The sequence below is a fragment of the Eucalyptus grandis genome, chromosome 2, assembly GCF_016545825.1.
Source record: "Eucalyptus grandis isolate ANBG69807.140 chromosome 2, ASM1654582v1, whole genome shotgun sequence".
Classification (NCBI taxonomy): domain Eukaryota; kingdom Viridiplantae; phylum Streptophyta; class Magnoliopsida; order Myrtales; family Myrtaceae; genus Eucalyptus; species Eucalyptus grandis.
The window spans coordinates 52,467,784-52,594,098 of record NC_052613.1 but is presented as its reverse complement, the minus strand read 5'-3'; the positions used below and the strand labels follow the sequence as shown (position 1 = coordinate 52,594,098).

The 126,315-nt window shown below is 40.4% G+C and overlaps 14 protein-coding genes and 3 pseudogenes across 16 annotated transcripts; 10 read left to right on the top strand and 7 right to left on the bottom strand.

Annotated features, from left to right (window-relative positions):
• Nucleotides 1-6,444: 6,444 nt before the first annotated feature.
• Nucleotides 6,445-10,196, bottom strand: LOC104431990 (annotated as a pseudogene).
• Nucleotides 10,197-20,491: 10,295 nt separating this feature from the next.
• LOC120290351 lies at nucleotides 20,492-23,279 on the bottom strand (annotated as a pseudogene).
• A 9,439-nt stretch (nucleotides 23,280-32,718) lies between these two features.
• Nucleotides 32,719-35,269, top strand: LOC120290201 (annotated as a pseudogene).
• Nucleotides 35,270-38,005: 2,736 nt separating this feature from the next.
• On the top strand, nucleotides 38,006-41,361 carry LOC120290788 (protein WVD2-like 7). Its single transcript, XM_039307207.1, has 7 exons — nucleotides 38,006-38,261; nucleotides 38,742-39,305; nucleotides 39,386-39,760; nucleotides 39,881-39,936; nucleotides 40,325-40,423; nucleotides 40,827-40,934; nucleotides 41,238-41,361. The coding sequence occupies exons 1-7, from the start codon at nucleotides 38,193-38,195 to the stop codon at nucleotides 41,359-41,361; spliced, it is 1,395 nt and encodes a 464-aa protein (XP_039163141.1). The 5' UTR covers nucleotides 38,006-38,192.
• A 964-nt stretch (nucleotides 41,362-42,325) lies between these two features.
• Nucleotides 42,326-45,061, bottom strand: LOC104433458 (E3 ubiquitin-protein ligase AIRP2). The gene is given in 7 exon segments (XM_010046208.3): nucleotides 42,326-43,116; nucleotides 43,118-43,139; nucleotides 43,412-43,649; nucleotides 43,741-43,758; nucleotides 43,761-43,806; nucleotides 43,913-44,075; nucleotides 44,728-45,061. Coding segments are annotated over 7 exon segments (759 nt in total). The 5' UTR covers nucleotides 44,811-45,061; the 3' UTR covers nucleotides 42,326-42,927.
• Nucleotides 45,062-47,544: 2,483 nt separating this feature from the next.
• Nucleotides 47,545-54,965, top strand: LOC104433459 (probable LRR receptor-like serine/threonine-protein kinase At1g67720). The gene is given in 16 exon segments (XM_039307440.1): nucleotides 47,545-47,873; nucleotides 47,992-48,474; nucleotides 48,477-48,528; nucleotides 48,706-49,217; nucleotides 49,332-49,461; nucleotides 50,085-50,156; nucleotides 50,241-50,309; nucleotides 50,439-50,510; nucleotides 50,663-50,731; nucleotides 51,365-51,537; nucleotides 51,626-51,876; nucleotides 52,695-52,821; nucleotides 52,912-52,980; nucleotides 53,081-53,267; nucleotides 53,357-53,492; nucleotides 54,253-54,965. Coding segments are annotated over 16 exon segments (2,796 nt in total). The 5' UTR covers nucleotides 47,545-47,803; the 3' UTR covers nucleotides 54,577-54,965.
• Nucleotides 54,966-55,445: 480 nt separating this feature from the next.
• Nucleotides 55,446-59,064, top strand: LOC104433460. 2 transcript variants are annotated; one of them, XM_018869082.2, is made up of 8 exons: nucleotides 55,446-55,690; nucleotides 56,340-56,398; nucleotides 56,495-56,785; nucleotides 57,072-57,132; nucleotides 57,842-57,966; nucleotides 58,220-58,282; nucleotides 58,387-58,511; nucleotides 58,582-59,064. In XM_018869082.2, exons 1-8 carry the CDS (start codon nucleotides 55,648-55,650, stop codon nucleotides 58,718-58,720), a joined length of 906 nt encoding a protein of 301 aa, XP_018724627.2. In that variant the 5' UTR covers nucleotides 55,446-55,647; the 3' UTR covers nucleotides 58,721-59,064. The 2 variants fall into 2 exon arrangements, with proteins under 2 accessions (XP_018724627.2, XP_010044513.2); XM_010046211.3 differs by having other exon boundaries at nucleotides 55,449-55,732.
• Nucleotides 59,065-60,478: 1,414 nt separating this feature from the next.
• Nucleotides 60,479-61,782, top strand: LOC120290335 (protein NOI4-like). The gene is made up of 3 exons (XM_039306315.1): nucleotides 60,479-60,613; nucleotides 61,212-61,406; nucleotides 61,502-61,782. The coding sequence occupies exons 1-3, from the start codon at nucleotides 60,605-60,607 to the stop codon at nucleotides 61,523-61,525; spliced, it is 228 nt and encodes a 75-aa protein (XP_039162249.1). The 5' UTR covers nucleotides 60,479-60,604; the 3' UTR covers nucleotides 61,526-61,782.
• A 1,605-nt stretch (nucleotides 61,783-63,387) lies between these two features.
• LOC104433462 (very-long-chain 3-oxoacyl-CoA reductase 1) lies at nucleotides 63,388-66,755 on the top strand. The gene is given in 4 exon segments (XM_010046214.3): nucleotides 63,388-64,356; nucleotides 64,359-64,593; nucleotides 64,748-64,817; nucleotides 66,202-66,755. Coding segments are annotated over 4 exon segments (960 nt in total). The 5' UTR covers nucleotides 63,388-63,956; the 3' UTR covers nucleotides 66,457-66,755.
• A 5,383-nt stretch (nucleotides 66,756-72,138) lies between these two features.
• LOC104433463 lies at nucleotides 72,139-75,263 on the top strand. Its single transcript, XM_010046215.3, has 6 exons — nucleotides 72,139-72,270; nucleotides 72,362-72,760; nucleotides 72,851-73,249; nucleotides 73,327-74,205; nucleotides 74,368-74,416; nucleotides 74,723-75,263. Exons 1-6 carry the CDS (start codon nucleotides 72,171-72,173, stop codon nucleotides 74,871-74,873), a joined length of 1,977 nt encoding a protein of 658 aa, XP_010044517.2. The 5' UTR covers nucleotides 72,139-72,170; the 3' UTR covers nucleotides 74,874-75,263.
• A 771-nt stretch (nucleotides 75,264-76,034) lies between these two features.
• LOC104433464 (photosystem II core complex proteins psbY, chloroplastic) lies at nucleotides 76,035-77,001 on the bottom strand. Its single transcript, XM_010046217.3, has one exon. It carries the CDS (start codon nucleotides 76,853-76,855, stop codon nucleotides 76,259-76,261), a length of 597 nt encoding a protein of 198 aa, XP_010044519.2. The 5' UTR covers nucleotides 76,856-77,001; the 3' UTR covers nucleotides 76,035-76,258.
• Nucleotides 77,002-79,472: 2,471 nt separating this feature from the next.
• Nucleotides 79,473-85,077, top strand: LOC104433465 (ALBINO3-like protein 1, chloroplastic). Its single transcript, XM_010046218.3, has 11 exons — nucleotides 79,473-79,948; nucleotides 80,548-80,658; nucleotides 80,920-80,994; nucleotides 81,107-81,167; nucleotides 81,446-81,519; nucleotides 81,607-81,711; nucleotides 81,968-82,075; nucleotides 83,550-83,653; nucleotides 83,790-83,993; nucleotides 84,092-84,446; nucleotides 84,562-85,077. The coding sequence occupies exons 1-10, from the start codon at nucleotides 79,562-79,564 to the stop codon at nucleotides 84,420-84,422; spliced, it is 1,560 nt and encodes a 519-aa protein (XP_010044520.2). The 5' UTR covers nucleotides 79,473-79,561; the 3' UTR covers nucleotides 84,423-84,446; nucleotides 84,562-85,077.
• Nucleotides 85,078-90,417: 5,340 nt separating this feature from the next.
• LOC104433466 (ultraviolet-B receptor UVR8) lies at nucleotides 90,418-94,563 on the top strand. Of its 2 annotated transcripts, none has more exons than XM_010046219.3 (7): nucleotides 90,418-90,888; nucleotides 91,772-91,807; nucleotides 91,913-92,184; nucleotides 92,281-92,630; nucleotides 92,720-93,121; nucleotides 93,524-93,908; nucleotides 94,089-94,563. In XM_010046219.3, the coding sequence occupies exons 3-7, from the start codon at nucleotides 91,969-91,971 to the stop codon at nucleotides 94,329-94,331; spliced, it is 1,596 nt and encodes a 531-aa protein (XP_010044521.1). In that variant the 5' UTR covers nucleotides 90,418-90,888; nucleotides 91,772-91,807; nucleotides 91,913-91,968; the 3' UTR covers nucleotides 94,332-94,563. The 2 variants fall into 2 exon arrangements, with proteins under 2 accessions (XP_010044521.1, XP_010044522.1); XM_010046220.3 differs by having other exon boundaries at nucleotides 90,418-90,902.
• A 1,338-nt stretch (nucleotides 94,564-95,901) lies between these two features.
• On the bottom strand, nucleotides 95,902-100,308 carry LOC104433468 (T-complex protein 1 subunit epsilon). Its single transcript, XM_010046221.3, has 9 exons — nucleotides 99,886-100,308; nucleotides 98,607-98,925; nucleotides 98,156-98,504; nucleotides 97,765-97,897; nucleotides 97,600-97,652; nucleotides 97,084-97,186; nucleotides 96,713-96,879; nucleotides 96,512-96,625; nucleotides 95,902-96,398 (listed from the first exon to the last, which is right to left on the bottom strand). Exons 1-9 carry the CDS (start codon nucleotides 100,082-100,084, stop codon nucleotides 96,228-96,230), a joined length of 1,608 nt encoding a protein of 535 aa, XP_010044523.1. The 5' UTR covers nucleotides 100,085-100,308; the 3' UTR covers nucleotides 95,902-96,227.
• Nucleotides 100,309-106,387: 6,079 nt separating this feature from the next.
• Nucleotides 106,388-114,000, top strand: LOC104433469 (oxysterol-binding protein-related protein 1D). The gene is given in 10 exon segments (XM_010046222.3): nucleotides 106,388-107,104; nucleotides 108,147-108,503; nucleotides 109,615-109,702; nucleotides 110,007-110,143; nucleotides 110,145-110,213; nucleotides 110,216-110,476; nucleotides 111,516-111,671; nucleotides 111,914-112,222; nucleotides 112,673-113,011; nucleotides 113,473-114,000. Coding segments are annotated over 10 exon segments (2,409 nt in total). The 5' UTR covers nucleotides 106,388-106,585; the 3' UTR covers nucleotides 113,647-114,000.
• A 1,921-nt stretch (nucleotides 114,001-115,921) lies between these two features.
• LOC120290246 lies at nucleotides 115,922-117,063 on the bottom strand. Its single transcript, XM_039306062.1, has 2 exons — nucleotides 116,865-117,063; nucleotides 115,922-116,351 (listed from the first exon to the last, which is right to left on the bottom strand). The coding sequence occupies exons 1-2, from the start codon at nucleotides 116,967-116,969 to the stop codon at nucleotides 116,262-116,264; spliced, it is 195 nt and encodes a 64-aa protein (XP_039161996.1). The 5' UTR covers nucleotides 116,970-117,063; the 3' UTR covers nucleotides 115,922-116,261.
• Nucleotides 117,064-121,235: 4,172 nt separating this feature from the next.
• On the bottom strand, nucleotides 121,236-124,543 carry LOC104433471 (protein SIEVE ELEMENT OCCLUSION B). The gene is made up of 7 exons (XM_010046225.3): nucleotides 124,286-124,543; nucleotides 124,109-124,201; nucleotides 123,515-123,963; nucleotides 123,250-123,359; nucleotides 123,004-123,146; nucleotides 122,427-122,918; nucleotides 121,236-122,107 (listed from the first exon to the last, which is right to left on the bottom strand). Exons 1-7 carry the CDS (start codon nucleotides 124,481-124,483, stop codon nucleotides 121,493-121,495), a joined length of 2,100 nt encoding a protein of 699 aa, XP_010044527.2. The 5' UTR covers nucleotides 124,484-124,543; the 3' UTR covers nucleotides 121,236-121,492.
• Between the last annotated feature and the right edge of the window lie 1,772 nt (nucleotides 124,544-126,315).

Genomic DNA, 126,315 nt, shown 5'->3' with positions numbered 1-126,315 from the left:
TTTTTGTATTGCGTAAAACGAGCTAGAAAAGCTCCATCGTTCGGGTGCACCGAGCTTCCTTCCTCTTCCTTTCTATCTTGTTAGTGGCTTCAACACGTTTTTATAATTTTCACGTTTTATACCTTTCGTGTTGTTGTGCGGCAAAATCCAAGGGACGAGGGAATTGTCGATTTTGACTCCACGGATATGGAATTTGGCTGTTCGCCACCGAATGTATACGGCCATACAAGGATGTCCAAATTCAGCAATGGGTGCTCGTATTTTCACATCTTTACTCCGTGCTAAAATTAAGTCGCCGGATGATAAGATGGCGCTGAAAAAGTAGAAAGAAGTTAGTGCAAGAAGGAGCATGACACTCGCTTACGTCGTACCTGTTGGAGGATCGTTCGATGGACTCATCGCAACGAAAGCTAGGAGCGAGTTATGTTGGGTTTCCGACCTTCGGTACGTGCCTCAAATTGTACTTCGAATTTAATCCATCGATGGACCCGCAACATGAATGCTGAAATTTTCAGTTGAAGAGGTAACCGAAAAGATATTCAAGTTCAAGCCCATTAATATTGGAGGATTTGTGCCTTCTCTTAAAAGATTGAACTGATTTATTGTGAGTCAACATGATACACTGATTGCTCTACATACTTTTATATTCTCATCTGGAATTTATTAGCCCAACATCGTCATACATACATCTATACCTTATAGATCCTTGTAAACAATGAAAAATCAAAGGATCAGGCGATGGCGAAATTTATGTGGTTGAGTGTGTTATATAAGCCAAATTGCATTAGATGGTCATATTTACTAAACTTCATTAGATATAGCCGTCAAAATACAATATATGTATAACATACTGCGCATGGGACATTTGATCTATAACCTTAAGCTATTCGTAGACCTTCACATATGCCATGTTCTCCATTAAATTCATCATTATAATCATACTTATTAAGCAATGATAATCTACGTTAGCTGGTTTCGTACAGAAAAATGAGTTTAGTTCTAAAGAAAACATTCAAATCTAGGTGAATATGGTTATATTTGGTTGAGTGTTTAGGGAAATGTAAAGGACTTTGGGTTAAAGAGTTTTTTTTTTTTTTTTTGAAAATGTAAATAGTGTTTAGTAAACTATAATTCAAAAGTGCATTGGAAAGTAACTTTGATTAAAACACTATTTAGAATGTAAAGGATTTTTGCTAATTCAACCAAAAAAAAAAACTCAAATCATTTAGGGCAAGGCTCGACGGCGGTCCACTTAGTCGTCGACAACGTCGTGCGAAGCAAGGCATGAATGGAATTTCGAAATTTTTTCAAGGGCATAATTGGAAGAAAAAAAGATGTATCAACGTTCCGAAATACTCAAAGTCCAAAGCTCTTATGGACTTGCCTTAGGCTGAGGGATTTTAGAGAGTTTCCGAACCGCAATTACATATTCGAAAAGCTCTCCAAAAAATCTGTCAAAAGGCCTTTAGAGCCCTAAAGGGTTTTGACAAAAAGTCTCTCTGAACGCCGCCCACATCTCCGCACAACAGTTGCGCTCATAAATACACAGACAATGAGTGTTTCGAGGAGTCAATGGGGCTTGCGTTAAATATCTTTAACACCACGAAATGATCGAACCGACGATGATGACCACCACCAGAACAAGTCCCACTCGATTAATTAATGTGAAACCGACCTTATATATTTTCCTTCAATTTTGAAAATTTGCCCGAGAGTTTGCGTTCTTTTTTCTTTCTATTGTATTATATAAAACGAGGTAGAAAGCTCCATCGTTCAAATGCCCTAGCTTCCTTCTTCTTTTCGTTCTAATCCCGTTAATGGCTTCAACGCGTTTTTGCTAATTCATGTATTTTTCCATGTTGAATGGCAAAATCCAAGGGACCGCAAATCGTTGACTTCGACTACGTGGAGATAGGATTTGGCTGCTTCACCAACTTGTACATTCATTTCAAAAGACATATGTCCAGCCGTACAGGAGGTCCAAATTTAGCAACATGTGCTCCTACCTTCACATCTAATTCCGCGAATAATTGTCTAAATTTTTTTAATATATTATACTTTTTATTAATTCAGTCTTAAATTTTTAATTATACAAATTAATTGCTAATTGAATATGCCAGCCGTGTGATGTAGATAACTTTTAAAATTATTTTCTAATCTAGTTGTCATATATTTCATTTCTAGAATGTGTAGAAATAAAATCACTGTTGATTTGGTGAGGCTATCACTTCAAAGATTATTCTTGTGTCCGTCGAACTTGAATTATCACTTCAAAGTTGTTCAATTAAATTTGAATATCATATTTTGGCTTCATTTGGCATTGTCCATTTCAAATTAAAACATTCAACGCGACACCCTATCGCATTAAATTAAAAAAAAAAAAAAAGAGGAGAAAGTTGAAATAAAGAAGGATGAAAAATAAAAAGGAGCAACAGTACTAGGGAGCAAAATAAAATTTAGATAAGAAAATCAAACGTCAAATCGTAGATAGACAAATCTTCTTCAACGAAGTCGAGGAATTCAACTTGGCAGCTGGCCAATGATCGGGAAAGATTACCAGATTTCTATCTATAGATTATTAAAGTCAACGGATCGCGTTAATGCAATAAATTCTCCTCTAAAAAAAAAAAAAAAAAAAATTGGAAAACTTGAATTCGTCAGTGTTTTTATCATTCGTCCATAGTTCATACTCATGGGCACTTGGAAACAGGAGAATGTTTTTCGAGTTGAAGTACGCGTCCTATCGTATAAGCATTTTCTTAAAAGTGATTGTTAAACATTTAGATTTTTTTTTTTGGTCGAATTGTTAAACATTTAGATTAAAAAAGTAAAAAGGTTTGTCATTTTCAACAATAAGCATCGATGTAGTTCAACTCGGGAAGTGAACCGAAATGAAAATTCAAGGCCGATTCCGGAAAGAACCAGTTCGGCTCCCTGATTCTGTGAAATTTTTTTGATTAACTAACCGAATTAGTGAGAGGGTCTAGAAAATTGAACTTTCATGAGATTTGTTTGAATGATTAACCAAATACAAGGAAATAATTTGCAATACAGCCATCACTCTCACGAATAAAAACTCTTTTAAGCTATATCTAAGCTTGTCGATGGGTGGAGTGATTGGGTTTGGGTCGATCGAAAATATTCTAAAACCCAAATTGCCATTCAATTCATATGGCCTATGTTTATACAATATAATTTTTAGCAACTTGAACTTAATTCAAGTTCCCATTTTTTAGTAAATTTCTCTCATAAATTATTATCTCTAAAGGATAGGTGATTTCATAGATCGGCTGGCCGAATTGGTGAGGGGAGCTTAGGTGTTGGCTTTCCGTGGCACATGCGCAACATAGAGACGTTGACGAGCGTCCCACTAATGGACAAGAACACCTTGGTGGACATGTTTGGCGAGGGGTTATGGAATGCGGTGGAAAGCTGGTGGTCAGGTGAAGAGTGGCAGATCTTGCCTAGTTTATGAGCAATACCCTCACTCCAGTGATCCAATTCGCTTCCACCTAGGTGTTAATGGATCTAGTTGGATCTAGTTCTCGAGTTTAATCAGGCCCAATGCTCACTCGTAGTCATCACATTGCCCCGTCACCGTCATCTTAGTGTCGGTGATAATTTAGTATATATAAATATATATATAGATAAGATTAAGGGAAAAATTGCAATATATATCTTAGATGCTTAACAATTAGAAAAATACCAGAGTTAAACAATTGTGTGTGCAGAGACTCCTCCGGCCTCTTGATCAACGGCTTCGCGCAACTGTTTGCGCCTCCTCAACCCTACAACCGAGGCGATCACCCTCAATCTCACCCTACATTTTTTACTTCGATGGGACGAGAGATGAATAAGATTGTTGTGGAATCTTAGTATCTTACTACTTGACCATTGTGGATGCCGTCAATAATCCTGCGCTCGACGGCCGTGAGAACTCATATTGATTTTCGAAGAAACCCTAGAGTTGCTGCTTCGATGCCCTAATCTCTAACTTGTACACTGCCATAGAGAAGCTAATGCTGTTGCGGACCGGGCTGCGAAGGCCCATCGGGCCTCCTTTCTCCCTCTGAATTGGGTTCTTCATCCTCTTCCTTTTCTGCAAAATATTGTGTATTCTGAACTTAATGTAACTTCTATGCTGAGAACTTAATATATGTGCTGTTTCAGACCCAAAAAAAAAAAAAAAAAAAAAAACAACGATGTTGCCGGTGGTGAACTGCAGTAACTATTACCTTCGCTGCACCGGATCATTTGTTGCTTGTCTTCTTTTCCATTACCAATTTATCTTTCTCTTCCACCTTAACACCAAAAATTGGAGATTGAAAAAAGAAAACCAATAGAAGGGCAGTCGCAAGATGCCCCTAACACAAAAAGAGACAACCAGAAGTAGTAGCGGTGCATAAGCAGAGCCAATTGACCCAGATATTGAAGAACAACGATCTTATCTAATTGAAGTGAAAGTTGGAGATCAAGACCATTATTACTTTAGCTTTATATACACGAAATTTCTTTTATAACATTAACAACTCCTTTAATCTCTCGTCTTTCTTTATTCCTATAATTGAGTGTTCTTGTATATTTATTCTTTATATCCAATATGTATCGACATTTCGGTCATACGTGTTAGTGAAGTAACTAATATAGAGTGCGGGACACCTGGAGTGCCATAACTTCGCAGACGCCGACACTTAAGTGCCATAACTTTAAAATGGTACACTTAAGTGCCATCATCGGAGTAAAATGGGACACTTAAGTGCCACTCCGGCGAAAATCCGGCCAAATGGCTGACGTGGCGACTTTCCGGCGAGCTCGGTCCAAAACGGCGTCGTTTTGCACGCTGACGTGGCGGAGAAAATGCAAAAACGACGCCGTTTCACGTCCACGTGTAAATAATAGTATATAAATTAATTAAATTAGATTTAAAATATTCAAAAAATTTTAAAAATTAAGAAAAATTTTAAAATTAAGAAAATTTTAAAAATTTTAAAAATTAAGAAAAATTTTAAAATTTTAAAATTTTAAAAATAAGAAAATTAAAAAAATAAAAAAAAATTAAGAAAATTTTAAAAATTTTAAAAAATTTTAAAAATTAAGAAAATTTTCAAAATTTTAAAAAATTAAGAAAATTTAATTTTTTTTTAAATTAAGAAAATTTTAAAATTTTTTAAAAATTAAGAAAATTTTAAAATTTTTAAAAATTAAGAAAAAATTAAAAAAATTGTAAAAAAGGGGGAGGGGGGTGGGAGGCCGAACGGGACGGCTCCCTTGCCGCCGCCGCCGCTCCCTCACCGCCGCCACCTCCGCCACTGTCGCCTCCCCCACCCCTTTTTTTAATTTTTTAAAATTTTCTTTTTTTTTAATTTTTAAAATTTTTTAAAATTAAAATTTTAAAATTTTCTTATTTTAAAATTTTTAAAATTTTTTAAAATTTTTTAAATTTTTTAAAATTTTTAAATTTTTTAAATTTTTTAAAATTTTTAAATTTTTTAAATTTTTTAAATTAAAATTTTTAAAATTTTCTTATTTTTTTAATTTTTTTAATTTTTTTAAATTAAAATTTTTAATTTTCTTTTTTTTTAATTTTTAAAATTTACTTTTTTAAAATTTTTTAAATTTTTTTTTAAATTTTTATGCTGATTTGGAGTTCCTAAGCGAGCCACGTGGCAAAAATAATAATAAAATATCACACGTAGATTCCGGCAGGGTCGCCGGAGGTGGCACTTAAGTGTCCCACTCGAAAAAAAAAAAGTGACACTTAAGCTGCAAGCTTTGCTTACGCACTTAAGTCAGTCTCCTACGCCAAAGCTTATCTCTCGTCTTTCTTTATTCCTATAATTGAGTGTTCTTGTATATTTATTCTTTATATCCAATATGTATCGACATTTCGGTCATACGTGTTAGTGAAGTAACTAATATAGATGGCTTTCTTTTTTATTATATTACAGAGTGTGAGGGTAAGATGATCTTAGCATTATTCTTCGGTGAAACGGGTTTAAAGTGGTTCCTTTTCAAACCCGCTAGAACCCATCATTAATTCGTCTTTCGTTACCGATATTTGAAATCTTAGGCAGGCGTATATCATGAGTTGAAACATGACTCCGTGAGCCATCGTCACCTCTAGTTACGTTTATCGAATGTTTCATTTACATCAGGCTATATCACTTTCAAATACCACAATGACTCGGAGCTCCAGCCACCGACATATGTGGATATGAAGAGGTTACAAGGTTATTCTGTATATTTTATTTTTTAGTTCCGTTTCAGAAAATCTATAGTTGCATTTCAAGCTTTATTACTGTATTCACAGACACAAAAATTCACATCAAAAGCCAAATAATAAATGACAAATACCACCAAAAAAAACTCCCAAATTGTATTTACTGTCACACGGATACCTCAATATTTTTTGTCACAAAAACCCTAAATTTGCTTATTATGATACATAAACCTCCATTTTCTTTGTGTCGCAAAAAACGAAATTTATATATAAGTATATGACAAATATATCATCTATTTCAATTCCATCTCAGAATAATATATTTGTCACATTGGTATAAGTTCATTTTATACATTTAGCTTTTGACGCTCACGGAAGGCGAAACGAGCGCAAGCAACTCCTTATCCTGCTCAAACTTGGCCATGTCGTCCTCCTTGAGGTGGACCCAGGCCTCAATGCCGTCGCCGGACTTGGTGTCCACGAAGACGATCAGGTTCTTGAAAGTGAGGCTCGCCGAGCCGACCCAGGCGGGCTTTCCCACCCGAAGTCTGCCTCATAGATCGGGAACCGGCACATGCTCGTGAAACTGAACGACACCACCTCGCCCTGCGAGATCCTCGCCGACCGCTCCTTCAGCCAGTTCAGGTACCCCTCCCCGTCCTGGAGCTTCTCTATGTACTGCCTATCCACCTGCTTGATTGCTTCCCTCACCTGTGCAATGGGAGACCGAGAATTTTTCGTTTAAGGGACGAAAAATATCTTCAATTGGCATATGATCGTTAAAATTTTTGGACCTAGTGATTAAGAGAATTTTCCTGAAATAATTTCATGAAGAGATGTGCCAGTTTACTAAAGATTGATCCAGGAAAATATTAGATTATAAGCTTTGCGTCAGGCTGCAAGTCGACTTTTAGATTGGCGGACTATATCAAGCACTGAATAGTTCGAAACATCAATTTATAAAACAATTTCATAAACCGGTCTTAAGGCTGATGGTGCTCATCACCTGGTGGACTATCTCGTAGCCTCCGTCGGTGCCCGCGTCCTTGGTCGGCACTGCAACCGCCACCCTACTGATGTTGCCGAAGTGGTGCCCCGATATCGGCGGCTCCATCCTCGTCCGGAGATTCACGGCGTGGAGGACGGTGTAGAGCTTGTCCCCTCTGGCATCGACGGGCTGTGTGCTCGCCATGTAGCGGCTCCAGAGGAAAGACGATAAAGCCTCAACTCGGGTTGGGCGGCAGCACTGGGGGTCAGCAGCGGCAGCACTGTTGAGGTTGGCGAACTGCTCACGGAGCGAGAAGATAGCAGTGGCATCAAAAACAAAGCGCCTGCCGGAGATGTTGTCCTTGACAATGCCGGTCTTCGTCTGGAAGCCGGAGAGGTTGATGGGGGGGAAGAGCTCAGACGAGTCGAAGCAGGGATCGATGATATCAGCGTCGCCACGGGCAGTGGCGGCCCAGGCATTGAGGAAGGTGAAGATGGAGAGGGCGTCGGCGACCTTGTGGGAGATCAAGAGGGCGAGGGCTAAGCCGCCACACTCGAAGAAATTGACCTGCGTCAAGAACGCAAACATCGGAAGTGGGTGAAGACGTTGCATGTTCAGATAGTAAAGAATATAAAGTTGCTACATGGTGCAATTCTTATTAAAGTTTAATCTACAAGGTTCGAGAGAAGAAACTTTCTATATCTTGCCCTCCCTGAGCTAGATTCCTGCATAAATAACTGAGACATGACCGCACTTAAATTAGCTACTATGTATGTAAAGTATTATGAGGAGAGAATTAACAAAAAATCTTAAACCTATTATAATTATATTGATTAGGTTATAAACCTTTTGCATTCCGGCCAATTTTGTCCATCTTGCTGGTATTGATGTAGACGTTAGCCGGTGCAGATTGTTTTTGAATTTTTATATTATTTTTTTCCTTTTTCTTTTATATTGTTTCTCTCTTCTTCTTTTTCCCTCTTCCTTCTTCCTTCGGCCGGTTGCCAAGGCGAGCTCACCCAAGAAACAAAAGAAGTGTCGGTTGTGAGTCAATCATTCCACATCAACGCCTACGGGTCAAATTTGACTAAATTGACTAAATTAGCACAATTATAAAAAGTTTAAGACTGAATTTGTACAATAAATTTAGAAATTTTTGGTAATTCCCCCATTTTATTAGTGAGAAATCATTTGGGGAAAGTGTCAAAAAGTTCTAACATTTTGCATTTGTGTCAATTTAGTCCTAAACTTTTTATTAGTGCTAATTTGTCCTAAACATTTTCACTCAGTACCAATTCAGTTATTTCCAATTAATTTTAGCCGGATTTTGCTAATTGGGCACCGGTCGATTGACGTGGCACGATCAACGCCGACGTGGACAACTTTTAATAATATTTTAATATTTTTTGAATTTTTTATTCTTTTTCTTTTCTTTTTTATTCTCTTCCTCCTTCCTCTAGCCGTCAAATCTCGGCATTGGCCTTGACCTCGCTAGCTACTAGCAAGGCTCAACCCCTCACTAAAGGCCGCAAGGCCACCCTCGCAGCCCGGGGTAGCCTCAAGCTAGCCTCGCCAAATTCAGCGCCAAGGCTCGACCTACCGATCCGGCGAGGGCGAGCCTTGCCGCCTAGCACGACGCCGTTGTCGCGGCCTCTAGTGAGGGCTCAAGCTTCACTAGTGGCCGACGAGGCTCGCCGTAGGCCCATGAGGTCGACCTTAACCTCACCAAACCATCACGTTTGGCCCGTTGCCGAGGTCCAGCGATCGGCTAGAGGAAGGAGGAGGAGAAGGAAAAAGAAAAATTATTAAAATATTCTTTACCAAAAAAAAAAAATTAAAATATTCTTTACCAAAAAAATTATTAAAATATTCTTTACCAAAAAAAAATTATTAAAATATTCTTTACCAAAAAAAAATTATTAAAATATTATTAAAAATTGTCCATGTCGGCTAATCGTGTCACATCGCCGATTGGTGCCCTATCAACAAAATCTAGTCAAAAATAATGAAATGACTGAATTATTATCAAATCAAAAGGTTTAGAACTAAATTAACACAATTCCAAAAGGTTTATGATTTTTTTAACATTTTTTCCAATGATTGGGTGATAATTTTTAATCTATTATCAGAATAATAGTTTATTCTGAATAAAAAAACCAAAAAACAAATAATTAAAAAGTATTGTGGAATTCACTACTTCAAAAATTTATGGCTAACAATAAGTTATTATTCTCACAATACCCTCAAAACTATTATGCTAACAAAACCCCTTATTGGCAGAAGTTTGGTTCTAAAGTCAACCGTTGTATAATACAATCCGATGCATGATGATATTGTGCAATGTTTTCGATATAAATCGAAGGCAAAAGAAATAAAAAGGCTTTCCATGTAAGTATCAACCAAGAGAGAAATAAGTAATCCAGATACTCGTTTTAAGCTAAATGTTCTGAAAAATAATGTCTACCGTGAATTTCCGGATGTATATATACCTGAACAGCCACAGCCAAGTCCTGCACATCGTCTAGCTCTCGCGGCAAGAACCTGTTCAGCACCCGAGGGACCGGGTTCTCGAGGATATCTGAGAGCTTGCACCTGACCCGAGCCTCAACGTACAGAGCGCCCTCGTCATTGCAGTCGATGTAGAGGTTGTCCCTGACCCGACCCGCAAGAGGATAGAACCGGGTCAAGGCCTCAGCCAGAGACCGCCTGATGTTGCTACATTTCTCATCGAGCGACAGGTGATCGTCCCTCGGGAAGAAGAGGATCCAGGGCATGAACACGGGGACTTGTATCTGGTCGAGGAAGGAGAGCTTGTAATGGCGGAGATGGTCCGGAGTTGGTGACGAGGGCTTGACGATGTCGCTGGAGATGACTTCGACCTCGACGTCAGCCGTCGTCATGGTTTTCACCTTCGCGGTTTGGAACTCCTAGAGAGAGCGTGCAATGATTTGCTCAGCGAGAGTTCAAGCTTGAGGAAGAAAAAAGGTATGGGGCGATACTGTTTACAGCCGGCCCTTGCAGTATCAGGTGGATTTATATAGAAGGCGGGAAGACAAAGAAAAGTCAACGGGAAAAAATCATTTGTTTCTATTTAGAACGTACTTGTAACTCTTTAAATTTCTCTCTTTTGTTTATTTTTGTTTTAACGAGCATAAATATACCCATAACCCCATAAACTAATACACAAAAATCGTTGCGTACTGCACTTCTATCAATAATTATCCTTATAGTCTAAAAAAAGAGTTTAAACTCATGTAACTTAAACTATTATAATTTCACCAATTCAATCCTAAATCTTATTTTTTTTGTTAATTCGATTTTAAATCTTTTATATTTGTGTCAATTCAATCTATCTAACCGACACCGACATAGATAATTTTTAATAATATTTTATTTTTTGAATTTATTTATTTATTCATTCCTTTTTTTCTTTTTCTTTTTCGTCCCTCCTTCCTTCTTCCTTCTTCGGCCGGCTGGTAATGTGCAAAAATTAAATCATCTTTGATTAGTCAATCATGCGATTCATTGACTTTAATAACTTATATATTGAAACCTTGTAATCTATCCTAGTTACATACAATATGCCAACTTGAATATAAATTGCATATTACTTGTGAAGGAATTTTTTTTTTTTCCTGAGCTTCTACAAATGAGACATTCCGCTATAGATATGCTCATCAACTTATTTGGAAGTGGTATTCTTCTACAACACCTTTACTTAGATTGTAGGATTGCTCGATGATGATGAAAAGTTTGAATTCATTTGACAGATAATCACTGTTTTTCGCATGAAAATATTCATTCTTTTCCATGTCAGTCATCTTCTTTAAACATGGAATGATGAAGCTCCTACTGCAAAGCAGGACATAAACAAGAGTTCTTCAATATATCTCACCCCGCATCGGAGGATTATACACACGGACCTGATCTTCTTCAATGAAGTCGAGGAATTCGAGTTGCCGAATTGCCAATGATCAGGATAGGTTGACGAGATTTTTGCATATGAATTTAGTAAAGTCAACCAGAAGCACCATTGCCGAATATTCTCTTATAATAAGGGGGCGAAGCCATTTCCCAAAGTCGAATTCTGACGATGGTGATGGCAACTTTCTGGGATTTTCAAATGAATATTCAGCTTTCTTTTTTTAGGCTTTCCAGGGATTGAACCCCGGATTTGGGTGTCCCCTGGCCACTAGACCACATGCTTGCTTGGCGATCAATTTTCGAAATTGAGATCTCTTGCTCCGATATTTTGAAAGATTTTATTAGATCATTGATGATTATTCCAAAAAGCTTAAACTGCTAAATAATTCTATGATCTATTTTTTAAATGTTTTAACCAATCGAAATGCTTATTATCTCGTAAAACACCCTGATTAAAATAAAATTGTCATTTTTAATGTACCATCTTTCTCATGTAAGGGTACATTAAAAATGAGAACATTTGCTACGAAAGATAATTGAACCAGTATTCTTCAGACACCTATTAACAATATTCCTTGTATAATTAACTTTAACCAGTTATATTATCATTGATAAAGGATTCATCGATGAAGATGTCCTCGTCAAAGTGTATAGATGGTTCCTCCAATTCCGTAGAAGGTGCAATTGAAATTCGTGTCACCAATGAGCAGTGAGTAAAGGCAAAGGCGACGTATAACAAATTGGTGAACTGTTTCTTCTTCTTCTTCTTCTTCAATTTCTTTTTTGAGGAATAGTGATTGTACGACTGAAATAATTAAACGCATGCGGATAAGAAGTTGAACTGACATCGACTGGATAAATATAATGTGTAATCGTCATTCGGAGAGGGCGAATCTATTGACGGAATACCGACGAAAAATGAGCAGCGCTGGATTCATATTTTTTACTTTGAAGAAGTCAATAGACGACTTTGCCAGGCTATGAATGCTTTCGTAAAAGAGTTTTGAATGATGTGGTTGGAAAAAACCTGGTCGGCAGGAACCTCGACTGCACTAGCCGGTTGCCAATGCGAAAATCGGGATTTGACTAGTTGAGACGGTGCCGGCAGCGACGGCGGCAGCAATGACTTATTAATCCCTGAACTCTTGCTTTACTCCACATCCCACACAATAATAAAATACCTATTAACTTTCCATTTGTATTAGGTTCACGTTGATGACAGTGACTTCGACCAACTAACCAACTCTCGCATGCGCGGTTGCTTTGTCAACAAGTATGCATATTACATAGACAGACTGTCATAAATATTCGATCCGACCGGTATACATAATCACCGGAAAGGTATATTTTGTCGAGAATTTCTAGGTTGTTACTTCAGTAGGCGCAAAGCAATCCTACAATGATACATGCATTAGACCTTTAAATGATAAAAATGTCACTTGCCGTGACCTTTCAGCAACTCTCATTTATAGACCGCCACTTATCCAATTTTGGTGACCCATCGACGTAACATATAAATATTTTTTCAAGGTATGATTATTCTCTCTCCACTTCTCTCTAAGAACTCACCATCTTCATCTTTAAGCTCGAATTCTCTCTTGAAAACTTCCCTCATTTTCAATGTCAACTTAAATAGCGAAGGGCCAACCCAAGTAGAAAGGTCGAATGCCTTGACCAAATTATTGTGGTGCATATTAATCTCCCCAACGAATAGTGCGTTTGTTTCATTGAAAACTTTATAATAAAGGAAAATACTTTTCATAAAAATCATTTTCAACCCAAGTCAAACCGGTGCTTGCTATTACACCAGGGAAATTAATTAGTTTTCATTTATTTGATAGTTTAAATTAAGCGTTTTCCTTCTTAATAGAAAGAGAAGTTATTTTCTCTCAATCTAAGTCTATTGTTTTAGTTCGTAGGAAAAGGTTTTTCATAAATTGAATAGTTTTCTATCATTCAAACACTTAATAGTAGGAAAACAATTTATAGAATATAGTTTTCCTTAAAAAGGACAGGACCTGAAATTGTAGACCAAACTCACAATTCCCAATTCTAGCTTCATCGCCTTTAAATAATGTTTTAGATTGTCAAGCCTTGCTTTCATGGCACAAAAGTACTAATCAACTTTGTTAGAAAATATAGATATTAAATAATGTGTTATCTAATAGTTTAATTATTAACACAATTGGCGGTGGTCCTGCAAAATCTCATACTAAATTCAGGCTCAAATTCTTAGTAATTTTTCCTCATTAAATTGTTATTTCTAAAGAATAGGTGATTCCATAGATCGGCTCACCGAGTCGATGAGGGAGCTCAAGTGCTTGAGTCAAGTCGTGGGTTAGGATTTTGTGTGGCACATGAGCCTGAATTGGTTTTAAGTTGCTAAAAATTGTAGTGTATAAACATAGGTCATATGGATTAAATGGGTCAGTTTGGATTATATCATTTCTGACCGACCCAAACCCAACCACCTAATTGTTCTTTGTGCATCAACACGGCACTCACCAACGTCTCTATGTTGCTCATGTGACACATAACATCCTAACCCACGACCTAACTAGAGCACCTGTGCTCCCTCATCAACTCAATAAGCAGGTCAACGAAATCACCCATTCTTCGTAAATAACAATTCAATGAGGAAACTTTGCTAAGAATTGAGCTTGAATTGGATTCAATTTGCTAAAAATTGTATTGTATAAACATAGGTTATATGAGTTAAATGAGTCAATTTAGGTTGTACCATTTTCGACTGACCCAAATTTGACCACCCCACTTATTTGACAAGTCTAGACGTAGCCTAAAGAGTTTTCATTTGTGAAAGTGATGGTTGTATTGCTACATTTTTCCTTGTGTTTGGTTAATCAATTAAACAAATCTCATGAAAGTTCGATTTTCTAAACCCTGTCATTGATTTGGTTAATTAATAAAAATGATTAATACCATAAAAAATCCCAAATTAGTAGAAATTTGACAAATTTATCAAAAATTAACTTTTTAACTATGAAAAACCTCAAATTTGTACACCGTTAAAGTTAATCATTTCATTCTCTACATTAGCTTTGTGATGAAAAATTAGGGAAGGATCCAAAAGAGTATATCAATTACAAAAAAAAAGAAGTATAAAAATTAATGCATATGATGATCAAAATTAACGTCCCTTGACTACATATAGACTACATCAATACGAAATGCTCGTGAATGATGTTTGATCGAAAGTAATCCCCTGGGTTGCCATTGTCATAGTGCCTAGCAGTTAGGAAATGTGTTTTTACATAGATGAGGCGGACCGCATATGTTCAATTCTCTATATCATTATGTGTAAGAAATTCCATGTGCAATCCGATTTATTTTATTTTATTTTATCCGCATCAATCAATTGTAACCTTACGAGATTTTCAGCTTTGCACGGTACTAATTATTGGATGGAATTAGTCCAGTCGCAAATGCATTTGTAGATTTCTTTTTCTTTTTTAATAAGGCATTCGAATTATCAAAATAAAGCCGATTTTTTCCTCCAGCCCACGTAACCCAGAATTTGCAAAGTTCGGGCGGTCGGTCATTTTGATGCTTAAAGCTATACATAAATGAGAATAATCAATATCTATATCCCTATCACGCCCAAGAAAAAAAGTTAATGCAGAATTATGCTCCATATATTTTACGTCATAAACATGGCATTTCTTTTATTAGGTGAAAAAAATGTTCGGAAGTAATGTAATAATATTAATGAGTTTCTTTAGAGGTTGAACCGAAGTGATTCTGTCATAATATAATACGATGGACAGCACATAAATAATTACGTGGTAAAATCCAGTATCACCACGAATATCATCGTCATCTATTTTGCATGACCCTGTAATTGCCATCTTCATGTCGAGCTCTTATTATAACTAGGGGTCTGCCATGAGAACCGGACCAACCCAAGAACTGCCAATTATGGGTAGTTCTCATTCCAAATTTTAGGAATCGAGAATAATCAGTCCGGTTCCCAATCCCAAGCGTGAAATCAAACTAGTCGGACCGATTTATTACTTTTTTGATTTTCTTTTTTTCTTTTAAAGAATAAATAATAGGAAATTGCCAACACCCTAAATTGGACTGGTCGGCCTAATTCGGGAACCAATCGCCCTTAATTGCAACATCTATTAATAATATCATCAGTACAACATAAATAGAAAATTCAAAAACCAATCCATTAATGAAGGGGATTTGGGCCTAATCGGTCAGATCTTAGGTAAGGCCTATCATTATTAGGCCACGATACAACCCACCGTTCATGGGCCTCAGGCAATGCACGGCATCATTAGGCGATCTCGGAGAGAATCATGAGATCGGTTGCACAAAACATTTGATGCGAGTCCACTAAAGTATACGTTGAGCTCCATGGATTGATTTATTGACAATTTGTAATCGACCGTGATATTTTTTATACAATTATCACGATGGATCCTGAGCGTTAGAGCTTTAAGCCCATGAAATCTCGTAGATGAGTCATAACTTTTAACTTTTTGATCGGTGCTATTTGCCATTCAAAAGAGTTTAAATGGACACAGTATACACACTTTTCGTTGGATTTATACACGAAATTAATGGCTGGTTCAATTATCTCTTTGGACAGAGCTTTTTAAATTAGTCCGGAATAATTCGTTTTGAATCCGTTAGAATGTGCACCCCAAATAGAGTACTCGACGTGTTGATTTAGCGTGAATTTGGGAGGACAATTGAGTTACAATGATGTATAGATTGAGATTACTTGACGAAGGTCGTTTTCAATACGCGTGAGAAGTGATTGAATTGCGATAAGATGGCTTAATTTTTAAGTGATTATAGGAATCTCACGAGTTTCTATCCCCTTCCTCAGAAAATTCGACGCGGGATTCCTTTTTTTTTTTTTTTTCCCACTTATTATTTTCATCATCATCGTTGTTGTTATAATTTAATCTCCTCAGAGAATCTTCCGCTTGCCATTTGCAAAAGTAAATTATTTAGTATGGATTCTGGCTGCAACCTCCTAATTTGTTGCTTCGGACAAATTTAAGTTGTCAGATAAGCATGCATAATTTAAAAGTATAAACTCAAATAAACGTGTGGCTTAATATTTATATATTATAATACCTCCCACATGCGTACACGTGAAAATTTGTAACAGTGAAGACAAATTGGAGCTTGGAAAGAATTTAAAAATTTAAATTTAGGACCTCCTATGTAGTAATTTTTCCTCATTAAATTGTTATTTCTAAAGAATAGGTGATTCCATAGATCGGCTCACCGAGTCGATGAGGGAGCTCAAGTGCTTGAGTCAAGTCGTGGGTTAGGATTTTGTGTGGCACATGAGCAACATAGAGACGTCGGTGAGCGCCATGCTAGCAAGCAAGAACAACTGGGTGGACATGTTCGAGGAGGGGTAATGGAATGGGGTGGAAATGTGGCGATGAGGTGAAGAGTGGCAAATCTTGCCTCGCTTATGAGCAATACCTCACTCTTGTGATCCACCTCGCTTCCACCTACATGTCAACAGACTCGGTTTGATCTGGTTCTTGAGTTGAATCAGACTCAATGTTCACTCCTAATCATCACATCGCCTTGTCACCCCATCTTAATTGAGGACTGATATTGAGTGGTGTGAAGAGGTTTAAAAAATTGGTGAAGAGACTCTTTTACAAATGAATATGACTCATTTATTTAATGTTTCATTCATATCAAGTAATTTCACTTTCGAAAACTATAATGACTCGGAGCTCCAGCCACCTAGACATAAAGACGTTATAAGGTTATTCTATATATTTTCTTTTTTTGTTTCATTTCAAAAATCCACAATTGCATTTCAAGCTTTATTACTACATTCACACCCAAAAAAAAAATCACATGAAAAGCCAAAAAATAAAAGAAAATTATCACAAAAAACTTCAAATTATGTTCAAAGTGATACAAATAGTCCTTTTTTTTTTTTGGGTGTTACCAAAAACTCTAAATTTGTCCATTGTGACATATATATCCTCAACTTTATTTTGTCACAAAAAAACCCAAACTATATAAGTATGATATATATACCCTCTCTTTCAATTCTATTTCAAGGTATACTTGTCACACTGATATAAGTTCGAGATTTTTTATGATGCGAGAAAAAGATTGGGATATTTATGTTAAAATTGGTAATTTTAGGTTTTTAGGGATATAAAAAAAATTTAGAGTATTTGTGTAGTGGGCATAGTTTGGTATTTTTTTGTGATTAAAAATAAGAAACCTAATAGAAACGAAGTCCGTATTCATAACAACGCCACCCTTTTTGGCCAACTTCACCAACTTAAACGCACAGCTTTTAATGCTCATGGAAGGCGAAACGAGCGCGAGCATTTAATTCTATCAATCGTATCATATTGGGACGTACTTGTTTTGATTCTATCTCTGAGGACACTCATTAACATTATTACATGACATCCGAACATTTTGTTTTGACTAATAAAGAAATGCCATGTGTATGACGTATAATTTATGGAGCATAATTCTTATTTATCTTTTTATTGGGCATGATAGGGATATAGATATCGATAATTCTCATTTATGTATAGCTTTGAGCATTAAAATGGCCGACCGTCAGAATTTTGCAAATTTTGGGTTACGCGGGCTAGAAGAAAATATTGGCTTTATTTTGATAACTCGAATGCCTTATTAAAAAAGAAAAAGAACTCTACAAATGCACTTGCAACTGGACTAATTCCATCTAATGGTTAGTACTCAAAGGTGAAAATCTCGTAAGAAGGTTACAATTGTATGATTTGGGTAAAGTAAAATAAAATAAATCGGATTGCGGATGAAATTTCTTACACATACTGATATAGAAAATTGAACATATGTGATATGCCTCGTCCATGAAAAAACGCATTTCCTAACTGCTAGGCACTATGACAATGGCAACCAATGGGATCACTTTCGATCAATATTGTTCACGAGCATTTCGCGTTGATGTAGTCTATATATGGTCAAGGGACTTTAGTCTTGATCATCATATACATTAATTTTTATACTTTATTTTTTTGTAATTGATTTACTCTTTCAGTTCCTTCCCTAATTTTTCATCATAAAGCTAATGTGGGGAATGAAATGATTAATTTTATATTTGTCACAAGTATATCGCCTTTGAGATTTTTTGTGGTTAAAAATTAGGCTCCGTTTGTCTCGCGGAAAATAATTTCAGAGAAAATATTTTTCGACATTCATTTCACCGAAAATGAATTTCTTAGGGAAAATGTTTTCCATAAAAGGAAGAAAAGTATTCTAAATTAAGGAAAATGTTTTCCACTTTTGAAAAGCGGAAAACATTTTCCTCACTTGATATCTCTTATCTCACACCTCTACAAATCCTCACTTCCACCTCCCCATTCTTTTTCTTCTTTTCTTTTTTGTTCGAATTATTTTTTAATTTTCTTTTTTTCTTTTTAATTCGAATTATTTTTTATTTCCTTTTTATTTTCTTTTTCCTTTTTCTTTTCTTTTCTTTGTTTCCCATCTTCTTTTTTCTTGGCTAGTCGTCGACCGTTGCCGCGAAACATCGAGCTTGTCGATCTCAAGCTCGCACTCCGCACTCTTACTTATCATTTTCTTTATTTATTCTACCCTGCAGTTGTACATTGCTCAAGCAAAGGATTCTACATGTTTTGTTTTTTTTTTTCTTTTGTTTATTAGAACACAAAAGACGCAGGGGGACCACCGGCCGTGGTGACTCCGCTGGGTAGGCTTCAGTAATCCTTTGCGAGGGAGGGAGAGATCGGCCCTTGCAACGCAAGGGGCTGGTGGAGTTACTTAGTGACTTACCCGGTGGCATGGGGTGGTGGTTTCCCCATATTGCCCCCAGGTTCTACCCGCCGCCTGTCGGCTTTCGGGGTTTCCTGGGTCACCAAATAAAATAAAATAAAATAAAAAAGACGCAGGGAGAGAACAGGCCACTCAACTGGAATATTCTCATGAGGGCTGTACATGCTTTGCTTCTTTTCTCTTTTACTTATTTTTAAAATCCATACGAACATTTTTTAGAGTAGATGAACGTTTGGCAATAATGAGGGAACAAAGATATGAAGTAAGTCTATCTGGATTTAAAGGCAAGTTCATATTTGATGAATTTATAGGTTGGTAAGTGATACATGCCTAAGTGGTGAAATCTTAGAAAATATTTTCCTTGCCAAACACACAAGGAAAATATTTTCTAAAATATTTTTAGGTTTTAGCCGAATACCGGAAAATATTGTTATTTTCCTAGAAAATGACATCTAGGAAAATATTTTCCGAAAATGGCTTATTTTCCGCAAAACGAATGGACCCTTAGTTTAAGATAATTTTGTCACATGTACACTAATTTGATTTTTTCACGGTATTAACCATTTTTTATTAACTAACCAAATCAATGAGAGAGTTTAGAAAATTGAACTTCCATGAGATATGTTAGATTGATTCACCAAGCACAAGGAAATAAGTAGTAATACAAACATCACTTTGGAAAAATGAAAAATCTTTAGGCTACATCTAGGCTGGTTAACCGGGTGAGGTGGTCGGGTTTGGGTCGGTTGAAAATAGTGCAATCCAATTTGATCTATTTAATCATATGACCTATGTTTATACAATACAATTTTTAGCAACTCGAACCCAATTCAAGCTCCAATTCTTAGCAAATTTTCCTCATTAAATTGTTATCTCTAAAGAATGGGCGATTCCATAGACTAACTCACCGAGTCAATGAGGGAGCTTTTCGATGCTAGGGTCAAGTCATGGGTTAGGATTTCACGTGGCACATGAGCAACATAGAGACGTCGGTGAGCGCCATGCTAACGGACTAGAACGATTGGGTGGACATGTTTGGGGAGGGGTAATGGAATGAGCTGGTAAGGTGGTGGTGAGATGAAGATTGGCGGATCTTGCCTAGCTGACAAGAAATACCCTCGCTCTTATGAACCAATTCGCTTCCACCTAGTGTCAACATATCCGATTCGATCTGGTTCCCAAGTTAAATCAAACTCGATGCTCGCTTCTAATTATCATATCACCTCGTCACTCCTATTCTAATTGAATACTAATATTGAGTGGTGTGAAGAGGTTTTAAAAATTGGTCAGAGACTCTTTTTACGAATGGATATGACTCATTTATTTAATGTTTCATTCGCATCAAGTAATATCACTTTCAAAAACTATAATGACTCCGAGCTCCAACCACGGACATCTTCGGACATAAAGACATTACAAGGTTATTCTATATATATTATTTTTTTGTTCCATTTCAGAAAATCTACAGTTGCATTTCAAGCTTTATTACTGCATTCACACACACAAAAAATCCACATGGAAAAGTAAAAGACAAATATCACAAAAAAAAAAAACCTCAAATTATGTCTATAGCGATACAAATACTCCAAATATTTTTTTGTGTCACCGCCCTAAGCTTGCCCACTATGACACATATACCCCTAACTTTCTTTTTGGTCAAAAAAGCCCAAATTATATATATCCTTTATTTCAATTCCGTTGCGGGGTATATTTATCACACTAATATAAGTTCAGGAATTTTTATGACACGAGAAAGTTTGGATTATTTGTGTTACAATTAGTAATTATAGGGTTTTTAGTGACAAAAAAAAAGTTCAGAATATTTATACGACGGTGGGCATACTTTTGGGTTTTTTGTGATTAAAAATAAGAAACCTAATTGAAACAGAGTCCCTATTCATACCAAGGCCATCCTTTCTGGCCAACTTCACCAACTAAAATGCACAACTTTTGACGCTCACGGAAGGCGAAACGAGCGCAAGCAACTCTTTGTCTTGCTCGAACTTGGCCATGTCGTCCTCCTTGAGGTGGACCCAGGCCTCGATGCCGTCGCCGGACTTGGTGTCCATGAAGACAACCAGATTCTTGAAAGTGAGGCTCGCCGAGCCGGCCCAGGTGGGCTTTCCCCACCCAAAGTCCGCCTCATAGATCGGGAACCGGCACAAGCTCGTGAAGCTGAACGACACCACCTCGCCCTGCGAGATCCTCGCCGACCGCTCCTTTAGCCAGTTCAGGTAACCCTCCCGTCCCGGAGCTTCTTTATGTGCTCCCCGTCCACCTGCTTGATCGCTTCCCTCACCTGTGCAATGGCGCACCGAGAATTTTTCGTTTGAGAAACGAAACATATCTTCTGTTGGCATATGATCATTGAAATTTGCCAGTTTACTGAAGATTGATCCGGGAAAATAGTTTACTATAAGTTCTGCGTCAGGCTGCAAATTGACTTTTAAACAGGTGGACTATATCTAGCAGTAAATAGTTCGAAACTTCAATATAAATCAATTTCACAAACCGGTCTTAATGTGTCTAATATTTCTCTTTATAAATCAGTCTTAATATATTGACAGGAGCCATTGGCTCCCCAGTTTGATAGTGCTCATCACCTGGTGTACTATCTTGTGGCCTCCGTCCACAACGGCGTCCTTGGTGGGCACCGTAATCGCCAACCTACTGATGTTGCCAAAGTGGTGCCCCGACATCGGCGGCTCCATCCTTGTCCGGAGATTCACAGCGTGGAGCACAGTGTAGAGCTTGTCTCCTCTGGTGTCGATGGGCTGTGTGCTCGCCATGTAGCGGCTCCATAGGAAAGACGATAGGGCCTCGACTGGGTTGGGCGGGAGCGCTGGTGGTCGATGGTGGCAGCAGCGGCAGCATTGTTGAGGTCCGTCAACTGCTCACGGAGCGAGGCGATAGTGGCGGCATCAAAAACAAAGCGCCTAGTGGAGATGTTGTCCTTGACGATGCCAGTGGACGTCTGGAAGCCAGAGAGGTTGATGGGTGGGAAGAGCTCGGAGGAGCTGAAGCAGGGATCAATGATATCTGTGTCGCCTCGGGCGGTGGCAGCCCAGCTGTTTAGGAAGGTGAAGTAGGAGAGGGCGTCGGCGACCTTGTGGGAGATCAAGAGGCTGAGGGCTAAGCCACCGCACTCGAAGAAGTTGACCTGTGTAGAGAGCGCAAACATCGGAAGTGGGTGACGACGTTGCATGTTCAGATAGTAAAAAATATGAAGTCGCAGAAATCCATTCAAAATAATCATCTTTCGATCCCGGATATTCAAAAATTATCTCCATTTACCACGTCGGCTATATTTATGCATGTAAAAATACATCAGAGTCAACACAAGATCATAAGTAACGATGATTTCATGGAGGCTAGCGCGGCCATCTACCTCTTGATCAATTGCTACATGGTGCTACATGGTGCAATTTGTATTACAGTTTAATCTACAAGGTTCGAGAGAAAATTTCTAAAGCTTGCGCTCGCTTAAGCTAGGTGTTGCAGTTCTTTTTTATCTTGCCACCCTGAGCTAGATTCCTGGATAAATAACAGAGACATGAACGCATTTAAATAGGCTATGGTGTGTGATTTTTTTAGCTAACTACCTTGTGAGCCCTCGAGATTGCATATGTCAGAAGTTTGGTTCTGCAGTAAACTGTTGTATAATACAACCTGATGCATGATGTTGGGTAATGTTTTCGATCTAAATTGAAGGCAAAAGAATAAGAAGGTTTGCAGTGTAAGTATCAGCCAAGGGAGAAAAAAAGTAATCCAGATACTCGTTTCAAGTTAGCGTTCCGAAAAATAATTTCTTCTGTAATTTTCCGGATGTTTATACCTGAACAGCCACAGCCAAGTCCTGCACATCGTCGATCTGGCGCGGCAAGAACCTATTCAGAACCCGAGGGACCGGGTTCTCAAGGATATCCGAGAGCTCGCACCTGACCCTAGCCTCCACGTACAAAGCGCCCTCGTCGTTGCAGTCGACGTAGAGGTTGTCCCTGACCCGACCCGCGAGAGGGTAGAACTGGGTCAAGGCCTTGGCCAGAGCCTGCCTGATTCGGCCACGTTTTCTCGTCGAGCGACACATCATCGTCCCTCGGGAAGAAGAGGACCAAGGGCATGAACACGGGGACTTGTATCTGGTCGAGGAAGGAGAGCTTGTAATGGCGGAGATGGTCCGGAGTTGGCGACGAGGGCTTGATGGTGTCGCTGGAGACGACTTCCACTTCGACGTCGGCCATCGTCATGGCTTTTGTCTTCGCGGTTTCGAACTCCTAGAGAGAGTGTGAAATGATGTGCTGAGCGAGTGCTCAAGCTTGAGGAAGAAAGAAGGTATGGGGCGATACTTTTTACAACCAGCCCTCGCAATATCGGGTGGATTTATATAGAAGGCGGGAAGACGAAGAAAAGTCAACGGGAAAGTAGGGTTTTGTTTTACGTGTTCTATTAATAGGTGAATGATTCCGGGGGTAAAAACGTTCTGTTTCGTTTAGAAAATACGTGTGACTCTTTAAATCTCTCTTTTTTGTGTTTTATTTTTGTTTTAATGCGCAGAAATATACATAAAGCCCTACAAACTCATAGCCAAAGATCGTTATATATTTGATGGACTTTTGTCGATAATCGTCCGTATGATATCTATATCAAGAATGTAACAAAAGAATTTAAGTTAATTCATAAGCCATATTCGAAATGAATAAAAACGTCCAGGCCAAATACAACCTAACTGGGCTTTGTCATCATAAATTTAATGGCAACTTGCTGAATTATTTCGCACATGAATGGAAGCCAAGCCATAAACACGTTGTCGTTTTATAATTTTTTATGGGAATCAGAAATCATAATCTATTTATGTAAATAATTTTAGCTTTATTAGTTAGTGTGCACACGAATAAATTTGGGGGATGCCCATTTGTTAAACAGCTGGAAGGAAACCATTTTTTTGAAGGATTGGGAGACTCAAGTTGCAGCACGTGCAATGATTAAGGAATGAGTGGACGAAAATAGTCATCATCCCAAAACTACTTCCACCGTACTGTCACGTTCTTTTTATTTAGATATTTCGTGAAAATGTATAATTTAAAAAATATTTTTTAAATATCATTTATAAAAATAAATAAATGAAAAATATTTTCATCCTCTGTAAAAACATTTAAACATAAATTGTTGTCGATAATAAAAAAAATTTACATCGATTAATTATTTCAAGCAATACATATAAGTAAATATGTTTAAGAAAATATTTTTAAATCATTTATTTTTCACGATACAAACAAAATCAAAAAATACAATCCTCAATTGAAGTACCTAGTCAAAAGTTAAACTAATATTTTTTTTTTGTCGAAAGTTAAACTAAATTTGAGGGACATATATGGCTTCATTTTCAAATAAAGCCAATCGATGTATAATAATATTTTAATAATAAATCACGTCTTCACCTAACAAACTTAAATTATTTTTAATAACCGATAGAGGTGCTACAAAATTTTATGTAGTATCAAAGTAGGAGGTTTCCGAGTTCGAATCTTTTCAAAACTCTTGTTCACATCGCTTGTCATATCTTTTCACATTAAGTTTTAGGCCAAAGTCCAATTTACATATAAGAGAAATTGTTATAATATTAAATAATTATGTCACACTTGTATCTAGCGGCTCAAAAAATAATCGGAGAAGGAAATCAGGGAGTTGCGACACTATATGATGGTGATACCATCACCTTGGTCCGAATTCAACTTTGAAAATTTCGCTTTTCTTATTGGAGGATAATATTTTGCAACCATGCGATTCGTTGACTTTAATATTTGATATATCGAAATCTCGTGATGTCATCCCGATCAATCTGCCAACCTGGATTCCTCTATGAAGATTTGAGAAGATTGATCACCTGTATATGAAAACAAAGCATGGTTAAAATGGAGAATTCTTTTAAGTTCTAAAATAAGACATTCCGCGACAGCTGCTGGTCAGCTATTTTGGAAGCGGTGTCTTCTGCAACATCTTGCTTAGGTTGCAGGATTGCTCGATGAAGGACTGGAATTCATTCGACAGATGTGTCTCATTGAAATCGCATCATCGACCCAATATCTTATGTCGAAATTCGTTTTTTTCATTTTTATTAAAAGGAGATGAATTCTTTAGCGATTCCAGACGGGAATTGTATTAATGGAATACATTAATCAACGATGAAACCTCATGATATAAAAAGCTTTACGGAATTTAATTGACAACAAAATGTGATGAACAAAAAACATTGGAATTTAATCAAAGGCGAAAATTTGAAAATTACAACTGAGATACTGAATATAATTGACGGCGAGATATCTGAAATTACGACTAAAGTAGAGGAATTGAAAGATATTTGAATTGCGAAAAAGTAAATGTGAAGATAATTTTGCAAGAATGTTGAGTTGTTTGATTGATTTGAGAGTCTTGCTAAGAGTTGATATCATATTTGATATCATCAAGTTGCCAAATTGCCAATGATCGTAATAGCTTACGAAATTTCTGTATAGTGAATTATTATAGTCAACGAATCGCATGATTGCAAAATATTATCCTCTAATAAAGAAAACAAAAATTCCAAAGATGAATTCGGACGAACGTGATGGCAACTTTTTGGGATTTTTAGATGAATATCCAGCTTTTGTTAAGCTTCTGCTAGGGTTCAAATTTGATATCTTTGAAAGATTTTGTGCGACAATTGCCAATTATTTTAAAATTTTAAGCTGTTAAATAATTATATGGTTTAATATTTAAATATTGTAATAAGTTGAAGTACTTGTCTTCTCATAAAGAATTTCATTTTTAAGTAGTTGTTAAACACCTCGATTAAAATAAAATTATCTATGCACCGTCTTTCTCGTGTTATAAATACATTAAAAATGAGAACAGAGGAAAAAAGTCACACAAAAATCCCAAAATATGTCAATTATGACACATGTATCTAGAATTTTTTTTGTGATATCAAAAATCTCAAATTATGCCCACTGTGACGCATTTATTATAAAAATTTTCTTGTGATATAAAAAACCATAAACTGTATCTCGACACATTTACCAGCAATCAAAGTTCTGTTAAATGATTTTTTAACCAAAATAATATCAATTTTTATTTCACTTAAGGCATGTTTACGCCTTGTCAATAGTATTTGCTTTCTGGCATCCATATAGGTAGATTTCTAATGATCTCATTAACAGATTTTTAACGGATAGCAAATATGTCACATGAGTACAAATTTTAGATTTTTCGTATCACAAAAAAATGATGATAAAGATATCATAATAAGCATAGTTTTGGATTTTTGATAGCTTTTGCCCTACCAGTTTCCTTACGGCACCCATTAACAAGACTCGAACAGCAACCATGATTGATTCCTTTTTTTTTTCTTTTTATATTATACTGATAGAGGATTTATTAATGAAAATGTCCTTGTCAAAGTGTGGATGGTTCCTCCATTTACTTAAAAGCTGCTATGCATCGAAATTCATGTCACCTACTGATGAATAGTAAGTAAACGCTTGATGACATATAACGAGTTGGTGAATTGTTTCCTATTGTTCAATATTTTTCAGGAATATTGATTGTACGACTAAATTAATCAAATATTGGGGAAAATGACAAGATTCAATGCGTGTGGGTACGAAATTGCACTGAAATTGATGGGATAGATATTATGTGTAATTCAGACCTAGGCAGGTCTATAAAAGGCCTACAGGAAAACAGAGGGGAGAACCCTCTTGGGGAGAGTGACCCCTTATGCCCCTGTTCCTAAAGGATGAGACTTAGGTTGAAAGATACCTAAGTTAGCTGATAGGCACCGGCCCATAAGTTTGGGTGCCCTCTTGGCATTAAACTGACGAAGGGTATTGGCCGCTCCCCTGCCAAGAAAAACATAAGGGCTGGGTTAACACCCGTAAAAAAGATTTCAAACCTAGGCAGGTCTATAAAAGGCCTACAGGAAACAGAGGGGAGAACCCTCCTGGGGAGAGTGACCCCTTATGCCCCTGTTCCTAAAGGATGGGGCTTAGGTTGAAAGATACCTAAGTCAGCTGATAGGCGCCGACCCATAAGTTTGGGTTCCCTCCCGGCGTTAAACTGACGAAGGGTATTGGCCGCTCCCCTGCCAAGAAAAACATAAGGACTGGGTTAACACCCGTAAGACTAAGGACCTGAGCATGTCCTTAAAAGGCTCCCCCGCTCAAGCATGTCCCTCCTGGGTTAACGGAGAGTATCATGCGCAGGCTTACCCGCCACAACCCCCCTTCGGGGGGGTGGGGGGTGGGTAGGGAAGCCACCATGGATTCCAGCGGCCTTCCCCGATGAAACACCCGGGCGCGGAGCGCATAAAAGGAAGTGGGGTGCCCCGCAAGGGGCACTGTGGCGGCGACCGCCACCGCCAAAATGAGCAGGACCTTAAAAAGCTCCTTCCAAGTGCGGTCTAACGGCTCGGAAGGGAAGTAAACCAGGGAATCGAAGTCCCTGGGGTGAAACCCCTGAGGAAGATCCCCCTCGTGAAAAAATCTATCGTTGGACGGATACAAAACGTCCCGTGATTCGGCCCCTCACGGGGTTCTACACGTAAAAAAGACGGACCTGAACAGGTCCTTAAAAGGCTCCCCCGCTCAACCATGTCCCTCCTAGGTTAACGGAGGATATCATGCGTAGGCTTACCAGCCACAACCCCCTTCTGGGAGGGTAGGGAAGTCACCCCGGATTCCAGCAGCCTTCCCCGGTGAAACACCCCCGCTTTTTAAGGACCCGCTCAGTCCAATTCTTACGGGTGTTAACCCACCCTTATGTTTTTCTTGGCAGGGGAGTGGCCAATACCTTCCATCAGTTTAACGTCGGGAGGGCATCCAAACTTATGGGCCGGCGCCTATCAGCTGACTTAGGTATCTTTCAACCCAAGCCCCATCCTTTAGGAACAAAGGGCATAAGGGGTCACTCTCCCAGGGTTCTCCCTCTCGTTTCCCGTAGGCCTTTTAAAGACCCGCCTAGGTCTATCTAATTGTTCCAAGGTCTTATAAGTTGGTTAATGAAAAAGAAGTCTTACGGGTGTTAACCCAGCCCTTATGTTTTTCTTGGTAGGGGAGCGGCCAATACCCTCCATCAATTTAACGCTAGGAGGGCATCCAAACTTATGGGTCGACGCCTATTAGCTGACTTAGGTATCTTTCAACCTAAGCCCCATCCTTTAGGAACAGAGGCATAAGGGGTCACTCTCCCCAGGAGGGTTCTCCCCTTTGTTTCCCTGTAGGCCTTTTATAGACTTGCTTAGGTCTGGTCTTACGGGTTGTTAACCCAGCCCTTATGTTTTTCTTGACAGGGGAGCGGCCAATACCCTTCGTTAGTTTAACGCTGGAAGGGCACCCAAACATATGGGCCGGCACCTATCAGCTGACTTAGGTATCTTTCAACATAAGCCCAATCTTTTAGGAACAAGGGCATATTTACGAAATTGCACTGAAATTGATGGGATAGATATTATATGTGTAATCGGCATTCCTCATGAAGGGAGAGGGGCGAATTTGTCAAACGGAATACCGAAAGAAATGAGCAGCGCTGGATTCTTATTTTTGACTTTGCAAAAGGCAATGGACGACTTTGCCAGGCTATGATTGAATGCCGATGTTATCAGAAAAATCCGGGTTGGCAGGAACCGCCACTAACTATCTTCATCTTTATGCTTGAATTCTTTTAAAATTTCCCTCGTTTTCAGTGTTGACTTTAGTATCGGAGGCCAAGTATAAAATTTGGATGCCTTGACCAAATTGTTGCGGTGCATATTAATTTCCCCAGCGTTTATTTTACAGAAAACTTTATAATAAAAGAAAGCATTTTTCATAAAAATCGCTTTCAAGGAAAATGGGTAATTTTCTTTAATTTTATGATTTAGGAAAAATATTTTCTTCTTATTAGAAAGAGAAGTTATTTTCTCTCGATCTAAGTTTGTTGTTTCAGTTCATAGGAAAAGGTTTTCCATAAATCCATTAGTTTTCCGTCATTCAAAACACTTAAAAATAAGAAAACAATTTATAGAAAACAGTTTTCCTTCAAAAGGACTAGACCTGAAATTGCAGACCAAACTCATAATTCCCAATTCTAGCTTCATCGCCTTTAAATAATGCTCTAGATTGTCAATCCGTACTTATGGCACAAAAGTATAAATCAACTCTGTTAGAAAAATATAAATATTAAATCACACGCTATCTAATAGTTTAACTTTAAAATAGTTGACAATGATTTTACAAAATTTTATACTTATTGAATAGGAGGTCCTTTGTCTTCTCAATTAAAAAATTTCATGTTGATGCGTGTGGATAGTGTTAAAATATATAAATATTAAATCAAGTGTTCATGTAATATTTTATACTTTTAGATCACATGCATTTGTCTAACAACTTAAACTTATTTAAAATATATAATTGTAAGTTGGACGATTGTTACGAGCAAACAAATTACGAGGTTGCTGCCCGAATCCATGCTAAATAATTTAATTATGCAAATGGTAAGTCCGAGGAGATTACATAATAATAACAACGATGATGATAATGAAAATAATAAATGGGAGGAAAAAAAAAAGAATCCCATGTTGAATTTTCTGGAGAAAATAATAATTTAATTTCCTTTTGCCCTTCTTTTAGTCGTTTTCCGTTCAACGAGGATTACTTGACGCTCAAGGCGGTGACTTATCGCAAATTCAATTGATTCCTACGTGCATTCGAAAGCGACCTTCATCCAATCTCAATCTATACATCCTCTTAACTCAAATGTCCTCCCAAATTCACACTTAATCTAACACGTGTCGAGTACTCTATTTGGGGTGGACATTCTAATGGATCTACAATGAATTATTTTTGAAATAATTTAAAAAGCTGTATCCATATAGATAATTGAACCCATCATTAATTTCGTTTATAAATTTAACATGAAGTATATATGCTATGTCTATTTAAACTTTCTCGAATGGCAAGGGATTCCACAGATTTCTAGTTTTACCGCCTAGCATCCGTCGTGATAATCGTATAAACTCCTAAAATGGAAAAGTGCACGGTATATTTTCTCGAGTATATCTAGATGGATGTTACAAATTGTCAATAAATCAATCCGTGGAGCTCAACGGTGGGCCGTATGGAGGGCTGAAGCCGTGCGTTGCCTGAGGCCCATGAACGGTGGGCTGAGATGAAAGGAATCCGGCCACTGATGGGTTGTATGGTGGCCTGATATTGATAGGCCCTCCCCAATATCGGACCGATTAGGCCCAAATCCCCTCATTAGTAGGATTGGATGTTGAATTCTCTCCCGATTTAGATTTTGGAGCTTTATTCTCCCATTATAATTATCAATTTGAGAGTTTAAACTCTGATGATCTAGTTCTAGATTTGGGTTTTATCATCTCGATTTAGATATGGAAGTTTAATAAAAATGCTTTTGGAGTTTCACACGGGATTCAATAATTAGCCACCGATTTTATTTGATAGATTTGTTCTTATAGAATGAGTGTGTTCTTAACTCTACTGGTGTTCCATTCTTCTTCCTTGTTTTCTAAATTTGGCTTCATTTTTTTGTATTCTTGTTAAGTTTCAATTTGTTTTATCATGAAAACTATGTACTTCGTATCTTTTTAGAAATGAATACGATTTTCTTTTGACAAAAAAAAGGTAAACCGATGATACTATTATTAGTTGTTGCAATTAGGGGCGTTCGATTCCCAAGTTGAGGCGATTCCACTAGACTAGTTCGGCTTAGGGTTAAGCAATTTCCTATTCTTTATTATTTAAAAGAAAAATAATTTTTTAAAATAATATGTTTGTTTGGTCTGACTGTCTGATTTTGCATTTGAAATTGTGAATCGGATCAATTATTCTCAATTCCAAAAATTTGGAATGAGAATCACCCAAAACAAATAAGTTCCATTCCTAGGTCAGCCCGGCTTTTATGCATGCCCCTAGTTGTGATAAGAGCTTGACATGAAGATAGCAATTACAACACCATGCAAAAATGGATGGTGACAATAATTCGCGGTGATAATGGATTTTACCATGTGACTATGTATATTCTGTCTAATCACATTATATCTTTGAGGACACTCGTTAATATTATTACATGACATCTAAATATTTCTTCTTGACTAATAAAAGAAATGCCATGTTTATGATGTAAAAGTTACGGAGCATTTTCCTTGGGCATGATGGGGATATAGATATCGATAATTCTCATTTATGCATAACTTTTATCTATAATGAAAATATTTCTTATTGATTAATTATTTTAAGCAATAACAGATGATCAATTTCAAAAAAAAAATTGTAATAAAGGAAGCATTAATGGCACGAAGAAATTCTTAATTATAGAAACGCCCTCAATTAATGAGAATAAGAGTAAGGGAAAAAAATAAAGAGAATTGAAATGGTGGGGAAGATATGAGAGAGGAAGAAACGAAATTCTCCAGAAGTATTGTCGGGAAAGGTAGAAAATGAACGCGAGGAAAAGGTAGATACAATATCTTAATCGCTGGTAATTTACTTTATTACCCTCCGGTCTTTCGCTTTTGCCTCCGCCTTTTCGAGGGCGAGTATGGAAAATGACGGAATAGCCGCACCATCTTTCGCCGGTTGGTCGGTCTGTTCCCGTCTCTGTGTCACCCACCGAACCGCCGCCGACACGATTGCGATGATGACGTGGCGGGACCCATCGGGGCAGGCTCCACGGGCTCCACAACCGATTTCGCGCGCGCATCGCCGTCCGATGCTACGCTCCTCGTGCATCGGCAGCCGTGGATCGAAATGAGCCCGGGAGCCCCACCGGCCAACCAAAAGGCGAGCTCACGTGCACCCGGGAAGGACTCTATTCCTTTCTCTCCATCGCCAGCGAGGAGCCAAATCATCCCACCGCATATTCACGCTGTCGATCGTCGGTCGCGCGAACCAATCGATTCCCTCGCTAGCCACCACCCACTAAATTCTCTCGCATCCATCTTTCTTCTTTTTGTTTTTCTTCTTCAATTGCAAATATAGACTGAATAATTATTTGAGATAAATAAGTATCTACGCTTAAAAACGGCCCAAGAGAACGTTTAAATCTAGTTCAAAACGTCTATTTATTTTCTATAAAATATCATCGTTAATTCTCGCGTCATATCTTATCTCTTATTAATTTTCGTCATATCTTATCTCTTATTAATTTTCTGATTTGACAATTATTTATGCATATGCTAAAATACACTTATTATGCTATGATTGGTCCAACATTATTAGTCTAACGTGGAAGAAAGCAAAATTGCGAGAAAGTGAGAGAGGGATCGGGTTATCATGATTGCCATAGTCACAAGCTTAAGCTATATACTTGCGACTAACATGGCCATTCAAGCTCAAGTTTGCAGATGTTATGACAATGGTAGCTTGTTTTGAGCTTGCGGAGGCCATGGCCACCTGAGCCTCGAGCTCAAAGCAGCAGGCCCCAAGAATAAGAATTTGAGAGAGAGAGAGGGAGTCTATAAATAGAGAAAAATAATTTCCATCGGCAAAAAAAGAAATAAAATTCACATTAGAAAATAATTAACGGTATTAACGCTCGGGTGATGTTTTTTAATATTTTACAGGGTCCCGAAAAAGTTCTATAGGTGATGTTTTTTAATAATATTTTACAGGGTTCCGAAAAAGAGAAAACTTCCGGTTTTGGAATCGGGCAAAGTACGAACCGGGGTGGCGGTTCGGTTCGGTCCGGTTTTCGAAAACGCGACATTTCGCATCGCAGGTGGGAATCGAGGATGACGAACGACGAGAAGCTTCTACTCTGACCGCTGTTCTCCCTCGTCTTCCTCGTCTTCTCCAAATCGGCTCTCATTTTCTCGACACGCCGCTGTGAAATTTGAATTGAACAAGTCTCTTCCTCTGTAATCCTTCTCCTCTACCTTCTTCTTCTTCTTTCTCTCATCAGGTCCCAACTTCAATCTCTCTCTCTCTCTCTCTCTATCTTTCTCTGTGAAAATGCCGACCGCGGTGGTGAAGCTGTACAGCCTCTTCTTCAAGTACCACCTCAAGCACAAGCTCCAAGCCCTCGCTCAATCTGCCCCTCCCCCTCCGAGCCCCGCCGACCCCTTCGGCGTCGCCTCCCGCCTCGACGAGCCCGCCGCCCCCGCGAACCCTCCTTCGTCGACGGCGCCGCCTCCAAGGACATCCACATCGACCCCTCCTCCGCCCTCTCCCTCCGCCTCTTCCTCCCCGACACCGTCCTGGCGTCCCCGGCCGGCGGCGCGGGCCCCGGCGGCGGCTCCGCCAACTACGGCGGGTACTCCCCTCCCACCGGGGGGGACTGCGTCAGGCTCCCCGTGATGCTGCAGTTCCACGGGGGCGGCTTCGTGAACGGGGGGCACAACTCGGCGGAGAACGACGGGTTTTGCCGGAGGATCGCGAGGGCGTGCGACGTGATCGTGGTGGCGGTCGGGTACAGGCTAGCGCCCGAGAGCAAGTACCCGGCGGCGTTCGAGGACGGGGCCAAGGCGCTGAATTGGCTGGCGAAGCAGGCGAATTTGGCGGGCTGCAGCCGGTCGATCGGGAAACTGAGGAGGAATGTCGGGGTCGAGGGCCGTGTGTTCGACAGTTTCGGCGTGTCGATGGTCGAGCCGTGGCTCGCCGCCCACGGAGACCCTTCCAGGTGACTAGTTGCTCCCTTGACAAATAGCTCTGAATTCTGAATATGTTAACAGCGATTGATCACGTTTCTTGTTGATCCTTAAATTTGCAAATGGGTATGCATTTTTTTTGGGTAGACGATTCAATTCTTGATTGACATTGAGATAATTATATCGGAGGGACTGCGCAAATCGGCCTTTTTGTCTAGGTGCAGGGGCAATTGTACCAGAACCATTCATGGAACGAGACTAAATTTCTGCAGATAACGTTATATGATGGACGCTTTCTTTGATAGTCTGGATAGAATGATTGATAGGTGGATAGAATGTTGTTCAGAGGAGCTAAATGAGGCATTATGCATTTTGAACAGTTTGAGACTTGAGAGGTGCTGAAATTAACGATATGCGGGCTTCAAATGTTGATGATCGGTGTAATCAGATGAATATGTATAAGACACTGATTGAGACACTGATTGAGTATGATCTTTGCTTCTGCGAGGAGCATCGCGCTTGGTCATTTCATAAGAACCTTTATGAGAGATCTTCAATTTCTCACAGGTTGTCCTACTCACCAGTCACCAGTTTTGTCTGGTAACTCAAACATAAGCTACATAACATTCTCTAGGACAATGCCTCTGTCTGAAATCACTCTTGCTGCAGGCAAATTATGTTAGTCCCGCTGCTTTACTTCAGCTACTGTCAAAAGTCCATTTGCAAGTCCTTTCTGTTGTTTTTGATAGTAATGCCAGCTAAAGTTGCACCGATCATTCTTGAGCAGGTGCGTCCTCCTTGGTGTGAGTTCTGGCGCCAATATTGCAGAATATGTGTGTCAAAAGGCCGTAGAGGCAGGGAAGCTCCTTGACCCTATCAAAGTGGTGGCTCAAGTCCTAATGTATCCGTTCTTCGCCGGGAGCACCCCCACAAAGTCCGAGATCAAGCTTGCGAACTCTTACTTCTATGACAAGGCTATACGCAACTTGGCCCTGAAGCTCTTGTTACCGGACGAGGAGTTCAGCCTTGACCATCCAGCAGTGAACCCTCTTGTCTCAAGAACGGTGCCTTTGAAGTGTATGCCTCCAACCGTGATGGTAGTGGCCGAACATGACATGATGCGGGACCGCGCCATCACTTACTGTGCAGAGCTGCGGAAGTTCAATGTTGATGCACCCGTGCTGGACTATATGGACGCCGTTCACGAGTTCGCCACTAAGGATATGCTCCTTCAGACGCCACAAGCTCGAGCATGTGCGGAGGATATAGCAATATGGGTTAAGAAGTACATCTCACTCAGAGGTCTCGAGTTTTCTTACTGAACTGGTCAGGAAAGAAAATTTTGCAAGTAAGGTGAATCGAAGCAAACAAAGATAATTTGAGGGAGATTATCATGGACAGGAAGGCCGATGCAGAGCTGTGAGACAACTTTGCTTGGTTGACTATATATGCTTGTCCATGAAGAAGCACATGGCGACTGGACTCAGATCTTGACGATTGGTGCATTCACCATCTCTTTCCTCAAATGCTGAAGCTTTCTTCAGAGATATGATTGTTTCCATTCTTTGAATCGTTTTCCTCCCATTGTAGAGTCACCATTGATTTGTTCATCTGTTCATATTCATCGCCTTGATGTGAAGATGTATCTTATAGGATTTAATCTTAAATGAGAATTTGCTCTATCTAGTTCTTTCTACTGTCATTATAATTTTGTCTGCACTGCACAGATTTGGCAATTTCTATGCTGCATTGCCCGATCCATAATTAGCCAATGCCTCAAGTGGCGATTTGCATCCTTGTTTCTCTGAGTCTGGGGTACCAAAATTGTCGAATTTCCTCTTAAATCTACACTGCAATTACCCCCAGACACTGATTGCATGCAAAATCTCGTTTAAGGGGAAAGATAACGGTTCGAAATCCGAACTTTGTTTTGCTTCCCCCTACTTGTCCATGTTGTGATGTCCTTTGTGATGTAGCTCCATTCAGCTATTCTGCAGCTATTACTAGTCATCATATCGGCATATGAGGTCGAATTGCTCGACTTTTCTCACCTCTTCTCAAACCATTTTGAGCCATTCCTTGTGCTGGGCCAAATTAATGCTGGACGTGACGCTGGAGATTGCATTTCAAATATAGGCAACGCTATTGGATTCCAGGCTCTTCTGTACTCATGTCTCTGTGAAGCTTGCTATACCTTGAAGGGGACCACGAATCTTCTTCATCTTACGTGGCTTGCTGTATGCGCGGGTCGTTACTATTATCAACTAATTAGAACAATTTCCCGAGGAAAAAGAATCAAACGCTCTGATATGAAATTCGTCATTGACCATTATTTCTGGCACAACAGCATTAAATATTCCCAGAATTAACTGGCAGAATCATTGCCATAGCAAATAATTAAATGAAATGCTCTTTTTCAGCAACGTCTCTATGCATACGTGCATATTGGTTCAAATGCTTTTAATTGCTGGCTTGAGCTGATCTTGATTGCTGACCTATCTCCCTTTTCTTCTTATTAGCAAGGGATGAAGAGAAAACCATGTCGTTATCAGAAGGTAGGGCTGAAGAGAGAGAGGTCCATGGACGGTTAAAGAGGACCGAAAGCTCATGAACTTCGTACTCTGCAACGGTACCCGACACCGGCGCCTCGTCCCTGAGCGCGAGCTCAGAAAAATGTCCATGAAGCAGAAGCACCACCATGTGTATAAATCTTTCTATAAGTCGTTTCCGTACGTTCAATGTGTCGCTTTTGTTATGCAAAAGACCTTCACGCGACCCGTAACCAAGGTTCTTATCTAATGAAAACGCGAATGCGCTTCTCCTTTTTTTTCTGGGTTTTTGGGTTGAAGGTTTGATGAGGTGTGGGAAGAGCAATAGATTAAGATGGATCAATTACCTGAGGTCTGATCTCAATGGGGGAGCACTGACGGAAGCTGAACAAAATCGGATCATTCATCTTCGCTCTCGTTTCGGCAACATGTCCCAGCAATCGACCACATTCAGCTCTGCGGATTCAATTTCATTAGTCCCCTTTCGGCACGACCAAACAACACCGCAGGAAAGTGGATTCTTAGCCGTCTATGAACTAAAATGGGTTAAGAATAATGAAGTCTATTACCATGTAAAAAGTACGGATTGTTTGTTAACTCAGACGACGGTCGGATCTCTTACTGGTTAAATCCAGATTTAAATCCTAGTCTCATATGGGAACCAAATCGAATCGGGCAGTTCCCGCAGAAACTAATCCCCGTGGTTCCTAAAATTTGGGATCATTAATAATTAGTCCGTTTTCGGATTCCTTGTTTGGTATGCCTTGTTGTTCTTTCTCTGTTTTTCTCTTCTAGAACAAAGCCGCAGCGAGGGTAGAGACAATATGTATTGTGAAATTTCTGCTCAGATCTAGGGCCAAACTTCAAAATTACCATGGAAACTCCAATAAACTAAATATACTGAATGTGGAGATCATGATAAGTTTTCACATTAAGTAGGAAATCTATAATACTAGGAAAACAGACAAGTCTTAGATTATCGAATTCTACCGCAAGAAATCTTTGTATCTACAAAAAGAATTTATATACTCTAATTAGAACATAATTATAGCTTCTTAAAAAACACGAGACACCATCTATTCCTTAGACCACCTGGAAATGGATTGCACTTGATTGGGAACCGACCTTGTCTGATCCAGCTTAAAAACTCTTATGTTTGTAGGCGAGTGTTCGGGTCTTCACTCAATTCTCCCAAGGCTTTACTCGAGCAATGGCACATGGATTGTTGAGGTTTCGAAGGTGGACGTTGGATGCTCAACCTGATTCCCATGGTCCAATCCAATCCCCCAAGACCCAACTCCAATAGCCCGGTGGCTGAACCTAGGTCCTAGGCAAGCAGAACAAAGGCGATCTAAACCGGACTTGGGTCTCAATCGTCGAACCCTTGTTCCGGCGTTTCCCTATTGCGCAAGCCACTAGGTCGAACCCGGGTCCGGAACCATCGCACCCGGTCCCCCCCGACAGGCAGACCGACTTAGCTTTAGTCCTTATGTGTGGGGACCGTGACTAGACAAGCCCAAGAAGTGAAAGGCTGGGGGGAGCAACAGCTCATCCATCACCCCAGAACAATCAATAAAAAAAGGAAAAAGAGCAAAGAGTCCGCGCCGATAATTGAAGGCGAGAGCCGTTGCAATGCAAGGTCAAAATGAACGTCCAGCAAAAAACAATTCAAGGCAATAATCCTCACTCATTCACCAACCCACGTCTAAATCCATGCGGCCCTCCCCGATCGGGAGGCGATAGAAAAGGAATTAGACGTTGGGGGCGGACCTTAATTCCAATTTAATGGGGCCATCCCCCTCTGAAATCCCCATTATGCCCCCCAGCCCCACCAACAGGAAAATTCCCAATAAAGACGACGTTCTTATTTTTGCCCTGTTGGAGTGGCAAGTCATATGACGTCGGGAGCTGCGTATAAAACCTCGCGCTCGGAAAAAGAAGCCTTCGTCCTCAGCAATTCGAATTATCGAGTTTCTCCCTGAACGAGACCGAGGAGCCTCGCGATACCCTCGGGAAAAGGTGCGATTTTTTATCGTGGGGATTTCGCTTCGCGGAGCGCTGAAGAGAGAGATCAGAATGGGGGAACCCGCTTGTCTCCGGAGGTCCTTCTCTCATCCTTCCCCCGCTTCCCGTGAAGCCGCGCTGGTGAGTTCGCCGCGGAACTCTCTTTTTTTTTTTTTCTCGCGCATTTTGCCAGTGATGTCTTGGTTTTTTCTCTCCTTTTGTTGGCTACGGAGAATTTGCTTAGAAGGAGCCCTTTTTTTTTTTTTTTTTTTTTTTTTTGGGCTTCTTGCTTGGATTTGTTCCGGTTGTCGACTGTGCAGCTACCGTTGCTGCGCGGTTTTCTTGATTTTTCGGATTTTGAGATTCGTGGAAGAGAAAATGCGTGAGGACCCTCTGGTTTTTTGGGACCCTTGAGACGGTTGGAGATAGAAAGTCGTTGCCTTTAGGGGGTTGAGTTGCTGGAGAGTGCTTGAATTATGATGCTTGGGACCTTCTGCATTTCATTTCCTTTTATGTGGGTAAATATAACTTCGATTGTACGTTGACGAAATGGCATTTGACATTTCATTCGAGTGAGTTGTGATAAACTTACTGAAGTGATGAGAATTTGGAAAATTCCAGGGTGACGCGATGCGCGCCCTCACCGAGTCCGTCTCGCTTGGAAGATTTATGTCCGAGTCGTTGGCTTGGGAGAAATGGTCGACCTTCTCTAACAATCGTTACCTGGAGGAAGTCGAGAAATTCTCGAAGCCAGGATCCGTCGCGCAGAAGAGAGCTATTTTTGAAGCACATTACAAGAAGAAGGCTGCAGCACAAGCGGCATCACAGATTGAGGAGGTGGGAGAACCAAACTTTGATGTTCCAGGGCAGTTGAATATCCAGGCACGAGGGGATGAGTCTACAGGGGAATTGGGATCGGTGAAAGGCGATGCTCTTGATGCCCATGATGAGAATCTGAAGAAAGATAGTGTTGAAGTTATGTCAGCTTCCTCTGGTGATAAAAATCAATTAAATCCGATCAATGAAAGAAGCAAACTGGAGATAGCAGAGGTTGCAGGTCCTGAGAATGTAAAATCTGAGCTTGATGAAAAGCACTTGTCTCCATCTGAAGACCAGAATCACTTTGATAATCCGGAGTTCACTGCAAAGAGTATGACTTCCCAAAATGACAATGTGCCAGATAAGGTAATTTGTTGCTTGGTCCTGCTTTCTCCTTCAATGCTTAGCCTTTCTTTACTTATCAGTTCTACCTATTATTGCTGCAGGCACCTGTTGCTCAGCAGATTTTAACTTCGTGTGATAAAAAGCAAGCGCTTTCTTCCTCGAAGTCAGCAACTCGAAGCAGAGCGCCGAGATTGCCACTTCCACATGCAAAGGCAACGATGTCTATGCAACCAAGAGCTCCAAGACATGTAAACGATGCTGTCCTGAACAGTCAGACTCAGACAGTCAGAAGCTCGGTTAAGGAAAATAGAATACCTTCGAAATCTCTCCACATGTCAATCAATTTTGCTTCACTTGGTGGTAGTAGCACTAAATTGGGTTCTCCGCAGTCTCTAAAAGTCAGGAAAAAAGAAGAGTGCACCACTTCCCCGAAAATCAAGAAAGACAATTCAGTTGCTCAGCAAGCTCAAACTCGAGTACTGCTTGTCTCTTTTTCTATACATTTTGTCTTCCTTGCTCTCATTTGAAGCACTTGCATTAGCACTTGCGCTTGAAGTATCCTTTCTAAATTGTCATGACCTTTAAACACTTTGCAGGCATCTCTAAGGAAGTCAGTTTGTTCTCCAACTGTTCCTGCATCGCAAGATAAGAGGTATTTTGCCTTTAATGGTTTGTCTCTTTCAGTTTTGCTACTAAGCTATATGCCATCCTCGGTGTGTTCATATACTTTTTGGGCTGGGAGTAAAACCCTACTTAACAAGTTAATCTGAGGAGTACTAACAACAGATGATGAATCAAATTCCCTTCAGTGTAAAAAAGTTTTTTGTGTTAATTAAATGAAGTTTATGTAGAGTTTCTCGTGCATTTTTTGTTGTGATGTTTTGTATCTGTTAGTGAAAACTAAATGCAAATATTCTTAGCCAGACATCTTTTCTTACTCTAGCAAGCTCAAGCATTCAAATCACTTGGCACACAAAAACAGTATATTATCTTTGATTTATCATGTTTGAACTGTCACTAACACTAATAACGCATGGCAGCTTGAAACGCTCTAGTATAAATGGAAGCAAAGCTCGATCAACAACTGTGTGCTCGCCTTTTAGCTTCAGGAGTGAAGAAAGAGCTGCAAAAGAAAGGAGGTATGATGATGCCGTCAAATCTTCCATCCAGACCTAATAAGTTAGCATGATGAGGGAAATTTGTCGACCTCTTTAAGTTCCCTAGATTATGAATCTCTTTCTTGTGTTGCCATTCTTATCAGAAGCTGGAAGAGAAGAACACAGTTATGAAGGCAGAAGTGCAGCCACTGCAAACACACAAGGTACATTTTGCGACCAATCGGCAGTAGTAGTTAGGAAATAATCGCATTGGGGTTCACAGATTCTAGGAAGTAAAAAGAACTTCATTGGCTGAACTAGTTTACCATGGTTCTAATGTCAGGCCTAGTTAAGGAGGCTGTCATTCAGATGAATTCCATAAGTTTGGCCTACTTCTTTTCCTTGCCCCATTGAGTCTGCAATTACCAATTATCTGTCAATGCAGGGTAAAGCACAGCAAAATATCAGAAAACTACAGTATGGATTTGGTTTCAAAGCAAACAAGAATGATGAATCATGTCAAGGATCTCAATCACCATGCACTAAGAGCAAGGTACCTCATAAATATGAATATTAGTGCTATTTTTCCTCATTATAGCACTAGTTATAACTGCTTGCAGTCTGCGAGGAATGGCTTATACTTTAATCTTATCATCGGACTGCTTTATTTAAATTGCTAACAGTACCCTCTAAGACTGTATTCCGGTTGTCCGTAATACAAAAGGGTTGTGAAAAGAGTCTGATATTCTTGACATTTAAATTTTCTAGTTCTCACTTAGGTGAAGAAGAGTAAGAGATCCAAATTAAAGCTGCTTTGCTATTTTTGGGAGTTGACTGTTTGTTTAATTAACTGCAGTGCTCGCCTCCTAGACCACAACTCTCTAAACTCGAAAGTCAGCCAACTCCTGACAAATGCCAAAACACAAGATCTCGGCCTTCTCAACGTATCAAGATCAATGCTGAGAGCTCCAGCCATGTGAACCACAAAATTAGCCGAAGTATTACCAATCATCAGACGTTTTTACCACAGAAGAATGTGCAAGAAAATGCTTCTCCAAACATCCAGGTGTAAGCAGGTGAAACAGGGGCAGTATTCAAAAATAGCTTTTTCATGGCGGCCAACACTGAGGTGATTAAACCTTTCATGACCGCCAGATCTCTGAAATTTTGGACATATATAATCAATGATGTTGAACAATCTTAGTCTCATGTGAAGGATCCATAGCATGCACTTGTATAGATTCTGCTACTTGTCATGAGGCTAGTTTCTGCTTCATAGAAAGGGGTTCTTTGTTCGGCTGTTATGAATAAAAGAAGTCTTCTTCCCTACAAAAAGTTGGTGGAAATAAAAGATAAGAGAAAACAGAACAACGGTAACACCGAATGTCTTCCCACAAACTTGTTCCTTCTAGATTTTTACTTCTTTTCTGGCTGAATGTACAAACCGTCCTGAAATTAGTCTAGCAAAAGGGAAACAGAGACCTCGTGCAATATACGAGGCAGTGAAGGATGACAGGGAACTTTTAGCAAAGATTAATTAGGAAGCATGAGGCGCAATTGTTGGGAAAGTTAGAATTCATGAGTAATCATCGAGGTAGGTACATGCGTAAGACAATCCTCCAAGAGATGAATGAAAAGATGGAATTTCCGTACTCAATCAGTATCTTTCCTTGGGGGTAATGACAGATATCCAACTAATCATGCTATGGGACAGCAGAGTTATAATCAAACAAGCTGAGCAACCACGTCAATCGACAGGGAACAGGTAACGACCTACCACTATTTGCCGTTTTCTAGGAGAAATCAAGCATTATTTCCTGTCAACTCCTCAGCCTTCACTCAACGGCTTGATCTCTTAACCCGCTAATGGAGACAAGGAAATTCTCATTCAAGATACAAAGCTTCTGGGAATGTATGCACCATAACGAGCTCTTGAACCGATAATGGAGAAAAGAAAATTTTCATTTAAGTTACAAAGCTTCTGGGAATGAATGCACCATAAAAACTGAAGAGTACAACGAAAGTGAATCTAACTTCCTTTAAAATTCAACTTAATGCTTCATTGCAATAGAGTTGGCACAGGAAAGATGATTAACTTTCAAGTTCGTCATAAATTATTTCACCTGTACCATTTATAATCAGCAGGCTTAATGCCAGAGGCCCCTTTAGCGGGACTATAAACATCAACCAACCTCCCAGAGCGTGACATTTTGCATTCCAGTAGTCAGGTACAAAGTAGCTGGGCTGAATGCCAATCAATGCCCTGTTTCTGTACTATACACTCATCTAGCTCTCATTCTTGCAGAAGCTTGAGAATTGCTTCCACGATGAGAGGAGACGATGCAGGACTATATATTGATCCACCTGATTTCACCCAAATTTCCAAGATAATGTTGGTAAATCAGGAATGAACTCATCTACGCACAGCTACCTTGGCTTCTGCTTGAGCTTCCACATTCATGTATGTACCTAGGCTTCACTAATAATGGAAGGCTAGCAACATCTCTACCTACAATGACGGTGTAACTCTTCAGTCCTGCTCACTATTAGATTATCATGTAATCAAAAACAATGACATGGGTCTCAGGTGTTAAGTAAGGCAGGCTCTCAATGTAAAGGTAGAAACTTCTTAGATTCTCCTTTGCTAGAGTAACAGCATCAATCACATCGTTGCCGCCCGTGAGGACCCATAAATCTCTTGAGCCAACTCTCTTAAGGCTGTCGCGACAAAAAGGGGCAGGACTGAGATCGACCATTCCTGAAGTTTAAATGCACCGTACACCAAAAAAAAAATCTGTTAGCACATTTTGCCCCTAAAGCATGGGGATGAAGTACAAAAGGGTTGTGAACCGTTCTTTTACATGTGGTGAATCGACATTTAAGAAACAGGAACAAGAGCATAAACACTTTTGATTAGGGCAAAAGTACAGGCTTTTTTGAACAGAAAAGATGTCCCTATATAGTGCCGGAGGTTGATTGACTTGAATTACGAATTTCTGTATTTAAAAGAAACATTAACATTCCCTTTACCAGTCACGAAAGCAGTTGATGCACATGGAGTGCCCGCAGCTTGGCAGTACCATCTTATTAAAACGGTCCATGCATATGGCACATTCATCTTCCTTGTCAATATCTTCATCGCCAATTCTCCTCTTGTCTTCTGCCCGCTTTCTGCTTGAAACATCCTCTGCTTGGCTTCTTTTGTCCTTGTCATCTTCAATTAGTATAAACTGGGCTTCCAGTTGCCTCAACATAGGATATATGACAGCTGCATAAAGTTTCTGATTAATTTACATATAGTAGCATGCAGGATTCAGCCATTTCTTTCGTGAACTTGGAAAAGAGAAAAAAGGACATACCGTAAAATTCCCTCAGGAGGCTTTTCTTTCTTTCGAAGACATTGTCGGCATGCCGTCAACATAAACCTAGATAATTTTGAAAACGAATTAAATAAAATAAAATAAAATAAAATAAAAACCTTGTATGGAAATTCATGAACTAGACATCCAGCACTTTTAAAAATAAGTTTACCTGGTATATTATGATCTGAACAAGGCCTAAATAACTTGGGATGGAATCTGTACAAAGGCAGTCCATCCATTCAATCAGAAACAATAAGAACGGTGCAAAAGGACTGTATGACAATCTCATCTGAATACTGTCGCCACAATAATCTCTTGGTAAACCAGCTGCCCTGTAAAATAGAGAAGGATGAAACTTTGAAGCGCCAATGATAGCAGGAACTAAACAAGTTCTCTGTGAAAAATGTCAGAAATTTAGGGGAAATGGAAAGAAAGAGAGAATTAATCAGCTTTTAGAGTTTAAGGAAGCCAAATTGAGCGAGCAATCCTGGCAATTAGATTGACAGAGCGAAAATTTGAACACAGAATGAGCAAAATCCTGAAACACAAGTATTGCAATAACAAAACAGAACAACAACACATCCTACGAAGCATGCGTTCCGTGTGCAAGGAAAATGACGACAACGATGAAGAATCAAGAACATTGAGTATTGCAGCCTAATTTCCTCTTTGTTTAATATTTTCACATGAGAACTTTTCTGTTGTTGTTGACCCCAATTCCCGTTCAGGGGTATTTTCTTACAAATACAAAATGCCAATGCTCAAGCTAACCAACTACCAAGAAACAGTGCCTATTAACTACCCATTTAGAAGAACAAGGTCCATGGACGAAACCCCGGAAAAGAGAAACAAGAAATTTGTTACAGAACCAGTTCATAAACTCTTAGAGCTACAGTTCATCATCTATATGGGCTCTACTACAGAACACGATCATTATAAACATTATCAACCAAAAATCATGACTATGGTAACAGGAGGACTCACAGGCTATTGGCATGTTGTATATCAGCTTCGAGAGCTTTGATGGATTCTCTGAAGGAGGAGGTGCTCGGCTGCTTTTGCCACATTGTTTGATACCAGCAAACAAGGCGGGGGGGGAAGACGTGAGAATGAGATGATGCAAAAGATTGGTCCTTTTTGGGTTCTTTCCCTTCCTCTTTCCGGTGTTTTGGAGGGACTCTCCTTTTGGTTCTGTTGGGGGAGAATTTTGGAGAAAGAAAATGAAAAGTGATGATTGTAAGTTGTGAAAAAGAGGAAGGGAGGAGAGAGAGAGAGAGAGGAGAGGGAGAGAGAGAGGGAGAGTTTGCTTAGTGCTTAAACATTTGCAAGACTAAGAAGGAAAGAAAGGGATGACTTCACTTTCTCATGAATCTTCTTCTGATCTTATCCTTTTCTTTTTCTTTTCTTTTTGGACACGACCCAGCATAGAATACGGGCTGTCATTTGCCTCCGAATTATGACTCTAAACCAAGCTAATTTAAGCCTGAAAATCATAATGGATCACTGAATTTTCAGAGAAGGAAATAATAATAGGACCATTATTGTGGAATAATAATGAGTGACAGAATGTCTCACCTGCCAATTATGCACGAACCTGGCTATAAAGTCAAGAAGCTGACTTCACCTTCCACAAGCCAGAGAAATAATTCCATTGCCGAAATATAAACGCCGAGCGACAGTCATAGGAATTGATGGGGCTCGTTGAAATGCAAAGATTGGTGGAAGAAGTGAAAATGAGGTTTGGGGAAATCAGAAGGGCCAAATCATAAACTAGTAAACCATAAACAATGAATATGACTAATTTATCAGCAACGGCCGTGTTGAAATCACTGCAATCGTCCTTTTTCTAGTACCCATGGGTGGGGTTGATAATGAATATGCGCATTAGCCTCGGTATGCTTGTTTGTTGTCGCGGTGCTTTCGATGCCTACATAATTCACTAATGAAACCAACCAATCGACTTTATGAATTGTAAGTTTCAATCTTCATTTGTAAAATGGCGAGGCTACTTGACCAACACGCTTTTGTACCGATGCTCGAGTGTCCCTAACATGGACCGAGGGCTGTTTTGATTTATACATTAGCATATTTGTTTTTTCATATAATGAGGTAGTCTCGTGTGAGGAGCACGAGCCAAAGTTTCTTCCTGACTTCTTCGACCCGGATTATGGACGGTGGTCTGCTGTAGATCGCAACTCGTGATGAGCCATAGTTTCTCCCTGACTTCATTGACCCGGTTTATGGACAGTGGCTTTGCTCGTGTTCTGAAATCCAAGTCAGTCCAAGAATGCCAACCCCGAAAAAACTGTGCCACACGGATGGAATGGGGACCATATGATCTTGTGTACGTCCTTTCAACAGGACTTTAGCAAGTGGGGCGCCTCATCTTGGACCTTTAAAGAGCAGCACACAGCCAGTAAAAAAATACCAAATAGAAAGCTAAAAAGCAATAGAAAACTAGGAACAAGCAAAAAGCAAAGTTGATCATGTAATACTTTTCTCAGCAATAATTTAATTCCCTTGCTTTCCAGTACATGCTTTTGCATGGCATGGCCAGGTTACTTTTTCCCCACACGCTTTGTTTTTTCTTTTTCTTTAATAACCCATTTGCAATTCTTATGCTATGGATTTTTCTTTTGCCCCCCGAATTTTTATGTTCATAAAATACGGAGACGACGGACCTAGACAAATCTTTAAAGAGACCTACAAGAAAACGTGGGTAGAATCCCTTTCGGGTGGGAGTCTCCATGCCCCTACCGCAAGATGATGGGACTTGCCCTATGATCGAGCAAGTTGATTGCCATCCCTCGACGTTAAATCTATGAGATAGAGGCAACTTTCACACCCCAATAAATATAGTGGCTAGGGGCTTTCTCATAAGAATTGAATTTAAGTTCTTAAAAGATTTTATCATTATTCAATTCAAACCTCGGAACTTCCAAAATGTAAAGTGATTAGAGGGTATCAGCTCCTCCTGAGGAAGAGAAAGATAGAAAAGGGAATTGGGAGAAGTAGGACCGGTAGACTCCATCACATAAAAACAAGGAACACAGCCGAAAAGCCTGCCTCATTAGATAAGAGGTGCAAGAGGCTCTTATCGGTTGAAAACAACCCCTTGTATTAATATAATTAGAGAAATCATTTGTGTGTATTGAGTTGCAACCCCAGGTTCTCCTTTTGTGCTAAACATTAAAATGTACTAACTTATCAATCCCAAATCCTTACTAGAAAGATTCGTCGTATCATAAATAGAACAAATTACATTTCTAAGAAAAAAAGTTGCATAGGAAGTTATAATCCTTTCAGAGATCTTTCTCCTTAGCTGTTGTCCAATTTTTAATGTCTTGTTTAACTCTAATCACCCTTAAAGGAAAGACATTATGCCCCCACTACGTTATTTTGTAAACGCGCAGAATCTTCTCACTTTCTAAGTTATGAAATGGTCAAAAAGCATGAGGCATTCAAAATAATTGCGGGGGTGCATGTAGCAGACCGTCAGGTCACATAGACCCCACCACCTCAAATATCCTGAACACACATCTGAAATCTAAAACGATCACATTAAATTGTGCACGTCATGTATGGTACCACCTATTCATTACTTTTCCGCAAGAGTCTGAGCAAGAATTTTGTAATCTTACTGTAAAAAAAAAAAAAAAAAAAAAAATCCTAGTATTTTCTGCGAAACATATTAACCGTCGTCGGTCCATGGAATTGCGATCTCAATCGACGCTGAGATTAAAAAAAAAAAAAAAAAAAAAAGGTGAATTTGAAAGCTGTCTTCTCTTGGAAAAGCAAAGGAGATTCCAAAATGAAAAGCTAAAGATGGAACCACCATGTGAGGAGTGAGAGCATAGATTACAGCGCGCATCCCTCCCATAAAGCAAAAGCCTAAAAAGTGGAAGAAGGAGAAAAACAGCAAAGGAGGACAGTGATGTCGAACTTCGAACTGAGCGCACCAATTCACGCTTTCTTGATTCTTCCAATGGCAGAAATCTAAGCTAGGCAGAGTCTCCGGCGATACCAAACGATTTATAGTTCCTGCTTCTCTTGTTTCGTGATGGGTTTCTTCTACCAAATCCTTCTCGTATTTCTGGCGCTCGCACCGTCTGCTCTGTGCCAAGTTACTGGTAAAAACTCCATCTTCGAGTTCGTTCTTGTTCTTGTGTTACATGAACGAGTGTTCACCGAAAGTTCGTTCCTTTGGCTCGCTAAGCTGAAGCAATTCGTCCTTTTTTTCACATGCAGAGTTCGTCAGCATAGACTGCGGAGGATCCAGCAACTACACAGACCCGACAACAGGGCTCGCATGGATCCCGGACATGGGTCTCATGAGCTATGGCCAGTCTTCGAAGGTGCAGAATCCCAACGTAAGCTCGGTGCAGTATTCGACGCGCAGGGACTTCCCAATAGACGGCCAGAAGTACTGTTACACCCTCCGGACCGAAGAGAGAAGGAGATACATCGTCCGTACGACGTTCTTGTACGGCAACCCGGACACCGGAGCGACGTTCCCCAAGTTCGACCTCTACTTGGACACGACCAAGTGGACGACCGTGACCATCTTCGACGCAGCCCGAGTTTACGTGAAGGAGATGATCATACGGGCACCTTCCGAATCGGTCGATGTGTGCCTGTGCTGTGCGACGACTGGGGCTCCGTTCATTTCCACTCTGGAGCTCAGGCCGTTGAATCTCTCGATATACGCCACTAATTTCGAGGATAAATTCTTTTGGAGGTGGCGGCGAGGGTCAACTTCGGGGCTCTGACTCCGGAGGCTTTGAGGTAAAGGCTCTTGTCCGAAAAGAAATTGTCTTTTATTTGCGGTAGATGTTTAGCTGAAGCCAGCAGCAAATTTTGAATTTTGCGAATCTTGGTTGCCACTGGAGTCTCGCAATTGATAAGATAAGCGTAAATAGTGATGAACATGACGATGGCTAATTTGTTTGTAGTTTTCTCTAGGTACCCGGATGATCCTTATGATAGAATTTGGGACTCAGACCTTGAAAAGAGGCAAAATTTTCTGGTTGGTGTAGCCTCTGGTACAGAGAGAATCAACACGTCGCAAAATGTAGATGTTAGTACCAGAGAATACCCACCCGTCAAAGTGATGCAAACGGCCGTTGTTGGCACGAAAGGGTTGCTTACCTACAGGCTAAACCTGGAAGATTTTCCAAGTAATGCCCGCGCTTATGCATACTTTGCCGAAATCGAAGACTTAGGGCCGAACGAGACCCGGAAATTCACATTGACGGAGCCTGACTTCGGTGACTACAACAATGCTGTGGTGAACATTGTTGAGAATGCCAATGGTAGCTACCGACTTTATGAACCGAGCTACATGAACGTGTCTTTGGCTTTCATTCTGTCATTCGCCTTTCAAAAGACCTCGGATTCTACCCAAGGACCACTTCTGAACGCCATTGAAATTAGCAGATATGCACAGATTGCTTCAAGGACGGATGTGCTAGATGGTGAGTTCACTGGTTCTTTATCTTTAATAGTGTCGATTAGTTCTTGTTACTCAATAATTTCTGAAGCCTTTAGTGTGTCGTGACTCTTGCTGATTAAGAGTTTGGCACGAACAGTGACAGTGGTTGATGCCCTTCACTCCATGTCCAGTGAAAACGTTTTCACAGATCAAGGTGATCCATGCCTTCCGGTTGCTTGGGAGTGGGTGACTTGTAATTCGATGACGCCACCAAGGATCACAAAAATGTGAGCTCCTCATGTTGCTAATCATCTATGCAACTCTTTATTGGGTTCTGCTGTGTATTCTGACTTTAGTGTGTCTTGTGATGTGGGGTATTATATGAGCTTGTCCCTTAAGTAATACCTACCGATTGTGCTCGTCAGACTATAGGAATTTTCAATGTATTTAGGATCTTCAAGAGAGAGGAAGAGGGAAAATAGTCAAAGGTTATATCTTTACTCAATAACTTGATAAAGTGGTGCATTGGCAGTTTTATTTATAGAATATGAGAGGCACTAACGATATCGATAATATTCAAAGTTCTGGACAATTCATGGCTGAGAAGGCTGATCCAACTGGTGTTATATTGAACTATTAGAGCTTATAATCTAAAGATTGTTCTACTTTATACAGTACCTCATTAGAGATGCCCAAATGGCTGGGCCCAGGCCTGAAATCAGGCTTAACTTTGCTCTCAAATTAGTCCAGCTATTTCCATAAAATTGCCTATTCCTTTTCGGGCATGAACAGGCACGCAGAAGGCTCACTCATTTGCTCCTCGGACCTAATCCACAAACAAATCTAGTACTCTCAATTTTAAGATTTTTAATGTTTCATAGCTAATACAATGGACTGACCTGTTGAGCAGACGCCTGTCAGGAAGAGGCATAAAGGGCATGATCCCCTCTGAGCTTAATAATTTGGTGCAGTTGACGGAATTGTAAGTGCATTAACAATTGCAAAAATCTGTCTTTTCATTTTGAATACCCAGTTTTGTTCAGTTAGTTTCTTTCCTATTAATCAGATGGCTGGATGGAAATTCATTTTCTGGCAAACTCCCCGATATGAGCGGCCTCACCAGCTTACAGATTGTGTAAGCTATTTTTTCATGATCTCAAGATTTAAGCTCATGTGCATTCTCTGTACACGATATGACCTGAGTGATGCTTCTTTTTATATCTGAAATGACCATTTCCTGCCTTTTTTTTTGGTGAACTTGCAGGCATTTAGAGAACAACCAATTGACGGGTCCCTTGCCTCCTTACCTTGGTACTTTGCCAAATTTAATCGAACTGTACGTGGCAACTAGCCGCTCTTCACTATTTGTTCATTGACATTTGGTTTAGATGTGACAAAGTTCTAGTTGTTGAGGTGAAAAATTAGGTACTAATTTGTTTCCTAGATGCTATGAATCATGTTGTAACAGTATGATTCTACATGTGACAGGAATATCGAAAACAACTCTTTCACTGGTGAAATTCCTCCCCAACTGTTAAGTGCAAAAATTAAATTCAAGTGAGTAGACTTCTTCTTTTGCCAGTGCTGACAACAAGAGGTTGTCACGAAAATTGTTCAGCTGGTGACTTCTTTGGTACAGAGCTTGAAATTTTCCTGTTCCCTTGCTTACTTCCAAAATTAAAACACACAATTTGATGTAGTGTGAATTGGTTGCTGGTTGCTGCTAAGACTTCATATCTGCAAAAAGAAACCTGAAGTAGGTGATTAGAAACTCTTACATCCCATTCCATGTGGTCAACTTTTGGTTTGGCAGATGGTGCATCTCTATGTGCACATGAATCTTTGTCCACACTGTGCATCAATGCGATATTAGAATTAATATCCTCAAAGACAAAAGCAATTCGAATCGGCTTAATCTTGTACATGGAAAACTAATTTGAAGTATCGTCAAAGACACAAGTAATGAGAGTTTCTATAAACTTGTAAACGGCAATTCAACTTAAATAATAATGCCGGAATAAGCTCTTGAAAGATTTGCAGATGTGATTGGAGCACATATCATATACAAAGAGCACCATTTCATGCCGACCACTCACTTATCTGCAATACTATTCACTATTTATACATCGGTGAAAGCTATGAAAAATGCTGAAGTATCTGAAATTATCTGATGGCCATGTGGTATTGCAGATATGGGAATAACATTGGATTGCATGGACACTCAAGGAAAAAGATGCAGTTCAGGTGGATACTTGGAGCTTCAATTGGAGTATTTGCAGTTTTGATATTGTTGCTTCTAGGCAGTCTGCTACTCTTGCATAATCTTCGGAGAAGGAAGTCCCACCAGAAAAGCAATGACAAAGGTGTTCACATCAATAGGTTCATTTAGCTGCATTTCATATTGATTTGATTGGGTTTGTGTTCCTTAAATATTTGCATCGTGCCATTCAGGTGGTTCATTGCGTACTAGCACAAAGACTTCAACTGCATATTCAATCGTTCGAGATGGCCATTTAAGGGAAGAAGGCTCGCACTATATAGCTCTTTCTGATTTGGAATCAGCTACCGATAGGTTTTCAAAGAAAATAGGTAAAGGTAGCTTCGGGTCAGTGTACTATGGAAGAATGAAAGATGGAAAAGAGGTGGCTGTAAAGATCATGACTGAGATATCTAATGATGGGCACCAGCAATTTGTGACTGAGGTACTTTCACTTTAAGCCTTTCGAGACGTATTGTTATTGTGAACACACAGTTAACTTTCACTTGTTAGATGTGTTGTGGGAAGCATTAATATGTGTAGTTGAGGAACTAATGTGCCATAGGTTAATGTAACAAAGGTTCATAAATTTTACTTGAATCATCGTTTAAACCAGCCGTTTACAGAGGTTGTAAACCTCGGACATGCAGAAAGTACAATTTATTTTTCTCATGGAAAAAGAGATCTTGACTGTCAGGCAGTCGGGTTCTTGTAGAAGAGGCTATTAAGTGTCAAACTTGCTGAAGCTCATCTTCAGAATGACCAATGCAGAACATAATAACAGAGCATTGTTGATTTGCTTGAGAACAGCAATTGGCAACATCCTCTTGCTTTCTGTGTCTTATTTGATCTTTTCTCTCTTCCTCTTTCTGGTTGTGTAAACTTGCAGTCATAGGGTTTCAAACCTGATCTCATTCCCATTAATTTAATGGACCAGTAGAGTGCTCCCAAATGATCATGGTGTAGAGCCTACAGCTCATGGAATGTAGTCATTGTTGGTTATGGATGACCAACATGAGTAAGAAACTGTATCACAGACTTCCGTCATTTGTTGTAATTGGTTAGGCTAGAAGTCTTGCCTGCGAATTTGTTTATCTCCAGCATTGGCCGAAGGAGTCTTGGCGGAAGAGTGATATTGTGAAAGTATTTGACTGGATTTTCAAAAGTCCATCTTACTGTATCACAAGGTTTTCAAGAAGTGAGAATATTTGGCAGATGGTCACTATGGCTTAGTGTTTACTAACCAGTGTACTGGGCCTGCAGGTTGCACTCTTGTCAAGAATCCATCATAGGAATTTAGTTCCTTTAGTTGGGTACTGCGAAGAAGAGCACCAACGCATCTTAGTATACGAGTACATGCACAATGGAACCTTGCGTGATCACATACATGGTTTGATCTCATCAAATGTTCTTTTTGTTTTTCCTGCTTTCCTCAAATCTGAGAGTTGGCTAAGAGGCAGGTTAATCATTGATTTTGTAGCAGATTCTGTCAAGCAAAAGGAGCTAGACTGGCTTACTCGTCTCAGTATAGCAGAAGATGCAGCGAAAGGTTTAAATTGCAAACTAATCTTATTGTTCACATGCAACGCAGCTTTTCAAGGAATTATTTCAAGTGCAATTAGCATAAAAGACTAATTAGGTGTACACAGGTCTTGATTACTTGCATACGGGGTGTAACCCAGGCATCATTCATCGAGATGTGAAGACGAGTAACATTCTGCTAGACATGCACATGAGAGCAAAAGTATCGGATTTCGGGCTTTCAAGGCAAGCTGAAGAGGATTTGACCCATGTGTCCAGTGTAGCCCGGGGAACTGTAGGGTATCTTGATCCAGAGTAAGCCATACATAAGCATGTGCTAACAATCTGTCTGTCATTCTTGTTCTCTTGGACACAATCAGATAGCTTGATATTTTGTCCCACAGGTATTATGGAAATCAACAATTAACAGAGAAGAGCGATGTGTACAGTTTTGGAGTTGTCCTTTTGGAACTGATTTCTGGAAGAAAGCCTGTGTCGCCAGAAGAAGATTATGGTTCTGACTGGAACATTGTCCATTGGGTATGAGATTTACTTCTTCCATTATTTTACTTGCTAAAAGCTTTAGGCAATGTTTTTTTGAGACTGCCATGATTACCTTCTTCTGGATTCTCACCTAAAACACTAAGAAAAAATACGTGCTGCATAATGAGAGATTAGGAGGCCAATGAAAGATTCAGAAGTCATGCAAGATATAGAGAAAGATAACTTAGTTGAGACAAGACAGGTGCTAAGGCATCGTATTTTGGTCAATAGAAGCATCTTGTACTTCTGTCAGAAAGTACCATATGTGCTTTTAGGAAAAGTCAACTGATGTCATAAGAGCATTCTTTAACGTACAATAAATGTGATTCAAAGGTGGAGTAAAAGGTAATTTTTGTATGTTCCTGAGACATAAGATTATTGTGCTTACCCTGCATGCGGCACATCCAGAGGATGCAGAGTTATCGATGTACCTGTAGATTCACTAATGACGAGACATGAAATGGGTGTTTACATTGATCATGAATAATACTTAGGTGGAATGATTGATGAACTTGATGGATTTTGAACGATGAGAGCCCGATTCCGCCTGTCCTCATCTATTGGTAATATGTACTGCACCATGTTCAGAATCCGGTGATTAAAAGAGGGAGGGAGGGAGTTATAACAGCACTTTCAGACATATAATTGGAAAATTATTCTGTTTCTCAATGTGCTGTCAGCCTTACACCAACATGAACATCTAGGAGCAGTGTTTGTTTGGACAATCGTCTCCATGTTGCTTACACTCCTTTTGCAGGCAAGATCATTGATTCGCAAAGGGGATGTGATGAGCATAGTCGATCCGATACTCATAGGGAGCTTCAAGATTGAGTCAGTGTGGAGAGTCGCGGAAGTAGCTCTCCAATGCGTCGAGCAGCATGGAGTCTCCCGCCCTAGGATGCAGGAGATCATATTGGCCATACAAGATGCTACCAAGATCGAGAAAGACGCAGAGAGCCGCCTGAAAAACTCTCCTAGCAGTTCGAGGGCTCAATCCTCTCGCAAGACATTGCTGACAAGCTTTCTCGAAATCGAAAGCCCCGAGTTGTCGAATGGCTGCATAGTCCCATCTGCCAGATGATGACGAGCGAGCAAATACTTTCTGGAAATTGGCCGGGCGACTCTTGTAGCTTGCATACCGATGATCCAATATGGAGAGTGTAGAGAGCTTTTGAAATTTGTCTTACAACTCTGTATAACGATTCTAACAAAATTTTGTAAAGGGAAACAGTCGGGTTTGAATACTACATTGGAGAGGTAAGAGAACAGTCACAGCAGTAAAGTACTAGGCATATGCTAGGAAATGGCTAGGGGTTTTCTTGCTGAGCGGTTTACTTGGTGTGAGGTTCATCATCTCTCTTTTTTTTTTTTCCTCCCTTGACATTAGGTCATACACCGAATCCTATGAAAAGAACATTTCACCAGCTATGTGGGTATATATGTTTTACCTTATATATACTGTTAAAGATAGCTTATACACGCATCTGAATTGGTCCATCCTAATGAAATTAATACCTCGGACCCATTGGGTAATCTGTTCGTTACGCAATCCTTGCACATCATTGTTCACTTGGGTAGTTATGATTGGAAAAATTGATCGGCTATTCAAATCAATGATAACGGACATGGATCGTCTAAAGGAAGATCATCCTGATTGCGTGAAAAAGTCGCAACGTAATTGCGGAGGCCTTATAGGTATGATATGTATCACCGCTAGTAAGTAATTTCTTCCACCGTCCCAAACATGCCACATGCCATATCCGGAGTATTTTATCTCTTACCATTTTGGCTCTTATAATTTAATTCTTTTTTTTTTTTTAAACCGAAGTCTTCAAAGCATGTTAATACTGACACATGGAGTCGAACTTCAGTCCGTAAGTAGAAATTAAGGCCCATACACACTACAATAGTCAAACTCAAAAATCTTCTAATTTCGGCCGAACGGAAAGATATGTCTTGCGTCAAAATAAATCTTCTGAAAATCCAAGCAAAAATCGAAGCTCCGGCAGCCGCAAATAAAAAAGAAAAATGCGTACGGCCTAGAGCGAAGCTCGGCAGATTCTGTCTCGAAGCCCCCGTGTGTTTTTTTGCTTTCTCTAGTTCGAAGTTTGCCACGGCCTGACGCTTCGAAGGCTGTCGTCATTCGTCGGCCATGCCTCTGCTCACCCTCGATGCTTGCTGGGCTCAAGCTGGCGGTACCTCTCCGACTCGCTTCATCGGTGCTTCAGTCTTCAAGGGTCAGTTTGTTTGGCACGTGGTTGCATTCTCTTTAGTTCGAAGCATTTGGTTTCGATTTTGTATGAATAGCTCGGAGTTTTGTCTCTTTTTTTTTTCTGGGTTCGGCGATTTCACTGTCAGGATGGAGTTTTGGATACCCTGTTTTGGAATGATCGGTGACTGCTTAATTGTTTGCGGGAGTTGACAAAAAGAAAGTGATGATTTTTGCTCGGATTTTGCTTACTAGTTGTGAAAGTTGATTTGGAACGTATCCTTTGGCTGCGATACCGGTATGTCTTCACCGGGGTTTGTTGTTATGTTGTGGAAGTCGATTGATTGTGGGTAACTTTCTGGCATTAGGGACTGTCTCGTTGTTTTGATTATTGAAGGTTCTGATCTCATGTGACTGCTCTCTTTCGTAATGCGAGCTTTAGCTATTAGACTTCATTCATTGCTTTACCTCAAGAATTTGGCCCACTTCACAATGCAAACTTTAAGCTAAGACTGTTGAATACAACTTTAGTGGGCATGTTGACAGTTCTATCATATTTATGTCTTTTTTGGGTCTGCTGACACCGTATGCTTTACAAGGGGCTGCTTTTAATTGTATGGTGCATGTTCAATTAGGTGAGGAGTTTATTGGCCTCAATGATGCAACGAAGCATTTTCATGCCACCTGTTGCAGGGTAAGATTCTCGAATTCCCCCTTTATATCCATGAAGTCATAAAGCACGTGTGGTTTTGATTTTTTTCAACTAACATGATTCTGCTTCCTTCTGCAGGCATGTAGAGTAAGCATGAGTCGTGGTTCAGTTCGATGCTCAGTGAAGAGATCAAGATATAGAAGATCGCAGAAAAGTGTTGATCTTGATCTGAAAGTTGACCAGAGTTCATCCAATACAAATGTGACTGATGGATCTTCTTCAACAGTTGAAAATGCTCCAAGTATTGACGTTTCCTCCAACAGTTCTTCTATGAATTCTACCACATCCATTTCCTCCAGAAGTACTGTCCTTCAGGCGTGTACGGTCACTTCTGGCTTAATGGTTGCTCTTGGTGCTATAATTAGAGAGGTGGGTCCTTGCTTTCAGGATCACTGGCTCGGTCATCATATTGTTTGCTTATTGTGAACTTATATTCTAGTGTCGGGGTAATGTCCAAGGTCACATTGGATGTTATCAAAGGACCATTGTCATCATGATGCCAACACAAATTTTGATCTGCTTTTCTTATCATTACATTTCTTACTGAATTGCCTTCTTTAAGTGGTAATATTTTATCCTTACTGGTATGAATTTTAGCTATTTGTCTTTCCACTTTACACCTGTCAGATTCTAAATCTCAACCCAAACTTTGCAGGCATCTCACGTTGCCTTCATGGAAGGATTGCCAGTGATTGACTGTACAAAGGAAATATCATGTATGGATTCGCAACTAAAAAATAGTGGTGGTTGCTGGGTGATACATTTTTGAAATCTTTCCGTGTATTAATGCTGGGATAACATACTTAAAATAAGGAGAGCTGAACTGATGAGAACCATATGAATGACCCCTTTCATAACATAAGTTGGCTGGGTGTATGGCTATTTCGTATAAGACAATGATGCCACAAATTCGATTATAGTTCTCTTTTGTCTAATACCTTTTCTAAACCGTACTTCCAGACTGACATCCAATAAAAAGGTTAGACAACTGGGTTGTGCATAATTTAAGTGAGTTTGATCCTACATGTTGCATTGACCGCTTTTTCTTGTATTATGTTAATAACGTACATAATCAAATTGCCCCTTTTTCTTTAAGGGCTTCTTTTACAGAAGCATGGATAACAGTGTGTCAATTGAATTGGTTTTTTATTTTACAATAGCCATTTGATACTAGTTGAAAGTTCACCGTTACACTTCTTGTTAGCCTAGATGCTACATATCCTAAATGCATTCTTTTTCCCCCTTAAATCTGAATAATGAAGATATCTCTCCCAATTGTTGTTTCTGAACTGGACAATTTAAGAGTCCATAGACTCCTTATTAAACTTTAGACTTGCCATTGTGTCTGGTCACTTACTCTTGATGACGATTGGGCTTGATAAATAAAACGTGTTTAAGAGAATCATTCTTTCCCCTTGCTTACAGTTGGTTTTGAGACATGGCATCTTGAGTTGGTTACAGGACTGGTTATTCTGATATCATCTTGTCGGTACTTGCTACTGAGGACTTGGCCAGACTTTGCAGAGTCTAGTGAAGCAGCGAATCGGCAGGTAGTATGCCCTTCACCTCTTGTATGTAGTGGTCTTTACATGCATGAATGATTGGCTTTCTTGATGCATACATTGTTACTTACAGGAAAAAAGAGATATACATAAATAGTTAGAGGGGTATTTTTGTGGCCTATTGTTCTTTGGACTGCTGCTTTTCTTTTCAACCTCGTGTCACATATCATGTGTACTTGCAAATTAGTGATCTAAGCTGTGCAACCTTTTTAGTCAGTACAATCTCTCCTTGAATGTGCAGGTTCTTACCTCGCTTGAACCTGTGGATTATTTGGTAGTTTCATTTCTCCCTGGAATCAGTGAGGTACTGCACAAATCGTATGTCTTAGTCATCTATTTGTCCTTCAGTCTATTGAATTAGTAATCATGCTTCATGCTTATTGTTGTATTTGGAATTTGTCTGTCCAGGAACTTCTTTTCCGTGGTACACTGCTCCCACTGACCGGAAACAACTGGACCAGTGTCCTGCTTGTTGCTGCCTTATTTGGGATACTACATTTGGGCAGTGGACGCAAGTTTTCCTTTGCAATTTGGTATGTGTGATTTGAACAATGTCCTTTCCCGTGGCTATATGCTTACGTTTGGCTTTTCAACTTGTTGTAGGGCAACCTTTGTCGGACTGATGTACGGTTCTGCAACTGTGGTCTCTTCGAGCATTGTCGTGCCGATGCTTTCTCATTCATTGAACAATCTGGTAGGAGGGATGATATGGCGCTACTCAAAGTCAGAGTCGCTGCGGTAAGATACATCCTGGCAGTCATCACGATGTCCAAGTGAACAGTGTAGAATATCTGCAAGATATGGCCGTGAGCCTGCAATATACGCTTCGCTATTGGCAAATTTGTATCAGTTTGGTTGTCTTGCTGTTTCTAGACACCACTCTTGTACCTTAGATTCATGCCCATAATGTTAACACCATTATACAGAATTACGCACTTGTTCTTCGGTCACTTTTTTGTTCCTCAAACTGAATCACCTTGATTCATTCAATTGCATTTGCAATTGGCAGACAGAGAAAAGAGTCAGTTATTTCTCGTCCCTGCTCCAAACATTGCTTGAATGAAAAGAAAAGAGGGATCGTGTCGAGCAAGGACGGTCTGGCTTCCTGTCTGGAGTTGCATTACTTTTCCCAAGAATCTTTGGAACAAAACTTCTTGATATCGCATAGCATTTTGAGACTAGCTTTGTCTTTCATTTAATTAACCTATTTGGATTGACTTTTATTTTTAATTTTTTTCTAAAGCTTTTTAGCTGTTCTTTGATCTTTATTCAGCAATATACAAATATTATCACGAGAAATAATCCGTACTTGTTAATAAATTTTCAAAAATATTGTCTTTATCATCTCAAATTTCGGAGGGAAACGATCTGTTGTATTTGAAGCAAACCCATAGAAGAACTTACATGATGCTTGATTTCTCAAGTGACTTAATTAACAATCAGTATATTTTTAACCCCGAATGAAGGGGAGAATATGAATGAAGATGGCTGGGTGACTTTTGCAATTTTACCCATGCCTTGTTAATTTTAATCTCGGCTCCATTTGTTAGTGAAAAATAAATGATTTGTAAAATATTATTCTCAAATTGATTACTTGTATTGCTTGAAATAGTTAATAAATATAAAATATTTTCATTACTCAATAATAATTTGTATCTAAATATTTTGATGTATAATAAAATATTTTTTCTAAATAATATAAATAATCATTTTTAGGTGAATATATTTTAATTCATTCATTTTTTATGAAATAAATGCACCTTTAAACTTTTCTACTTTAGTTTTCACTACCTTTATACAATTCTCTAAATTTAATTTAATGATTTAAAATGACTTTCTTAAGTAGATCTGCCCAGCATCCTAGAACACCTAATGATGGGTATCATTAGATTTCATTTTCCCACGGTAATAATTAGGGGTAACATGTGAAGTGTCCAGTCGTTAATTTACGCACATGCTACATATCCATGTAAGTGAATCATTCTTAAGTAGATCCTCAGATCAAAAAAATAGATCCGCCCAGCATCCTAAAACACTTATTTGTCAAAAGGAAATTAACATGGATGATGGGTATCATTAGATTTCATTTCCCACAGAGTAATAATCGGGGGAAACATGTGAAGTGTCCATGTACGTGAATTTATTTGAGGATTTCCTTTTCCGCAACATGCAAAAATAAAACCCCAACCCACATACTTCATTAAATCATCTGTATATCTTGACGAAACGAAACTAAAATGGATTTTAATTCAAGGGACCACTTCTTTAAATTACGTTTATTTCCACCTATGAAGAAGATTTATCTTTATTTCATCGTGTGCCATCACCGCGTGGATCGTTTCTACTTTCTAGTTTTCCGCAAAACCCATTCGTGAACGTCCCATCCTTCTTTTGTCTGCTTTCCGTTTTTTACGAAAACGATGAAACCGAAAAAGCGAGGGCGAGCTCCCAGCCTTCCCCGCGTAGGAGACGAGTGCAGGTCGTGGGGAACGCGAAATCTCCTCCGTTTTCGCCTTTATATCGACTCCCTCCGCGCCCTCCTTTCGATCATGTCGGTCGATTCGATTCCGTACACATTCGCGTCCTTTTTCCGTGCTGTACTCGACTCGCCTAGGAATCTCCAGCCATGTCTGCGGTACGAAGATTCTCTTTTTATCCGTGCCCGCGTCGCCATTTGATCCGAAACGAATTGGGTTCTGCAGTTTCTTCGATTTTCGCGTGTGTTTTTGGGTTTTCGGAGTGTGCCGGGGGTGGATAGGTTCGTCGATGCTGGGATTGCAAATTGGGTTTCGCAATGCGGCTCGTTTTACGATTTGTTTTCTGCAATTTCTTCGATTTCTAAGTTCAGAGTGGAAACGCCTGTGTCTCTGTGTTTAATCGTGGCTTTCTCTTGTCTGGGTAAGTTTTAAGCACTTGCGACTTGTTTTGGAGGCACCGGAAAGATCAGGGTTTAAAAATTTATCGAGTTATTTATTCGATTCAGCTGAATTCTGATGTTTTGATGCACATGATGGAATCGCGGATATTTAAAATATATAATGATCTCATCAGATACCCATAGCGCATTATGCAAGTGAGAACATTTCTTGGGCTCATTTTCTTGTAAACAGTGCAGACATTTTCCTCAATATGCTCTTTTGTCAAAAAAGCTGTTTCTTTTTTTCCCACAAACCCCTGGTGAGTTCTTGTAATGTGCAAAGGCGGAGTGTTGATTTTCTCTGTGTCATGTGCAGCAGGAGGAGGGACGGCCATTGCCAAAATTTGGGGAGTGGGACGTGAATGATCCGGCCTCAGCCGAAGGATTCACTGTCATATTCAACAAGGCTAGAGAGGAGAAGAAGGGTGGAGGATCAGCTGAGAGTGTGACTTCACAGAGCAAGTACGGTGGTTCCTGTAAGGAAAACGATAAACGCAAGTACTCCATTAAGGTATTGTCTCACATTGTTATTTCACTTTGCCCCATTTAAGTTAACCCCTTAGACGCCGAATTTGTTGACACCTGCAATTCTGGATTTGAACGCAGAAGAAGTGGTTTTGCTGCGGTTGAATCGGCCCTCTTTGCAAAGGCTGAGGTTAGCCAAGAATAAGAAAGGATTCAGTACAAGCATGCTGTAGGCAACTGCTATACGTAGTCATTTGTCTCAGAGTGATGATTGATTAGCATTAGTTTTCTCTATACAGCTTTTTTCTTTCTTCTTTAAATTATATGTTTTGGTGAGGAGGCACTTGTACAGATTGGTGTCAGATAATGATAATCAGTAGAGCATATTTATGGAAATATTTGGAGGTGTTTTTGAGATTTAATTCTGGGAATGGCATCGCTTCCTGTCCCTTATATCTTCTGGGAATATTGATTGTGGAAACCTTCTAGCTTGCAAATATGTCCAGAGTGCATCATGTGCATCTTGTTCTATGTCTTTCGGATATATAAAGCAGAAGTTAGTTGGAAGTATTAGAAGGCAATGCAACGATAATCTGATCACCTTGACAAAAAGTTGCATCCCTCTCTTGATAGAGAAATAAAAACAACTCATCAACCGAATGCTGTAGGGCTATCTTTCTTGATATATGATTCAATTCTACATCTCTCTCTGTTCAGTTGTGTACGATCACATACCTTGGCCTGCACGTCAACTTTTCGATCATGGCATACTCCATATCCATTTCTAAGGAAGTTCCAGTTGTGTTGGAGCAGAAACATCATAGTCTTGTCTCTGGAGGGCATACCTTCAGTGCCAGGGGCATTATGCACTCGTCTTAAAGTATTGTGGTGATCGATTTTGCATGAAGAGGTAATCTGAATTGCCCGGTTGTACTCTTTCTGGAATGCTTCTGATTCTGAACCGCATTCAATGTCTGGTATTGACTCCATTTGTATCCTCAAATGTCTGTGTTAGTGTGAAGCAGCTCAATGATGCTGCCACAGTTGCGAAAGTGGCATTAGGATCACAGGAAACTATCTCTACTTGTGCTTTCTGCATATACACTCTTGAGTCTGCTTAAATTGTGATGGAGGATAGTGCACGTGGTGGTGCTTTGCTAGGGACTGTAGAGTTGCTCTTTGTATAACTTGTTGCTTGTAACGACTTGGTGTTTCTCGGGCCCTAAAAACATAGCAGGATGAAAAGGTAATGGGATGGTGCTGACTGCTGACGCTAGCAGAAACTTCTTCAGAGACAGTTCAGGTTCATTAAGAGGGTGAGAATGGTGGGGGACGAAAAGGGTGGCGGACTTTATTTGAGAAGATAGCGGACCGGGACCCACCACGTTTAGATAGTTTTTGGAGCCAAAGCTCGCTTTCAACACAGAATAGGTCAAGATACGCCTCCGACACGATTCATTTTATGTAATTATGTGTGTGTGTGCATATATATATATATATATACATTTTTTTTTTGTGGAGAGAGATAATTTGGATGAATGAAAGTTGGGATGGAAGAAGATTTTTCTCTCCATTTTTGTTTGGACTGAAAAAGCATGGGAAAGCTAAAGGCAACTGTTTAATTAAAATAAGCATGGCAAATTTATCGTGATTTTTTTCTTTTGGTCTTCACTTCAGCCCCAATCTCAGAGAGAATAGGGCTATCCCCACCCCCCCCCCAAAAAAGAAAAACGATTGACAAAAACATACGAAAATACAAACTTTACTCGAAAACATTATTTATATTAAATGACAAAATATTTCTTTCATTTGTAAAATTTTCAACGTAGAAGGTCGTGTATGGAATTATGTCATTCATATCTAGACTCTGTTGTCTCCGGAAATACGGCTTTCGCGACATGACACCTCATGAGAAACACGTGACAAATGTACCCACTTTGCAATTAACCGAGACGATAGGCACAAAAGTCACACTTGGACAATGAATGCCCATCGTCATTGCTGCGATTGATGGGCCGGTGAGAAGAGCCTCCCTTGCCTCATCCCTCTTTGCATCTCAGCTTCTTCAGCGGTCGGATTTTACAGCCATCCCAATCCATACGGAATCAACAAGTCGAAAGGAAAAAAAAATTAAAAAAAAATCAACACCTGGTCATACGGAATCGCACATGATTCGACGGCCCTGACAATTGGCAAAGGTGAGATTTACTCGTTGCATGTGCATCGATGGAGGGCTCTCCCTGTCGCCCAGCGTCATTGTTGATCAGACGTGCAAGGAGTCTTGATTGCATCGGTTCGCAGCTCATCTACTTCACCCAACTTCTCACTCTCTCTTGTCTCTCTCTCTCGGCATTCAATTCAATCGCTCCCCATCCGTCTCCAACACCCCCGACTCCGTCCTCGGTTGCCTAACCCTAACACCTTCCTCTGTTTTCTCGCCCTCGTCCTCCCTCCGTCCAACCTTAACCAACATCACCAAAAAAGTTAAAGAATCCTCCGCAGTCCGCCTATAATTCCCCCTCCAGACGAAACCCACATCTTAGTTTTCTCCATTAGCCCCTAGATCCGCTCCCTCGTGCTCTGAAGCTTCGCCGAAATGGAGCTCTGTTTCTTGGATAAGCTCAAGAACCAGCCTTCATGGGTCATCTTCCTCTTCGCCCTCGGTTCAATCTCGATTCTCAAGTTCTCGCTCGCTGTTCTCAAGTGGGTCTACGTCAGTTTCCTCAGGCCCGCCAAGAATCTGAAGAAGTACGGCTCGTGGGCGCTCATCACCGGGCCCACCGACGGCATTGGCAAGGGATTCGCTTTCCAGATTGCCCGGAAGGGCATTAATCTGGTCCTCGTCGGCCGGAACCCCGATAAGCTGAAGGATGTCTCCGACGCGATCCTGGCCAAGTACGGGAAGGTGCAGATCAAGACGGTGGTCGTCGATTTCGCCGGGGACATCGACGCGGGCGTCCGGAGGATCAGCGAGACGATCGAGGGGTTGGACGTGGGGTGCTGATCAACAATGTCGGCGTGTCATATCCGTACGCGAGGTTCTTCCATGAGTTGGACGATGAGCTGCTGAAAAACTTGATTAAGGTCAATGTGGAAGGGACCACCAAGGTCACCCATGCTGTTTTGGCTGGGATGATCAAGAGGAAGAAGGGAGCTATTGTCAATATTGGATCGGGGGCTGCGATTGTGATCCCCTCGGATCCACTCTACTCTGTTTATGCTGCCACGAAGGCGTAAGTGTTCATCTCCGATGCTTTGTTTTGATTGGAATAGTAATTAGTCCGTAATGGCGGATAAACGAGAGAAAAAATTTGATAGAATTGCATGCAAGGGGTTCTCTTCTGATGCTGAGATGGGAGTTTTTCTTTGTTTTATGTTCAACTTCAGGTACATCGATCAGTTCTCCAGGTGTCTCTACGTTGAATATAAGAAGAGCGGCATCGATGTGCAGTGTCAGGTATGATTACTGATGTTTTTAACAAGTTCTGCTTAGTTTATGTTTCTTCGTTGAGGATTTCTGTCCATCTTGCATGCTTGTTTTTTTTTCCTTCCTTTTTCTGTGGTCTTTCTCTTCTTTCTAGATGTATAAAAAGAAAATGGTTAGTTGGTGCCACTGAGATATTCTCTCGACTTACATCTGTGAATGCATGGATTGAATTAGGTGTCTTTTGCAGTTTGTTCGTTGTCTTGCCTTTATGAATATGTCCAATAAACATGTAAACGACCTTTTTGAGGATTTGCCTTTTGATGTTGCCATTGTGTTCTCATTTACTTAATTAATGCATGATGAGTCGGTGGCCATCCAGAAGGCTGATATAGGTCCATGACGATGGTATTCAGGGCTCAACTAAATAGCATGCTATAGGCTTAGCGTAAGAAGATAAATAAAAGATGCTATTGCTGAGGTCTGGTAGGATTGCCATGATCAATAAGTCTCTTTAGACATGCTGATTTGTCCCAACTTTTAGCTTTATGCTGAAATCCCGCGCCCACTTTCTTAATTCAGCATCCACCCCACTTGTTTGGCCTTGCAATTATGTAGAGGATGTGTTTACTTTTGCTTCGGTTATGACCTATGTTTGTTTAAAGCACATATTGGCTGTCTGTCCACAGTGTCAACAAATCTGCACTGTCGCTTGACAGTGTTATGGTAAATGATGTGCTTTTTGAACTGGATTTATTGCATTGGGTTCTGTTGAGCATGAGATGACTACAGGGACCACTACCTTGTTAAAGCTTTTCAATCTTCCAATGCTTCTTTCGGTTGAACTGCATAGCTTAATGATGGGAAATCTGTCCTAGTTGTCTCCATTGCTGTTGAACACTCTAGGTTGCCAAATCTGTTGCAAAGGAGATTGAATCTGACAAGCTTGTAGGTTTTACTTGATCACGAAATCATACTTGTCATGGAGCCGTGTTGTGGCACGTTGAAACCTCTCTGTCGTCGATATATGTTAAGATTGCTGATAAATTTGTGGATGTCTTAAAGTAGACTTGAATTGTTGCACATGGTTTAAATCTGTAAACTGTTGGACGCACCTGGGTAAACCACGAGCCTCTCTACATGTTGTCGAAGAGAAAACCTAAGAATGGACGATGGTTTGCTGGAATTATTAGTAAGTGTCATGTTGTTAAGAAGCATTAACATCAATGATTAGGAGTCGTATTCCACTATTTATCCGTTCGAACACATCTGACTCGGGGAGGCAGGTCGTTGGAACTCTTTCGAGAAATTTTAGAGGTCATCACTGGTGTCTTTGAAAGTTCATCTTGTCAGATTTAAACTCTCAGTTATGTGCTGCTCGTGTGCTATAATTCCCATCCTCTACTTTCGCGTGCAGGTTCCACTGTACGTGGCCACTAAGATGGCGTCGATCAAGCGGTCTTCTTTCTTTGTGCCATCGCCAGAAGGCTATGCTCGGGCAGCTCTGGGGTCGATTGGCTATGAACCTCGATGCACCCCCTACTGGCCCCATTCCCTCCTCTGGGGCGTTGCTAGCTTGTTACCGGAGTCGGTGATCGATTCATGGCGGCTGGGATTTTGCCTCGGCATTAGGAAGAGGGGGCAGCTCAAGGACTCGAGGAAGAACGAGTAGTGTGCGTAAATCCCTCGGCTCTATGGCTCGCGTGCGGGTCATGCACAGAGCTTTGTGCTTGTTCTGTCTGCGAGATTTTCGTCTTTCCAAAAGTGTATGATCTTCGAAATCCATGGCTTTCGATGTTTGTTTTGTGTTAGCACGCTTTGGTGGGATGAATTGTTCTTGACTCTTTCGTCTTATGATTTGCATCGCTCTCTCTCCCTCGACTAGCAAAGAACAAAAGACGAAAACATTTTGTGAGGAAAATGTTGTTAACTGTATCTTCATTTAGTGTATTGAACATCTCGAATTTCATATTTATATAAGTCATTTGAAATTCGAGAGAAATTTTTCATAATCCGACAAATGCTTATTTTATTCTGACCGGAGAGTCCATGAACGCTTTGTTACTTGTTTCTTTTAAAATCGATTCGAAGCATCGTCCGATGATTGATTCTGGCTAGAGTGGAAAAAGGAGGAGAATTGAAAAGTATAACTTATGAAATAGGGATAATACCACAAAGGGATAACTAAAAAAAAAAAATTAAATCTATTTTAATTGTGTTAATTCATTTATAAAATTGTTAATTTGATCAATTTAGTCTTTTTAACTTTTTGAAAATTTATGAATGTAGTCTATCCAGCCAATTGCTGGCTTAGATAATTTTTGTAATTTTTTATTAGTATTTTATAACTTTTTTATTTTTCTTTCATCCTTTGTGATGGTCGACAAATGCCAGCCTTTGATAAGGGCCAACCTTATTCACCATGTGAGGGTCACCCTCATAATGGCAAGCTACCCAAGGCTCACCCTCACAATAAATCGGGCAAGGGTCGACCCAACTCGACAAAGGCCTACCAAAATTATGAGGGTCACCCTCATAAAGGCAAGCTACCCAAGGCTCGCCCTCATAATAAATTGGGCAAGGGTCAACCCAGCTCGACAAAGGCCTACCAAAATTAGCGTGGATATCTAGCAAGGTTCACTCAAAACTAGCAAGGCTAGCCCTCAATGGGCATGGTGGTGGCTTGTGACTAAAGAGGATGAATGGAAAAAAAAAAATTTGTTCACGTCAACATCACTAATGCCATCTAAGATATTTAGTATTCATGCAAGCAATTTATGGTAGATAGATTAATGGGCAAATTTTCAAAAGGATTTGGAATTAAATTGGCTAGATAAATAAGTTTAGTATTGAATTGACAGAATGACAATAGGTCTATGACTTTTTTTGGTAATTTTCCCTACTATGAAGAACATTAAAATGATACACATGTGATAAAATTATCCAAAATAATTGTTTGAATCATCAAAAACTCCAAATTGATGTCTATCCTTCAAACAAATTTTAGGTCATTATAAACTCCAACCTAATATGGTCATGACATATTTTCATAAAAATTATAATGAGATCACTAAATTGGATAGTGCATAACAGTAACTAAATTTATATAGCAAGTTCATGCTGAAGTTCATATCAGCTCAGGCCGGTTTGTACGAGACGTGATTTGGAGTTTTTGGGATATTAGTCCTATTAGATATGCTTCGGACTAAATAAACAGCACTTATTCCTGAAATAGATATATAAAAAAAAAAAAAAAAACCAATTACATTTGATGTAAGAAAGTCAAAAGGCCTATCAACCGTGGACACGTGTAGCTGAAAAATGATGGGCTCGCGCCACAGCGGCGGACACCGCCCTATTCAGGCAAAACGAAAATAAAAAAAATCCCGTCTCTTCAATTTTTTAATGGATCTGGGATATAAACCGATTCGCGGCGAGCAGGAGAAGAACCCTACCTTAAACCCCCCGAGACAGGGAGACAGGGCGAGGGGCTTTGTGTTCTGTCGTCGTCGTCGTCGTCGTCGCCGTCGTCGTCACGCGTTAGTGCCGAGCGAGTCGGTGGCCGATGGAGGGTCCGAGTCCGAGCGCGGCGGCGGTTTTCATCGACACGAGCATCGGCACTCACCTGGCCATGCTCGTCTCCGACGCCGATACCGTCTCCGACCTCAAAAGTAAGTCGGATTCTTTTCATTCTTTTCTGTATCCCCGTTTGCATTCTCCACCCTCTGCGTTCCTTTATCCCTTGGTGTTCGTGCCGTTTGCTCGTGTTTGATGGGTTGGGGGTGGAATTGATTTCGGAGGGACGAGAAATGTTGGGGACTTGCTGATTGTGACTCGATGGGTTTGTATCTGGAGTGCCTATCGGCGAATGGAGTCGCATCGCGGTGCTTTCTTGGTGGCCCATTTTGTGAATTGATTGACTGCGTGGGGAGGTTGCGACCAGTGTTCCGATGCTTCTTCGATAGCAATGCGGCGCTATCCGTTGGGACGTTCTCATTTTCGCTTTGAGGACTTGCGCGTGACGGATGAGTTTGTGTGTCTGAGCTTTACAAGGCTTTCGGTGCGAGAATGTTCTACCGATTTGGAAATGAGTTTGGATGAGCTCTTTTTCGATTTTTAAGAATAATAGCGTATCTGCACTTCGTAAAGCTCTCCTTTTCTTATCTGAGATGGCGAGCTTTGAATCTTTGAGATGTTAAATTTTTGAATTGTTTTCACTGAATCGTTTTTGAAATGTGAGAACTAGTGAATTATCAAATGCTATTGGATGCATGCAATGATCATTTTTTGCTGTCAAAGATTGTCGGGGCAGATGTATTATTGCCATTTGGGCTTGGGTTGAGCTTTTTTTATTTTGGGAAGGGCCAGTGGGTGTGTTTTGCTAACTCGAAGCTTTTATTTAGGTAGGTCCTCTCTGCAAATATAGGCTTGAAAACATCTTTATTTGAGTATGTGAAAATTTTTGTTTTCATGTTTGTTCTTCTCGTTGTTTCCACCTTCCTCACATTTTCTTGCAGTCTTAATCAATTTGCATTATCTTGGTTCACTAATATCGTAGTTCTGGCTGTACACATGAGTTCAGACAATCACCTCTGTGCATTTTCTAAATGGTTTTCTTTACAAGGTTCATCATTTTCCAGTTTCTTTTTCAACTAATGCTTGTTTCGTCTCAACTCCTTATTAAAATTAAGTGCTGGTATAGTTTCAATCAGTGAATGACAGTTAATGCTTCTAATTTACAGAGAAAATAAAGGTTGAGCACAAAGCATGCTTCCCAACCTTGGGGGAGATACATGTTAATGCTCTAAAGGTATGTGTACAAAGGATGGACAATGGCCTTTGGTTTTTATTTACCTTTCTTCCATTTAAAGTTTACGAGCTTTCATCAATCTGACAGGTTAAGCGCAAAGGAGACTTTTATCATCTAGCCGATTCCATGCATGTGAAAAGTGCATTCAATGGGGTTAAAAGAATTGGTTTCTTTCAGTTGATGCTTCCATTTTGAGTGTCAATTCTGATGGACAAAACATGCTCGATCCTAGATCCAGCAGCCAACCTGTTCTCCTTGCAATCACTAGTAAACCTTCTGGTGATCTTCTTGATACTGCACCTGATGACCAGCTTGAAACTGTGCCCAAAAGGCTGTCTGGGTTTGAGCTTTCAGCATCACCAAGGGCTGGTAGCTACCAAAATGGTGACAAGGTTGGTCCTCTCCTTGCTTCAGAAAATTTGGGGGTTGAACAAAATGATGGTGCAAATTTTTCGGACATAAATAGAATGACCCCTCTGCCCTCTCTAGGGATGAATCAGAAGAATGAAATTTCTATGTCTAATGCATTATCTACCGAACCTTTGGACATTTGTGACTCAGTCACGACTGGTTCAAGAAATAAGAAGAGGAAAAAGAACGAGAGAAAGTCAAAGGTGTGCAATCCAGGAGATTTGAGTCACCCTTCTTCTAGGAAGGCCATCGGGAATGAGATGGAAATTCAGGAGGATAGTTTGGCCTTTGATCACAAGAAACTCTTTGGAGAACCCGAAATTATTGTGGCTCCCAATCAAAGCATTCAGAGCCCGAAATCTTCTGAATTTCAACAGGCCTCTTTAACAGAAAAGTTTGTAGAAACTGTCCAAGAAAAGGGTAAGAATTTACTTTCTCGACTGGGTTGATATAAGTGCTACCTTTCTACATACTTATTCGGGAATTTAAATATCAGTCATAAGTAAAAGTCACAATATCCATGTTGTTACTAGTTGCCATTTCATCTTGTAGATAGTGAGATGCTTGATGCCAATTCCGGTAAACAGTATAGTGGAGATAGTGCTGGAGATGGTGTCCACTCTTGTCCACTTGTAGTCAGAGAGCCAAATCACTCGAAAAGAGGTATTCAGCATTCTATGGCTGAGAAGTTTTTAGCCTAATGATGGGTTTTCTAGTATTAATTTGGTTATGCACAGAATTTGGCCAGGGTAAAGTCGCTGGGGGCATTGAGAAGGCTATTGTCACTGGTGAATCTGTAGCTGCTTCCAAAACTGAGGAACTTAAAGCATCGCCAAAGAAAAGAAAGAAGTCTAAAAGATTAAAGGAGTCGGATGGGGAAAAATGCATCAATTCATTTACCGAGCACATTGAAAGCTCTTTAATTGGAAGATCTTTAGCCGACCTTCAAAAAGTTCCTCAAGGTGATGAATCCCGAAATAAACTTGAGAACCAAGAAAACTTCTTGTCTCAAGCAAGGGGAGGAGAAACAATGGTGATGGCTGTTGCAGAGCCTCTTGATGTGCATGGGAGTAACGTGGAATCTTCTCAACAAGTTATTGAGAAGAATATGGATAGTGAGAGCACTGAAGAGAAGACAAAGAAGAAAAGCGAGAAATTGCAAAGATCGACTGTGGAGAATCTACCGAGTGTGGAGATGAAAGATCCAAACCCGGATGGTAATGATCCACTAGTGACAAGTGTGATTATGAATGAGACTACTAACAAGCATACCAGTCACAGGAGGCCCACAAAAGGTATTGATCTTAATCCCAAGCAAATTGCCAATGTTGCTGTTGATCCTGTTTGCATGCTTTCTAATGTAGTGAATTCCTCTCTTCTCCAGCTTCATCACATGCATCTGAAGGAAATAGTGGAGGCGATCCTTCTCAATCAATTATGAATGTGAATCTGCCTAGTAATGACCATCTAGATAAAGGAGAAAACTTGTCTGAAGCCAGGGAAGGAGAAACAATGGTGAAGATTGCTTCTTCTCCAGGGCTTCTTGATGTGCATAGGAGTAAGGTGGAATCCTCACAACAAATCATTGAGAAAGAAGTGAAAACTGATGGCACTGGAAAGAAGACAAAGAAGAAAAGAAAGAAATCACGAAGATCAACTGGGGAGAATCTACCTCTTGTGGAGATGAAAGATCCAAACTCTGATACTTTTGAGCTAACACCGATGAGTACCACTTTGAATGACACTACTAATGAGCATACCAGTTACATGAAGCCCATGAAAGGTATTAATGTTAATCCCGAGAAAGTTGCCCTTATTGCTGTTGATCCTGTATATGCTCTTTCTAATTCAATGAATCCTTCTCTCTTCTCCAGCTCCATCACATACATCTGAAGGAAATAACAAGGGTGGTCCTCCTCAATCGATCATTAATGTGGATCTCCCTATCGGTGACCATCTAGATAAAGGAGAAAGCAACTTGTCTCAGGCAAGGGGAGGAGAAACAGTAGCAAGGGCTGCTACTATAGAGCCTCTTGATGTGCATGGAACTAAGGCGGAATCCTCACAACAAATCATCGAGAAAAAATTGAACTTTGATTGCACTGAAGAGAAGACAAAGAAGAAAAAAAGAAATCACGAAGATCAACTGGGGGAATCTATCCCATATGGAGACGAAAGGTCAAAACTATGATGCTTTTGAACCAACAATGATGAGTGCCACTCACACTACTAATGAGCATACCACGTACACGAAGCCCATGAAAGGTATTAATGTTAAACCCGAGAAAGTTGCCTTTGTTGCTGTCAATCCTGTACATGCTCTTTCTAATTATGGGAATCCTCCTCTCTTCTCCAGTTCCGTCACATACATCCGAAGGCAATAATGAGGGTGACCCTTCTCAATCCATCACTAAGGTGGATCTCCTCAGTGGTGACCGTTTAGATAAAGGAGAAAACAATATGTCTCAAGCCAGTGAAGGAGAAACGATAGTGAGGACAGCTATCGTGGAGCCTCTTGATGTTCATGAAACTAAGGTGGAATCCTCACAACAAATCACTGAGAAGGTAAATTTTGAAAATACTGAAGAGAAGAAGACAAAGAAGAGAAGAAAGAAATCAGGAAGATCAACCGTGGAGAATCTACCCAGTGTAGAAGTGAGAGATCCAAAGTCCAACACTAATGATACACTACTCATTAGTGCGACCGTGGATGAGACTGCTAATGGGCATATTAGTTACATGAAGCCCATGGAAGGTATTTAATATGTTCCCTTGGAAATTGTCGCGGTTGCTGTTGTCCCTCTTCACGCTCTTTTTAATTCAGGGAGTATTCTTTCCCTTCCAGCTCCATCACACACATCTGAAGGAAATAATGAGGGTGACCCTGCTCAATCAATTTTGAATGTGGATCTTCCTATTGGTGACCATATAGCTAAAGGAGAAAACAACTTGTCTCCAACAAGGGGAGGAGGTACAATGGTGAGGGCTGCTGCTGCAGAGCCTCTTGATGTGCATGGGACTAAGGCAGAATCCTTAGAACGAATCATTGACAAAGAAATGATCATTGAAAGCACTGAAGAGAATACAAATAAGAAAAGAAAAAAATCACGAAGATCAACTGTGGAGAATATACGCAGTGTAGATATGGAAGATCCCGACTCTCATGATAATGATCCACTACCCATTAGTGCAACTGTGAATGAGACTGATAATGGACATTCCAGTTACATGAAGACTGCGAAAGGTACTATTGTGAATCGGTCTTTGTTGCTTATCCTATTTACACTCCATCTAATGCCAGGAATCTTCTTTTTTCTCCAGCTTCATCACATACGCGTGAAGGAAATAATGAGGGCAACCCTCCTCGATCGATTAGGGATGTGCTCCCTAGTGATGACCATCCGGACGAAGTGAACAATCATGTGAGGGCAGTGAATGAAAGTGACATAATCAATTTCAGTGATTATTTTGCACCAAGGCAACTCCAGCAAGAAGCCTTGGCTCCTGACAATTCTGTTGTTGATGGAGGGACAAAAGAAAATAGAGCAGCTGGAAAGGTCAAAAGCAAAAGAAGAAAGAAAGCTGATGCAACTGTTGATGGCAGCTCGTCTGGGTTGCAGAGTTCACTTGTATCAAATGGTCAGCAAGATGGACTAAAATCTCCTACTGGTAACTCCTACTCCATCCAAATTCAAGAATCACTAGCTAATGACAAGAATGAGCGATCAGGTAGCTCCAAGAAGAATCCTCCTGTAGGTCCTGGAAGTACAGACCTGACTTTGTTGTCTTCGAAATCGGATAAGTTTAAGATTAGAGCTGAAGAAGTTCCAGGGGCCAAAGTCATCGTTGTTACTCCGAATCTAGAGAAAGACAGTGAAACGTCAGCTGCATCAGGTTCTGACATGAAAAGAACCAAGAATGTTAAAGCGGGCAACAAGAGACGCTCAGGAGTTGACCGCTATCGTCTGGCTTTTAGGAAATCTTCTCACCAGCATTCTGAGGAAGTTGTCGATACATCTGAACGGAAGAAAAGCTTGTTAGCAACATCAGTCCCAATTTTTGAGGATGAAGGCAGTGGGAGTTCTGCAGAAGCTGAGGGAATTGAGGATTCCGATGCTAGCACCAGGACACCATCAGATAAGTTGTTATCTGACTACTCGGATGGCGACAGTAATGCAAATCTGGACTCACCTTGGGATGGTAAACTTCAAATCTTTTTTTCTCCCCAGGAATTAGTTGGGCCTGCCATGTTAAATAAAATCAACTAGCTGATGAGTTCCATTTACTAAAATCTCTCTTTGGCTGACCACTATCCGGAATCAGTAATAGCTAATGTGTTGTTTTTTGTGAAATTTGCCCCAGGGAACCTTCTAAGAAAAAATGATGTTGGGAGTGGCATCAAGAAATCACAGTAAGTACATACAACTGATCTGTGTCATGATCTTTCTCTCTTTTAGAAGAAGAGACCAAAAACATACGGAACTTTGTATAGATTGGTTGCCATCTCAAATTGTCCTTCTGGATGCTTTTCAATACATTTTGCATTTTGTTATTGAGTGATTTCACAGTTTTCTATGTCTAATGCATGGTGAGCGTGTGACTTACATTCTTCTTCCATCTCATTAGTGCATGGCAATTAATGTCACTAAACGAGATCACACCTCCATATTTACCGATATGGCTTCCTTACAGCATTCTCTTGCTCTTCTTGCAATAGGTCCTCAGACAGGAAGGATCTAACCCTTGACAAGATCCTCAGGAGTTCGAGCAGGTACAAGAAGGCCAAGCTAGCTGCTTCTCAATCGCAGCTTGAAGACTCTGAAAGCCAACCACTTGAATTCGTGCCTGATAGTCAAGCCAATTCATAGGTGGCCCTGTGAAATACAACAGGTATAGAAGGCAGACCTCAAGGAGGTCGATTTGGAGGTTGAGTCATATACATCATAGCCTCCTCAAATTTTGACATTTTTTGTTTTTTATTGGGCCAGTTTTCACCCCCTATTCTCTATTTTCTGCTACGTCACAATTATCCCAAAATTAGCTTAAAATGCATTTTGCTGGAAAAGAGATACTCATGTTCGACACTGCTCTGTCCTGATGCCGACTCTTTTGGAGTCATTGTGTCCGGTTCAGCCGGTTTTTGAAATTTTCCTGCAGTGCAATCACTGCCTATATGCCCTCCCCATTTTCCGAAAGTCGGGGTGGATGACTGATTAATTGAGTATGATGAATTGGAAGTTGTAGCATTAACACGCCGATATCAAAGGTCCAATGGAAGTTCTCTTTTGCCGTCGGTAGCTTTTGATTCTGTTGTTCTTTACAGAGTCGATCACCTTGTATTTTCCATGTGCTGTCCTATTTCTCTGTTTTCTTTGAAACCTTCCTCGGTTTATTATTTCGTATATATATATGAGAATCTTCGATAGAATATTACCTCAACTAAAATCTTCCGAGCAGTCATGGACATCGGATTTGTCGCGTGTTGCACTCGTTCCACTTCCATTCCTTTTGGTTTTGATTTCATTCTTACATAGCCAAAATGACACACCGGTCGCCGATCGATAGAACGGATCATATTTATATTTATGGGCAGTGTACTTCACGAGGAAACGGCATTATCAGCAGTTACTATTACATCAAGCCTCTATTCTTGAAGTGCGAATGGATGTCAACACTGTGTCAACTTTTTATTTTTATTTTTTGGTAGTCGGAACCATGGAGGCACTTTCTTAATTTTTGGGATAATTTATTTACGACTAAATTAACAGAATTAAAAGATTTAGGACTGATTTAGCTGCAGTAACAATTAATTTAAAACTTTTTAGACAATCATTCCATTAAATTTCACCACTTGGTTGACGTAGTCTAGTGAAAATGTCCATCTAAAGTCACTCTAGTAGACTCCGTTACATTCACGGGCCAGAGATGCAAACTCGACCTAAGATCGAACTTTGCTAATGCTGGGGATTTGCACGGCTGCGTCCAAAGCTCGAAGTAAATCTACATAAATCACAAAGAGCATGAGAAAGTGAGGATGAAAAGAGACTCCTAGGGGAGAAACCGTTGTACATAGTAGTGTTAATGGCCATATTTTTTTTACATCTTCCAGCACATGGACCATGAACAAGATTTTTGAAAAAAAAAAAATATGGGACAAGAAAATTCCATTAACAGAAAGTGCAGGTACATGTTATATATGAGTGCAGCTACACTTCCACAAAAACCCAGTTCCTTTCTAGCTGCATTTCATCTTTCACCGAGATCTCATCCTGTTGATCTGGTTCAAAGCCGGCTGCAATATATTGTAGAGCACCCACAAGATGGCCGGCGCCACTACAAAAAGCAAGAGCTGCCCTCTGTTGTCGCTCCCCGAGGCCTCGGCGATCGCCGCCAGCTCGGCCGCCGCCGCATCCTGGGCCCCGAACCCGTATCCGACGAGCCCGCCCAGCCCCAGCCCGACGATCACCCCCTTGGAGCTCCTCATCCGGTTGATCTGGTTCAGCGCCGGTTGGAGGATGTTGAAGAGGACCCAGGCGATGGCCGGGATGATGGGCAGCAGCAGCGCGAGCCCGCGGTTGTCGCCCTCGGCCAGCTCGGCGATCTGCTGGGCCGCGAGGGCCGAGTCGGCGTGGCTGAGCGCGGAGAAGACGGCCCCGGCGATGGCGGAGGCGGCCAGGGTATGGGCGGGCTTGGGGGAGGAGGCGGAGGCGGAGGAGAGGAGGCCCGCGGGGAGGTTGAGGAAGGTGGGCTTGAGGGACGGCTTCGTGGGGTTGAGCTTGGGCTGCGAGGCGGAGCAGGTGGCCAAGCACTTGGCGTTGAGCATGGCCATGGTGGAGACCGTCGCCGCCATCGATGGAGGTTGAGCTTGGAGCTTTGAGCTTGAGCTGTCTGTCTGGGTCTCTCTTCTTCTGGTGGAGTGGAATTGAGGAGATGGGATGGTGATGAGATTGAGGAGTAAAAAGCGGAAAGGAGTGGTGCCAAGTAAGACGCGAAGTGGCCAATGGGATCGTGCTCTTTGGATTCGGGGCTTATCCGGAGAGACCTGAATGGATGGAGGGCTTTCAGCCTTACAATGGATGGCCCACTTGGGTATTTTCTTATCCCTTCCATTGCGTTGGCGACTGCCCTTGGGAGTGAATTTGACATGATCTTCATGCGGTCTTCTGGTGCTACTGGTTTTCTCCTTGGAACTTTCGTGACGTTCCACACCTTATGAAAGTTAGGGACGCAATGGGGTGGGTTCTAGACGTTCTTGCTTAGATATTGTTGTGTCCTTGAATTGTAGCCTAATGTACATTGTCGTCCTTGAAGTTTCAATTTGTTCAATTTGATCTTGAACTTCTAGTAAATATTCAATTTAGTCCATGAACTATATACAATTTTTCAAGATTATCCTGGTATTAATTCATGTTGGCGAATAATATCAAATATTTTCATATAGTTTATGGATTAAATTAAACGCATATCAAAAGTTTAGGAATCATAGTTAATATATTAAAAGTTTAAAAATGACATTATAGTTAAGTTATAATTCATGAATTATTAAACATATCTAAAGTTCATGGAATATTGCATATTGAGCCAAATTTCGTGAATCTTTTGTGCTTTTTCTCTTCATGGTCTAAGCTGATGTTGTGATGCTACCAAGCTATCATTTTTGTCCATGATATTAATGGTGATAGCAAGGTAAAAACAAAAAAGAAAAAGATAGAAGAGAAAGAAACACCGAGATCGAGTCACTTTTTGCCGTTTTACTGTCTTAAGGTACTACTGGCTTTCTCCTTGGAACTTTCGCGGAGTTCCATTCCATATGAAAGTTAAGATGCGATGGGATGGGTTCTACATGTTCTCGCTTGGGCATCAATGTCGAGATGATGACACAAATAATTTCTAAAATTTAGTCAAATATGTAACACCATATATAAATTTAATTTCTTCAATGTGATCCATAAATTTTAGCTCAATATACAATATTGTTCTTGATCTTTTAATTTGTTCATTGTGGTCCACGAACTTCAGATAAATGTTCAATCTGATCCCTAAATTATAAAAAATTTCAGTATTATCCTTGCAATAATTCAAGTTCAAGAATAATATCGAACATTTATCATTTAGTTTATGGGCTAAATTATACACATATCAAAAATTCAAAGATCGCATTAAATAAATTAAAAGTTTAGGACAACATTGCAATTGGATTAAATTTCATAAATCACATTAAATAAATTAAAAATTCATGGAAGATGAACCATTTGTATCATTTTATCTTCACTGTCCAAGCAAATGTCGTGATGCTGCCAAGTTGTCATTTAAATCCATGATGTTAACGGTTATAGCAAGGCATAAAAAACAGCAAGATCAACTCCTTTGTTGCCGTTTCACCGACTTATGATGCGTAAGACTAGATACATCAATTACCGGTTGCTCATGACAGTGGTGGCAACGCGGAATGATTCGCAATGCTACTAATGCGGTCGATCGAGGGAGCGAGTGAGATTGTACCCGATCAATGGCCGGAACCGGCGAGCTCAGACCGCGCGTCGCGAAGCATCTAGTGACAATAGTCGGTCAGGCCGAACGCGGCGGGCTCGGCCGGGACCCCCACTCTCCCAACCCGTTCAGTCCCTTGACAGGGGCTAATAGGGGACCAGCTTCTCCAGCACTTCCAGCCCCATTAGCCCTCCCCTGAATAACGTTGTTCCTACACGGGGAGGCCCATGGCCCAAAATTAAGAGTAGCCCCATCCCCATAAACCATAGGCCGTCTGGCTCAAGCCATACCTATAGGATTTCCCCCATATAAATGAAAATAATGTTGGAATTATAACATAAAATAAAACGTGAAAGAAAAATCGGATCACCCTCAACGCCCAAGATATATATATTCGAGAATTTGAGGTGTTTTAACATTTTATAGACTTTGATTCTTCTCTTTAAAACTAAAAGTAAAAAATGCCTTAAAAAGAATTTAAACCAAAGGCCATTTCTAATTTCATTTGACAGAAGCAGATGCATAAAATTAGTTCTGTTATTGTTCCTTCTTGTGTTTTTGCCCTTCTAACAAATGAATTATGGTTGCGTCGTGTCACAACTAGACCATTAAATGCTATAAATTAGATGCCCCATAATACATGCTTCAAGGCTGCAGTGCCTCAAATGACCCTCAACGCATGTTTTATTAAATTTGATTAATATCACCAAAAATCACAAATTAATACATTCATAATAACTAAAGAATAAAATTATAATACGTATACTCATCAATTAAACGTGTCATCGAAATCAATAATATGATAGTAAAATTTAACAAAAAATAAATTTATCATGATTGTAATACTTTAAGGTTCTTAATTCAAAAAAATATATATAGTGGATTCCACAGTATTTTATATTTTATTTATTTATTTTTAAAAAGAAGAAGGAAAGGTCAAGCATTCCGACCCACGATATTGGAGCCATTAGCATCAGCATCTGCCACTCCTCTTCTTCCCTTCGACGGCCAAAACCCTCTCTCCTCCTAAAACCTCTCTCTCTCTCTCTCTTCGCCATCACCGACCATGTCCCATTCTCTCTCCGTCGCCGCCACGAACCACGTCCTCTCCCCCTTCCCTCGTCCCGCCGCCGCCCCCGCCGCCGCGACGAGCCAGCTTCTCCTCCGCCGCTCGCTCTTCGGCGCCCTCTCGCCTCCTCTCCGTCCGCTGCCGCCGCCGCCTCCGCCCCTTCGCGGCGCGCTCTGCGTCGCTCGCCTAGGGTTCAACCCGGACCCCGAGAGCGCGGAGGTCTTCGTCAGGGAGGTCTTCGGCAGGGCCGAGGGGTTGCTCTACACGATCGCCGATGCCGCCGTCTCGTCGTCCTCCCCCGATGCCGTCGCGGGCGAGACGGTCGCTAAGCAGAACGGCGATTGGCTCTCCGGCATCACCAATTACATGGAGAGCGTTCTCAAGGTGTGCAGAATAGCTGATTTCAGCAGATATGTCGTCTTCTGCTACTGTTCCTAGAATACCGATTAGCTTGTGATCGATTGGCCGACGTCGAAACTCTTGCTGGAATTGCTTTGAGGATGGCGAATTGTGCATTTGAGATAGAAGCATGAATGACTGGATACGTATTATCGGCTGCTAAGCTTGAGATTTTTTTTTTTTTTAATGATTTTTGGGCACAATATTAAGAAAGAAGCAAGAGTTAGATTGGAGTCTCATTACTTGGGAATGTCTGGACTTAGTCTTGAATGACATCTCTTCCCCAGCAGTTCTCTTGCCAAGTCCCTAGCTTATCTGCAGTTGTGGTCTGAAGAGTGTTCGCTCGGAAATTGCTACGCCCAAGTTGCGCCAGTTAGGATCATTAAGTCGGAAGAATCTGTCTCTAGATCATTCTATGTCGGGCCATGCGAAAAATTCCATGGATAATGCCTCCCTGAACCTAATTGTCACTGTCAAACTTTTTATTGTGTTGCATATGAATTTTTATTTTTTCTTTTTTTATACTTGACTGATAATTTCCTTAAGGCTATATTAAACCATTGTCTCAAATGTCTTTATGTCAGGTCCTAAAGGACGGACTTTCTACTGTGCATGTACCGTATGCATATGGATTTGCAATTATTCTCCTGACAGTACTTGTCAAGGCTGCTACGTTTCCCTTGACAAAGAAACAGGTTTGCTTTTATTTAACTAGTGAGTGGTTAGAGGAAGAATTTTTGCATATTATGTCCTTTATCTCATATAGAGTGTTCTTTGCAACTGCAACATCTTGCGGTTCCTATCACATCTTTGAACCTTTAACCCATATGCGGGTGGTACTGTAAAGGGCCTCTGCCACATCTATTTGTGGCAAGTTCTTCTTATTCTTCTTCTTCTTCTTCTTCTTTTTGGTACAGCAGCACTGTAAACTGGTATTTTAAATTGTTTCCCCTCAGGTAGAATCAGCTATGGCAATGCGCTCTCTGCAACCACAGATAAAAGCTATTCAGGAACGATATGCGGGTGATCAGGTGGGAGTATTGTCCTTCTTTGATCATTTTTTCAGGGTTCCCTCAGAGCTATGGCCTGTTATTTATGTAGTTAATCTTTAACTGACATTTATTCTTCAATATCTACCTACAGGAGAGAATTCAACTTGAAACTGCTCGATTGTATAAACTAGCTGGAATAAATCCACTAGCAGGTGAATTACTATTTTCAACGCTGGTAATCTGTTCACGACTGAGAATGTTGTAAAGAGATGGTAGATCTTTCATGCTGGTCGTCTGTTATAGTTTGTTATTTAAAGAAATAAAGAAAATGGCTCTCTATAGCTTCAGATAGATTACTTGTGCTATATGATTTATTACTGGACCCCACGCTCTTATAATGAGTAAGATTAGCAAGGGAGGTGGATCTATTTAATTTATCTTTCATCTTTTATATTCTTTATCATTTTAATGTTTTTCATATTTCTCCAAGGTTGCTTGCCCACACTTGCCACAATACCAGTGTGGATCGGGCTTTATAGGGCTCTTTCAAATGTGGCAGACGAGGTCAGGATGCTATTTATTTAAGGTCAATTTGGCAGTTGCTTTTGTCTTCTGTTTTTAACTGATGGGAAACTCTCGTTGAATAATAAGGGACTCCTTACAGAAGGTTTCTTCTGGATACCTTCCCTGGCGGGACCAACAACAATTGCATCTCGACAAAACGGAAGTGGAATCTCTTGGCTTTTTCCTTTTGTAGTAAGTGAATGCAAGCCTTACTTTGTGACCTCAAGACTAGAAAGCTTGTATGGTTCAGTTTTGACAGTATTTCTGTGGAAACTTTACCATTTGGCTGCAGAAATTATGTTGACTAGCATGCTATAAAGAAACTGGAAGTTGCATCATGTCCTTGGTCATGCCTAAGTTCTTGCAGTTGTGCTTTAGATTTAGGTGCTGTCACATCTTTATATGAATTGGATGTATTTATGTCTTTACCGTTTAAATTTCATTGCAGGATGGTCATCCACCCCTTGGATGGTCAGATACACTGGCTTACCTTGTTTTGCCTGTGTTGCTGGTCTTTAGTCAGTACGTGTCTGTCCAAATCATGCAGTCATCTCAGGTTAGTCATTTAGTTGGCCACTTCATTTGATAAAAGTTGATATGTGAAGCACAATTGCACAAGACATTCTTTTCTTGCCTTCATTATTCTTGTATACTTTTATTAAAAGCTCTTCGTATGTGGACTTGGATGATACACGTGCCTGCTAGACCAGTGTATCACATAATACAGCCAACCAAGATGTCCTTGTTGCATGGATTGGGAGGGTTTAGGTCTTCATCCAAGGACATAGTGTGTCACATAATGCAACAAAGCAAGATGTCATTTTTGCATGGATTGGCGAAGGTCTAAGTCTACATCTGAGGTTAAGATAGGTCCCCCAATCTATAATGAGATACATCTATAAGTCTACATAATTGGCTTGAGCTATGATTATCCACACAATGAAAATTTTTCATTCCTTTCAACAGATGGACTCCCTCCTCCTCCCCCTTTCCTTCTTGAACACTCATACATGGTCGAACATCACTTTCACCAGCACATCCAATCTTGATTCATATATTATTGGGTGTAGGCATTTGCTCTATGTCTTCAACACTCTTTGTCATGTCTTGCTTTTTTGTGCAGTCTCTTCTTGCATTTACACCGGTATACTAAATCTGCCTGTTATTCGTCTATGCATAATACATTGGAGCAGATGACCATATGTCCAATAAAAATTTAGGACTAGCTCTGGGAATAGATTGTTGATGAGTCTGTTGGCTATGTTTTAACAATTTGCAAGTGTAGTTTAAGGGCCTATTTGGTAACCGGTCAAACAGTATATTCTATTATTTTGTTCCCCGAAACAAAAAAAAGAACAAAAATATATTTGGCAATTTTTTTTGTTCTTGGAAACAAATTTGTTTCTGAGAATAGATTTGGAACAGAATTAAGAAGTAGAAAAAAGTTGTTTTTTGTTTTCAGGAACTACACCAGAATTAAGTTCATTTTCTTTCTTTTCCTCACTTCTTTTTTTTTTCCTCCTTTTCTTCTTCTCCTTCTTCCTTTGGCCAGCGACCTTGTCGAGTGTCACCGGCACCCAGTGAGGCCAAGCCTCCCTTTGGCTGTTGGGGACCGGCAATGCTCCGACGAGGTCGCCAGCCAAATGAAGGACAAGAAAAGGAAAAGAAAAGAAAAGAAAGAAAAGAAAAATATAATAAAATTATTAAAAAATTAATTTGGAAAAGAATTTGAGGTTTTACCAAACGCATTTCTATCCCGAAAATTGAAATTTTGGACAATTATTAAATGCCTTCTCACAAACTTGTTCAGAGAATAGAAAAAAATGAATAACTTCTAAGCATAAATTGTTTCCGAGAACAGAATGATTACCAAATAGGCCCTAAAATTATAAATTGATTTTTTTTTTTTTTGTCATTAAGAATTTAGGACTGGCTCTGGGAATAAGATTATTGATAAGTCTGTTGTCTATGTCTTGATAATTTGCTAGTTTTACATAACAAACGGATTGACTCTTTTTTATGATTGTCAGAGCAATGATCCAAGCATGAAGAGTTCTCAAGCAATAACAAAATTCCTACCTCTAATGATTGGATATTTTGCCCTTTCTGTTCCTTCTGGCCTAAGCCTTTATTGGTGAGTGCATTGCGATGATCTTCTGAGTGATTTTTCTCGAAGCCTGCTACCTTACTATAATGTTCTGGGTTACTTTCTGTGACTAGTTATTCCGCCAAGGATCCCTTTCTTTGTTTTCATGTGCATCTATTTGCAGGCTGACAAACAACATATTGAGCACTGCACAACAAGTGTGGCTTCAAAAGTTAGGTGGCGCTAATAATCCGCTCAAACAATTTCGCAACAACACGATTAAACTAGATGAAGCGCAAAATCAGAAGAGTGAATCTGAGGTTATCTCTACCAACAAGGTTGAAGAAAAGAAAATTTTGACTGTGGAGGGACCCCGCCCTGGTGAAAGGTTGCAGTTCTTTGGTTTCTGTGACTTACTGCTCATTAATGAATATACTGGAGTTAATCCTAGATTGCCTAACTTCTTATTTGTTTGCTCTTTGCCAGGTTCAAGCAATTAAAGGAGCAAGAGGAGAGAAGGCGGCAGGAGAGAGAACAGCAAAAGAAAGACGCAACAGTGGCTGTTAAAGAAATCCCAGTAGCAGATGAAGGGCGTGAAAAAGAAAGCAGTATGCCAGAGGTAAATAATGAGACTAGACCACCGTTGGTGAATAAGAGCACTGAAGAACCTCAATATGCGAATAGCACTTATCATTTGTCAAATGGTGGAGTAGTTGTCAATGGCAACCTTTCGAGTCCTGAACTGCAGGAAGATGAGAATGCATCAGATAAAGGTGCTGCTGTCACAAATAATGATGCTGAAAGGAGTGATAACTAGAATGTAGACAAAAACATGGCAAAGGTAATGATACCTTAAACTGTAGAACTGTTCATCTTTTACTCATTTCCAACATGCTCTTCAATGACATCGAACGTGGGTGATTTGATTATACGACTGAACATGGTCTAAATTACAGGTAGCAGTCGAGGCAATCAACTGAACTGCATAAGTTCCTCAAAAGACACACAGAGAGGAGCCGGTGTGAGGCAAAGAAGCCGTGTAGCAACTAATAATACCAGCTAGTCCAGGAGACTGGGATACTTTTGTCTTGGACTGATGAGGAAAAACCTGAAGCCCTTGAATTAGCATACTGGCTCGAAGATGACAGTTCGTTCATTGCACTTGTGACAGCCTCGCCTCTTCTGTGAAGTTCTCATTAAAATTTGCAGGTATAACAAGAGCCTGGGTGAAAGATATGCCATGTGTGAAGCCAACATCTAAGCGACTTTTCCTCCTCCCTTCTTCGACTCCGTCATGAAGAGTAACTAGGACCAATTCAATTAGATTTTCATGTTCAGTATATTATCCCAAGTGAGAGAGTATACTCTTTGTATTCTTTGTACAAAAGCAGGATGTGACTGGCGAGGCTTCGTCAAATGTATCCCAACTTAATAAAAAGAGAGGCCGGAAGTTTTGAGCTTGTTGAACCAAATATAGGAAATTAGGACTCCGTTTATTTTGTGAAAAACGAATGATTTTGAAAATGTTTTTTAAACAAGACCGCTTGTATCACTTATAAAGATGAAATGGACGAAAAGATGAACGAAAAGTATTTTCATCATCTGTTAAAATATAAATATTTAAACATAAATTATTATTTGTAATGAAAATATTTTTTTATTGATTTATTTTTTTATTATTGATTTTCTGATTGACACAAATGGAATTAAGTAAAAGTTAAACAGCTTCCTGGGGGTGATCATTGTGGTCTAGTGCGGGGGAGTTGTTACCTTGACAATGTCCCTTAGGATAAGACGGTCCAAAATGATCATCATATTTCAATTAAACCCAGGTTCCGTCCTTTAGCAGAAATGGCTACTTTTCTTGTCGAAGACAGGCAGAATTCCGTTGACCTGCCAACCGTACAAAACTTCCAACGTTTGTCTTGATAAGGAAGAAAACTGTGTTAACTTTTGGTCGTGCTATTCTTTTTCTTATTTATTTACATAAAGTTATGAGTGTCAGTGCCTTGGCGTGTACGTAGATTGTCATCTCAATTCTTGGAGAAGGAATTTTCCAAAAACGTGATCATATTAGAACAGGAATAGAGAAAAGTGGCATATTCCATACCCTTTCTTCGTCCCAATCAATTCGCTTTTTGTCCGAACCTTTTTCCACGCCATCTCCATCGTTCTATTCCCTCTCTGGATGCCGACATACACGAGGTGGGGGAAGGGAAGTCTCGCATCGAGAACGCATCCGAAGATCGATGCGCCGGAGGAGTTCGTGAGTGCGCAAAATATCACGTTCCACTCGCTCGAACGAAAATAGAAACGAATGCGGCGGCGTGTCCTGGGGCCAGCCCAGAGCACACGCATGTGATAACGAAGGTTGCGTGTACTTTAACCTTTCGAGACATTTACCAGTTGAAGTTGTCTTCCTTCGCTTCCGGTGCGTCTCGGAAATAACAACGAATATAACAACGAAGTTACTTGCTGTGTTGTCCATGTGCAGCTCTGCAACAGCTCCGAATTTGCGGAGTTGCCTTGTCCCCATTGATGGAACACCCCGGGAAGGAAGCTTGATCGGCTGATCAAAGCACCGAGGTCATCGATTGTATTCATGTTTGGAAACTTTCTTAAAAAGGTTGCTCTAACCGCAAGTAGAAATTTCTTGGCTAACCATGCAAGCAAAAGCGTGAGAAATAGCAAGCAAGGTCCCATTGGATAACCCATGCCATTAATAACAATTCGGTCTTGAAACATTTTAATTCGATTAATTTAGTCATAAATATTTTGATAATTTATCAATATAATCCATCCGGCCAATATCACTAATATGAATGTTAACTATTTCTACATGACATGAACGGCATTAACATGGAAAAATTTTGAAATTTTTTTCTTTGGTTTTTTCTTTTTGTCTTTCCCTTTTCTTTTTGATAGTGAATGACTAGATTTGGCTGGGGAAGCCCGGAGGGGAGGCCTTGTTGGCACTTGCCCTTTGCCAAGCTAGGCTGGCTATCGCCTGTGGCTGACAATCGGCGATTGACCATTGGCGAAAAGAAAAGAGAAAAAAAAAAAGAGAAAAAATTCAAAAAATAATGTAAACACTCCAAAAATTGTCTATGTCAACACTGGCCCACGTTCATGTTTGTGATTTTCCAAATGGACTAGATTGACACATTGTCAAAAGATTTAGAACTCAATTAATCAAATTGTAACGCTTATGACTAATTGGTACGAATGTAATAGATTTAGGTCCCGTTCTAATAACTTATGATGCCACTCCCATTGGAAGAGAACCTAGAAAGATAATGGGAATTCTACAATACACAAGAGTCTTCTATATAGCCGTTTGAGGGTCGACTTCACAAGTGATTTCTTAAACCATTTCCATCATCACAAGATCAACCCTAATTATCTATTTCCATTGTCCTAATACTAATGTTAATCATTAATAAAGAAAGGGAACTCAAGACGCTGACCCCACCGCAAGTGCCTTTCAATTTCATGATCCAAATTACAATTCAAGAAGCTGGGCACTACATGTATCTTAATGCTTCTATTCACAGAGAGAGAGAGAGAGAGAAGCGAAATGGCAGACAGAACCGTCGCAAAGAAAACTCTTTATTAAGCTGCGTGTCATACAAGCGAAGACATAATTGTCCTGGTGCCTCACGCTAATTACAGCATATTAAGCTTCATGAGCATGCCTAATGATTGAGCTGAGAATGGACATTACATGGTCATGTTCTTCCAATAATCTCACTCTCCCAGAGCAATACTTTTCCGTTAAATGATATATTTAAATGGTGCTTTTCCACAATGATTTTGTCCTCTTATCGTTAATAAAAGTGTCTGCTCGGCTCGACATTTGCTTCCTTTCGGAGGAACACATGTTCGCAACGACCGAACTGTCGAGCAAGGTTTCGCCAGAGTCAATGGATCATGAGTTTCGACACCTTCCTTTTCTCGGACAGAAGATCATGAGGGGGGGAAGAACTCGCCAGGTTTGTCTAGCTGGGGACTGGTGGCGCGATGCGTGCCTCGACGAGATGATTGTGTGCTCTTCGGACGAGACCGTCTCGTGTGCATCGCCCGGCCGTAGCTTTGAGATTGTTTCCTCCGCTAATGGCAATCGACCCGATTTAGCATGTGAAGGGTTTTCTCGTGAAGGAAACAAAATCATCCTGAGTTGTCTGTACTGAGATTTGCACAACCCGACTTCGACACGGTATAAAGAGCAAGGGACTTCGAGCTTGATGCTGCCCGTTCTCCTTTACATGTGACGGGTTTCGACGGTTCGTTTAATGTTCTTCGACGGGTTAAGCTCAGATTGCTTTAACAGGTTTTTCGGTGCATGAGGACAGAGACATTGATCGGGACGTGTATATATTAATGTGTTGCGCTCGAAATTTCAATTTTTCTCTTGGCCGCTCTATTCAGGAGGCGGAATATCTTAACGGGTACACCAGAAGTTTAGTGCGACGAGAGATTGAGAGTGCTTTGACAATACGAAAGATGCAGTTGACATTTAAATTTCCTTTAGAAAATTAGTTTGAGCTATTATGGTTTATTTATCTCTTAACATATTGAATCTTGTAAAACTTGCATGATTGAGCAGTTTTCAGAACTAGAAAGCTTGAGACAATTAGCTGGGCAGAGAGAGCTCTTAGATTGCTCCATAAATTTTCCTTTTATTCTCTTTTCTTCTTCTTCGTTTTTTTAATCTTTCGTTAGGTGCATGAAGTTATTTTACACATTCTTGTTGGATGATCGACGTATAAAGGGCTCTACTACGCAACCAACTCCAGCTACACATGTTACTTATTGAATTGTGACTGAATAACTTGTTTTCTCCATCGATGGTGAAATTTACAGTAATAAGTATCTTTTTGAGGTATTTGGTGGCTCGGAAAGATACCCAAAACCCCCCGCTAAACTTATTTGTTCCTAGTGCAATTATGATGGTTTAATTTCATCAAGAGTGCTTGAGAACAATCATCCGAACAAGAATCATGTCGAATTGAATGTGCAGCATTTCATTTCCTTGGAGAATAAGTGGCCCTGGATTTGCCAATTATGTTCAATCGACAGAGATTGCTAAAGCATGTTTTGTCTGGTGGTAATGATATGTTCGACTTCGTGCTATTCCGGAATTTCGGGATTGCCAAGTACAATGTGTTGAATTCATAAAAATGCGTATCGTCTAGAGAGAGTCGATCGAGCTCCAAGAAATTTGGAAGACTTGTCTTTCTACCCATGACCCTTATCTTTGTAAGGACCGTACCCGTAATTTGTGAAGAAGAAGAAGTTATGAGAAAGAGTTTTAAATTTTATAACTAATATAATGATGTGTAAAGAATGGATTGCTTTCGGGAATGCGAAGCGAAATTGTCATAATACCAAAAGCAGGGGAGAGATGTTCATAGAAAAAGGGAGGATAGAAAAGGTGCGGACTCCATCAATTACTTGGCAAGTTTCTTGGTCGTTGGGATTGATTTTCTTCTTTTCTTTTATTATGTACAATTTTTCATTTTAATTATCCATACTGGCTTTTCATAAATTAGTCTCGTTGTCAAAAATTACCAAAAAGATGTAAACCTATTGTATTTGTACAAATTCGGTTTTAAACTTTTCAATTGCGTTAATTGAGTTTATACATTTTTACGGTTTGTCGATTGAGTTAATCCGAACAACAAAATTACTAACATGGATGCCAAGAGTGTCGCGTTAGATGACATATGCTGACTTAGACAATATATTTTAAAAAATCGAAATTTTTTAGTTTTTTCTTTTCTTTAATTTTTTTTGCTATCAAGTTTGAGGGCCTCATGGTCCTTGCCTATGAGTGATAAGGATTGGCAGGCACTCACCTATGGCCAGTGAGGGTTGGCAACCCTACTAGGTTTGGAAAGATAAAAAAAGGGAAAAGGAGAAAGAGTAAAAGGTATATAATGTAAAAATGTTTACAATTTTTCAAAATATTATAAAATTTGTCTTTCTCCATACCAACCATGCCACATAGAACAATTGGCTTGACTTTTGGCTAAAATTGAATGAATTGATTCAACTAGCAAAAAGTTAATAAATTTGAGATTCAATTAACATTGGAAAGGTTTAAAAAGGTTTAAAATTGTACTGACACAATTGAGATAAATTTAATTAATTTTCCATCTAGTGGCAGTCTAGTGGCAATTTAGAGTTGTTGGAGATATTATTGGGTTTATTTTTTTAAAAGTAAAGATGATATTTAAACAATGCATTAACCTTTATGAAATGGAATCCCCAAAATTCCTTATGGGATGAGATCTTGGCTCCACCGATACCTACATATGCATTCAAATCATCTTGTCCGAGTGAATTACTAAGTGTACAGCAACATCTCACGAGTTAGACGGATCTCGTGTTTATTTAAAATTTACTAAAAGGGTACGACGACGGTTATTCATGAAGCAAAGCATCAAAACATAAAAACATCCTTGATTTTCAAGGCGTGAAAAGATCGGTCGTTTAAATGCGGAATCGACCATATACCTTCACATTTTAAACCCAACTTCACAAGGGCTGGCTTATAGATATCGTCGGAGACATATCGGCCCGATCACAAAAGCGGGATCATTGTCATTCGAACGCGACATTACTTGTTTAGACATCTAAGTGCAATTCACCACATAACTATACGAGTCTCTTTTCTCTTTCCCCTAACCTCATATCATCATGATTATTGATTGACCAAAGTTACCATAGGTTAATTTTAAGAAGATAGGGAATAGACATGTAAATATATATTATATATTATATATAAAGGGGAGAGGGGGGCAGGCTCAGCATCCAAGAGAGACACCTCATCGCTTTAGAAAAACGTTTGTTAGACACACACAAGCACAATACAAAGACTTCACCTCCTCTCTCTCTCTCTCTCTCTCTCTCTTCTCTTCTCTTCTCTCTCTCACCATCGTCATCTTCCTCATCCCACACACATCCCCACACGAGCAAGAAAAGCTATCAATTATTCATCCCGAATTCAATCCCGTAAAAGGGCGATAAGAGAATTCCCAAAAACCTCTCCTCGCTGGATTTCCGGTCGATGCTGCTGCAATTCGCGGGGACGTGACTGATCCCCAGTCCTCTGTTTTTGTAATTTTTTCTTTTTTCTCTGTCGAGTTTCGAAAGGGGACCGCTTGAATTCCACTTGCAGCTGATGAGATTGCAAGACGTGGGCGTCTGACGATTCTCTGGAGATCGGTGGATGAATCGCTGTCGTAATCGCCGATCTTTGAACTGCTTCTGCTCTTTCTGTATGTGATGATTGGTACCTGCAAAATTCTCTTTTTCCCTTCTCTGTTTTGGCCGATTTGACTTCTGGGTTCTTTTGGCCTGCATGATCGAGTGTGCTTTTTCGTTTTCTTTGATCGGATTGATGATGTTGTGATGATTTGCTGATCTGGGTACGTAGAAAGATCGAATTTTTTTGGGTTCATCTGTTGATGCATCATCTGTGTTGAGGACTAAATCCTCTCGGTCTGGGTCCGATTTTCAGGATGCAGAGTTTGGTGAAACTTTTGGTGAAACTTTTTGTTTTGATGGCACTGAATTTTGTGTTTGCTGGGATTGAGTTGAGATTGCGTGCGAGGAGTTTCTGTTTTCCTCAGCTGACATGAGAATCTTTTCCTTTTTGGGTTGTTTAAGGCAATGGAATATCCTTAAAATGGAAGATTAGCATTCTTTCTTCCCAAGTTTTCATCTTTTGGTGTGCCAAAATTTCCTCCTGGCTTCTTTTTCGCCAGCACATGTTCAATGTTATGACACTGGAGTCGATTTTGCTTCATCAGCATTTTCTGCTTTTCTGCTTCCTCTTTATTGGATGTTTGTGGAATTTCTCCCCTGTCGACCAAGCATGATCTGCTCTTCATTTCGATCAGGTCATTCATGTGCTTCGTGGGTTGTGCAATTTGTTAAACTCTTTGTTTGCTTAGATGATTTTCCAAGTGTTTTTCTCTTTTTTCCTCATTTCCAATCCCTGCTGATTTGATGATGTCTTGCTGTATTAGTTTCAATTGTCTTGATTGTCGTTTGATCAGCCCCGTCATAGAAGTGGATATAGTATTTCCACTTATTTTATCTTGAACATTGATTTACTCTCATGATTTGAAGTTTTACGGTGACGTGCTCTGTTTGTAGGTCTCAGACTTGAAGGTTGTTGATACATATATCGAGGTAGCTTTTGTCACCGAAATTCTTTTGCGTATAAGTTTATCCTTCTTCTGGAAAATCTCTGTCAAGAAGGTGCTGACATATGCACATACCTTTTGAATGCTCTAGCATTTTGAAAATCTCGACGTCCACAAAGCTTGGCACTGCCTCATTTAGCGGTGCCCATGGATGCCACCACAAGTGAAAGCCAAGCTGTTCAGTACCATGACATTGCTGACCAGCCAGTCGCTGCAATCGTGGCATCTCCTATTCGTACATTTCAACGCCAAACGCGGCATTGCTCTGGCTCTGGAGAATTCCCATTGGCTGCTAGTCCTTCTATCGTTCTTCACGTCCTTACATCATGTAATTTCACTCCGCAAGATCTCGCCAAGTTAGAGGCAAGTCGTCCCAGTTCTCTTCATTTTTCATGCTGATGTGACTGAAGATGCTAGAATTGGTATTGCTGCTTGATAATTTTGTTGTACGTTTTGCAGGCGACCTGCTCCTTCTTCAGGCAACCCGCAAATTTCGATCCTGACCAAGAATTATCGGTGACAGAGATTGCTGCTTTGGACATGTGCCAGAAGAGAGCTATCTTTAAGCCGATGACGCCTGAAGAGCGCCAAGATTTAAAGCGAAAATGCGGGGGTTCCTGGAAACTAGTTCTTTATTTCTTGCTTGCCGGGGAAATATGTTGCAGGAGGGAGAAGTCGCAGGCAATAGCTGGGCCTGGTCATAGTATTGCTGTAACGTCTGAAGGAGCGGTGTACACATTCGGCTCAAACATCAATGGGCAATTGGGACATGGCACCACCGAAGAGGAATGGCGGCCTCGGCTAATCAGGTTAATGACTTAACAAGCACGTAGCTCTGCGAGAAAAATGAGAGAGAAATTGGGTGTGTGAAAAGTTAATGGAAGCTCATGTGTTACAGATCCCTTCAAGGCGTCCGAATAATCCAGGCAGCTGCAGGAGCAGGCAGGACAATGCTGATTAGCGACGCAGGTCAGGTTTATGCCTTTGGGAAGGACTCATTTGGCGAAGCGGAATGGGGGGGCCAAGGATCTAATCTTGTCACAACACCACGGCTAGTCGAATCGTTGAAAGGCATCTTCGTGGTTCAAGCTGCAATTGGAAATTTCTTCACGGCCGTGTTATCTAGAGAAGGCAGGGTTTACACATTCTGTTGGGGAAGTGATGGCAAGCTTGGACATCACACTGAGCCAAATGATGTGGAGCCCCGCCCTTTGTTGGGTGCTCTGGAGAATATACCAGTGGTGCAAATAGCCGCAGGATATTGCTACCTTCTTGCACTGGCGTTTGAGCCTAGTGGCATGTGAGTTTCCGTCCAATATTTTCTAGTTTCTATTGTGACCGATCAATAGAAATACTCCAACACTCCATCTTTGCAGCTCCTTCATGCCTTAAACCCTTCATTAGCATCTTAAATTTAGATGTAGCTCGCACTGAATGTGAACCATCTGCGTAGGGCATATGTGACCGTAATGAATATGCTTACATTTTTTTTTATTCTATCAGCAATGAAGCACTCTCCCACTCAGACCTTGTTCCCTCATCTCCTTTGATAGAGCTTTGTTTGACTTCAGATGCTAGATCCCTGATGGTACCAAATAGTGCCAGATCCCAATGTTTGCTGCCTCCAAGCTCTAGTGTGTCCATCGTTTTGTGATTTTTCCTTAACGATCTCTGAGCCATGGAACTTCATTGAACATTTCAGGTCAGTGTACTCTGTTGGGTGTGGCTTGGGCGGAAAGCTTGGACATGGGGCAAAGACTGACGAGAGGCACCCTCGCTTGATCGAACAATTCCGGCATTTGAAAGTTCAACCCATGGTGGTTGCAGCTGGAGCTTGGCATGCCGCTGTGGTCGGGCGGGATGGACGGGTCTGCACCTGGGGATGGGGTCGTTACGGTTGCTTGGGACATGGCGATGAAGAGTGCGAATTGGTCCCTAAGGTTGTGGAATCGCTGAACAATGTCAAAGCAGTTCATGTTGCAACGGGGGACTATACGACATTTGTGGTGTCCGAAGCAGGCGAAGTTTATTCCTTTGGCTGCGGAGAGTCTGCTAGCCTTGGACATGTTGCCATGGTCGATGGACAGGTCTGTCTCCTCTTCCCCTTCACCATATCTACTCTGTGTTTTTAGATGATTCCTTGTTATTTCTTTTCAGCTACACTTTCCTCTTGACTAAAATGCAATGGAAAGTGCCTGTTAATTAACATGCATTTGTGTTTTGGGCGGACATCCCTTTAACATTGATCATAAGGGTCGTTCTTGCAGGGAAATAGGCACACGAACGTCTTGAGCCCGGCACTCGTGACCTCGCTGAAGGAGGTCAACGAGAGGATTGTACAGATTAGTCTCACTAACTCTATTTACTGGAACGCCCACACGTTTGCGCTCACCGAATCAGGAAAGCTCTACGCATTTGGGGCAGGAGACAAGGGGCAGCTGGGCATAGGCCCCATCGCCAACCAGACGGAAAAGCAGACTCCGGAGGGGGTCGACGTAGACCTAAGTTAAGAAACCACCGAAACTGATTCCCGATGACATTCTTTCAGCACTATTGTGCATATGTTCTGTACATAGATTTTAGTCCTTAATTAGGTAGGATGGGGACTATGCAGATACTGACTTGATTTCATGGGGAAAAAAAAAATGGACTGATGTTTTAGGGACTCCAATTGTGAATAGTTGGATGCAGGACTCGTCCAGTTTCATTCAATGGATTTGATGAATTTGATTTAATTTCGAATCTTCATATGGCATCATCGAACCGACTGCTGGATTCACTGTGATACCGGTGTATACTTGAGAGGGCATCCCTTGAACATGTCGAAATGGTGCCCAACTTAATTGAGGAAGAAGGACCAGGGGTGTCCCTCGATGTGATCTGTAATTGGTCCATAGCTTCACGTGCGACTGTTCTAAACAGGAAAGCAACAATTCATCGTTCACAATGAATGGCCCCTCAAATTTATAATGACAAGGACCTTGGTGTACATAGTCTCTCTCCCTGTACGGACATCCAGAGCGGGGCAATCGATTTTCGATTTAGCCCGATCTTGTCTGGAAATTGGGAGTTAGACCAAAACGACCAGTCCTCACGCTTTTTGGAATTGAGAATCAAATCAAAACTCACGCTTTTTGGAATTGAGAATCAGACCAAAACGACCAATCAGACCAAAACGACCGGTCCTTGCTTTTTGGAATTGAGGATCAACCAATTAGAGCCCACTCCAGTTCCCGAACGGTACAATAAAATCAGTTGATTTACGTATAGTACCCTCTTGAATTCAAGGAAAGAGGAGAGAAGAGCAAGACCGATCAGCCCACTCTGGCTGATCCCCGAGCGATTCAATAAAATCAGTTGATTTACGAATAATACCCTCTTAGAATTAGGGAAAGAGGACAGAAGAGCAGGACACGTGAGAAGGGAATGGAAAGTATTTGGCATGAAAAATAAAAATAAAAAATCATCGATCCAATCTGGACGATTTGGTTCTCTCACAAAACTAAGGAAAACCAAATAATACCAATTCCAATTTATGAACCTAGAACAGGACCACCACTCCCAAATCGTCCAGAATCGACTGGTCTGATTAATCCTAGTGATTCCCAATTCAGTCGGTTCATGTTACTCCCCCTAATTAAAGAGGCAATATGCAAAGCTCTATGTTTTGCAGAAGCAGTCGACACAGCATCATTTTCATCGCGCTGTCCTTACGTCATATTAGATTGAACAGGCTCTTCCGATCTTCAAGAAATTCCATGCGGAATTTAAGACATATCGGGAAACGCTAGATTTCGACGTCGTTTCCACTTGTTCATCGATCATCGCTATGTAGGCCTTTTAAGTCCGATCGAGTTATAGAGTAATGCTCTCTGCAAGCCAAGAAGGGAAAGAAAGCAGACGGCAAAATCTTAAAAGTTACCCTCAATAATCCCCTCAACAAAACTTTCCACAATCTCCTGGTCTCCACGGCCACTTTCACTCTCCCCATTTTCCTTTTCTTCCCCAATGTCAAAGGAAACAGCATCCAGGGTCCTTTGCCAAGTATTGTCTCCAATACGCAGGTACAGGCCGGAATCATTACTAAAACTGGCAACTTCAACCTTCTTATATCTTAATCCGTGATGGCTTGTTACAAAAATGGTTCTTACCCCACCTCAAACAAATACTTTAGAGGGTCCAATCATTTCTAACAAAGGATCGACCAGAAAGGAAAGATGCATGGTGGCAGAATAATCCACTACTCCGGAATGGACCAAAACATACATATGTTCAATTAAACACAGTTGAAAATTTGCAAACCATCAGCAATCAACGACAAAAAGTGCAGTGTCCAGAATGACACTCCACACATCACGGCAAGCCAAAAACAATAAGCTCCGTCTTGGGAATGGTTGCACCTAATATCAGAAGTCGGATGGTGAAATGACATCGTCAATTTTCAGAATCATTTTGACCACTTGAGTTGCCAGCAAGATCTGCTGTTGCTTCCCAATCAAAGCCTCAAAGACATTTTGCTCGCACATGTCATTGGTTCCGACGTCATTGCAATCAATTCCACAGAATGGATTGTTCTCCTACATATCCACGTAGATTAAACATGAGTGTACAGAATAAAAATGCAGAAGCAGTAAAAGAAACAAAAAAAGGAAAAAAATAAAAAATAAAACCACCCCTTGTGTCCCATTACCTTAATTTGTTGAGATTTAACAGCAGATAATGTCTCAATAGGTTGTAGACCACTGTTCTCAGCTAGTGCCATGGGAATTGCATCCAAGGCATCCGCGAATCCTCTGATTGCATACTGTGAATACACAAAAAAGGGGAAAAAATTTCAATGGCAGTGATTGACGAAAATGAACATGGGTGGATGAAGTGAAAGAGAACGCACCTGTTCGACACCAGGATATCTATCTGCAGCTGCCTCAACGGCAATTGAGCATGAGATTTCAGCTGAACCACCACCATACACAATAGAATTATTGCGTATGAGATTCCTGGCCACACAAAGTGCATCATGGATGCTGCGCTTAGTCTCCTCTATCATCATCTTGTTACCTGATGCAAAGCATGTTCATAATTAGGCATTTACAGAGTCCCCTTCCAGTTTCTATTTCTTACCTCATTAAATAACATTACAACGTTCAGCGAAAAAGAACAATATAGCCATAAAAAATCACCACTAACCATTGCTAAAGATTAAAAGGAGGTTGTAGGATTCATATATATATCTGAACAATCGGACAAGAGAATACTATGTACCTCCTCGAATGAAAACGGTAACAGCCCTTGAATTTGCACAATGCTCAATGTACAGCATCCGATCCTTTGTAGTACCAAATGATTTTTCTCGCACCAGTCCAGCCTAAATAAACAATAGGATCAGTACAATTGGTTCAGAAAAAAAAGACAATAAGAGGGAAGTTAGTGCCCGCTTCCCATTCTAGCACTCACATAGAAAGGTCAATAAAAGTGCCTGCCTCCTGTTAAAGGTCAACTGGAATCAAACTAGTTCTCTACATCCTAAAGGGAAATGCAGGTGACAAGATTGTCCTTTCAACAGGATCAGCAGGAACACAATCTTTCCAGTAACCATCATTAGCATCAAATTATGTAGCACCTATCCACCAGTCCTCACATTCCTCTAAAATTTGAGTTTGTTGACCTCCAAGAGTCACCCAACAGTAATGATGAATATAAGTTGGACAGGAGTAGTAATGCGCACAAGCATAGATTTTTTCAGAAATTGAAAAGGCAGGAACAAAGATAGAAAAATACCTTTCCCAGCTTCTCTGGAGTCAACTCTTGGAATCTTGGCACAATTCTTCCGCCTACCAATACAAAAGCCACAAGATTATTAATGCAGCAGGACCCAAGGCAAGAGAAAAGTGACATCCATCTAGCAAAGGAGAAACATGACTAAAAAGTTGAACAATTGCAAACCTGTGGCTATGGCTATGAGCTCTAACTCCACACCTCCAACCCAGCGGACAGCAGGTAAGTTCCTATGCATTAAAAGGTGATTTGCTTCATCATCAAATCCCCACTGACAGATGACCAAGGTTGCACCCACATCCTAGATATCAGGAGAAACTAACGCATTAAGGCATTGTATAAAAGGTTCAAATTCAACTTTCTAAAAAAACTTAAATGAGCTAGAAGATCTGCATTTCAGATGATAAACCAAAAAGATAGATGCATCACATAAAAGGTTAACATCTGATATATCCAGTCAACTTACCCTGAACGTCAGCATAGATGATAGGACAGCCAATCAGTTGAATAAACCAGGAACAATCAGGGGTACATTTAAGAAAAAGAAGGACAGAATCACCTTGCACTTTTGAACCATGTCATCGAAATACTTCTGCTCTTGCACACGTAAAGTCTGAAACTTTTCAACTGTATCGATGTCCACCTTATGTTTCGTCTTCGGCTTAGGTGGCTCAAATGGACACGTCAGGATAGCAATCTTTGCATCTTCAATTCTCTTGGGCATCTGCGGGTGGCTCATGTCCTTGTCCAAAGTAATTCCATATATGAGCTCCGTGTCTTCAAGCTTCCCTCCCACTTTTCCTTCCACTTTTATCAAATCCAAGTTCACATCTCTTCTCTCTAAATCTGCTACCGCAAGAACTGCTTGAACTGCAATCTCAGCCAAATCCCGCTTGCAACGGTTAACGCTGCAAAGATGGACACAGTTAACAGGCAACATCATGTGAATATACAGAAAGAAAATGAGGAAAGGATGACAGTTAACCAGCAGAAAGAGAAGAGTAACATACATTTTTGAAGATAAAGTAGTCATGCAAGTTTGCACAAGAGACTCCGTGTTTGATAATCCAAACTCAAATTTCTGGGCAATACGTTCTAGATGTTCAAAAGCAATCCTAGAAGCCAATTCATATCCCTCTGCAATCCGAATCGGATGGATTCCACGGTCCAATAACTTCTCAGCCTGCTCAAGAAGTGCACCAGCCATGACAACAACACCAGTGGTGCCATCACCAATTTCATAATCTTGACTGCGAGATAGTTCAACCATCAGTTTTGCAATTTGGTTGTCAACATCCATCTGCTCTAAAATTGTTGCGCCATCATTTGCTGACAAGAAAAACAAAACACGGGTGAGTGAAGTTCAAAGCAACCAAACAAAGACAAGCAAATCACGTTCAACTTCCATAAGCTTAAGCCATCTCCACCTTAATCTCTCACGTCAACTTACGGTCATGGGACTAAACCCAGAAGAGCAATAAAAACCAATATGTGTGAGTTCCATGTGATTTAGATGTGTACATCCAAAAGCCATTCTTTTTTTTTTAAGATAATTTCTAACCGAGATTAGGACGCTAGAACAGTGACGAATCCCCTTTAAAGTTACGAGAAGACTGCCTAAATAAGGCGCTCACATACTAGGACCTATAAACATCTTCCAGCAGCAAAGCAAAACACTAGCAAAGCATACTTCCATAGAAGATCTCGAAAATAAACTACCTCGCCGCCAGAACACCGATCTTGAAAGCAAACTAGATTATCTATTATTCCATGCCCCGGTGCCACCAAACATAACTCGAGTTACTTTAAATTGCATTGACATAACCAACTTCCTTAGCAAACACAAATGCCAAAAAGATAGGGGCCAATTAGGACCCAGAATCTACACAGCCACAGAGAAACGTAAGCTCCAGGCGCAATACACAACGCGCACCAAGAGGGCTAAAACCCTGAAAACGGTGAAATAAAAGCTCATCAGCAACTCAAGTAGAGATTCCAGAACAGCAGCTCATCAGAGTCTTTCCATGATTAGGCAAAACACCGACGAGATCCGCAGATCCCCCTCCCATCGCCACTGGCGAACATCATACTTCTAATTTTGGGCAACTCACCCCGAGGTTTAACTCAGCACTCGGAGCACGCCATCTCGAGGAGAGAGCATCGCAAGCGAAACCTACTCCCACCGAGAGGCACGAAAACCGGCAAGAAACGCGAGGATCTAAACCCTAAGGAAACGCAAAGAAGGGAAGGGAAGGGGAGGAGGGGCGGCGAGAGCGCGGGGGGACTCACTGATGGTGACTTCGCCGTCGGGGCTCTGGAGCATCTTGTCCATGCCCTTGGGACCGAGCGAGGTGCGCAGGATGCGGGCGACGGCCTTGCCGGCGGCGATGTTGGTCTTCTGGGCGTCGAGGCCCCGGAGCCTCGTCTTCTGCTCCTGCTCCTTCAGTATTATGAAGGGCCGCCCGAACTCGTCGAACGCCAGCGCCATTTCTCCCCCCCTCGCTCCCTCCGCCGCCGCCGCTCACCGCCGACGACTCGGGTGCCGGAGCTCGCGAGCTCTCTCCGAGGATCGCGCTCGTCCCGGTGCTCGAGCGAAGGAGATGGAGATGGAGATGGAGATGGAGACGGAGGTCGAGAGGAGAGTGATGGAATCGGAAGAGTGTAGAAGTGGAGAGAGATGGAAGTGTCGCGCGCGGTGAAGAAGGGTTCAGCACTTCGTGGAGGTCTCTTTGAAGGCAAAGCCCTAGCGATGCGAGAGCGACCGGAACTCCATGGAAATGGCGATGGGCTTTGTGCTGGGTTGTTCCGTTTGGGCCGTTTCGAATTGAATGGGCCCTGAGGCTCCCTCTCTCCCCCGTTCCGTCCGTCCGTTTAACTTTTTTTCCCCCTCCACTTGAATCATTTTTAAGAAAATATATTATAAATCATTTATTTTTCATGAAACCAACAAAGTCCTATAATACTGGTATCCATAGAAAAACTTCATGCTTTCTGATAGATCATTTTTCCAGAAAAATATTTTCACCTTTTCAGATGATTTATTTTGCTAACTTTTTTTTTTGAATAATCATTTTTTTTTCAAGCCACACTTAAAGACACCAAATGCTTTCTCTGGGTTTCGAACACCTCACCTTTAGGGAATGATTAATGGAGCTCTTATTCAGCAGAGCCACCTTGGGCGATGGTTTTTAAACAGTCATTTTACTAACTTTAAGCATGCATTTTTTGTACAGTAAATGCTTTTTTCCATTGATTGATCATTTTGGACAAAACAAACATGTAAAAGTCCAAAAAATTAGTTTGTGCAAAAAAAAATCTCACTAAAACAAACACACCTCTCAAGCTTGTGAGTTTAGGTCTCGTTAATTGATGGAGATTCTCTCTCCCACGCGGCATTCCCATTGGTGTCCCAATTGAATCTCGACCATTGATGTATGTAAACAACATAGGCATTGATCATCAAGATGCAACAAGACACCCCTATGAGAGCCTAGTGAGATAGGAGGATCAATGCCTTGTTGCCCTATCGAACAAATATCGTGCTCTCGAATAAGAGTAGTTATCTAAACTAAAAGTGAGCATGATTCCAAGTTATAGGAAAGATGGATTGGTTCATGTTCCACTTTTGTAGGAATTGAGGCTAGGAATCAAAATCGGATTGATAACCTAAAGTAAAATCCCTAATTTTTCTCTCTAACGAAAACCTAAAGTGATGTTTATATCTTTATATATTGTAATTTCTTTTATATATTTAATGAGCGAATGTTTTATTTAATCTCTTCTGTTTTTTTTTTTTTTTTTTTAGATGTGGATTGTCTTGATGAGGAGATTATCATTGGTAAGTAGAGTTTACCGATTGAAGCAAAATGAATATATGCAGTAAGGCTTGTTAGTAATTATTTTAGTTTAGTTAATAGAAGTTTTTGAATTTAAAACTATTATTAAGTGATTAACTTTGATTATTGTTTCTTTTGATTTCGGGTGATTAGAATTTGGAACAATTTTTCATGGATGATCGAGAACTGAAGTTCTATATTTAGATTTCATGTCACGTGTTTTGAACATTTTATTTTAGATGTTCATCTTTTGTGAATTGTTTTTATTGATAAATGATAAACTTTCATTTTTATTGTTGTATTAACTTTTGTCTTGCTTCACTGAAAATGAATAAAAAAAAAAAATCCATTAGACCTTGGCATGGTAGCTTCAAGATTCAGAAAAACAAAATCTATATCAATAAATAAGGAATTTGAACTGCTCATCTCTAATATAAATATATTAGAAGATACAAGTGAAGAAGGAAACATTGCTTGGATTTGGAGCTATATAACCGCGACTCAATCTTGTGCAATCTCAATCGCTCCATTTTCAACCAACAATCAAGCTCACGCACAAGTGTAACAAGAGAAAATACCTAAATACACACTGTGATTAAGGATGCGTTTAGTTAAGTATTTGGAAAGCCCCTTTGGAAAATACAAATGTGTTTAACTTAAAAAGGGTTTTCGCCCCCATAAGGCGCGTATGGACTTAAAATTAGCCCAAATTAGAGACCATGCATGCGATCCCTATTGATTTTCCTCACAAACCGCACGCCAATCTCCGTATTGACCGCACGCTCGCCGCCCCACAGTCCTCCGTTCTAAATTAAACCGCCGCGACCCCTCCATATATTGATGCCCTCCATCGCCATTTTACCTTCCAATTTGAAGTGATCTCTCCATCTTCCTTATTACCCAAATAAGCTAAAGAACTCTTCGCGGAATGGCTCATAAGGTTTTGTTCATCTGCCTAGCTTTGATCGCCGCGCTCGGGTTGGCCCCGGCCGTGGAGCCTGCTACTACCACCATTGCTCCGGCTACCTCCTCCTCCTCCTCCTCCTCTTCCTCCTCAGCATTTGCACCAGTTTCTGAGAGCGCGATTGGCAACACCGGTGACGGATCGGGAGACGACAAAGGAGGAGATGCGCTCGCGGCGCCCGTCGGCGGCCCGGTGCCTGCAGGAGTTTTCCCTTCGACGCTGGATGGGCCCGCGCCTGGCCCTGGCAGCAGCGGAGCCTCTCGCATTAGGGTCTCCGCGAGCGTCGTGGTTGCCGCCGTGATTGGGTGCTTCTTCTGAGCCGAATGTCGGGCCGGGCCGGGCCGGGGAGTAAAAATATAATGTCGCTTGTCTTTCAGCTGCGACTTTCGCGATGACAACGTCCCCGCTCCCATATACAATGTAGGTACGAACATAGCAGGTGCAATCTTTTTGTTATTTTTCAAAGATAATCATGTTAATGGAAGCAATTAAAACCTGGAAATGACGACTGAAAACAGGATCTTGCATAGCGACATCGCATGTTGTCGAACCATGTTACTTTTTTTTAGCCGCATGTTGCCATATTAAATACCTGCGCAATATTCTCAAAGTTGCGTTAATGTCGATGGAGGTGTCTATGGAAACGGCTAATCTACGATGGCATAACATGTACATTGTACATCTATACAAAATATGTCAAGCTAAACGACAAAAAAAGAATCACGGAAAAATCACGTCTTGTGTGCTAATGTCGAGGCAAAAAAATTAAAATAAAAAATTTGAGAAAATCATAAAGGAAAAAAAGGAAAGATGATAATAGTCAATTGCCCAGACTTAAATTTGTGCTTGACATAGTTTTATAACGTGGGACAAGATGTCTTGGCAGTGAAATGATAGACACAAAACTCAAAATCTCGTGCTAAAAAGTGTGAAGGTTTGAATCTTATTTAGTATATAATATTGAGAATATTTATTGAATTGAAATAAACTCAATAGTAAATTTGATCTTTTATATTTAATGAATGGAGAATCTACTCTAAAATCATCTGCTGCGCACTCACCCTCCTATATATGTATCAATAAATATAAAGTAAAGGTATATATAAACTTCTGTTAAAATGTCTACCCATGATGTAACCTACATATAAAGTACATTCCATAATTCATTTTAGGAATTGACAACTCACCCATTCAATGACTTTTGGTATCTAAGGTTCTCAAAATGGGTATCATCATATCCGGTAAATTCAATACTAGACACCCATCGGCATTCTAGCCTTCCTTCTCCCTTTAGGGCCTATCCAAAAGAGAACAAAATACTTCTTGATCAATTGGAATGTGTATTATCTATATAGGGGATCTTCCAATTAAGATAATCTACCAACATTTATGGTTACAAAAAAGATTCCCCTTCTAATAAGGAAATACTTAATTTTAAATTGAGTCACATGAAGTCGAAGAAAATCATTTTTTTTTTTTTTCCAATCATGCCTTTATTAAATTACGAATCTGAAAATCATCAAATATTTATTTTGTAATTAAATTCTGCGGGTCACCAGCAAGTAATTAAAGAGATATTAGATCATAATGAACAAATTTTCCATTTCTTCGTGTGTGGGGGAGGCGTACGTACGTGGGAGAGTCGGGAGACGCAGCCACGATTCCACAAACCCGCACCCCTCCAACCAAAACTTCACAAGTTGCTTTTGGCGTTTAGGGTGTCTATGGTAAAAATTTTATTTCTATTTCTTCGTTTTTCAATTCCTCAAAATAGGTTTGAAATAAAAATTTATTTAATAAGTAATTTTGTTTTTTTTTATTTTTTAAATAGGTTTATTTTCCATAAATAGATTTGAAACAAAAATCGAACATAAACTTTTTAGTTTTTCTATTTCTAAAATAAAAATAAGAAATAAAGGTTCTTTTATCTTTCACTTTTATTACCACCCACTGCTCGTGGGATGTTGGATGTCCTACCGTCGGAGGCTCGCCATCCGTGGGACTTTGGATGGCGCTCAGTAATGGTTGGACACCCTTCGCTAGCCACTAGACTTCGGACACCAGATTTTGGCCATTGGATGTTAGTCGCTCACCATCGGACGTTGGTCGTTATCTCCCTAGGAATAAAAATTTTATTTTATTACCAAACAATTTTTACTCCAAAATCAGAAATTTTGAGTTATTATGGGACGCGTTTTTTCTTATAAACTCGTCTTGATAAATTAATTTGTAACCAAACATTGATGCGCGCCTTTCGCTGCTCCCCCGTGCTCTCCCCGAAACGCCCCTACCCCGAGGGGGGCGAAAGCGTCATTTGGTAGGCCCATAGCCCACTGTTAATGGGCCACGAGGCCCGTCGCGGGCCCAAAGTCCAGAGGCAAAGGGGGCGCGCAGGCTCCGGGGCGGGTCGCATTTCCACATCTCCCTTTCCCCTCCCACGTTGGCTTGTCTCTCCCCCGCCCCGCGGACAATCATCACCAGCTCCGGGGCCCACAAAAATCTCCCAGATGGATAAAAAGGAATAAGGCAAAAGTTCTTATATTATTCATCCAGTATTTGTTTTGCCTTTTTCTTATTGCCCAGCCCGGAGCCACACATCATTTGAACTTTATTATAATTATGTCTTATGTACGCGTCGATATGTGTTTCGTTTATTTCGCGTGGAATAAAGTGAAATAAGAAATGATTGCTTGAAAGAAAATCCTTTACCTACAATGGATACGAAAAGAAATTAAAATTGATATCACTAAAAAAAGTTGTATAAAGTATATTTCGAGCAACTAAATATGGTTTTTATTGTGATTTTTAGTGCACCGAATCTCATTGGTCATGTTTTATATGTATCTTAAGGAAACTCGTTACTTGGAGTTAAAATAAAATTGTTCGATGAGATGTGATTGGTTTGTGACAATGACCTACTATGCTGAGTCATTGTGAGAGAGTTGTTTTATTGGTTTTGGTCACATGCGTGATGATATTTTGCAAATGACATGTCTTTGCTCATTTGATGTGCTTGATAAGTATGTCAAGAGTCATTTATCGACAAGATTTGAGGAAAATTATTGTTAAGCCAGATGTGGTTGGTTGGGATAATGATTCATGATGTGAAGTTATTGCACAAGAGCTGTAATTGATTTTATTTTAATAATGTGCATCATGTCTCGAAAATCTCATATTTCTTATTATACATGTTTGATAAGTATTTGGAAAATATTCATCGACAGGATTTGAATGAAATATATCATTATGTGAGATGTGACATTCGAGATTACGACTCCTGATGTGAAAGTTCAAATTATGATCCCAAATGTGAACTCATCAAATAAGAATTGACATCAATCTTATAAAACATAAGTGAATAAATAGCTATAAAAAGATCTCCTTTAGACTGTGCAGGCACAGTATTTAGAACATAGTTTTTATCGGGGAGTGCTCGGATGCTCACATTGATCTAAATTTTTATACTTTCCTTATTATTCAATCGGATTTTATCATCCACCTAATTTAATATGTCTCAATCAAGAACAATAAAAACCCTCCCAAAACACAAATGTTGGCCGACATATTCGTATATAAATTTTTAAGAAATGAAAATAAAAATAAGAAATGCGTAGAATACGATCGAATCTTTGGCAAGGCAGAGGGGGAGAAAACAAGAGGAGATGCTTCTTCTTTAATGCGAAGAACAGCGCTTCTTTTTTCCTTCCAATTAACTCGAACGTTGAAAAAAAGAAGAAGGAGGAGGAGACGACGCCATTAACGCACCCCACTTTAATGCTTTCTCACAACAATCGCAGAGCCTTCTTTAACCTATTCTCTTTCTCTCTCTACTGTACACTGCTGCGAAACCTCACTGACTCTCTCTCTCTTTCTCTCTCTTCTGCGTATTGATTAGATCTGCGGGGCGTAGCGAAGGGCTCTTTATAGCTCCCCCTCCGGCCAGATCAATTCACTGTCTCTTCCTCTCCACATCAATCCTCTCTAACTTTCTCTCTAACTTTCTCTCTCTCTCTATCAGTGCCGTTTCGATCTTATGTCATTTTCGAAAGTCCCGGCCTCGACGACTCCTCCTCCTCCTTCCGAGCTCCGATCGGGCCCCGCATTGCCCCGGCCCCGCCTCCCGCCGCGCCGCCCGCCCTCGGCGATCGGATCCTCCGCCGATCCGTCTCGGTGAGGAGGCGGCCGCGCGATGAACCCGCTCTGCTGCATTGCCCCCGTCTCGATCGATCGCGACCGCTCCAGCCCCGGCCAGTGCCAGGTCGGGGCCGATTCGGTCGTCCGGCCGGTCAATCCGGCCTCCAGGCCGAGCCTCTCGGCGCAGGTCTCGTCCGTCGGCGCCGAGTCCGATAGGCTGACGGGAGCCGCCGGCGCCGACGATGGCGCGTCCGAGGCTAGGGATTCGAAGGTGTTCGGCGGGGGTGGCGGAGTCAGCGGCAGCGTGGCTGGGGTTCTGTACAAGTGGGTGAACTACGGGAAGGGGTGGAGGTCGAGGTGGTTCGCGCTGGAGGACGGAGTGTTGTCCTACTACAAGGTCCACGGGCCGGACAAGATCGTGATGAGCCCGACTGGGGACAAGGGCGTCCGGGTGATCGGAGAGGAGTCGCGGAAGTACATGAGGAAGGCCGGTTGGAGGAGCAGCAACGGGAGGCTCGGTGGTGGGTCTCTGAGCTCGAGGAAGTGCAAGCCGTTCGGCGAAGTGCATTTGAAGGTACGTATGCGTACGCGCGTCTGCTGCTCCTTTTTTTCTTTTGTCTTTTCTTTGTCGTGTGTACATGCGTGGATGGGTGGTTTTTCGGCGTCCGGATGCGAGATGTTAAGATCCGCCAGTTGTTGAAAAATGTTTAGGAAATAGAGCTTCAAGGTGACGTTCTTGGTGGGGGCGTCTCTTCGCTCGTCATCTTCCTGCCTTTTTTCTTTTTCTTCTTTCTCTTCCGCTTTTTTTAAATTCGGAAAAGTTCACGTTGGGTAGAAAGAGGGCGCATGTTTCTGTTCTGGGCCGCCAGAGTGTTGACAATTTCGTTTCTCTTCGTGCCTTTTGGTATATCGTCGTCCGATTTTCAGTCACCTAGGAACTACTGCCTTTCTGATCGAGCTTTTCAAGGAGCTGTTTGTAATGCAGGCGTTGATTTACTGAAATAAGTATTTAGGTTAACGATCTAATAGTTAGCAAATACTGATTGTTTTAAATAGAATATGTTGCTAATGCATCATCTTGTGCTAACAAGCAATAGACGCCAAAAAAGAAAAAAAGAGGGGAACTTTGTGGGTTTATTCTTGGACAAATTTGGCAAGTCACCAGATGAAGATGACTGTTCGCGAAGGAATCCCCAGAATGCGTCATACCTTACCCAGGATTACCTGTTACCAGATCCTGTGATGGGACTGACAGAGGAGCCTTGAGTCTCTCAGAGGATACTAGTAGTGAAAGGGCCCCCCTTGTTGCTACCTGATCATGTTATTGGAATGAACTGAAAATCAATGAGGATCTTGAATTAGTTTCAATTTCTTCGTACATGTATCTAGTTTGCTGTTGCTATTGTTTAGTCACAAACTGGAACACTGTTTTGCTCTTAGAAGATGATTGGTCCCACTTTATAAAAATTTTGGTCCGGGCATCCCCATGGCCGCATTCCACACTTTTCCTCTGGTGACATTCATGTGGGCTTGCGCTATATATGTTTGAGATTTTTTTTTTCTCATTTATTAATGTCCCTTTTATTAGTTGGTTTTTTTTAACTCCTATTCCACAGGTTTCATCCATTCGTGCTAGTCGGTCAGATGACAAAAGACTCTCTATATTCACGGGAACGAAAACTCTTCACTTGCGCTGTGCAACTAGAGACGACAGAGCTGCATGGATTGAGGCACTTGGAGCAGCAAAAGATCTTTTTCCTAGAGTTTTAACGAGCAGCGATTTTGCACCTTCTGAGAATTTCATTGCCTCAACTGAGAAGCTTCGATCTCGACTATCACAAGAAGGGTTGGCAGAGGTGGTCATTGAAGACTGTGAGTCAATCATGCTATCTGAATTCTCTGAGCTGCAAAGCCAGCTAGATTCTCTCCGCCGGAAACATTCGATATTGTTAAACACGCTGAGTCGGTTGGAGGTATTGAATTTATTTCTTAAATTTGTTGTCCGCTGATCTGCTACAGAGAAGAACGTAGGAGTATGCCAACATTGACATCTTCAGTTTCTTTGGTCTTGTTGGTGTTATTATTGTCACTTGTCATGTGAATGATGCCTGTGATCATCAATGGTGTCTTGACTCTGGAGTTTAAGCCACCTGTTGACTGACCTGCAGCCCTGATTTCCTACCCTGTTTGACGAGAAGATCCAATTTTCCATTTAGAGGTTGTTCAAGAGGTCCCTGGTGATAGCACGAGAACCGACAACCTATTTTCCGTGGGGGTTTATTTTTCTCTAGTGTTTTGACCTAGCATATTAGAGTGAGTGGTACACATTGTGAGATTGGGTGTACTTGGCTTTGGATCGAGAATGAGAGTTGCTCTTGTTATCACCACGGTTGTTCTCTTGTTATCACCTCAGTTGTTCTAATAAATATCTTACCATCCCATGGTGGTAGGACAGTCACAATGACTGAACCGTGTAAATTGCATGCATTTTTGTTCTTTCTTTATGCTATATCTAACATGCGGATATTTGATGGGATGTGCAAGGTATGATTGTTATGATGCATGTATCAGACATTCCTGCCATTGCTACGATCTACCTGCTGATGATTCCATAAGCATCATCTTTGGTCATGAGACATTTTGAACTTGGAATTAGGGACTTCAGATATTTATTTAGTTCATTTGGTGTTAAATGAAATGACTGGCACAATATAATTTAAGTTGCTTTGATGACAATATACATGTTTATAAGGCAGTGGTATTTAGAGAGTAGGTTGAGTGATGGACCCACTGAAGCAAGATTCAAGAATCTTGGTGGATGCCTTATAAGTAGGAGAACACTTGCCGTGCTTATTCCTTCTGCAGTTCTTAAAAACTGCATCTTTTATTCTTGATTTCCAGTGTAAGACTATGGCGTAATTTCTTGGCCATGATGAACTCTTTATCATCTTTATTAAAAAAAAAAAAAAAAATTTACATGTGTTGACAGTATAGATTCAACTGTGTATCCTCTGTATGCATCTCATGATGTAATACATGCTGCCTTGATATTTATACTCACTTTGCGTTATCCTTTTTCTGAAGGCTGAGAAGATAGAGCTAGAGACTACTGTAGTGGATGAAACAAAGGAGCGCGATTCATTTTGTGGACAAGGAAACAGAAGATTCAGTGGTTAGTGTTCCACGCTTGATATCCATTTTACTTATTTACCTCTAGCTATAGGCCAACTGGGTTTCGGTGGGGTATGAAACTGTCCACAATGATACTGTTCAACTGTCACTTTATGTCCTTGATAGATAATTAGATAGAAGGGAATATCATTCATGTTGTCAGAAGAATTCTAAATATAATTGAGGCTGTCATTCGTTACGATCCTGATCTGAGTCTGAAGCAAGTAGGGTCACACCAGATTCTCCAGTTATCTGTATAGCTGGCCTTTGTCTTGATTTTCTGATAATGCTTTTAAAACTTACAGATTTCTACTCAGTCATGTCAGAGGGATCTGGAAGTGAATCTGGCGCAGATATTGAAAGCCGGGATGGAGTGGATGCCGAGACAGATGAAGAAGACAACATCTTTTTTGACACAGAAGATTTTTTGTCTTCTGAAGCCTTTAAGAAGTGCTTCATACCGCAGTAAAGAAATCACAGGCAGTTCTTGTATAGCTGACAAAGATAGTTTCTTTCTGATCGTTTGAGTGGAAACGGCAAACTGATTAGGGCAGTTGGGTATCCATATGTTGAGAGGAGGGATGATTTACCTGAACCAAAGGAGAAGGAGAAGCCTGTTGGTCTATGGTCGATTATCAAGGACAATATCGGAAAGGATCTATCTGGGGTTTGTCTCCCTGTTTATTTTAATGAACCTCTCTCCTCGTTGCAGAAGTGCTATGAAGATTTTGAGTACTCCTGCTTAGTTGATCAAGCACTGGAATGGGGAAAGCAGGTCAGGTCCTCGATTTGGTTTCATTCTGAATGATTTCCTGCTCAATTCTATTTTCTCTAACTATTATATTAGATTATTTAACTGAACTCAATATAGGAACAACTTGCCTTACTTTTCTAATGACTGATTAATTTAGTATTCCTACTTAGACAAAACTTTTCATTGGAAAATGCATGACAAGACAATCCTTTGTTCACAATGCGCATGGTTGCATAAGTTGTTGGTGTTTTTTGGATATGTCACTCCAAAAGATCTGCATGAGCCATTTGGACTTAAACTGGCCTTTGGTATAGCCTATTAGCTGACTTAGTCCCTGATTTAACTTGGCTGTGTGTGAGGAGCCAAACAATGTTTTATAAAGTCAATCTGTATGAAGAGAATGCTTGCTTGGCCGCAGAGTAGAAGTTAGGAGATTTATCTCCTGACCCTCTTAAACCTTTTCCTTCTCTGAGCTAGGAGAGAAGAATTTAAGAATTATTTCGTGAAAAATGCTTCTGCTGAATAGATTTGGCTTTCTTTTTGCATTCATACATAGTTTTGACGAAATTGATGTCATTCTATCTATTATCTTTGCCAGTAAATTCACTTACCTATGTATTCCAGTTCTGATTAATTGCCCGTTCAGGGTTTTGCTTTTGCCACATATCAAGCTATAACGATAGTCAGTTATATTGATGAACAGGCTCTTACCATTGAAAAAAAAAAAAAAAAAAAGAGAGGTATTGACGAACAGGCTCTTTCAAAGGGTTCTTACCGTGTTTTCTTCTTGAAAGTGCTATAAGACACTCATTCCTCTCAACACTGATAGATTTTAGCAAAAAATACAGCTGAATCATGACCAGTATAGTTGCATGGTGGATATCCCTTTTTCACAAGTATGCTGCATGGAAAATTTGTTCAAATTTTTCTGCTATGTACTTATGTTTGTGCAGTAAGATTGGTAATTCTATGTACATTTTTAAAATAAGCTATAACAGTCGAATATTAGAGAGTGATTCATTTGACGGTTATTGCTTATAATCGGATTTATCTGATGCAGGGTAATGACTTGATGAGAATCCTAAAAGTAGCTGCTTTTGCTGTGTCAGGCTATGCATCAACAGAAGGAAGGCAGTGCAAACCATTCAATCCTCTCCTAGGAGAGACCTATGAAGCTGACTATCCAGACAAAGGACTTCGCTTTTTCTCTGAGAAGGTATGACTTCATCTTCTGCGAAGTTATGATCAAACCGAAAGCTCACTCTTAGTATCATCTCATATGGATTTTTTATTTTTTATTTTACCTTGGCCAAGAAAACAAACTATCATCTCAGATGTATAATTGGAGCGACTGCTTGCGTTTACTTTCCTTTCGTTTAAACAATGACCATACATAAATATGCACTCTTGCTTGGGGTATTTCACAACCTAGTTATCTGATGAGAAGATCAACTTTAGGTGAGTCACCACCCAACGGTTGTTGCTTGTCACTGTGAAGGAAGAGGCTGGAAATTTTGGGCAGATTCCAATCTCAAGGGAAAGTTTTGGGGGCGTTCTATTCAGCTTGATCCTGTGGGTATCCTCACCCTGCAGTTTGAGGATGGTGAGATGTTTCAATGGAGCAAGGTCACAACTTCCATTTACAACATCATTCTCGGTAAAATTTATTGTGACCACTATGGAACAATGCGCATAAGGGGCAGTGGCAACTATTCCTGCAAGCTCAAGTTCAAGGAGCAGTCCATCATAGACCGAAATCCCCACCAGGTATATGCAGATCTGCTTAAGTCATTGCTGTTGGCTTGACCATGAAATTTGGATTTGCCACATTGCTGCACTAAATGATGATATATGGCACTACTTTTGTCTGCCTTCAAGTATGAGCTACCATGCTCTGTTAGACCAAAGAAACAGTATTGTGCGTTGGAGTTGGATAAAACAAAGCAGTGTATTCAAATAAACTGTGTATGCTTTCACTATTCAGAAGACACGGTTCCTTTTGAATTGCCCTTGATAACAAGCACCTCAATCTCATTTGACATGGCAGTTTGGGAAAAATATTCCTGCGTAAACTGTCTTAAGGAAATTAACGTACTTCATTTTTACTCTGGTTATTGATTGCATGGAGAATATGTAAAAATCAAGTCTAGCATTTGAGTTTGCTTTACAGTGTGAAGCCACGACTAACAAAACTAAAATGATTCTGTTGTTATTCAGGTTCATGGGTTTGTGCAAGATAATAAAACTGGGGAGAAGGTGGCCATGTTGTTTGGAAAGTGGGATGGGGCGCTGTACTATGCGATGGGGGATCCAACGACAAAAGGGTATGATCCAACGGCAGAAGCTGTTTTATTATGGGAAAGAGACAAGTACCTCACCAAGACAAGATACAATTTGTCTCCGTTTGCAATATCCCTAAATGAGCTTACACCAGGCTTACAAGAAAAACTGCCTCCAACTGATTCAAGGTTGAGACCTGATCAGAGACACTTAGAAAATGGGGAATATGAGTTGGCAAATGCCGAGAAGTTAAGACTGGAACACATACAGAGACAGGTAATATCCACCACTTCTCTGTTTTGCCTTTCTAGTCTCAATCTTGAAGGAAATGTCTTAAGACGCACATAGGTGAAGAATCACGCATTTCTTGTTGCTCGAACCACTTGAGATGACCATCATCTTTTTTAAGTGCTAGAGACTTGAGTCGTGATTCATTAAGACAATACATAATCTGTAACTGATAATTTCAAGCGAAACGAAAGTTCTAAGTCCAACTTTTCAACCTACACAGCATTGTATATGCATAACTATCTCTCACAGTTGACTATTTATGTGACAAGCATATAACCAGGCAATCTGTACCATCTACCGATCAAAGAAGTGGGTAGGATCATACATATATGTATTGCATATCACTCATTTTCCTAAATTGTGTTGACAATATTTCTATTTACTCAACGAATTCAGCAAGAAAAGGGCATGCTGAGCTTACTCTCCATGTGTTCCCTATGGTGTAGGCAAGAAAGTTACAGGAGGGAGGTTGGCAACCGCGATGGTTTGGGAAGGATGATGATGGATGTTACCGCTACATGGGTGGGTATTGGGAAGCTCGAGAGCATACGAACTGGGATGGAATCTTCGACATATTCGGCCAAAATGTTGATGCTTCACCTGGCACTGTGGTAGGATAGATATGTCTCCTGCTTGTCTTGAATATAGGCGCATACGCATTTTCCCAATCCTCTTCTTTGCCTTTTCCTCTTTTATCTTCTACTTCGTTTCTTATCACTGTGGATGATGCAAGTGCTTGAATTTTAAGAGGTGGCTTTTTTGTTTGATGAGGAGAAAGCTGGCTAGGGTTCACTTTAGTTTTGGTACAGGTTAGTTTATTGTGGAGGTATCTGTAGGAAAGCCCTTCCTCTCCTACATCCTTTCATTTGTTAACGACACAGCCTTTTGGCTTTGCAATTAGAGCTATGCAGCCTTTTGATCCGTTGAAAAGTCACGAAGATTGAGCATGGCGGAGATGTATTTCTTTTGATGAACTCATTTGTCTCGAACATCTTTTGCTTCAGGCAGTTGATCGCATCCCTCAATTCGAGTTTAACAGAATAATGGAAGCTCTTCTGTGACCGATACGGAAAAGCTTGTCTCTGCGACAAGCTGGGAAATTTTGGAAAATATTGACTGCCCACTCCTCGTTAAAATCTAGTTCAAAACATGGGTCTTTCGAACTAGCCAGCTAATTTATCCACTCAAATCATCTGATGAAACATATTTATTCCAGTGTCATTGTTTCACCGGAAATCGACGCCTTCAGGAAGTTTTTAGTAAATATGATTGCTTATATTGTATGTCAAAATGAGATGACACAAAATATTCTCATCATTAACAATAATATTTAGACATATCGTTGTTATAGCATACAAATTTTCAGTGAACTAATCTTTTCAGTTTGATGTGAACAATCTTTAAAAAAATTATGAGACAAGATACCAAAAAAGATAAAACCCCAGCTCGTCCGAAGGCCATTTTCCAAGTCTATTGGCTTGGTATGGTGATCTACGCTACTCTGCCGCCTTCAAAGTCTTGATCATGGAGCTTGCCATCACCATCACGTCTACGTCGAATTTAAGGGAGACAGTGCTACAAGCTGTTGCATTAGCTCTTCTAGGTGACCAATCCTTTCTTGCGGCTTGAGGGACAGATGGACGTTCACTAGCAGGGGTTCCATGGGTCGAGTCGTTGAGGCCTCGATCCCTCATTCGATACAAACACACACGAGAACTGTGTTAATGGCTCATGATAAACATGGAGACAGGACAAGGCCACTAGACGGTATAATGTCCTCTAACATGGTGGTGTAATCAATGATAGGATGTCCTTGTCCCTTTTGAATCCCCAAATGACTCTTAACCCATGCGAAATTATCAAATTTATTCTTCAATGAGTCTCGACTATCAAACAACTGTCACGTTTGTCCACAATCCTCATGACGATGTTGCATAAGACAAATTGATTCTCTAATCCTTATTCTGCAGATGAAGTAATCTAAGAGCCCATGCTCATTACTGATCTTCTATCCCAGAGCCTCATCGCAGCAAACTTCAAACATGAAAAGGCACGGGCACTCTAGAGGCAGATAAATAGGGGTAGGTGCATTTTCAAATGCTTGATTACGTGAAATCAACAGGAGATTATTCAAAAAAAAAAAATTAAATTCTACTAGTAGGTGCACACATGGTTGCATGCATTGGATATGTTACCAAGGTAAACATGAGAATCACAAAAAACTAGGGTGTATGCATGTACACCCAAGAGAGGAGTTCGATCTTTCAAGGTACACAGAGATTCCTTCTTCAGAATGAGGTAAGCATCAAACTGATTGATTAACCAACCATTTGAATTAAACTAGAAACAAACTGATCAGTTGTTATGGTAGCAACAACAAATCACCATGCCTGACAATCTTAAAAGATACGACAAGAAGCAGCTAATCTTCTTCCATGTGAGTGAAACGAGTAAAGTAAGAGTTACATTTCACGTGGATTTTCACCTGAGAGAATGAGAGATCTACATTCAAATGCAAAGGGAAATTATAGAGAAATAAACAACTATGACACAAAAATCAGCCCGAATAGAATACGGCTATCACAAACATCAGCCTGTCGAAAAGACATGACTCATGATGGCAACCCAGAACACCAATCACTAAGCCTTATGCAATCCCATGACCTCCACAGCTTCATAGACTCATAGTTATATTTAACTTTCAGTATAGGAAGCAATGGGATATTCGCAATGGCTATTCTTGACCTGAGGCTGCTCTACCACTGTAAGTTTTCTCAAGTGAGTTGCTTAGAAAGTATAAAGTAAATAAAAATATAAGTTTATCATGTTTACAACCAGGGATCATAATCACTAAGAAAGGTTCCAAAGAAGAAATCTTGGTGAAAAAGATGCAGCTTCATTCCGGGCCTTTTTTATTCTTTATATATCAAGAGCATATACTGACCCAGCATTGGACAGTAACATAAAGATTTGACAAAGATAAAGATGAACATCCATCATCAAGAAATCATCCACGAGCGTGTACCAAAACATCTCTCATTCAGGAACACTAAATTTATTGAAGATGCATCAGAGACAGAAAAATGAGTACAATGCTAACTCCACACGGGAGCATAATAAAATTCATGCATCTAAGCCCAGAGTTCTTATCGGAGCACGGAAGTTCAGAGAAACAATGATCCATCACGGGGTCACAAAACACAGAAAACCTTTCCGAGAAACCAACGGGAAGTCATCACGAGAGGGGATCTTTTTCTCTTGCCTGCTGCTGCAGAAGTTCTTCCCGGACCCTCCTTATCTGCTCTTCCTTCTCCATCCTCTCTTTCTACATCAAGCAAACACACATATACTCACTCCCAAGCTCAAAGCAAAATAAAACAGGCAAAGAACCAATTATCTTCGAACGAGCCAAAAGGACGCCTGTGCTTCAGTAACAATCAATTAGCTCGTCAAGAGTGAAAAAAGGCACCATTTTTCCCACAGAGGCCAGCTCCATTGAAGCATGAGATGGCTATACATCCCATCCCCAGAGCTGGTTTTCTTTAATCTTTCCCCCCACCACAAATCATAACAATTGGGAGTAACTGGGGAATGCAGTCTCCTCAAGCAGCTAATTTCAGACAAACGCATAAAAATCGATTTTTTTTTGTCTGAATCGAAACCCCGCGGGCCTCACGCCCTAACCAAAAAGCACCACACCGACGGCGAGCACGGATTCGTCATCGACTTGCAAAAAGCGTTCGAATTGCCTAGGGTTCTCCCGATAGACAGTAAAATCGAATGCGTCGAAATGCCCAATCGTGAACAGAGAGAGATCGAGAGGGAGAGAGAGAGGGACCTTCTCGTCCTGGTGGAGAGCGATCCAGACATGGACCTTGTCCATGGACTGCCAGAAGACGAAGGCGCCGAGCGACATCGCGAAGAACGTGGCCACTTTCACCATCTTCGTCTTCTTCCTCCTTCCTTCTTCTTCAATCGATCGTCTGCAGAGTCTTTCACTCAGCTAGCGAGCGAGCGATTTCCCGATTCGACGGGAGTCGTCAAGAAGGAGATCTCAATGCCAAAACGATGTCGCGTTTTGGCCAACCCGAACGGCACCGTTTCGGTGACCAACTGCTTTTTTCTTTCTTTTATCTATTTTTTTATTCGCGCTATTTCCACCATTTATTAGCGCGGGACACCCTCATTTCACGTTGAATTGAGAATATTATGATTATTATCCATCACTTATCCTACTTTTAATTTAAGATTATTTTTTGCCTTCTTTTTCACTTCTTTTCCTTTTGTTTCAATTTTACTAGAAACGAAACTACCCAAACTCTTCTCCAACATTTATTAAGGTTAAATATAGGACTTTTTTTTTTTTTTTTCAATTTTTCTTGATTTAAGATTATTGTTTTATTTCTTTTCTTCCTTTTAGGTTTTCTTTTCCTTTTCTTTCTCCATTTGAAACAAAATTTGTATACCTCTTTTCAAAAGAAATTATTTGGTAGATAGCACGCTAGTTATTTGACCAAAACAAGCTAATTATTATGCTAATGAGTAATATATTTATTTTTTATACTAGGATTTAGTATGCATTTCATTTAATTATAACTTTAGCATGTGTCATTATGCTGTAATTTGTGTATTTTAACTATACAGTTTTCATTTTATTTAGTGAATCTAATAGGCAAATTTTTAATTATTTATTGTATGATGCATTACATATTTTAAGTGATCTTGATCCATTGTTCTATTTATAGCAACATACTTCAAAAGGATAGTCAATTACACGAGATCTAATCTATCTTTTTGACATTCAATAGAAACATTATGTCAATCATGATAATTATCACCCCTATCACAGTCAATAAAAACATATTTGTCTTTCTTTGACCTTTTTATAAAGTAGATGCATTTGCACACTGCTCAAAAGATCCTCTTAAAGTTTCAAATGAACACGTTAACATGTTAATTGTTGTTCTCTGTTCATAGTTTCACCATCAACAAATACATTTAAGCAAAAAATAATATTGTATGCCATAGTGATTACACTACAAAAAATAATATAAAGAAAAATGAGTAAAATTGTGTATAATGCATACATTAACTATAATATCAAAGTCGAAAAATTTACGACCGTGAGGATGGGAACTGATTAGTGTTTGCTCATATTATAACAAGGGAAAAAACCATAAAAAAATCCTAGACATTGCCCAAAGTGACAAATTTACCCCAAACTTTACAAACTGTAACACATTTACTCCATCAAGAGCATTTTTGTCTTATTTTTTCTATTTTCTTTTTCTTTTCCTTCTCTCTTCCCTCCGCCATGGCTCCGCTGGCCATGGCGGAGGGAAGCCGGTGTCTAGCAAGGGCTGCCCTTGCCAGTGTTAGGCGAGGGTTGCCCTTGCACAGGTTGGCCGCCCTCGCCCAGGCATCAAGCAAGGTCGGCCCTCGGCTAGGTCGGGTAGGGCTTGGCGAGGGAGGCCCTCACCCAACACCGATGAGGGCTGCCCTAGCTAGCATAAGCGAGAGCAACCCTTGCCCGATGTCGGTGAAGGCAGCCCTCGCCGGCTTCCTTTCGCCGGCTTCGCCATGGCCGGCAGAGGAAAGAGAGAAGAAGAAGAAAAAAAGAAAAAAAAAATTAAAAAGTAAAATGACCAAAATGCCATATAGTTTAGTGTAAATATATCACATGGATAGAAGTTTAGTGTTTTTTTGTATCACGAAAAATTTTTTGGGATAAATGTGTTACGGTTGGCAAATTTTAGGATTTTTTATGTCACAAAAAAAGTTTGGATAAATTTGTCATTTTGAGCAAAGTTTGGGGTTTTTGGTGGTTTTTTCCCATATAACAATGGAGAATAAGTTCAGAAGAAGACAAACATAAATGAATTGTTGAATGTAATGAGTGTGGAAGAAGTGACTGGGGCGAAAAAAGTTTGTTTAAAAGGAAAAGGAAGACAAAAGCAAAGAAATAATCTTAATTCAAGAGTGGGATCTACAAGGGATAATATAGAGAAAACGGGTGTCAAGAGCCGAAAAGGGGTGGAAATAGCGTGAGAATTTTTTTTTTTTTATTATCAATTTTGATGTCATTAAAATTCATTTACTTTGTGACATTCAGATTTTCCCATATGCAATTTTCCATAGCCATATATTTTGTGCTTGAAGTGTCATTTTTTTTTTTTAATATCAGTGGTAGCCAGATTTTTTTTTTTTAATTCGACCGACCCTTTAAATATATGCAAACCATCCCTTTCATGTGCATGGAACAATATTCCGCTGCTATGCTGGTGCGAATATAATGATGGGCGAGATCCTTATTTTGATCAGTCTAATTATTTTTTGGCTAGAATTCTTAATCTCTTATTCAAAGAGGGTTATTAAGACTAAACACATTTTTATTCCATTATACAATTATATATACTTAAAGACGTAGCCAAGAGATTATTTGGTTCCAAGATTGTCCCGCAGCCTGTGACCATGCATACCTTTTTGCATGTGGCTCAAATTCGACCACTAAGGTTGCAATTGGTAGTCGGGATAAAATTCATGATATGATATGATTTATCATATCCTACGTTTGGTGAACGTTCAGGACAGAATAAAGTTGGATATAAGAGGGATATAGATATGATAAAATTATTCCATGAGGGAGGTGGGATAAAGGTAAATAAGATTTTTAGGGGTGCATGATAACTAAAATTTATATTCCAGAAATAGTTTTTGTTCAAACCTGTTTCTGCAAGAGAAATTCGTTTGATAAAACCTATTCAGTTTTTCTATTTTTGGAATAGATTTATATTTCAGAAATATGTTTGGAAGAGAAATAAGAAGTTAAAATTTTATACTTCTCTATTTCTGGAATAGAAATAAGAAATAAAAATTCTTTTCATCGATTGTCAATTGGTCCTTCATTCGTTGCAGCTGACCACCGTCCGTCGGTCGCTCACTCGTCTCCGTCGCCGCCGGTTGTCGCCACTTGCCGTCGCCGGCCCACGCCGCCGCCTCCGATCGCCGATCGCCGGTCCCCCGTCCATCGCCCGCCCCGGTCCCATCCCTACCGGGTCCACCGCCGTCCGAAAGAAATAAATTTTGTGTCGTTATTAAACGAATTTCTATTTTTAGAGTAGAAATTTTGTATCGTTATCAAACGGTCATTTTTGCTTAGAAACTTTTCTAGAAATAAAAATAGAAAAATCTATTTCTATTTCAGAAATTATTTTTGAACAGAATGGTTGTCATGCACCCCCTTAGTGTCCATAATAGGAAAGTTATTTTTCTTGAATAACAAACTTATTAAATTAACAAAATTGAAATTATATTTCAATATAAATAATATTTGAATTCTTTAATTTAAAAAATTAAAAATTTATTTGTAATTAATCTTATTTTAATTTATATATTCAACTTTAATTCTATCTTATAATAAAATTCATTCTATAAATTAAATATTTATATTTATTATATATTTTAGGTATTTTTGTATTTTAGGTATGTTAGTACAGTTTACTATTTGATAAAATTTTTATTAAAGGATGATGAAAGGGGAAAAAAGAAATAATAATGAAAATAATATAAAAAAGAGGAAAATAAGATAAAACTAAATAAAAATAAATTAAGGAATAATGTTACGAGAGATTTTCACCATCTCCATTTATCAACATTTAGGTTCATTTATAATGATATGCCATTTATATAAAAAAAAAAAATATATAATATGATGTGAACATATCCGATTTTAATACTGCGATTCATCAAATAATGGATGGGATATAAAAAAATCCAAAGATTTTATATCCTATCCTATTCAGTCCTATCACGATTAGAAATCCGAATGACCAAACGTAACCTAAACAGTAATTCATTGGTTTATCATCTCCCAACTTTGACCTCTTATTGAGTTTGAATTTTGAAAAATCAAACATGAAAAAGAGCTAAATGTATTCTTTAATATTTGATCTCTTTCAATTTTTTTTCCTCCCATTGATTTTAATTTCGAGAAGAGCTAAAAAGGGACAAAATGATTTGAAAATTATAGTCATTGTCCTTTCGAAACGTGTATCACGTGTATCCTTTTCGAATTTTATCTCTTATTACTTTTAAAATTGAAGAAAGCAAAATCATATAAGTATATCAATAAACATAATTTATACAGTTAATAAAAATAAAGTTAGAACGAGAAGCATATCTTATCAGATGAAAGAGATGAAGAAAGGTGTAGAAAGAAAGATGCAGTTTTCAACTGGATAAAACTTGCACAAATCCCAACTTGGAGGCAAGTACCACACAGCAGGAGGTGACGACAATTGAATTATAGCAGGAAACAATAACACACAAACTACAAACAAACACATCTTTAACAGAAGCAAAGAGAGGGATCATCACGGTTCCCTCGTGCCTAGGATTGAGTTGCACACACAGCATGCGCTTCCTTATTCTTGATTCTCCATATGGCTTGATCATTGCTAATCTCGGTCAGTCCGTGCAGCACCGGTACATGATGAACTTCTCCATGACCCGCCCGCACTCGGCGCACACCACTCGCTCGGGGATTGTCCCGGTGGTGCTTGGCAGGATCAGGCGGTTGCAGTGGTGCGGCGTCTTCTCGTCGTGGATGTGGCTGCCCAGCGCCGGCAAGAACCCCATCTGGCCTATCCGGTCCTTCCAGGAATCATAGTCCAACAGGGTCTTCAAAATCACATCTCCCTTGGCCTTGGCTACATCGGCGCCCCGGCAGATCACGGCCCACCCGTGGTCGCTCCCATCAAAGCTAAGCATCATCATGATCTCCTGCATTATCGGGTCATTGTCGACGCTCTTGCCCTGTTGTACCTTTGAGTGCCACATGCTCTCCAGCCTCACCCAGAAGAACCAGATCAAGGTGAGGTCTGGCAGGACGTGGCTTAGATTCTCGGCCAAAATCGTGTTACTGTTATTCCTGAGCTTCTCCCTTGTGTTGCTCTTCCCCACGTACAGCATCTCGAGCGGGATCTGTGCTGCTTTGGCTACCGCACGCGCCGTATTTGTGAACTTGCGGATCCACTCAATGTCCTCTCCTCCGTAGAGGCATATGTACTTCCCCTCCGATATCTACGCCAGCAGGAAGCACATAGTTTCTCAGGTTTGGGTGAGATCGTAGCTTGACTCGTGACTTTTTGTAACACATTTTATGTGCTTGTATAAGAGAAAGTACATTTTCATTGCTTTGCACGGAAATTGGATGATTTTGAGGTCGAGGTGAAGGTTACTGTTTGAAAGACTAAAATGATGAAGTTTATGCCGCCATTGCAATTGTCATGCTTTTCACTAAAAAAATTTCTCGACGATGTGAATGTGTCATGTGTGCATGTGTAATCTATGTTTGGTCGGAGCGAGGTCGAGAGATTAAGTAGTCGAAAGGGCGTCTTACCCAGGTGAAAATCAGTGGCTCTACAGGACCGGCAAGCAGTTCGATCCGCCACTTCTCTGACTTCCAGAGAGCCTCCTCCCTTTCACTGGTGAATGGGTAAGCAGCACTCCCCCAGATCCACATCATGTGGATCGCGTTTGGGTTGGTGACCCGGCCCTGCGGGTCAAGAACGACGAGCATTGCCTTCTTGTTGAACTTCCACACCTCCTTGATGTACTTGATGACCGCGGCGTCAATCAGCGAAGGGTGAAAGACCGAGTACCAGGTCATCATTCCTTGTAGAGTCTCGAACTTCTTCTGTTTCTCTTCATCCCATGGAGTCGACCTATCCATAACTGGGATCCACACTATCTCGTAGTGGCTCTCCATCCTCGTCGGGGCTTGTTTGGCCTCTTGGTACATCTGCTCAAGGACTAAAAGTTCGTCTAGCGGTAGGTCGATGTCAGAGATGAATAACAGCACATTTTTCCTTCTCAGCACATCGAGGCTAGCCTGTTTTGTTGTAGATAAATCGTCGTAAGCCTGTATAAGAATATTGTTGCACATACTAAATAGGAAGAGATCAGGGGAAACAGACCCTTTTCTTAGTAGAGCCATCCAAAAGCGGAAGCTGATCATCTCTTGCATAAATTAAAGCTTGAAGAACTTTCATGTTGTCAACGTGGGGAGTTGCAAATAGGTGCACAATTTTCTCAAATGCTTCCAAGTACTTTTTCTCATCTGCATTGGATCATTGTAATTTTCAGAGGAAAAAAAGAACAGAGTGTGATTGGCGTGTTGTGCAATGTCGAATTGAAAGCAAGGAAAGATAGACAGGACTTACTGATAAGCTGATAGCAAAGATCAAGTTGCTTCTTGAGATGAGTGTAGATGCTATTGATTTTATGGGCCAAACTCGATAGTTCCCAAGCTTCTGCCGTGGATGCTATGTACCTAAGATGAGTAAAGAATGTGATTATAAGTCTCGTATGCGGTCATGACTAGTGCTCTCCTGAAAATGGTTCATGCATTCTGTCATCAAATGGTAAAGTTGTTTTTGCAAACGAGAAATCGAGGAGTGAGCTTGCGACAAGCATAGGAGAACGTACTCATGGCTCATGCCAATGAGGTTGGTAATTTGGGAAGCGCAGGCCACAATACTTCGGATGATCCAGTAAGCTGCTGTCGGGATATGAGCGGTAGCAGTCAGAAGTTCTGTCGCCTCGGGGCTAATGTATTGAGATGGGAGCTGCCTGAACTCGATGATGCACTTGGTCAAATCCACCATAGCAGTGACGAGGCTGGTAAGCGCATCGAATTTTGGCTTTAAAGCGTCCACGCGCTCTAGTGTCTCGGGTAATTGTTTGAGGATAGCAACCGCTTTGGCTAGGTAATTGGTAGGATACAGCTGGGCTAGCATCCAAAACTCGCCGTAGTTCACAGAGAAAGCCGCCAGCGCGAGCACCACCTTCGCATCCCACGAGTAGTTCGTGAGAATGTTGAATATGTTGACAGTCGTCGCATGAGCATCGCCGCCACCCATACACTTGCAGGCCATCTGTTGAGCAAAGAAAGTTTTGATTTCATATGTCAGCAGATTTGGCAGAGTAGGCTGGCCAGAATGAGGCAATCATGAAAGTTGGATTCAGAATAGCACGAAGCTGAAGAAGTTTGAGACGGTTAAAGCGCACGCATAGACAGACCTCACAGGAGATTTTGTTTATGGTGTGTGCCAATAGTTCGAGCATCTCTCGGAGGTCTCGGTCTTCCAGTATGTCCAGTGGCGGTTGGGCTGCCTGCTTATAGGTTATTAGTTTAAAATCGGCTATAAATCACGAACCATCTCAGCCAGAGGGTCATAAGGAGAGAGAACAACGTACCTGATGTGTCCCGTGGGTGCTGAAGGGCTTGGCGCGCTCGAAAATCACCTCGATGATGTGAAGGAGATAAGTGACGTCGACCTCCCGTCCATCTGGGGAGTGAGTGGACTGGATTTGCTTCAACATTGCGCTGTCGTCTGAGGATGAGAACTTGAGGCGCTCGGAGCGGCGCTGCGGCGCTTTTGATACGAGCGCCATGGCTGTTAAGAGTCGGGTTTCTCTTCGGGAGAGTAAGGGGCAATGGCAGTTATGTTTTTGGCTTGCCTTGCTTGTCTGGTATGACTCTTCTTGGACTTTTATAGACCAATTCAGCGGGGAATAAAGGTTGCCTCCTGGGGTACCTTGCTTCTGAAGGGGTAAAAATACACGGTACTGTCTCAAGTTTAGGATAAGAACATTGGCCATTGTGGGTCCTAAAAGGGACAACTGCCTTTAAACTTTTAAACGGACAGTGAACAGGCAGAAAAAAGACACCAGATTTGTGAAATTTAGCTTTTGCTTTTTTCCATCGTAATCGCGTGATCCATTCTTTTACATGACGACTCGCACATCCGTAATCCATTTTGTTCTGTAAATTGAACTCGGAAACTTCTATGTATTTGTGAATGCGCATCACTTGGGTGACCGGTGTGTCAAACGTGAATAACATGTCCGGAACAATTACTGCTGAAGCTTCTCAGTCAAAAAGCCAACCTGAATGGGCAGTTACACATCTTGGTTTTGTGGTTATATAATTATATTTGTAATTTTGAGAAGGTACTGGACACCCTTTTGTCTGGAGAATCTATATTATACTTAAATGAAGAGCTTTATGTTGGTGAAGTCTCTGTTTAACTTTAATCGTTACCAGCATTAGATGCTCAGACCGTCTATGATGGTAACCACATCGTCTTGCTTGTGCACGGTCTATTCAAAATCAATCAAAAACGATGATAAGAAACTCTCCCATATGTTTAGAGTGCGTGTTTGAGTACGATTCTATTCCCGGAAATTTTTTTAGATCAAAAATGATTTTTTTTTAATTTTATTTTTCGAAACAATTTATGAATAAAAAAACGCGCTTGGTAACTATTCAAAATTCTATTTCGGAGATAGAAATGCCTTTGATAGAATTCTTAATTTTTTTTGTTTCTTTTGATTATTTTAATACTTTTATTATATTTTTCTTTTTTTTTTCTTTTTCTCTTTTTCCTCCTTCTTTATAGTCAATCATCGGCCACGGTTGGGGGAGATTTGGTGAGTTCATTGGAGCCTCGTTTAGCCAAGGATAGTCTCGGCCTTGCTAGATTTGGGCGAGGTTGAGCCTCGCCTAGGTAGAGTGAGGTTGGCCTTAGCTTGGCTTGGCGATGCTTGGGTTGACGAGCCTCGCCGTGGCTCGGTGTCGCCGGCCTCGGGGACGCTCCGGTGAGATCGTCAGCCCTCGTTTGGCTGGTCGGCGATCATAGCTGAGGCCGACAACCGGCCAAAGGGAAGAAGAAGAAAGGGGAAGAAAAGAAGAGAAAAGAAAAGAAAAGAAAAGAGGAGACAAAAAAAAAATAGGAACTGATTTTAGGAATTGTTTTCGGAAACAAGAAGTTACTTTTTTCTACTTCTCAATTATATTCCAAATTTATTCCCGGGAATAAAAATAGATTTTTGTTCTTAAAAATAAAAATTTTACCAGACAGATTTCTGTTCTTTTTTCATTCCAGAGAACAAAAGAATAGAAATAGTTGTTCTCCGGAAGGTTATCAAACCGGGCCTTAACCAAGCAATGTCAACCAGTTCATCGAATCTAGTAAACATCCATGAACAAGAACACCCAAAAAGATTGGATGTTAAAACTGTATGTATCTTGTGACATTGTTGATCTGTAATTCGTCGCGCCACACCTTGAACTTTGCTAATTTTTCAGACATTGACCGTCTGCATCTTGACTAATCTGCTTCTTCCTTGAACTCAGTCACATCGTTAATGACAGGCAGGGAGGCTTGTCTAACCCTGAAATGAAGCCTGATCACAGGAGTTGGGTTTGGCATAATCAAGGGTCA

Bases quoted from the DNA above. Each gene is read 5' to 3' on its own strand.
- LOC104433463 (XM_010046215.3), top strand. From the start codon at position 72,171: ATGGAGACGAAAGGTCAAAACTATGATGCTTTTGAACCAACAATGATG. The intron at 72,271-72,361 runs GTATTAATGTTA...TCTCTTCTCCAG, and splicing joins GTACACGAAGCCCATGAAAG to TTCCGTCACATACATCCGAA. The intron at 74,417-74,722 runs GTAAGTACATAC...TTCTTGCAATAG, and splicing joins AGTGGCATCAAGAAATCACA to GTCCTCAGACAGGAAGGATC.
- LOC104433466 (XM_010046219.3), top strand. From the start codon at position 91,969: ATGGATGCCACCACAAGTGAAAGCCAAGCTGTTCAGTACCATGACATT. The intron at 92,631-92,719 runs GTTAATGACTTA...CATGTGTTACAG, and splicing joins TGGCGGCCTCGGCTAATCAG to ATCCCTTCAAGGCGTCCGAA. The intron at 93,122-93,523 runs GTGAGTTTCCGT...TGAACATTTCAG, and splicing joins GCGTTTGAGCCTAGTGGCAT to GTCAGTGTACTCTGTTGGGT.
- LOC120290788 (XM_039307207.1), top strand. From the start codon at position 38,193: ATGGGGGAACCCGCTTGTCTCCGGAGGTCCTTCTCTCATCCTTCCCCC. The intron at 38,262-38,741 runs GTGAGTTCGCCG...GGAAAATTCCAG, and splicing joins CTTCCCGTGAAGCCGCGCTG to GGTGACGCGATGCGCGCCCT. The intron at 40,935-41,237 runs GTACCTCATAAA...AATTAACTGCAG, and splicing joins CACCATGCACTAAGAGCAAG to TGCTCGCCTCCTAGACCACA.
- LOC104433471 (XM_010046225.3), bottom strand. From the start codon at position 124,483: ATGGCGCTCGTATCAAAAGCGCCGCAGCGCCGCTCCGAGCGCCTCAAG. The intron at 122,919-123,003 runs GTCTGTTTCCCC...ACAACAAAACAG, and splicing joins ATGGCTCTACTAAGAAAAGG to GCTAGCCTCGATGTGCTGAG. The intron at 122,108-122,426 runs GTAAGACGCCCT...CTGCTGGCGTAG, and splicing joins AGCCACTGATTTTCACCTGG to ATATCGGAGGGGAAGTACAT.
- LOC120290246 (XM_039306062.1), bottom strand. From the start codon at position 116,969: ATGGTGAAAGTGGCCACGTTCTTCGCGATGTCGCTCGGCGCCTTCGTC. The intron at 116,352-116,864 runs GTCCCTCTCTCT...TGCTTGATGTAG, and splicing joins CTCTCCACCAGGACGAGAAG to AAAGAGAGGATGGAGAAGGA.
- LOC104433460 (XM_010046211.3), top strand. From the start codon at position 55,648: ATGCCTCTGCTCACCCTCGATGCTTGCTGGGCTCAAGCTGGCGGTACC. The intron at 56,786-57,071 runs GTGGGTCCTTGC...CAAACTTTGCAG, and splicing joins TTGGTGCTATAATTAGAGAG to GCATCTCACGTTGCCTTCAT. The intron at 58,512-58,581 runs GTATGTGTGATT...AACTTGTTGTAG, and splicing joins AAGTTTTCCTTTGCAATTTG to GGCAACCTTTGTCGGACTGA.
- LOC120290335 (XM_039306315.1), top strand. The intron at 61,407-61,501 runs GTATTGTCTCAC...ATTTGAACGCAG, and splicing joins AACGCAAGTACTCCATTAAG to AAGAAGTGGTTTTGCTGCGG.
- LOC104433464 (XM_010046217.3), bottom strand. From the start codon at position 76,855: ATGGCGGCGACGGTCTCCACCATGGCCATGCTCAACGCCAAGTGCTTG.
- LOC104433468 (XM_010046221.3), bottom strand. From the start codon at position 100,084: ATGGCGCTGGCGTTCGACGAGTTCGGGCGGCCCTTCATAATACTGAAG. The intron at 98,926-99,885 runs GTGAGTCCCCCC...TTTTCTTGTCAG, and splicing joins CGACGGCGAAGTCACCATCA to CAAATGATGGCGCAACAATT. The intron at 98,505-98,606 runs GTATGTTACTCT...CCATCTTTGCAG, and splicing joins ACTACTTTATCTTCAAAAAT to CGTTAACCGTTGCAAGCGGG.
- LOC104433465 (XM_010046218.3), top strand. From the start codon at position 79,562: ATGTCCCATTCTCTCTCCGTCGCCGCCACGAACCACGTCCTCTCCCCC. The intron at 80,995-81,106 runs GTGGGAGTATTG...ATCTACCTACAG, and splicing joins AACGATATGCGGGTGATCAG to GAGAGAATTCAACTTGAAAC. The intron at 82,076-83,549 runs GTTAGTCATTTA...TATGATTGTCAG, and splicing joins AAATCATGCAGTCATCTCAG to AGCAATGATCCAAGCATGAA.